The 144,179-nt window shown below is 39.5% G+C and overlaps 1 protein-coding gene across 6 annotated transcripts; it reads left to right on the top strand.

Moving 5' to 3' along the window:
* Positions 1-26,269: 26,269 nt before the first annotated feature.
* ephb2b (eph receptor B2b) lies at positions 26,270-141,033 on the top strand. 6 transcript variants are annotated; one of them, XM_072452181.1, is made up of 17 exons: positions 26,270-26,430; positions 71,126-71,205; positions 82,553-83,237; positions 107,163-107,318; positions 109,099-109,434; positions 123,799-123,923; positions 126,309-126,471; positions 128,343-128,451; positions 129,353-129,417; positions 130,859-130,972; positions 131,126-131,373; positions 135,193-135,408; positions 136,033-136,182; positions 137,270-137,344; positions 137,994-138,187; positions 139,066-139,221; positions 139,924-141,033. In XM_072452181.1, the coding sequence occupies exons 1-17, from the start codon at positions 26,376-26,378 to the stop codon at positions 140,030-140,032; spliced, it is 3,036 nt and encodes a 1,011-aa protein (XP_072308282.1). In that variant the 5' UTR covers positions 26,270-26,375; the 3' UTR covers positions 140,033-141,033. The 6 variants fall into 6 exon arrangements, with proteins under 6 accessions (XP_072308282.1, XP_072308280.1, XP_072308281.1 ...); XM_072452179.1 differs by having other exon boundaries at positions 130,850-130,972; XM_072452180.1 differs by having other exon boundaries at positions 129,350-129,417.
* Positions 141,034-144,179: the final 3,146 nt, after the last annotated feature.

The following is a 144,179-nucleotide window of genomic DNA, read 5'->3' as shown; positions in this document are numbered from 1 at the left end:
TTCCCTCTACTGGCAGATATGAAACATTGCACTTTGTTAATACGTGTCCAAACTAATCCGTGTAGGATATTCTGACTGGGATTACGATCATGCATGCGGGGACTACTGTATTACAACAATATCATCTTCAGGTCAAAACATTTAAACAGATGATGGATGCCATGATTTGAAGTAACTCCAATGCCCTGGCCAAAGAGATTTATACTTTTTCAGGCTCATTGGGGTGAGGGAGGAGTGAGACATTCAGCACGCTGTTGGAGCAATCTGACAATGCTGAGACTGCATTTACAAAATATATATTTCTGTAAGTAATGAACTCTAAGTGGCTGTAGATCATAATGACCTTTACTGCTTAAACCACATAAACTGTAAATAGTAAAGTTTTATTAAAAAATTAGGACACCCTCCAGATGCATGGATCTGACGGGGTCAGGGGGGAAAACTGATGGAGTTGACAAAAATGTTGCAACACTGCGGAGATTTGAACAAACATGTCTAGACGACAACACTGATAATTATTTCCTTTCCAAAACCCAATATAAAGAAGAAAACAATCCACTTTCCCCCTGTCTCTGGTGCTGGATACACCCTTCTTACACCCATCTTATACGCTCAATAGCAAAATGATATTTACTTTTTTCGGATTAAAAACAAAAATGATATCGCCAATCACTAGTGGCATCTTTGAAGTAACCCTATTGAACCCTATTCACATCCTTAAATCTAAACATGGTAAAAGATTACAGTGTTTTTTTTAACCATATTCTAACCACCAAATGTTGCGGCACATTATGAAACAATAGCATAATTTCCCGTGGCAGGAGCTGTATACATTCAGTATAATGTGACTTGTAAAATGTCTGCCACTAGATGGCAGTAGCTCATTTTACATTTCTCGTTGTAAAATTCTTATTGCTCTCTTACCAAACTCTGGCAGAAGAAAACTGTGTCACAGGAATTACAGCGATAACTAATAAAAATAAAACGTTACATCACTTTATGATTCATCACTGCCATAAACAGGCCAAATAACTCCATTTGTTTACTGTTCCCTGTCAAATGGCTCTTTATTGGCATAAATAATGCTGGTGGCCTGCGTTACATTATGGACTCAAACTTGTTTCCTTTATTGGATATTCATGTTCCAATTCTAATTTTTTCTGCCAATGACTGTCCCAACACAAAACCCACAAGACTTTCCATTGGCTGAAACGAAATTGCAATCAAGTGGCGCCCCCAGGGCCCAGCGCAGAGCACATCCCCACTTTGTAACACACAACGTGGTGTGTTCCAGGACATCAGGCCAATGGTGGAAAGTTAACCGGCGCCAGTTTCCAGGGCATCAAGTCCAGAATAAGAATTGATTAAAGGTACCGTATTTTCCGGACTATAAGTCGCACCAGCCAAAAAATAAATGATAGATTAAAAAAATAAAAAAGAATAAACATAAAAAATGCGACTTATACTCCAGTGTGACTTATATATTATATAAGTCGCACTGGAGTATAAGTCGTATTTAATTTAATCTTTGAATCTAATTCAGGACCTGATGGCATCAGCCCCAGGCTCCTTAAGTCCTGCGCAGATGAACTGTGTGGAGTTATGGAGCATGTCTTCAACATGAGCCTGAAGCTGAGGGTGGTACCACAGGTCTGGAAGACCTCCTGTCTGGTACCTGTGCCTAAGACACCGCGCCCCAAAGACCTCAACAGCTTCAGGCCAGTGGCTCTCACGTCCCACCTGATGAAGACACTGGAGCGGCTGGTCCTGGACCACCTCCGCTCCACCGTGAGCTCAGCCATGGACCCGCTGCAGTTTGCATATCGGTCTGGCATCGGAGTGGAGGACGCCGTCATCTCCCTGCTGCACCGCTCTCTCTCTCACCTGGAAAAGCCTGGCAGCTCTGTGAGGATTCTGTTCTTCGATCTTTCCAGCGCCTTCAACACCATCCAGCCGCTGCTCCTGAGGGACAAGCTGGAGACGGCTGGTGTGGAGTATGACCTGGCAGAGTGGATCCTGGACTACCTCACAGACCGACCCCAGTTTGTGAGAGCCCGGAACTGTGTGTCTGACACTCGGACCTGCAGTGTGGGGGCGCCCCAGGGCACTGTCCTCGCGCCCTTTCTCTTCACCCTTTACACTGCAGACTTCAGACATGACACGGACAGCTGTGTCCTGCAGAAGTTCTCTGAAGACTCTGCCATCATCGGACTCATCACGGACGACGATGACGAGGAGTACAGAGGACTGGCGCAGGACTTTGTGGACTGGTGTCAGCGGAGCCAGAGTCGGCTCTACCTCCTGAGGAGACTCAGGTCTTTTGGAGTAACAGGGCCACTCCTGAAGACCTTCTACGACTCTGTGGTGGCATCAGCTCCTGTACGGTGTGGCCTGCTGGAGCAGCAGCATCACAGAGAGGGAGAGGAAGAGGCGGGACAGAGTCATCAAGAAGTCCAGCTTCGTCCTGGGCTGTGCTCTGGACTCTGTGCAGGAGGTGGGGGACAGGAGGGTCCTGGCTAGATTCACATCTATGCTGGACCATGAGTGTCACCCCCTGCAGGACACTCTCTCCGCTCTGGAGAGCAGCTTCAGTGAGAGACTGATCCACCCTCGCTGTGTGAGGGAGAGGTTCCGTAGGTCTTTCCTTCCTGCTGCTGTCAGACTTTATAACAAAAACTGTACAGAACACTCGCAATACTGACCTAACCTAATACTGATGTGCAATTCTGTCATATGTGCAATTGCTGTTGGAATTCATGTGCAATTCATGTGCAATTATTGTGACATTCATGTGCAATCTATGTGCTGTCGTGACACATATTCATGTGCAATTACTGTCATGATCACATGCAATGGTATTTATGTATTTATTCATTTGTCTATGGGAGTTTTTATTTATAGGAGATCTTCTACTGAAAGTGTTTTTCAAACTTCCTATTAGTGATCTGTTCTTCTGTATCTACCTCTGTATCTACCTGCATTGCACCAATGAAATTTCCCCATGTGGGACAATAAAGGATTATCTTATCTTATCTTATCTTAATAATAACAGATTAGAGAACATGGTGAATAGGTGTACGTATGCTCACATAACACATTCAGCTACATGACGCACAGACAACGAACTGTGGTAAGTGTCTGGTATGTTAACGTAACATATTAACAGTTATTCAGATAACTATAGCATAAAGAACATGCTAACAAGTTTACCAAAGCATCAGTATTACCCCAAATCACTAAATCTATTGATTTCTTCTTCCTTCTTTTAAACAACTCCACAAACTCCAGAGGTAGAGGAAGTGCCAATTCTTCTTCTGTGTTGCTTAGAGCCTAGAGCGCCCTCTTGTGGCTGTCAGTGTGAAAATAGCCAATTATATCACATATAAGTCGCTCTGGAGTATAAGTCGCACCCCGGCCAAAACTATGAAAAAATTGGTTGTATACGGTAAATACGGTAAATCTTATTTGACAAAGCACTATTCAGAAAAGCTTCACCATCAGAATAAAACATTTCTGACAGACATAGTTTCAGAACAAAATATTCATAATTAGGATTTATTCAGAATCATGCCCATGTAGCGGACGATTTCCCTGCAAAGATTTTTGGACCTATCATTAGTGATCAAACTGAACAAAGATGAGACGCAGATGAAACGTTTTACTAGAAGAAAAACATCTGACATATTTGTGAGCTATGGTAACAGCATAAATAGCACATTCCCTGATGCCAAACCAGGTCATGAGAGATTGTGTGTTTGGGCATTTTTTGGATGTGAGCGCAATGCCTGCTGGGTACGAAGCGCCTGACAAAGTGTTTTAAGACATAAGAAGCTTTGTAATCAAAAGACACTGGGGAAAAAGGGGCCAGTTCTGATAAAAACACTCAAAAAAACACAACACTAAATCAGTCAAAAACAAAAACACACAACATAGCAGTTTATTGTTTAATTTGTATCATGGATGTTTTGGTTTAGTTTTGTTCAAACCTATAGGCTTCTCAAAATATATAATCAACCTCAATTACGAACTCCATTTCTTAATTATATAATCTTTTCAACACATTTTCCATTTATCCATCCATGGCACTGGTACAAAGACAAATCTACATTGACTTTAGAGTTTATATATATTTTTTCTTTTCTATTATAATCATAGGCCTCTATTTTGTATTTACAATAGAAAAAGTACTTGTATTGCTGTTGTTTTAAAGTCTAATGTCTCACTTAAACCACTCGTTGGTTCTGCCTTTTTGCAGAGAACATAACAACACATTAGAATCAAGTTTATTGCGTGTTAGTTTTGACCACCCACTACAGCACACACTCCGGAGACCTCCGGCACTGCATCCGGCGCCTCTCTCAGCTTTCCTAAAACACGCTGTAAACATGCAGGCCCCTGGCTCTTTGTTCTCGTGCACACAAGCAGCGGCTGATTGTGTCAAAGCCCTCCTTTTTTTCCCACTAGTCCTCCGGTGACCCCTGACCTCTTTTCAGGCCATTAGAAGGGCTAGTCAAACAGTCCTCACTCTATGTAGGTCAGCACATGGCACTCCTGGTCACTCCAAAATACACGAACAGATCAGATGTGCGTGCGTAGTATTTATACGTGTGTGTGTGTGTGTGTGTGTGTGTGTAGTTGCGTGTACTTATGTGTGGCATTATACAAACTAATTGCAGAGTTGATGTGCATTTCACGGGACGTCGCAGCTCTGGAGGGAACATTCCATCTGTTGCCAGGACTAGTCATGCTTCATGCTTGCTTAGCTCCTCGTATGGTTTGAATTATGACTTGTTGTGGACGTGCATTACATGATGTTCATGCTAATAAAACGTATAAGTTTCAAAATGGCTACTTATTAAAATAATTGTGTTTGAACTTCAATGCTCTGGACACACAACGTGAAGTAGGTTGAATCCAGACTGAATAACTAAGATTGATCTATTGTATTTTGTGAAACTGCATACAAATAAAACATTTTTTGCAAGGTTATTCTGGGGCCATGGAATTGGCTCAAACAATTAATATATATACATATTTCATTTTTCACATTTGCACAACTGCATTTATGAAACTGCTTAAAGACTTTGCATTATAATAAATTAGGAGAACTCACAATTTTCTATTATTATTATTATGTATTTTAGTTTTTTTATTTTGAAGGCAGACTTTCAAGCTCTCAAAGAGGGAGACAAAGTAAACATTTGATGCATATTACAGACAGTGGTACTTGATTAACTGTATTCCGGTGCGGTAATTTATCTTGCATTTGTAACTAAAATGTAATCATGCAAGTTAGGCTTCAAATTACAAAAAAAAAAAATAGAAAACACCGGTTTTGTGGCGCTTGCAATAAATTGTAATAAATACAGACATAAAGCTGTTTTCAACCCTATGTTATGTACTTACACTTAAATGCAACTCGATAAGTATACTAAACATTCAAAATAAAGTACTCTGATTGGACTATGTGACCAAATATATTAGAAAATTGATTTTAATTAAAGAACATTTTTAACGATTTTTTGGTCTGACAGGACGGTGTGAAACTGGGGGCACGAGCGGCACGGATGGATACATTTTCTAAGTATTCTTCCCTAATTACAGAAACTTGCACAAATGAAACATCTTCATATATGCTACTGAAACTATTACTGTCTGGACCTTTGTTCACTTGTTAAAACGCAGCAATGATCTCAAATGCTGATTTAAAGCAACCATAACACATAATGCTACTCATGTGCAAACTGCTATTGGGTCATGCTGCTGAGAATAGAGGCCATTCAATAACCATTGCTTTCCAGTTATCCTACTTCATAAGAATAGTTGATATTGATCGGCTTGGGCACTGCTCCATGTTCATTTGGCAGAGATGATGAGACTGAGAGCAGAGCAGCCTCTCTCCTCGGCACAGTCAACACCACACTTCCCCATGACCCCTGTGTGACCCCTATCTGACCCCAATGTGATGCTCTTTATCTGGGCAGAGGAGGATTAAACTGCCTGGAGCCAGCTGGGTATCCATGCAAAAAAAACTAACAATATCTCACACTTTACACACATTTATTCTTATATAATTATGCTTTTTGTGTCTTTGTAATTCACATTTTGTGATTGGACAATATTTATTTATGGAAATTGAAAATACTGGATTAAGTGTTCATCATCCCTTACTGGCCAAAGTGTGCATGTTGAAATGGCTAAAAGAATATTGTATTAGCAAAATTATGTTAATAAATGTTATATACAGAGATTTTAAGTGCTGTGACGGTTGGCTTTAGGTGAATTGTTGTGTCAAGAAGAATCTTTTTAGTGTATGAATTAAACAAAATACCACTCTCAACTTTAAAACGATAATATTATGTAAATATTATGCTATTCTTGTGTCTTTAATTTACTTTAAAACATGCTTTTGGCCACCTCCAGGCATTCACATTTCTCCATTTCCAACACAGTATTTTGACATTTGAGCGCCCTCCACAATCAGCAGAGGAGTGCATAATGAAAAATAAATAAATAGAGCCATGTTTCTGTGGTGAACTCAATCTGACGGGAACAAAATGCTCAGGTTAAGTCCGATGATAGTTTATGGACTTGGAGACGTTTGAGTTTCTAGTTTCTCGGGGAAAAACGCAGGATTAGCAAGTGTGAATGAAGCAACATACGAAGCCAGATATGATTTTTGATGATGGAACATTAAGACATGGTTAAAAACTTTAAAAACTCCACAAAGTAAATGTTGTATAATGTCCTTTAAGGCAGTTTTGTAAGAGGGGAATATCATCAAATGTATCAAATTTACCCGTAAGGATCTGCTGTAGCAAATAAGAGGCCACATATCGTTTCAGCCGCTTATTAAAGAATCTTTCTCCATAAAATATCAGAGCAAGCCTTGGAGTCTTCAGTGAATTCTAAATGACCAAAGTGACGGATAAATCCATGCTCTCTCACTTTGCCCCTCTAGGTGTGCACAGATTTACACCTGCTGGTCACTGCACCTCCGCCCAATGTCCTCCAAAGCCAGAGGACGCACAGGGAAATGTGTTGACAGGCATTGATTTAGCGTCAACAGCATCACAGCTAGCTCTTTAAGAGGAAGAAAATATCATTTGTGAAAATTATCATGCTTCAAGGTGTTTCTTTTGATTTTCGTTTTTGTTAATTAATATGAACAAAACAGAAGGAACAGCCAAAACAGGAGAGAGTGAAAAGTCAAAATCAAAAGGAAATAAGAAATAAAAATGTCCGCCAGGCACTTGTCCTCTAATGTATTGAACCCATCCGTCCCAATGTCTGTTACGTTTGCCCAAATATGTAAACTTTGAGTCATATAGTATTGCTGTTGGTTAATGTGTTTTTGCTATATATTTTTTATTTATATAAGTATGTATTGCCTTTATCAGCATGGGCCAGCCGAGGAATACTTTATGATATATTGCAAAACTCATTAATTAGATGTGTCCTGGGACTAGTGCAATTATGTTAATTTACTCCTCTCATAATTTATTGAAAGGGAATGTTTTTTTTCAGACTAACTCACAACAGTCTCGAATAAACTCACTTATAGTCACGCTGTTCCTGTGACGTGTTTGTCAGGTTTCTCTTCGCTGAATTAAGGAGGCAATTGAAATACAAAAATGTGCCTATGGGACTATAAACTGGGATGAGGGGGGCTTTTTACCCCTACAAACCAGGTATACTGTCCAGAAGATGGGGCCAAAACCAGTGCCACCTGATAAGACATGTCATAGCAACACTACATGATGGGAAGCCGGAACTGTCAGGTATGAAACAAGGATGTTAAGGGACTTTTAAGATAAGATAAGATAAGATATTCCTTTATTGTCCACACATGCGGAAATTTCATAATTTTCATAATTTTCTATCTGCGTATCAACAGCAATGGGCAAACTTAAATCAGGTTAGGCGTGAAAAGATGGAGGATTGGTTGATTAGTATTCAACCAAGCTAACCACATAGGTCAGCTTTTATGATTATATAACCAATAAGATGATATGTTCAAAGTGTTTTTTCGAAGTTTATAAAGTTTGCATGCACTTTAAAAAAGTACCCTAGTCAGACAAGCTCAGAACTTTGGGTAAAATTACTAAATTAATCAATAATGATTTTAGAGAATTTAAATAATTCTTAATCCATATTTTTTTTTCTTCTTATAATCTTGATTTGATGTTATTAACTGAAACTTGATAAAAACATAGGAATTTTTTTAATGGAAAAATAGAGGATTTTTTGCCAATTTGAGAACTCAAGCGCTGCTACATATGCGTTTGTTTGTCAGATTTCCGTCTCCTCTGAGCTCGTACACAGTCTTTCTCTGTCGTCATGTTTGTACTGCACACTGAAGGAACTCACTAAACACACACCGGCATATCAACCACGCATGCGCAGCCAGGGTAACGTGCTGCTATCCTAGGAATGAGGCTGCAGGTGTGCAGTAGGACGCAAGGAATGATTGACATGTGAAAGGACTACTCGGCTGTCCATGCTACAAGGAAATGAGACAAAAAAAAAACAGTCTCCATCCATTCTCTTAATTGTTTTACACAAGCCTCCTCAGAGTTACCCACCCAATAAACGGCAGGTATTACCAGAGTATTAAGCAGTAAAATAAATAACTTTTTACCATTGGGAAGCATTTGAATTGATTTCCGCTCAGACCACTGCACACTGCTGTTGTGTCCTCAGGAATGTTACCCACCTTGCTTTATTGTTGATACTGTTGACCGTTTGTCTTTTGGGTCTCGTGTCTTCCTGTGGCACTGTTCATCCTCATAAATGTGCAGTATAACGTGGTACTGTAACATGTAGAACACTTCCTTCTGACCCTTTGAACCCATCTGTCTTGTTCTTGTATGTCTGACTCTTTGGCCCTCGCCATGCCAGACTGCTCTCAGACTTGGGGCTCTTGTCTTGTGGCCCTGGAGCATGATTTGAGGAAGAGAGAAAAAAAAAAAAACTTGCTGTACAACATGAACTAAACTAGTGACTGGGACAGCCTTTGCTCCTTTCCTTTTCAGAGATCTCTGTCTATATCCGGGCAAGCATCCTGAGTGCAGCGTGTGTTCATGTTCCAGATATTAAATTACTCATGAAATATTTGCCTGGCCTCCAGGCTTCTTACTCTCAAAGCTCCACTTAGCCCTAAAACCTCTGAGTGCAGGCTTGTGTCACGTCTTTGTGGAAGGTCAACTTTTCTTATTTAACAGCAGGCCATTTCATTTCACATTGCGTTATCGTCACACTTATTCTCTTGTCACCTTTTTGCCACCATCTTCACATCAAACTTCGATTTTGTTAAGTGGCAGTGTGTTAAGGAGGCTGTTTTTGTTGTTGAATGAAGTTACCCAATTCCGTAAAAGACAAAGAAATGCACAATGTTCAATGAAAAAGCACAATAAATATAAACACGAGTTAATTAACATATTGCCGCTATAACACATACAGTACTGCTACGTTTGTTATCACTGCAGCTATTAATACTTTTACCTACTACTCGATTACTACCTCTCAAACACAGCTAAATCAAAGCAACAGTACATAAAGTAGTTGAGTGAAATCATCTATTAGTGACTGGGGATGGTGCAGTTTCACGGCGGCTACGCTTGGATGGGTAAGACTGAATGAAAGTGCAGACATTTGAACGCTCCGGCTGCAGAGTTCACGAGGCCAGAGGAGTCGTCATGATGGAGGGACAGACTGACGTGTTGTGACTGGGCCCCGTGGCTGCTGCTTATCTGCTCCGACTGTGACATTATTCGGCTCTCGGTATTTCACTTGAATTGAACTTTGCAGGACCTCTACAACACATGGCAAAGGAGCAGACATTTACCTACACGTTCAAACAAGTCAAAGGCATTGTTTAAATTGTTTGTGTAAAAATGATTTGCCATTGTGAATGCGTGTGAATGCTTTTGTTTTTGAAAGTGTGTGTGTGTGTGTGTGCGTGTGTGCGTGCGTGTGTGTGTGTCTTTAGAGGTGGAATGGACGATTTTTTTCAGCACATTTTTTATCATATTTCCTCGTGGCGTGGATAAATCATTTGTCCTGCCACGTATCAATCATAAAACACACCTACCGCTCACCTGCAGCCGCGTGTGGCTTGTCCCCGCGTTTCCGCGTGCCTAAGCGCATGGATCTATCATAATATAGTTCCCTCAGTGTACGGGGCAAAATGAAGACTGAGAAAGACAGTTCGAGCTGACGCAGAAGTGGACAGAAATCTACGAGAGACGAGCGATGTGATGCGCTCCGTTGCGCTAATAAACAAACGCACGTGTGTGTTGTATCAGTCCGCACGGGGGAGTGCGCATGCGCACTTCCGCCTGCGTTCTCAAATCACCGAAAAATCGTCCATTGCGCCTTTAAGTCCAAAAAACGTTATAACACTTGTAATGACAATTTATTCTTATTAATTATAAAAACCTTAGACATAACATCAAGTTGTAATATCATAACTTGGTGTTTTAGTTCTCAAAATGAGTATCCAGCCAGAAAACAGAATGATCCTCTCATGTGTCTCTCATTTGGGTTGCCAGTTTCAACAAACCTAAAACGCAAAGTTACATATTTAATATTTACATAATAAATCCATCCATCTTCTTCCGCTTATCTGGAGTCTCTGGGTTTTTATTAAGTTTTTATAACATAATCTATAAAGGAATCAGATCTGAGTGTAGCGTTTACATTCAATTAAATCAGAAAGTACAAGACTCTATCATTGTTTAAATAATATAACATACATTTTTAAGGCACATTCCTGTCATGGCTCTTGTCACACAATAGGCTTCAATGATAGCAGACATTCTGCCTTTTTTAGGATTTCATTGTTTTTGACTGTATTGTGCTGCTGTGACATTTCCTGACCTGACAGACGACCTTAGTTTACCCTTTTTATCCAAACATCTGGAGCTCAGAGCAGCAGTGGTGGAAAGTAACAAAGTACAAACGTAAAACTACAGTGCCACAGTACAAATTTTAGTTATCTGTACTTTACTTGAATACATTTTACAGTTGAGTACTTTTACTTCACGGCATTCTAGATCAAGCTTCTGTATTACTGCACAAAAGCAAAAAGACCCCCTTGAGATGACTCAGGGGATGTTTTTAGCACGATCAGTTTGAGCGCACGTCACGACATTCAGCAAACCAAAATATACAAATTAAAACAGCTAGAAAAATTAGGAAATCAATGACATTTCGGTTGAACAAAAATCAGCATTTCATTCAGGTCACTATTTTTGTAGTTCTTAAGTAGTTACTTAAGTCATACTTTAGGACAGAGCTGATGGTTCAAAGTGCAAAGTATAAGTGTGTTCCGTAATAGGATGTTGTTGTGATGTGGTATAGATTTGGGGAGGACATGCAGCGACAGTACACGGCGCTAGACCGTGACAATACTTTTATGCAAGTACACGTCACAGTCTGGGGGGAAACTAGGACATAGACAGAAGTGTTACAACACAAGGGTCAGTGGAAGCGGGGTTAGGACATTGAGAAATAACAAACCACGCATTTGCAGATGAATAAAATACACATTAAATCGCGCATCGACAGAGAATATTAACTGCAAGGTGCTGAGTTACGTAAAATGTATTAACTCGGGCAACACGCTCATATAACTATGTTACATGTAAAAACAAAACATATACAAAAGATTTGGAAAGTGCACATCAATATTTTATTAAGAATTATGTTGTGCAGGTTGTTTAAGATAAGATAAGCCTTTATTTGTCCACACAAGGGGAAATTTCAGTGTTGTAACGCAAGTAGGTACAGAAGCAAAAGAACAGATAACTTACAGAAAGCTTTAAAAAAAAAAAACACTCTTAATAGAAAAGCTCTTATAAAAAACCTCTTATATTCTTAATAAAAAGTTAAAATAATAATAATAATAATAATAATAATAATAGTAACAAAAGTAATACCGTTTTTGCTATTGTGGAGAGACTCAATGAATATCTTGCATTTTAAATAATTAGACACACTTGATATTAATAAAATAACAAAAAACTTGATAAAAATAATCAGGACTTTGTATGAGAAAAAAAGAGTTTAAATAGTTTTAAAAAACAGTTTTTTTCTTTTTCTTGCATAATAATAATAATAATCGGAATGGTAATAAAAATGAAAATAAAATCTACGGATACATCAAATAAAAAGATAATTTTAATAAAAGTGTAATTAGTTATTTTAAAAAAAAAAGTGCATTTCTGAACGTATTAGTGTGACCCAAAAATGCAAAGTGTGCTCTGTGAAGCGTAAGTGTGAAGATGGCTGTACTTGACCCTGAGACTTTCCCATGTGGCTCCCCACGGCTCAGCGCAGGAGAATCACTGATAGATCCCAGCCAGAGGTGAGAGTCCAGTCACCCGTGATTACAGCTGCTTACTCAGGAAATCTCACACCACAGGCTGCCATAGAAACAAGCACAGATTCACTCAGACCTGCTCCTGAAAGTGCCATCTCTGTTTGTGTTCATGCCTCATTTTTAAATTCACCAGACACACAATGACATTTGCATCGCATCGAAGAGTGTTAAGAGTATAAAAAAGCAGTCATGAGGGTTGTTACAATAAATGTGTCAGGTTTAAAAACAAAATGGTGCTTAACATATTTAGAGAATGTTAAAAAAACAGTTCAATAAGAAGAAGCTCTTATATATGTCTACTATTTCATCATGACATATATTTCCATCGTTCATATTCACATCTATTATCAAATATGAATGTTGCAAGCCATTCCCACTGGAATCTGTGTTTTATCAGTACGTGAGGTTGTGTGTACAAATATGTGAAAGCAAGTCTTCTCCACAGCCTCACCAAATGCATCATTTCCGTTCACCCACACATGGTTTTGTTAATGCATAACAGAGAGTGATGAATTTTGGCATGTCCCTAAATAGGATTTAACAGTTTAGTGAACCTTAAAAGCCGCACATCGCTGTATGAGTGCTCAGAAATATAGAAGACCACGAGGAGCTTTGCCAACACACTCTTCATATACTGAAATCATGGAGTATAAAATATTCAAGTGGTATGTGTTTCTGGTATTTCCCACTAAGTCTGCACGGTTCAAATGGCGAGGGCACAGAAGCGTTCAGGGATATGTAATGAAACATGCCCAGTATATCTGAGCTCAAAGAGCAATATGGCAGCACAGCATTTCTCAACCACCGGTTTGGAGACCCCTGAGGGTACACAAACACTTGGAACACTTTCAGATTTAAAACCACAGTAACATTGAATTGTGTTGAATAAAACATGTTCTGTGTACATTTGATATAATAATGTTTGGGAGGATTTTGGATATTGAAATAATTGAATTTTAAATATAACTATAATAATTGAAAAAATAGAATAGTTATGTTGTAAACTTTGAAATAAGGGTACAAGGTGATATTGCTGGATGTTTGTGAGTAATTTAACAGGTATTTAACATTTTTCTGCTAATTTAACATTAGAATCCAATATGTTTATTTTACTTACACAATATCCAGAAACTATATATATATTTATATATATATATATATATATATATATATATATATATATATATATATATATATATATATATATCACACAGATAAACACAAAAACACAGATGATGAAATATGATCTCGTTAGTTGTCTCACAAATTGGACTGAAATGAGGTTATTGATTGTTGAGAGGCCTCTAAACCCCCCGTTACATGATGATAAAGTGAAATGAGGCTATTATGTTATGGCTGAGGATTTGCGCTCTCACAGTATCATATGCTTCTGATCCGTGTTTGCCCCTCACTCACAGACAACATGGCCCTCTGTTTACAAACCCATTTACTGGGTCATCTGATCTGATCTCGGCCGTTATGATAAAGACGCAAGCGGCGATGAGATGAACCAGCTTTCCGGTAGATTTTGTGACCTACAAGTTCAGCCAGATTAGTCCTGATTGGATCGCTGGTGCCATATGTGACCTACAATCTACAATGGGGCGAGTGTGGAAGGGCGGGAGGGTCACTGATCTCTCCGGGATGGGATTTCCATGGGAACGACCTCTGGATGCTCCTGGGTGCTCTCCGCTGCCCTCACGCATGTTCAGGGTTTTACTGTATGTCAGATCGAGCTTCTTCTGCTCTACTTCTTCCCCCAGCGCTGCCAGTGCACTCTGTCTGACACAAGAGTCACAGCCACACTGCAGAACATTTAAGGGTTTTAAAATTCAGAATAAATTAAAGCACAACTTAATTCTAAAACTATGTGTACTTTATAGACTAGTTTGTGCACTTTGGAGGAAGAAAAACAGCATCAACATTTTTGTTTTGTTTTTTTTAATTCAAATGTACAATGAAATAAACAATAACATTGCAAGAGGCTTAATACAATTGCAGTTACAAAATATACGTATAAAATAAATATTCTTCAGTTTACAGTTCAAATTCAATACAAAGGGTTTTGGTCTTCACAGCTTTGAGGTTAGTGCAATAATTAAGGGAATTTACATAAGAAGACGAAAGGGATTCAAATACTATAAATTTCAGTTTCTGATTTGAGAATTTTGAGCAATGAATATGGTATTTTGACAGCATTATATAAGATCAGGTTTAAGTTTGATGTATTTCCTTATTTCTCACGATGAATGTCCCGTAAAATTAACATTATGAGTCCCACAAAAACACTTTCAAGTTTAAGTTGTTTCATTTTGTTTGCTTTTATCTGCATCACACAGTTGTATATAATATTGTATGACTATGCATGCTTAAACTGTACATTTAGCTACACTACCAACAAAAAGTGCTTCCTATTTATTTATTTTTATTTATTTATTTATTTATTTATTTGAATTAAGTCCGTGCAATATTAATCAATGAGTCAGCAGCAGCTTCAACACAAATATGCCAGATTTAGCACAATAACTACATTTCCTTCATTGTCCTAAATTATGAATAGACCTATTAAACATTAAATTAATAATTCAACTAAACATTCAATTAGTCAACAACAGACACACAACTGGACATTACAAAACATTCAACATTAAAGACACATATTTGACAACACATGAATTTATTTACAGTAAAAACCACTGTCAGAAATTAAAGAGCCTAATAATTAGCGTACAGGTTGCACGACTGGTTTGTACAAATGTTGACAATTTATTGGTAACTCTGATTCTTTTTTTTTAAAGTTTTAAGACCAATAACAAATTTATCAGAACACGTATTACTAGAGAGTCCAAGAATAAACCAACATCTGTTTTTGTCTGGAATAATTCTTTTAATGACATTGATTGGAATCGTGTTTGGCTTTTGCCGAGGAAATTCTTTGTAACCAATAAGATTCGGGAGGTGTGCCTAAAAAATCTGCATAGGTGTTACCCTGTGAACAGTATTATTTCTAAATTTCGCTTAAATGTAGACCCTCTTTGTTCATTCTGTCATAGTATCCAAGAATCTGTCACCCATATATTTTTGGGCTGCTCTTACACTAAAATATTTTGGAACGACATATCTTTGTTTGTGAATGGAAAACTTGATATGAACCTACAACTTGATACAATGCATGTCCTTTTTGGTGTTTTTGAGGAAAATATTACTATTAAAAAAATATGTGTTAATAATGAGTAATTTGTCATTGTTTAGGATGAACTCTGAACAAAGTCTTATGGGACTCACCAAAACATATATGACTTCAGTTTGGTGTATTATTGTGTTGTGTGCCTTTGCCCGGAGACTGCAGGTGGAAAGTGGCTAAATCTGTTTGCAAATCATTTTTTTTTCTTTTATAAGATGAATGCGTTTTTTACACGGTCCCTAACTAATACAGACCAAACGTAAGGTGTACACCATTGCTTATAAGAAGTCCATTGTTCACATTTGTACAGTTTGTCTGCCATTGATTTTGTTCTTGTTCTTTATTGTTAGCTTCTACAGTTCTATAGTGACTGTTGCCTCCAGGACTTCTCTGTTGTTTACATCCATTCTGGGCCCAAAACAGAAGAAACGCTGCACTGCCTTCAGCCAAACAACACGGTTCATTATCAGTGGAGCGTCTTGCAGCCTCCTGGTCACTGCACAGGGACATATTTGTGCTCGTCTAACAACTTTAGCCACAAGCATTCAGCGTTACAAACTCTCGAGTCCCTTACTGTCAATAGTTCATGGCATTCAACCACAAGGCTCGGTTCATCTGAGTCAACTAGCATTGTTGTAAAATAGTGGTCTCTTCTAATGGATAAATCTGGAGCAGAAAATACTACATAGTTTCTTCTTTTGTTTCTTTTTTTTTTAACTCTACTACTTCTTCTCAAGTGCACAATGATCATTTTCTTTCCATAAACATCAGCATAAAACAATTGTTCCTCAAGTGCAGTATTTGACAAATGTGCATTACTATGGTTTGAATATAGTGCTGTGTTATTGTCCATTTCTATACAATTCCAGCGCTTCAACAAACAATATAAGTTGTTAAAGACGAGATCAAATCTTCAAAGCGTCCTTGATGTATTCTATTTATATTCTAATGACAATATAATAAAGCAAAATAACACATATAGGTGAAGAGATTGTAATAGTTAAAATAAGAGTCAATTGCTGTGTCAAAAAAAAATAAAAAAACACATTGTAAATGATCTCATATTATATACTGCGGATAGTCCATGACCGGTACTTTAATGTAATTAAAAGGCATAAAATTATTTAATTTAGGTTTTTTTCCACATGGAGGGAGGAAAGTTGTTGAAAAGCCTGTCTCTGTTTTGATACGATGGGATTGTAAGACAAAAATGTCCTGAGACCTCAAACGGTGACATTATGACCTGATATAAACCTGCAATAAACTTGATAAATAATCAGGCTAAATGCCATCTCGAGCCTTATACACAAACCAAAGACAGTGCTGTGTGTAAACCAGAGCATTTGATAAGGCAGATGATTTGATGACGGAAATAAATACGTATTATTACTTTTAGATAATTTCCGCAGCTCCCCAGATTATTGCAGTGGAAAGTGCATAAACCCAGAGTAAGGTACGATACCACTTTCCCCCCGTTTCAGCCATGACTGCCCCCATGAAGAGCCTATGCCATTTAACACTGCATGACTGAGCCTGTATAATCGCACCATGACTGAGAAAACTGCAATAAAACACCTTGATTACTTCATTGGTTTGGGAAAATGTAGTACAAAGTAAGCATGGTCTGGAGTTGTGAAAATCCGGAGCCTTTCAAGGTTGGATAATAAGTCATTTAAACAGGGACCTGAGTCGACTCCTAAAACTAAACAAGATCGGCTGGTAAAATATATTCAGCAAACCGACACTGGAGAGAAGTTTAAATCGATTTGTTTATGTGGTTCAGAGTTACAGCATTTAAACCACATTTTATTACAGCATAAACAAAAACAAGGTAAATGTTTTATCCGTGCATAAAGAGAAACAGATCCATCTGGAGTGGAGTAGTTAAATATAGCGGTCATGGGTCACTGGCTCAGGGTTTTTGTGTCGGCTGAAGTAAGACTGCCAAAACAGGCTTTAGTCTTTAACAATGTTTAGCCTTGATCAAACATTGTGTTTTTTGTATTAACACGTTGTTTTGGGGGCTTTAAAAAACTCTCATCAATTCCATAATTTTCTTTTTAGGTATTGTTATATCTACGTAGAAAATTGGGATGGAATATTTTGACAAAACTTAATTTACAAAGGGATTTGTTTTCATTTACGTGCTATCAAGATAATAAAAATGATATTGTTGAATACAATGTGTGATATTTTCTTTCATTTCTACTGCAATTTTTCCGCACGCACACACACACACACACACACACACATTCCCCCCCAATATTTATTTATTTATGTATTTATTTATTCATTTATGTATTTTTTAATTTTTTTATTTATTCATTTATTTATTTATTTACAAGTACTTATTTTCAACTCCTGATGCAGTTAAGCTTTTCTACACTAACACATATGAAAACTCCTAGAGGTGAACATTTTGAGCCCATATAACAGTTTAGAGCCCCTATAGTATGAAAACACTGTTCGAAAGACGTCCTGCAACGTGGACGTTTTGATCTGATGTGTTCCTTTCAAGCAATTATATATACTGTATACTTCAGTTTGTCAAAGGAAAATACAAAAAAATACTTTGAAACACAACAATGCCGCAGTTGCATTAGGTAGCATGAATTTATTGACTTACAAACTCCTAATATCATGAAGACAAAAGCTTACATTATTCACATTTAAAATTCTATATATTTGACTCATACAAACCTTGCATTTACCATAGCGCCTGGCCGTGTGTTGGGAGAACAGGTGAATCTCACAGTACCTTCTTGCTCTCCACTAAAGCTCACGGCCTGTGCCACGCTCACAAACACAGGCTAATCCCAGCGCAGTTTGACACCATTCCCAATGAGCAGAGCCTGCTGTGGTGCCAAGCAGGTCAGTGTGGTCAGCGGAGGTCATCCAAAGGCTTAACCGGAGTCTCCAGTCAAAGTCTCTCTGCCGGAAACCCCGACGCTTGAGCCGCGTAAACATGAAAGGATACAAAAAGAAATTTGGAACAAAAAAGTGTAGACCTACTTTAAGTTAATTTATTATCAGCACCAGTTCAGAAAAGTACTGTAGTTTTCAGACTTTAAGCCGCTACTTTTTTCCCTCGCTTTGAACCCTGTGGTCATTACAACAGTGCGTCTAGTTTATAGATTTGACTGGCAAACGGCCACCGGTGGAACTCCTAGCAGAAAGTGCAAGACTTTGACACACTGTAGAAGAAGACGTTAGTGGACAGTATTTTTGTTGCGCACGGCTTTTATTCAGGAGCGCTGCATAGCCAGAAAAGTACGGTACCTTTAAAAGAACACTGAACAATGAAGAATTTCAAACGCTTTTTCTCGCAGAAAAGATATTTTTGTGCAATACAAATATTATTCCATCCTTCGATTAGCAAATCTACTGAACTACATTGTTATTAATTATATAAAAGAAGACAACAGCAACTTTGTGCCAAATTTTCTAAACAAAGAAATTATATATGTGCAACAATATAAGATGCATATAAATAATAGAATTGTATGGAAAATTCTGTCAGGCATTTATTTATTCTGATCATGAAAACTGGTAAAATACTTAATAAATCTGTGTTACTAAATTATAATTGTTTTTAATTTGAAAATTAATATACGGTATAATTCAATATTGGCTTTATTTGTGTGGAAATACATAGATACAAAAATTAAATTAATGTATGAAAAAAATCACAGACAATCATGTTTTTGTAAATCATTTTTAATTTTATTAGAAATAAAAAAAATACAAACAATTATTGTTTGTAAGGGTGGTAGGCAATTTGGAAATATTTATTTTCAGGGCCCTTTTTTGCTTAATTTTACCACATTTTGTATGATATGGTGTGAAATGTTTATTTTAATCTTGAAAATAAGTTTTTTTTAAACCGAATTCCATGGTATTTACACAGAGACTACCACTAAACTAAAAACAACATACATTAAAAACAAAACAAAACAAAACAAAACAAAACAATGCATACATCCATTACTTTTCTTTTGTGTATTATCCGTGTTGAAGAGAAATACATCTTTTAGTTCAACCGCGGTGACAGCAGTCCTTCCCACTTACACACATCCACTGATTTATGTACAGTCTTATGGTCAGCTCAATTAGCGCTGCAGCGGGATAAACGCTAGCATCCAAAACCCAGCCGTGATTGATGACTGCCATTTTCTCCAGACATTTGGTCATGACTGTCATCTCAATGGCTTTTTACAGGCCCTGAGTCTCACTGCTTGAATTTATTATAATGATAAGGCCTCGTCTGCTTTTACACGCCACGCCGTACCCTCACATACATTTCTCTCAAGGCGGCGACAACATAAACCACAAGAAGACACTGATTCTGACCCCTTAAAACGCCTTAAGTGATTTGATTTAAAAGTAGTGAAAGGAAAGGAGAGGCAAGCGAGGATCTCTTTTCAGGTCCCTGTAGTCCACTGTAGTGTGAGTACTACAGTGTCTGCAAAGTTCACATCACAAGAAAGTCAATTAAATCCTGTCAGGGCTTTTGGCCTATTTAATTAAAGCTAAAGCAACTTAGCGGGATTGAATTAAATTTTTGGCAGCAGTAAACCAATACGCTGGGAAGGCGAAGGTGGAGCCCGGGCGAGGTTCACAGAGGACCATGTGTCAATGCCTCTGAATACATTTTCTAAAACAATTGATGGTTTGTGTCTCATGTTCTAAGGCTTATGAATACTTTAGCGTCAAACATTGTCAAGTTAGTTTCAAACAGTCTTATCAGTTTTACCTCAATGTCGGTGTCAGTGGCTGTAAAGTGCACATGACTTAATGGGGTTCTTATAAATATTTATTCAGTGTTCATAGTAAAGACGGGTGGAATTTATAAATACATATTTTTGTTTTACAGATGTGTATAATTAGAATATTGTATTAGTCTTTATAGTCAATAGTAAAATATATTTAAAAAGGTAGCAAAAATAGATGATTAAATAAAAAACAAGAGACAGTTCAATGAAGTATAAAGTATGTGGGATTTACAGCAGAGGTGGGTCATACTGACAAAAATGCATTTCTCGATAATGATACAATGTCACTATATTATGTAAAACAGAAATGTCTTAAAACATGTCTTTAATGTATTATGTCAGACAAATGTGACATGTTTGTAAAATTAATCACAAAAGTGCAGACAAATGACCTTTTATCGTTAACATTTAAATTGGAAAAATGGAAAGAGTTAATTTTGTTCACAAATAACAAACAAATTTACAGAGGGGATTTTGAATATCTTATTTCGTTTTTTAGTAGACTCAATCTGACTTAAAACTTTAATGAATCAGGTTTAGAATTAGATACCAACAAATCCTCTTTACGTTCCACCAAAATCTTGTCAAGTACAAGATTAGAAAGTTTGATGTGTGTAGGTGCTACTTTAAGTGGTGATATTTATGTCCACTGAAAACTTTGTCACAACGAAACAATGTCCCAGAGAAATATATGGATGCAAGTTGATTAAATTAAATTATCAAATAAATGTAGGAGCAGATTCGACAAGTGTGCCACCTTTACTTTCAGGCAAATTAAAGCACATTTATGGTGTATTTCCATAATATTGTCTGTATGTCATCATCAGAATAAAAGCGGAAAAAAAATAATTATCCATTCTTCATTAATTCTTGTCATTATTGCACATTAACTGTCATATGATAATTCTTATAAAACGTTGCCAAACAGACATGCATTTCTGTTAAACAGAGCTTTTAATCCACAGAGGTAAATGATTGCGCGTCCAGAGCTGAGGTTAATCCTGTGCTAAAGGTCTCTGTGTATTAAACAGGTCTGTGACTTTTTCTCAGCACGAGGTCAAAGTTCACAGTAAAACATTTAGAGAAAGACCAGACCGTGTTCACAATCAGACGGTCGGGCCGCCTAAAGCCAGGAGGAGGAAGTAACGAAATACACATAGTGAAAATATATCTCCAGAATACTGCAACTTAAAGTGAAATTATGTATTCAGAATAAGTGATATTGACAAAGAGGAATAACTTATTTTGTTTGAGCTTGATAAGAATATTCAGACAGTAATATTCCAATAAATCAGGAATGTACTAAAATGTGTCAATAAATGTCTTGTCTTCAAGTATCGCACAATGTGATTAGACCCTTGAATCAATTTATTTTTAATAATTTTGATTATTAACAATATGTTCAATATTCTAATTTTGCATACCTCCAAAATATCAACTGTGATATTATCAATTATTCAATATATTTCCCAGGTCTAAAGAAGAATACTCGGATCGTACTCTGATTGGACCATGTCATGAAATATGTTACAAGAGACGTTTAATAAAATGTATTCAGTATTCTGTAACTTAATACATTTTGAAAATATTCAGCGAATCACTGCATAAGGCCCAAAGTAAAATCCAATGCAGCCCAGTGGAATAAAATAATAAATGGAAAATTATCTGGTACAATAAAAAAATAGATAATTTAATTCACAATATTAAACTTATGCACAAAAACAAAGGAAATGTTACTGAAAACACAGAACTTCAGCTAAACTGAGGCATTTCTTTCAATTAAACTTTTGAATAAAATTACACTTTTCAATTTTCAAATAAACCCAGAATTAATTTGATCACGAAGCACAATCCAATAAGCCTTGTCCTTGCGGCACAGTTTTCTTGTAAATATTAACATATTTGTGTTAAGCGTGCAGGCAGATGTACCACTGTGAGGCTCTTGGAGGCGCTATTGTTGAAAGCAGACACTCTGGAATGCAGCAGTGTGCTTTTGTGTTATTGCATTTCTCCTGACGCTGATTTGGGCTGTTTTAACATCTTGTCCTTTGTTTTAGGGCTCGTCTCTTTGTATCCACATCAACCTGACAATAGGACTGTATGGAAATGTTCAACTGTTATTATTACCCACAGTGCACTGCCCCATTTAATATTTATAAATGAAAAGGGAAAAGCTGCAGACGATATAAATCACCAAATGTATTCTGACGCCAAAAAGAACTGTAACCACTTTGCGTAACATTATTTAAATTTGATTTAGCAAACATTATATTCCTTTCCTTTCTTATTCTTATAATTTAGGGTGTGTTTATTTGAACATAATGACACAGAAACCGTTTTAATACATATTTTAAACGATATTTTGAAGCGGCTCGAAGTGATAATAAATACAATCATTACAATACAATGACTGTATAGACATAAACAAGTCTCTTTTTGATGCAACATTTGCGTCCAACATGTGTATTTACTATGAAAAAGTACAATCTCTAAAGGGCAATTTCAGTGACCCTTCTGCTGAAGCTGGTGGGCAACATAGCATCACACTCAGCTCATTCTTTGTAAGACTCAATTGCAAGATTTTAGTCAGAATAATTTTAATACTACATCATTTTTTCTGAATTTTTCCTCACATAATTTATTCATCCTTGTTCTTCAGTATTTTTTATCTAATTACTTAAAGCACACATCTCTTCAATCGGCAAAACTCCTGCGGATTCCTCCACGTTCACCGCACTCTGCTTTTCATTACACAAGTATTACTGCTACCATTATGATATAGTGTGTCTCAAATACATCTCCGGGCAATATTAATACCTTTTGCATGTCTCAGTCTCCACTCGACGTGTATGGAAGTCATTATAACAGGGTCGTTCTCTCGCTCCTTTGCCTTCTCCCCCTGCGTCGCAGTCACCTGGTCTGAAGTCGGCCCGACAACTGACCTGGAATCAATACAGTCAAACTCAGTGGAGGCAGATAAATCAGGCTCGGCTCGTTTAACCCACGAGAGCCAGCGCCGCATGGGCCCGCCGCCGCGCTACATAATAAGCAAGGTATGTTTGATGACAAATAATTTATAGGGAATTCTTCTATTAGTTTGATTTAGAGGCTTCATGTGACCACGGGGCATCCAAGCACAGTCATTTATACTTGTTTCCAGTCCGTTATAAATCCACATGAACACAGCTGTACGCTCTCCCGGAGTCCGGCCTGAAACCGGACTCCCATACTTTTAAAATTCTTGCGACGATATCTGCTTTTCAAACAGATACAATATAACCTATTGGAATCATTCAGTGTATTATGATTTATTTCTAATTATATCTGCGAAATGTGTTTTTGCAAATAGAAACAGAGTCATTATAGAATAATAAAGCAGATTTATAGAGCAGATTATTAGAAAAATAATGGATATATTTTTTTTTTAAAGTTTTAGTTTATTTTTAGTTTAAATGTATAATATGTATCATCAATTTATAAATTAAATTCTTCAGTTATTTGAATATTTTTTGTTTTGAATATATTATAGAAGCAGACAATCCAAGGTTTTTCCGTGCATCAAAATAAAAATCCATAATGTTTTCAGGTCTGTAAAGAAGCGCTGAGGTTCTGTTGTTTGGAGCATGAGTAGCACAATAGAAGTAGAAGTATTAAGCTGTAGTCAACATTTTTTTTTTTTCTAAAGTACCTGCAGTGTTATTTTAAGTGTTTCTAGTTCAGTACAGTTTAGACTGATTGTGCACTGTACATTATAGAGACTTCTTACCACTAAATTTAATTGATAAATTGCATTGAGAGATTTTGTTTTGATAAAAATAAATACACACATTAATTAATGCAGCCTTAAAGCAATTATGAAATATTTTAGAAAAAAATAATAATGAAAAATAAAATTGAACTATAAATAATCAATTCCACTGAACAAAGCAAACTTAATGATTTCATCCCTATGATTATAAATGCAGTATATAATGTATAACATTTTGCCACATTTTATTATGTCTAAATTGCAGATAGTGTTCTCACTTGGTGTCAACCTAAATCCATTTATTGCAAAGTGATTATTGTTTTATGGCAATTTGAAAGCACAGGAAGGAGAGTTTTGGACCTAGAGGAAGTCACATTTCACTTTAGCTTAAGCCATTTTGGCTTGTGTTGCCTGAAAAGAACTGCTGTTCACAACGTCGGACTGACAAAATGGCCTGTACATGTCACATGACCCTTCTAATGAGAGGGGAGAGTCACTGGGCTGGTCATTTTTAGAGGAAAAAAATAAAACATATAAATAACCACATTATTGAAAACAGTTTAAGATAAGATAAGATAAGATAATCCTTTATTGTCCGAACATGGGGAAAGTTCGGTGTTACAACACAGTAGATACAGAGGGAAGGACAGATAACTTATAGGAAGTTTGAAAAAACTCTTATTAACAAAACTCCTCTCATATCTTAATAGGGAATGGAGGAAAAAAAAAAAAAAGATAAAAATAAAATAATAATAAAATAAAGTAAATTAAAACTAGCTGGCATAAGACTAAATAATACTAATAATAATAATGGTAAAGTAAACACTCTTATTTACATCAGTTATATGCACATGAATATGGCATTAATTGCTTGCTTAACTTGTAAAATTAATAATTTAAATCAATATATATAAATCTATATTATCATTTTTAGTTGGATTGTATTTCATTACAAATAACTTTACAGCAAAAACAAAAATCAAAATAAACAAGCACATGTATATTTGTCTATATCTATAAATAAATAAATCATTATACTAATTGTTGTTTGCTAAATGCAGTAAGTATATTCTACTTGTAAACTACTATTAACTTAATCTAAATGAATGTGTGGAGTCTCTTATCTCTTGAAACTATTGACACAAGGAGCACACGCCATAAAGTGTAAAGCGTAAACACTTATAAATCCACCAGGAACAATGGAAGGTGGTTTTGAGTCTTTAGTACACACTTATGCAGTATATTCTCTCTTTAGTACACACTTATGCAGTAGATTCTCTCTTTAGTACACACTTATGCAGTAGAGTCTCTCTTTAGTACACACTTATGCAGTATATTCTCTCTTTAGTACACACTTATGCAGTAGATTCTCTCTTTAGTACACACTTATGCAGTAGATTCTCTCTTTAGTACACACTTATGCAGTGGATTCTCTCTTTAGTACACACTTATGCAGTAGATTCTCTCTTTAGTACACACTTATGCAGTAGATTCTCTCTTTAGTACACACTTATGCAGTAGATTCTCTCTTTAGTACACACTTATGCAGTAGAGTCTCTCTTTAGTACACACTTATGCAGTAGATTCTCTCTTTAGTACACACTTATGCAGTAGATTCTCTCTTTAGTACACACTTGTGCAGTAGATTCTCTCTTTAGTACACACTTGTGCAGTAGATTCTCGCGGTACAATACTGTATGTAACTATCTGGACACACACAGACTGGAGCGTGTTCGCATGCTCAAGGTGAGTCGCACTTACTTTAATACTTCAGCCCAGCCTCGTGGCGCGCTCCGTTCATCCTGTAAAAGCTGCGAGACTCCATCTTTCATAAATGCCCCACAGGTCCCCAAACATTTAATTGTCGCTCGGTGAAGGCAGAGGACCGTCCTTCTCCGCTCGGTGATTGACAGCAGGGGGAATTGAACGCGCGCCTGAAGGGGATGGACGATTCTGAGACCAGTCGCAGCATGTTTAATTGTCACTTAGTAAACCATGTTTTTTTTACAAACACAAATCTAGAATAACGCGTTTAGATATCGCTTGGTTTTGAACGCGCTGCGGCTGCGAGAGGCTGCGCTGCCGCGGACCCGCGCGGCTCCCGGCGCCCCTCCGTCTCCATGACTTTGGTTTGGTCCAAACTTGGGACAGATTTGAGTTGGTTCCACTGCGCTCGCGGCTCGCTGTTTTGGGGGTGACGGAGCGCGTGTCCCTTCTCTGCGTTTCCCCCTGTCAATGGCTTTCAGGACGTATTTTATTTGAATGTCCGGACCTTTTAAGTGACCGATGATGGATATTCTATGGATATTATGGACCATACCGGCCGTAATAGCTGTTGAAGGTAAGCTAATGTTCCCATCCATCACCGCGTACGCGCCGCATCCTCACGCCGGCTGAGTTTGAAACAACAAAGCGCACGAGTGGACGTTTTCTGAATGTAATGAGGAGACTCACGGGGAATTACTCTCTTTCCTTTGCCATTGCCTTTCTGAAACACCGCGGCTTTTCCCGCACCAAGAACACGGCATGTAGTCGCTTTATGAACGGCGAGCGGTGATGAAGTGGGGGACACAAAAAACACTGGCAGGTTTACAGTCGTTATATTGGTAATTACGCGCGTAATAATGTGTAACACAACATACACCGCGCTTATTTATTGTTGTGCGCCTGTCTTAAAAACCTGGAGCAGTGAACGCCTGTCCCACAGAGGTGTGCCGGGGTAGTTGTCCCACAGCCGGAGACAAAACGAGGGACACGATAGAAACTACGGGGAGAGGGTCCTACTATTCCCGCACGCTTTCAGCAGAGACCCTCATCATTCATCCAGAGGGTCCAGAGCTGGAGGCGCAGTGTGTGTCCTGAGCCCAGGCGGTGGTGCGTGGGGCCGGGCAGCGTGTGGCGCGTGTGCCGCGTCTCCGCGCACAAAGGAACAGGTTGGCTGAATACCTGTGTGTGGTGTTTACAGTGGAAGCCTCTGGACACAGGAGAGAGGCCTCTTCATCACACAGGATTTATCTTATTTTACTCTGCACCACTATTACAGCCTTATATTACAAATAGTACTTATACTAATACTATCCCACTATATTAGAAGCTTACCTACCATATATGCGTTGGTTATAACTGTAGCCACACTTCAGCCCATTATTTTAAATATGTGCATTTCAGTCGGAACTTTCAATCGTATGATGTAGACTCTACTGTTAGATCTGAATAAATATATAAATAAATACATATTTTTTAGCTTAAAGTAACAAGTACTTATTCTTGCTTATGATGCAATAATACCAAAACAAATAAATAATAAATACTGTACTCCTGTACTTAATTCCATGCAAATAAATGCTTCTGCCCATTAGCCCATATATTACAAATATAAAATAGACAACTGTTACAACTGTTTTGTAAACTGTGAATTCAGAATATCTCAAGAAATATAATTTAATATTTTTTTATTCTGGTAAATTCTGTAAATGTTGCACAGTACAATAGTATGTACAGCACAGCACAAATGTATTATAGCAAGTTGTAAGAAGTAAATGATGAGTACTAAATAAATGTGCTATGTTGTAACAATATACAAATAGCATTAAATAAAAATAAAAATACAAAATAGTTTTACTCACATTAAAACAGTGCCTTTAATCCGTTACTTGACTTGTGTTACGGAGATCACATCTCTGCGTATGAACAAGCCGTGCTGCGTTCACTGCCACTCAACTTTATGGCTTTATAGCGTTGTTTCTGTCATTTTAATGTGTGACATTAATGTAAAATCCCAATGCTACACCAGGCTTTTTAGTCATTGTTTTGATTTAAAAACAAGAAGTTACATACAGTATTTAATTCTCATGCTTTGTATCTCAGTTGCTTGCGGATGAGTTTTCCTCAACTCAAGAATTCGATAAGGCCCCTCCATTTTGCACCATGAATCACCCAGTCAACTATCCAATGGGGATGCAAGGATGGCTATCATGTGAGAAATACAGAGAGTTGAGAAAGAGGTCACCGAAGCCTTAAGCCAAAAAAAGAAAAAAGAAAAAACATCCCAGCATGCATCGGGGCCGATCTCACCAGCGAATCATTTCGACACATTTGGCAACTGCGTTTTCGGTTTAATTCGAGTTGACATTCCTCCATATTGCGGTAACATTTGATGACAGGCATCAAACGTTGTATAGTTTGGTATTCATCTGATCGTATTTTGAGGTCAAAGGTCAACTGCAATATATGAATGATCAAAATGATAACGTTAGCACAGCGCCACATCATTAGGTTGAGCTGGTGTTTGGTTAGCTGCCTTAAGACGGTTTCCCATTAGGAACTTACTACATTTTACAAATGTGAAAATGATTCTCAAGGCCCTCTTTGAATGAACTGATCATCATGTGAAATACTTGACCTTTGAAAACTCTTTTTTATCTACGTTCTCACTTGTCCCCCTCCCACAGTAGCCTACATCCATCAGAAGCAATGACACATTAGGATGTTTTTGCCATGAGGTTAGCAATAGAACAATAAGATTTATACAGGTTTTTTCAAGCTCCTGTTTTTTATTTTTTTGGTTTATCATGTTGGTTTTTCAAATGATTTTGGCACTGGTTTTGTTGTAGAGATTGAAGGTCAAACTATGTATGAAGTATGGACTGTGATATGTTTGCTCTAAATTGCTGATGATTTATTTTTTACCCAATTCATCGCTGGCAGTCTTCTGATTCTCTCCTCGTCTTGTTGTGGCATTACAAATATTTATGGGAGTTTGTTGTTGCTATGATGCAACGAGTTCCTCCTCCAAACATGTGTGCAAGTTGTTGTGGTTCAGCCGGATGATGGATCACTTTGATACCAGACTCTTTTCCTTTTTATTTGAGCGGACACAATGTGACACACAGCCCACCACAGAGGACAGCGAAGCGGGTTAGAATAAGCTCACAGCATGGCGTCTTTTAAAAATGTCTCTCCGATTTTGATTGCATTTCAGCATGTGCGCCACATTCCTTCAAGCACTGGATCCACCGCAGTAGAAAATCATGTTGGCAAACATTGCCCGCCATGTTATTTCAATTCTGATTTGTCACTTGAATTAATACACTGGGTCGCATATCTTTGTGTAGGAAGTTTCAGAAATCCTGCCAAGTTTGGTAAAATGCTTTCAGATGTAAATGCATTGGCAATTGTTTTGTACGGTATAGACTGTAACATGGAAGTTTTACGCTGAAGAACAACAAAAGATAGACAATGGGATTAGATAAAGGTAAAACGAGCGCCCGACACAACTCACTGTTTTTGCAATTCCCCCAATGAGCAGATGCAGCGAGCCGGCCATGCACGCCAACCGCCACAGCAGGCTTTCACAAAGAATCTGTCTCTATTCAGGGCCTAATCCATGCTGCCGAGGGCTCGGCATTGTCACTTTGCATGCAAAATTTCAATTAGTGCTGGTACCAGTTGTTTCATTTGGACGAGGAGTGTCACATATCAGTGTAAAGCTACCTTTGGTATTGAAACCAAAAACAGTCATAACTGCTTAAATGCAAGTTTAAGAAAGCATCGATTTCTTGTATTATTATGTCCTACGGGAGATGGCTTCATTGTGTCGTCCTTATGATGGTGACCCGAAGAGGTGGTCAATAAAAGGTATTTTTGCACTGATTGCACAGAATTTTCCACATTGGCAGAAAAATAATTACATGGACCTGGCCTGTTTCCCAAATAGAGACGTGCTAATCGATATCGCTGTGCAGCTGGTTCCAGCTCGGATGGTCGAGGCTGCTAACCCATAAAACAGCCTTCACACAATTTGATCCTGTGTCCGTTAAACGAAATGCACAATAGACGCTAAGGCTTTGCATGCAACTCGCTAACAGCGACATGTTAGCATGGAAATTAGTCACTGTGAACAATGAAGACACAACGTAATTAGAGGTGACTAACCAAGTGTAATGCACGTCATGAGTCTATGTAACGGGCGGCAAAATGAAGCCCAGCCTTCACCCCTGCTACAATAGTGCCCTCCATTATTATTGGTAAGGCAGCAGTATAATTGTTCAAATTGAGCTTTCTTATTGTTTTTTGGTCAATCTGGAAGCCAAGGACAATAGGATATTTGTTCCAACGAGATGAATGGATTTAATCAATTCAACTGAACGAAAGATTTGAAAACCAAAGTATTGTATTTGAGATTTTTGATGTATGTTTTCATCTTAGCAGTAAGTTCTGAGTTTTAAACATTCATATTAACTAATAGAAGCATCTCGAGCAGGAGAATATGAAATAAAAGTGTTCGGTTTTATTGCATTCTAGGAGGAAATAAAGTCTTTACCTCTTTATAACCTCTGTATTTCACACAGGAATCTAGATCAAGGATGTTCTCATATTCTGCTGTCTTAATTAGCACATGTTAATTGGTAATGCCTATTCTCTTGGTAAGTCATATTTATTAGTAGGAGCCTGATTCATCTTGATCTACAGGGAATATAAATCATTTGGGGAGTGTCAAATGTATTTCCAGACTTTATTCATAACAAGCTTTCAATCTGCCCTGCAACAACTTGCCTGAAGTTCACTCTACTTTATGTGGTGGTTATCCTGTTTTGATTTTATCTTTGTTGCATTGGATTCATGGACTCTTTTCAGAAGAAAGGAACCAACATGTAATGTGTTGAACTTTATCTGAGTAATCTTAATAATGTAACACACTATTGCTTATTATAATTACTTACAGCATATGTTTACAAAAATGCATAAGAATGTAACTTTCCTCTGCACATTATTGCCTAAACAGAGAGAAAACCCACAGACGTGACTTATACTGTTGATCAGTTTGTAGCAGCGTTATCCATTTCTATTGTCTGTGTTTTCCCACTAAAGCCAGTTTATACAAGTCATTAGCCATTTGCTTCTATAACTTCAAATGGTTATTGCACATTCTTATTCTGTTCAAAATTCCCATTTTCACATGTTTGTACAGCTCTAAACCAGGGTTTACATATGATTTTTATGTAGAATGAGACAAGCTATTTTGTCATTTGAGGAGGAAATTAAGGGGCTCAAAAATGTCAGTCTTTGCAATTGACTAATTGCAACCTTCTAAATTGCCATATTGATTTGATTGCGATTAATCTTGCAACCTAAATGCAAATATATTCATATTTTATTTGTATGAGCCACATCACATTAATTCAAGATATTACGCAAGTAAAAAATAAAGTGCCTTTCCCCATCATCACAGATGACCGGCTCCGCTTGACCCCTCTGGGCCTGTCACATCCTTCATGTGAATGTTGAGTCACCCATATTCACAATATGGCCCATGAAACAGTCAGCTCAACACTGCCGCTCCTGATGCAGATACAGAGGGAACGAGCAGGAGTGAGAGGACGATAAGATGAGAGGGATCAGACCTGTGCTTTAGCCAACACAAACCCTCCGGATTAGATCTGGCCACTGGAGACAAAGCGGGTCTGATTGTCATCTGCATGACAAAGACGGTCTTTTTCTACCTGAGCCGCAGCTTGTACAGCGCGCTCACATCACATCTATCATCTATGTACCACGTGACTCTGTCTTTGTTTTCTGATTCTCTCTATGGCCCACGCCGTCTGTCCACCATGGGTCACATCAACAGCACGCCCCTCCCCCTTTTCTGTGCTAACTCACTCTGCTCCACACCACTTCTTACTATGAGGGCATTTCTTATCTTCATACCTTCATTTTGCTTTGGCATATTCTCAGTTTGCACGATATCGGAGGCCAGAGTCAGGTCCAACAGGCCTGCGGGTCTCTCAGACCCATAAGCCGACATGTTTTATCTGATTAGTGCATTGGACAGACAGGCTCTTCTCTTCTATAACCGATGAGGGTCGCCCTGGGTTAGCGACCCAGCAAGCTTTAGCAGCCATAACAAATAGATCAAGCCCCCTCTGCAGATTATCTACTCCGGCATATGTACACACATTACACACCAGCCAGGGCGCTCTTTAGAGTTTCCACTTTTCTCTTTTATCCCGAGCTTGAGGAGTGTAGCAGTCTTTATATGAAACGTTAATGGTAATAAACGTTCATCAGTACTACATTTAATAGAATTGTTTGTAAATGTTAATTAGCGAAAAGCCGCTCACTGATTGGGTTTGGTTTAGAGATACAGATTAGTTCACAAATCAACATTTTAATTTCAAGACGCAAATACTCAAATCAATCTTTTTCCAAACTAGACACAATATTTTCAAGACACTTGTCAAACAGACATCCACTGACATTCACTGATTTCTCACAGGTGACCATCCTGAAATCCATTCGTCGACTCCGCCTTCATTTGAGTTCTCTTCAATTGTCTCTCTCCCCGTTGTTGTCCCTTCAGTAAAATCAATGGCAGTGCAACAGTTGAATGAGAAAGATTAGCCTGAGTAGCACAACCACTTCTCTGAAAGTTAATCTGTGTTGTGGGCGATCGGTGACATATGCTCCACACGGTGAACTCTGTTAATGCCATCAGACCGTATCCCCCCCCCCACGTCCTGACTTCTATACCTTTAATTCATTGTCCTGTACTAATTTGAACCTGGTCAACCTAAGAAAGGAAATACTATCTGTACAACATATGCTAGATCTGCAAGGCAAAACTAATATACGTCTTTGGGGATTAATAAATAATGGCTGGAATCACAGCGTAACTCTGAAGTAACACGGGCTAAAACAGAAGCAGGTAAGGAGCTGATATGACTGTTTTCCAGAGTCTCCACTGGCAGGACCTTTTGGTGGTGAAATTACAATAGATCATTCGGGAGGGCAGCTGGAAAATCCATAACGGACCCCCAGAGACGTGCTGTGTGTGTGAAATCAATCCACCCATCCAGCTGAGGCCAATAACAAAGCGAATGATTGTCACATGATAGGGTTAAACACATACATACTATTATTATTCATACTGTCCAAATAGGTTCCTCATCTGCGCCTAACACAAGAAGGCATTTCATCAATGAAGGGCTTGATTGTTTTTCATAGAGCAGTCCTTGACCCACAGGGCCAAATATTTATCAATCAAATTGACTTTATTTATCTGTTAGGATTTATGAGGTTATAGGTCTTGAAAAGCAATTTTTAACATTTATTATTGTTTAGTTTAACATATTCTCACTGGGTATTCTTTATTATCAAGGATGCTAATAGTTTATACATATTTTGTTTAATTTAAAAGGTTTTAAATTAACATAAAGTTCCGTAAATAACAAAGTTTTATTGTATACCGTATTTTCTGAACTATAAGCACCTTTTTTCATAGTTTTGGACTTATACTTATATCTATACTTATATACTTATACTTATACTCCGGAGCGACTTATATGTGATATTATTTGTTATTTTCACACTTGCAACAGCATTTCATACTCCAGTTTTTTTCTTCTCTATTAAGCAATTTTTGAGAGACTTATACTCCAGTGCGACTTATAGTCCAGAAAATACGGTATGTATGTAATGACAGAGATGTGACACTATAGGGGATATTGGCGAAAGCAAACATGCCATGATAACGTTGTGGTCTGCACTATTAAATGACATGAGTTTTCACGAAAAATAGTAGTTTCGAGTTCACTTCAGCGGAAAAGCCTACAATGCCGTGATCCTTTGTGCCACGTCACCGTCAGAGCCACTGTTTGAGCCAGTAGGATCGCACGCTACACACAAAAGCCGCTCGCCGGCACACGTGGATGGAAGAGCGGTGTTTGCCAAGAACTACAAACAGATTAGAGAGGAAAGCCGAGCAGAGACTGTGCAAAATAATAGTCATAATACTAAAATGTCAACATGATTTCGATACTGAGAAAAACTATGATTTACCAACATTTAAATCATATTTTTATTTTTTTTTACCTCACATTCGAATGTTTCGGTTTGCTTTCAACAAGACAACAAGCCCTGAAGAAGAAAAGGGGACAACAAACAGTAGCTCTTCTGAAGTACAGCGCGGTACTCATGGAAATACTCGGGAAATACAAGCACCCGTTTGACAAAATATGGAATTCATCAGAAATAATAAAGTCCTGTTCAGGCTAAAAACTTGAGCACAACAGCGTGCTACTGCCTCACAACAGCGCACGGCCCAGAGCTGCAGAGTTTTCAGATTGTTAAAAGTGATGATGTCATACTCTCAGATGGGGGCAAGAGCCTGAATTCCATATTGATCACGTAATATTTGGCCTGAAATATCTAAAAGGTAAATTCACAAATGATTAATCTGACAATTTCTATTGCGTAGTGACTGAACTCATTAACATTTTGTACTACAACAAAAAATGCATTTTAGCATTATTAATTTTAGCTGCCCTCATCTGTATTAAATATGATTTGCCTATAGAATGTTGTGAGTAATACACATCCAGGGATTCATGTGTTTTCCAATTCTTATCATCACATTTTTACTCATCAAATGTGTTTGTAAAGCACAAAACAAAGCAGGGCCTTAGTCAAAATGCTTTACAGAACTGAAACGTGTTTAAACTAGAAAATTGCGATACAAATAAATAAATCATACTTTTTTAATATTATTTTTTATTATTCCACCACCAAGTTGTTCATAGTGTTGGTTCTTGACATAACATGAATTTTGCTCTTTAGAAAACTAACCACTGAACAATGACTAGGAGCAGCAGGATAATACGGATATTATGCTTATTATTGTAAGCAAGACCTCAATATTGTGATCCTTTGATAATATTGTGAGCCTTCACACAATATCGCAATAAATATCGTTACCGTGAGGTTTCCGTTTGGGCTATACCTATGTGATCTAATATAATTTCTTATGGTGCTCAGGGCAACATCTGAAATAAGGTGAATAGGGCTTTTTTGGAGGGAAATATTCACTACCAATTTTTCTGACAAGCCTTGCAATTAAATTTGCAGATTATGTTTTAATAATAGGATTCTGTTCAGTGTTCACATTTTCTGGAGAAGTGACAAAAAGACAAGAATCACATGCATTTGAGAACATGTTTGTACAGATCTAAACTACAGAGTTAGTAGTTGTTAAACAGAATAGATCTTTTGTGAATGAAAAACGTCAGCCTTTGCGATTTGCCAATTGCGCCCTTCCAAATTGTGATTGCACTTCATCCTAGTACAATACTTTGTCAAATCTTGTAGTTATAGGTGGTTCTTGTTACTCCCATGCTGCGCTCTACTATGTACCAACCCCGTCTGATTTCACCTCTCAGCTCACGCTCTGTTCGGCTTAAGCATCTGTATGACTCTTTGTGACAGCAGTATGGAGAGGGGCTTTTATGAAGTTGATTGGGTTGGTGTCAAGGGGCTGGCTTGTTCTAGTTTGGAAAAGGATTAGGGTTGTCTTCAGTCGTGCGATGTACTTCAGACTCAAGATGTTGTTGAGTAATATAATACATTACGTACTCTACAAACTTAGCCCAGGATTCCAAGCGATTTTTAGTTCTTTAGAAAATGACGCCGTTCATCCATGTAGCTTCTTCGGTTCAATAGACTTAATTAACAGCAGATACTCCTTACTGTAAACAGCTAGCGTGTGTTAGCATCAGCGTAGTAAGCGCCGCCCCTCATACACGGATAAGGCAGCGACTCACCAGTTCTTTGTCAGATAAACTGAAGAAGCTACCGTATTTTCCGGACTATAAATCGGAAGTCATCGTTTTGGCCTGGGTGCAACTTATACTTATACTCCGGAGCGACTTATATGTGATATTATTTGTTATTTTCACACTTGCAACCGCATTTCATACTCCAGTGCAACTTTTATATGTTTTTTTCTTCTCTATTATGCATTTTTTGGCCGGTGCGACTTATAGTCCTGGAAAATATGGGTATTTGGCTGAGTAACGAAACATCTTGACCCTTAAAACGTTAGTCTAGTTGACAGAATTACGTTTTCTTTTGCTATTTTCAACACGACTTTGTTTCAGTTGAAAATTACACGATTTGGCTTCTCATCCTTCTTTGTTTTTCCTTAATACTGGACCTCACATGGAGAATGACCTCAGTCTTCCACACAGCATTGCAGCCAATTACGGGATTATTTCTTCTCGGAATTATTTCTCGTCCATACATTTTAAATAGAAAGCACTCAAGTATCACTGCTTTTTATTATTCAGCAAGACAAGAACGTAATTTTTTGTAAGACCCTCTTTGATAAATTGTAATGGTAATTGTAATACAAACCGTAACGTGGGCCTGGTGTTTGCACGTGATGGGAAACATAAGTCCAGTCCATGAAACATTCTGCATCACAAAGTTGTTGACAATACCCAGCCCTTATATATACATATGTAGGACCACCCCAATACACAAAAGCTATACATTTCCCCTGAAAAACGGAAAGCTGCAATTTCCTTTGTCATTACGCAAGCACATTTTGTGATTTTCCTTTGATCATAGTTGCGGCTGTAATATCTTTGTCCTACTTTTAAAAAATAAAGCAAATTGAGATTCATACATTATTCTGTCTGCTTGCACTAATCACTGCTTCTTTTTCTCCTCTGAATCTTCATCTGCAGCATCTGGCTAGGGGCTATTGGACAATTATAGCACTAACATAAAAAGCAGAGACGCGAAGCTGGATTAGTAAGTCCAAGTGTGAACTCAGGGTCAACTCTAAGATGCTGTAATTCTGTCGCTTTAATGTCCGATCAGTGCATTAACATAAATGCAGGTCATAAAGGCAACTCATACTCTCCGTCCTCTCACTCTGAGGCTCCCCTTTCACTGTCTCATTTTCGTTTCTGCGGAAATGGCTGATGCTGGCTGTTTTGAAGTGTGTAAGAACTGAATGAACTGGCGTTGAAAGTGACAAGAAACAAATCTGATTTGAATCTTAACAGTTTTGTACAAAAGTAATTTGGACTCTTTCTTTTAAGAACCGTTGTTCCACACAGTCCCATGAATTAGTCTCACATTCTCAGTGGTGTAGTACTATTCAGTCAGTGTCAAAGAGTGAACGGTTAAAGTGTAATGTCGCTAAACAGTCCTGTAGTTTTTCTATTTTCTTTTTTCTTTTGACACCCCTCATCAGGACGTGGAAGGTGACAGCTGTTTGCCGAAACATGTCAAAGTTTCAAAACTGTTTTAAAATGAAATAATGGACTTTATAAATTGATACCTGCGACTCAATAAAATATCACACGTTAAACAACTTGACAACTTGAACTGAAATACTATATTCTATTTAATATCTCATACCTAATTGAGTTTATCAAGGATATGGGAGTTAACTTGGCTTTAAATCAGCCAATCTATGCAGCATTTAAAAGAACCTGGACTTGGAAAGACATAAGGTTATAAAATATCTATGACTGTGGGTTAAGTCTGTTTCAGAGTCCAATAAAAAGCTCTGTCTCCAGTTCTTTGTCTCCTTCTGGAACTTTAACAGCTGAAATAGAAAAAGTCTACAGACCCATACAGTACTGCATCTAAAAAATATCGTGATTAATTGTAAGCAGTACGTGTATTGAGGCAGAATGACGGCAGAAACCCCCCAGTGGATGTGAGGGATGTTATCATGCTATCTTCAGGTGTTATACCAGTGTGACAGACAGGTGTGACTGCATACGCTTCATCAACACGTGTAGACTGTGAAGAATACTGCAGAAGGACAAAAGCACACCTCTTTGTGCCTCCGTTCAGCACATTGTCGTGCTGCAATAACAAACGTGATAAGAACAACTATTTGACATAATTTGTAAACCACTAGTTCCTAATCTTTTTTTTTGTTAGATGTTCAGCTTCAGGGATTAACCGCAGCTAATCATTTGACCGACAAAAGAAGTGTGTAAAACTCAAGCCTGTTGTGAAGCACGCTCTTGTGTTGTGTGGCTCAAGGGCCCTTGTAAAACGCTCGCTCTCGTCCTCCCATTTAAAAGCATTTGCCGCTGTGTTTACCTCCTTTGTTTCGCTCCGGGCGCTCTCCCACAAAAAAGAACTTCACCTGCTTCCCTTCTTGTGTTGGACCAACCACCACCTGTCAGTCCCACGCTAATGTGAAATATTAACAGCTGAAGGCCCAGAATATAAAAGCCACTTCTCATATAAATACATTACCTGTCACTCCATGTCGGGATTTGGGCTTCAGTGCTGCCTCGTGATTTAAGGTTCTTTTGCTGGGCTGTCAGAGCAGACACGATTGTGCCTGTGGCCATAAAGAAACATATGTGGTTCTGTTTGAAGGTGGCGGGCAGGACCAGATGTGGTTAGTGAATGGGGCTGGACTTTTTTTCACACTTGCACATGTCAGACCCTTTTGGAGGAGCTAAGTCTGTTTCGCCGAGGTGAGAAGCAGCAGGTCTAATTGAAGTAGTTAATGGGCTGTCTGAAGCCAGCGTTCTGTACAAAAGAGAGGAAGCTTAGCTGACTGCATTTAGATTATGCTAAAACATGAGGTTCATTATCGTGTCACACAAGAACTGTGAGATTTGTTCATCTTTTTAAATTGTATGTGAAATTAGAACAAAATACCAAAAGATTTACTTTTGTGGCATGGGTGTGATATAAACTAGTGTTACGCCATCCCCTATCACACATTTTATAGTTTGATGCAATTTTGAGGATTTGAATTAACCATGATACAAACTCATTGAGATTAAGAGTGTCCTGGCCATGAGGCAGCAGCACAAAAGCACAAAAATACAACAACATTTCACTTATACACTCACGGCAATCAGCATGAAGTGACAGTCTCAAATAAAACACTTGAAGACTGAAACCATCGTTTCATGTTCATTTTAAAATAATTTGATAGAATAAAATGAAACCAGCTTGTTTAAATGAAACTCTGGAGTTCATTCCAAGACTGCAGTGAATCTAAAAGAAAATCTCTGTGAGTGTTCTGGACATAGAGAGCAGGTCCTGGTTCTGTATTAAATCTGGAATATTCTCCTGAGGATATGGAAAAGTCTTAATTGTTATTAAAAAATCTAGTCTATTTGCCATTTTAATATATTTTTAAATATATTTTTCAGCTAATGCTTAATCATTTAAAATTTACAAGCCAAATATTGTAAAAAATATTTCACATTTGACTTTTAAATGTATAGAATGTTCTTGAAAATAATTGTTTAATTGAGGAACCTTGTACTTCTAAGAGGACGATGTGGCGACAGGTGAAAGTGTGGAGATTATTATAAATGTCCACAGTGAAGAAACAAATTGTTGTATTCTCACAGGACACAGCCCCTTTTCCGTTGTCAAGCCAGTCTATTATTTATATGTTGTGTTCATAACATTGCATCATTTTATTTTCAATTGTAAATTAGCTTCACATGTCCCACTCTCACGTCTGCCCCAGAGCAATCTCTTTGAGGTTAGTCTCTCCTGTATTCAGTACTGATCCGCTGCTGCCACCTCCCCAGCGGACCCTCCCGCTGCTGCCTTCAGTGTAATGCAGCTGCAGAGCCTCCTCATAATAAATGTCTGTTTTAAAGCCAACCACGCTTTGCTTCATGACACAACCTTGCACCTTCTCCAGAGATCATCCCACAGGAGCAATTCACAACGTCAGTGATGTTTTCCCCGCTGCCGCTCCTCGATCTACCTCCCCCTGAACTGCTCTGACAAACATCAATGCAGTGAACGTAATCTAGATTAGAACAATGAATCCTACTTTTTGTGAGAAATTGGAACGATATGAATCCCTAATGTTATCACTGGATACAAATGTGTAGTGGGGAAGCCGCCTTTCTTTTCATTGAATTGGATTGGGTGGGGATGGGCTGACTTCAGACTGAAGCTTGGGGGGATGTGGTTCAGATAGAAGAGGTTTCAAAGATGAGCGTTCATTAATATTGAGTTGTGGTTTTAAGTTAGGGTCAGTGAAAAAGGAATTATCTCATGTGTTTGTCAGATGGATTTATGATACCATAGGATTGGGCGATATTAACAAAATGCAAACCACATTTTCCAAGATATTCAGACGATATTCTGTATATTAGTTTGGGTTTGATTATCATAAATGTTTATAAGATTAATCACAAATGTGCAGAAAGATCACCTTATGCTTTTTTTCATTTTCATTTATCTTCTTGCATTTTTTATCAAAACGATATACCGTATTTTCCGGACTATAAGTCGCACCTTTTTTCATAGTTTTGGCCGGGGTTCGACTTATACTTATATTTATATACTTATAATTACGCTCCGGAGTGACATATATGTGATATTATTTGTTATTTTCACACTTGCAACCGCATTTCATTCTCCAGTGCAACTTATAGTCTGGAAAATACGGTACTCAATATTCAAATGTTGCATATCCTTATATAACATTATCCACAATATTTTCTTAATTTCAATATATTGCCACTTCTATGATACCAGTAATAACTTAAAATATAGCCGCAAGCGGCAATGATCGGCCCTCGCCTCACCGCCGCCACGCCGCAAGAGGAGGGGGCGCTAACGCGCCCCAATTGTCCTTTTATTACGCCTACTGCTGAATCTGTGACGCTGTCACATCTTCTCCCCTTTGTTTTACCATCAAAAAGCAATTTTATTTTGAATTCTTGGCAAAATGTGCGGCTTTGCCGCACAGACACCGTGTCTCTTTGAATAAAAATGTGAATAACTTTTGACGGTCCACCCCTGAAGATGAGTCTCACCAAATTTCAGGTTAATAGGGCTAACGCCCTGGGAGGAGTTTGTGAAAGTCTAAAGTGTAAACATGTTCTGGCGATTTCCCCATTGGAATAACATGGGAGGTTTTGGTCATCGCTACGGCAAAACCATAACAATTATGACATGGGTCTCATTGACTTTTTTGATGGGGATGCCAAAATTGAGTTGTGTGTCAAATTTCATAAAATTTCGCAAAACTAAACATTTAACCTCCATATAAAATCTGTAGGGGGCGCTGTGGTGCCAAATTAATTTATTTCACTTCAAGTACGTTTAGCGCAAAGAGTTTAACAACTGATTCTAATTTGACGCAATTCGGACTTTATCTGCGCAAACGGCAGAAATGTTAAATTTGGGAGATTTCTGAAATTCTAGCTAAAGTTTGCGGCTTTGCCGCACAGAGACCGTGACAGGTATCAATGTAATTTGAATAACTTTTGATGTCCCACTCCTCAGTAGCATTTTCACCAAATTTCAGCTTTTTAGAGCCAACGCCCTGGGAGGAGTTCGTGAAAGTACGACGTTTGGAAAAACTCCCGAGTCCTGCTTAGCCATTTTTGAACTAATATGGCCGACATTTGGTTGGGCAGACTGCGTTGCCGTAATAATATTTTTTACTTCTCTTGTCACCATCTACCTCTGCGCCAAATTTCATGATTCTACGATCTGATTTTTTTGGGTCATTTCCTATCTCTCAATGCATTTTTGGTACATTTGGGGGAGCTGACGCGCCAATTTTTTTTATTTTAGAAAAGGGAAATAGCCAGAATGTAGAGAGGCACGATTTTTAGAGGTGTGCAAATTTTTGTGACTTTTCGTCAATGTTCACTGGGTGAAAAATAGGGGGGTTGGTCCCGAGAAGAAAGAAGAAAGAAAGAAAGAATAATATTCCGATGCGAAAACAATGTTTCCCATTTTTCAAATATTATAAACTATACATTTTCGGAAAGCGCTCGCGCTTTCCTACCTCATGGTGTGGGTCCCTGGTCACTGACGGGTACTTTTGTTAATTTTGAGTGGGCTCCGCCCACTTTGTGTTTTTGGCCTTCTATACAGTAATAATGTTCAATTTTTGCATTACATGCTTATATGCACGGAACATGCAAGAGATGGGGAACGTATTCGTGAGCTACTTAGGGCAAACGAGCACTTTATATTGGGATGACTACCGCTTCGCGGTCGTCATCCCAATATAAAGTGCTCGTTTAGTGCGCACTTTTGCACGGGCTTCGCCCGTTTACAACGGTAATGTTCCATTTTCCTACTACTAATTAGTATGCACGGGGCGTGCGTGAGTGAAGGAGTGAGTTAGTGAGTGTTTGGTAGTGGGCGAGCGCTTCGCGCACTTTGTGCGCACTTTCGCAGCCGTGCTTCGCACGGCCTTACGAGATTAATAGGCCTCTCGCCAGCTTGTGGCGCTCGGGCCTAATAATTAAATTCTAAAAGTATGCATAATGTCCTCTTTTAATTGAAACGTCAGAGGATTTCGCCACTCCTTTCCAAGAACACTTCAACATTACAAGTCTTTTTCCTTGCACTCTTCTCCATAATCAGTTTGAAATGAGAGCTAAGACTTTGGCACACGTCCATGGTGCCAACATGATGGAGCCAAAAACCCTTTTACAAACAAGATGAATAGTGAGCCACGGTTCATTCATAATACGAGATTTCATGTATAGCTTGTTTTTGCTGCGTGCAATTTTCTCTACAATCAGAGCCTGATACAAAGATTGGGATTCAAAAAACAGCAACAACGTTTCATTTCTTTCCAAGCTCCACTTGTGATTGCCAATTGGAAGTATGTCATAATTCCATTCTTCCCCAGTGAATAACCCATGTTAAAATGTAGAAATATCCTGGACTTGTATGTATTTCCTGGTTGCTTTCATCCTTGGATGTTTTTCGTTTGTTTTATGTAACTGCAGTGATTTTGTTGCTCGTTTCTTGCGTGGCTTTGCAGCCGCTCGGCCACTGCCAACTGGATTTTACATGGCTCACTTGGAGTTGTGTGTGAATTTCAGCGACAGCCATCTGCGCTGTGGATCTCTCGCTCGTGCAAACATCATATGCCCTTTTCTGTAGGGTGGTAACCAGTTCTCTGAGTTAACCTACCTCGATGTGCACCCATTGCCTCGTGTCCCTAGCTGGGATGAAAGGCTACAGTAAAACCTCTCTAATGTGGAATCTTCCTTTGTGGTAATGGATTTTCTGTCACTTTTCTGTTGGTGTCCACTTGAAGATGTTATTTTTTGATCTGCCTACAATGCTTCCCAGAATGGCATTAAAGGTATTGCTCAATGGAGACGATGGGGGATGCCATCAGTTCAAGTTACAGGTCAGGTCTGTGCAGAGGCAGTAAAATGCATGTATTTCAAGGTTTTCAGCAATACAATCTCCTGAAATTGATCAATTGCAAGATAGATTCAAACAAGGCACAAAAAATCAGAAAAGATACATACCGTATTTTCCGGACTGTAAGTCGCACCTTTTTTCATACTTTTGGCCGGGGTGCGACTCCTACTTATATTTATACTTATATACTTAAACTTATACTCCGGAGCGACTTATATATGTTTTTTTCTTCGCTATTATGCATTTTTTGGCTGGTGCGACTCATACCCCGGTGCAATTTATAGTCCGGAAAATACGGTAGTACATCGTATCACCACCACTAATTTTTTCTTATGCTGCTTGAGTTAGGACTGTTTGACAAAGAGATTGAAGATGAATACAATGACTGTCTGTAATATGTCACATTAAGTTTGGCTGGACTCAATCAGATTGCATATGCCAAAGCTATAGGCCTGGACTTGCTGAAGGACAAACAATAATCTACTATTTTCATTAGACTGTGGGATGGTAGTGGCCTTTCGCTATCCACAGCAGTATGTAATGTGCTGATTGCTCAGGACGTGCTTGGCAGAATAAAGTCCCAGCAATAAATTACAGCCGGCCAAGAAGATGATGATTGGATGAGAGGAAAATCATACCTAATCTCCTTATTATGGAAGCACAAGTCAGCGTGTAATTTTGTCCCTCTGTGCGTGGTTCTTGTTCATGGTAGGAAATGAGGGAGAAGCTGAACGGATGATCTGCGCTAAAGCATGTGCTATCCTCAGGCATGGTTTGGTCACTGGCCCATGTTGTCATGTGACCTCAATGTTAACCTACCTGTATTCATGTGGGATGTTTGTGCTTCCATCTTACACACTTGTGTATATACAGGAACTAAATGAGGTCAAATGTCTGCTTTTTTATGTTTTGTGCTGCTTCATACAAAATGCTGTTGATTCTACTGCAGAATACTACAGACAGCAGTTTATTATTTTATATAACTCTTGTATGTTATATTGTTTTTGATACAGTATCAAAACTTTTGTTTTGAAGAAATGTAAAGTTAGAATTCAAATTTTCTAAGGGAACAATAAAAAACTACAAATAGGCTGATTAAAAGAAAAGGTAAATACATATGCCATATGATTGTTCAAAAGAGGGTTTACTATAAAGTGATATATCTGTAATTGTGGTTATACTTTAATGGTCCTTGGGTTATTGAACCTAAATTACCCTTGCAGATGTTTTACCACATTTATGATGTATAGCAAAAATATTATGCAATTATATATGTCGTAATACAAATAAAATAAAAGGGGTATCGCCTACACTTACAGGCAAGTAAATGTTGTGTTACACCTCTTCCATGTCACAAGGCATAATCAGAAAAAAAGTAAGCTATTTCTCACTCGACATGGACATATCACCCTTCAGGAATGATATTCAGCTTACCTTACTTAAAATGTCACAGTTGCAACACATTTTTCCTTGATCAGCACACATTGCCTGCTCTCACCATTACGTTGGATAGGTAAGCAGCTTATGGAATCTACATGCAAGGCACAGCTGAGCGCTTTTAAATATTCACCACTTTAGTGGGTATTTATTGGAGCGATACGAGATCTAATACATTTGATTTGCTGTAGGGGAACAAGTGTGTGAAGAAACTTTTTAAAGCTTGTATTAATTAGAAGTGTATAGTTTTCATACTTGAAGGTTACGACGCAGAAAAAGTGGTGCAACAATGAGTATATTTTAATGGAAATAATTTGACTTTAGCATTGTTTATGTTGAATACTTTTACTGGCAGATGAAGTGTTCTTCTGGGTGACTTCTACATCTGGATACAGAAGCTAAATACAGCACATTAAAAGAGCAGTTATGTCCCTGGGCGATAGCACTCCAGCCACAGGGGAAGACTTTGCCCTATAATTTCTCCTCAACATGTTTTTATATCTTCTTTGTTTCTTTAATCGAGTAAGTGGCACGTCGGCTCAGGTTAACGTAGAAAGTATAACGCTGGCCTTGTTTTACAGTGGAGCGTTTCTTCTATCAAGCAAAGCTGCTGGGAATTAGGCCCTTTAGATTCCACCATAACATAATGAGATTGCAATAAAATATGAATGTAAATCACAAGAAAGAGATGTGCCATATTCTGACTTGGAAGAAAGGATTACATTTAAAAGATACACTTTTGCAATTGTTTTGGGGGATCTGCTAAAGGCATTTTTGACTCATGTTTAGCCCGTTCAGATAAATTGGTAGCTCTCAAAGCTTGTCCCAAGTCAAAAAAATCTGGCATGCTAGAAGGCAGATAAATGGAGAAAATAGAAATGTTCTGATTCATATATAAGTCATTTGTTAGTACTTAATAATAATAATAACTTTTATTTATATAGCGCTTTTCAGGGACCCAAAGACGCTGAACATATATAAAAAAAGGGGGGGGGGGTATTTACAGACAGGGGGGGACAACACGTACAATACACATTAATATACAGATAAAATGAACAAGACAGAAGAAGTAGAGAGAAAAAGATGGGGATGTAACAGGGGGTAGAAGAGTAGGCAATGGGGTAGAGGAGGCTAGGGGTAGGGGAGGTCATAGGCTTGGGTGAAGAGGTATGTTTTTAGGCGGGATTTGAATGTTGTGAGTGAGGGAAAGTGGCGGACAGGTTGGGGGAGGGAGTTCCAGAGTTGGGGTGCTGTTCGGGAGAATGCTCTGTCGCCAAAAGTTTTCAGTCGGGATGCTGGTGCTGTCAGGGTGAGAGAGGAAGAGGATCGGAGAGCTCGGGAGGGGCGGTGGGGGATGAGGAGGTCAGACAGGTAGGGGGGGCAAGGTGGTGAAGAGCTTTGAAGGTGAGGAGGAGTATTTTAAAGTTTATGCGCTGCTTGATGGGGAGCCAGTGGAGAGAGCGGAGAACGGGAGTGATGTGATCACGGGACCGGGTGTGGAGGCGGGCAGCGGAGTTTTGGACCATTTGGAGTCTGTGGAGGGAATGGGAGGAGATGCCAGTGAGGAGGGAGTTGCAGTAGTCGAGGCGGGAGGAGATGAAGGCATGGATGAGGGATTCAGCAGCGGGGAGAGTGAGGCAGTGTCGGATTTTGGCGATGCGGCGGAGGTGGAAGTATGAGGTCTTGACGATGTGGCTGACATGAAATCATTCATACCCACATTTATCTTTGCGTGTCTTCTTCTGTGATATGCTACGAGTTACTTTCCAAACCAATAATGTCATAATCTGTGAGATCTCAGATTGAGAAAGACTCTTGAATGAAACATCTTGTATTCTAAAAACCGGTGTCTAGATTCTACAATACAATCAAAAGCTAAAATCAGCTGTGCCGTGCTATTTCCTCCTTTCTTTTACACTCTGCTTGCTGTAATGACCAGTACCCATGAAATGAATACGTTTAACTCTAATCAATAGGATTCATGGCTCCTTTAAAAGCCAAAGGTGTCTTTTCTCTTTTCAAAGTGCTGCTTTGGCCACAGTCCAGTGTACATCTGACCAATAGCCAACTGTGATAAATTTTTACTATCTTGGCCGCCCGCTTTAGATTCACACCTCTTGTTAAAGTTTGAAAGAGCTGCGATGTCTTGATGCATTAAGTAGCAGTGATTCTGGACTCAGGCAGTTCATTTATCTCCATGTTGTTCATCTACCCTGTTTTTCCGTTTTGTGGCCTTTCGTTCCAGCGGTTCTCAACTGGTAGTTCAGGACAGAAGTTAATTGCAGGAAGGTTAAATGCACCAAAATGATGACGCAGTGTTGGAGCCCTGTTTCTAAGGGAGGTTTTGAAGGTTTTCTTTTCCACCAACAAAATGGAACGACAACAAAATGTGTGACAAAAGTCCTTCACTTTAATTGTTTGGCTTATGTTGCTAAATTGGGCTGGATTTGAATTATTTAAGCTTGTATTGATCCATCATTATTTTCTGTATTTTTTCTCTTACTTCTACTGGTTTGGCTGTATATCTTCAAATTGAAAATCCCCAACCTTCATCATGTAGTTTGAAAGTTGTAGTTGCTAATAATTTAACTCAAGCTCAAATTGTTTTTGGCAATGCATTGACAAAAATAGAAGAACTAAGCACAACTTTTTGGAGAATGCGTCCAGAACGGCTTCTTTGAGACTTATTGCTGCTATGTATACTCTTATTTTACCCTGACTTGCCAATAAAGCCATATGTGAAACTCTTGCCTTGCTTTTTTGTCACCAATATAGAAAATGGATTGAAATTGAACACACGCTCATAATAATTACATTGTGTTAATCATTCAGGGAGACTCAGTGTTTTTTTCTTGGCTTCTATTGAACTGAAAAGGGTTTTGAAGTTTGACAACCTTGAATGTATAGGAGATTCGAAACATAATCAACTTCATATCACATTGAAGCTTAACATCATTCTGTGGCCACTGTCACCGGGTTGTGTAGGAAATATAGAAGATTTCATTATCTGATAGGAACCAATTGGGCCTCTCCAGGAAATGCACTTATCGTGCACCAGACGTCAGTTCAATAGTCGAACCACTGCATCTGGAATAGACCTTTATATCGTTCAGTGTGGCTGACTATAAACCTATAAATGTAACTTATTTTATTGGACCACATTCAAATGGCCTAAACTCAGTCGGCTGATGTTAATAATAATACTGATGTAGACAATTGCCGTTTGATTTGAGCCTAGCACTATACTCATCGGGTGTTCAAATGGGGTACAAATGGCTTTTAAAATACTGCCTTATTGATATTTACTTACTTAATCAGCTTTAGCTTTATATAAGTCAGTGGCCATTAATAACTAAACCGTGCTGTTTAAATTCACATCAAGTCCCGCATAGTGAATGTTCTTTTGATTACAATGGCATTTAATTAATTCACATGCAGCTATTACAAGTAATGCGCAGGATTTGTCTCTGTTTGTAGTGCAAATAAACACTATTATCCATGAATTGTAACAAAACACACTTCATTTCTTGTAGGATTGGGCAATATACCGGTGCTAATTAATCAGATACTAATCAATAATAAAACTACTACTCATTTGAGCAAGTCTCAATACTAAAAAGGTCCTTTTAACTGTACAAAATGTGACCTTTACTGAACAGTTTTAGAATGATCGTGAGCTTCATCGGAACTAACTTAAGATCCCATGGAAACGTAAAGAAAGTGATATTATTTTGTGTTGTCTGTTGTCCAAAACCTTGACCTAACAAAGAGCATTTTTAATATCTGTGATGTTTAAATCGGTATTGAGTCTATTCCTTGGTATCAAAAAATGGAGTTTGAACTTTTAGCATAGTGGTAATATCGCTGATTTCTGTGATATTTTCATATATGTGTATCTGAAAAATCTCCCAATATATATCTGGCCAAACATTTTCTACATATTTTTAAAGAGAAGGCTGCGCAATCATCATAAAACATTCAACAAATTATAGTGTACACTTCACTACAACTTCACTTCAATTCATCGGCCTTGTCATTGTTTTTAAAATATTGATACTGTTTTAAGGCCTGAAAACAGCTTTATAATAGCTATGCAAATAATACTTTTCAAAGTGTTTTAGGTGTCTGACTGCTTAATATAACGTAGACAGTGCACCACAAAAAGAACAAACTCAGAGCCACATTCAGCGCGCGCAGCCTTCCAATTACACATGATTGCATTTTAACACTCACTTAAAACAGACAATCTAATCTAAATCCCATCAGAATCGTGCCGAACTAAATTTATCCTGGTTAGAAGCTGTTAAAGTCTTTCCTTCCCTACCATGTCCAATTGCAAACATGTAATTTAGACAAGAAGGCCTAATTACCCACAGTTAAAAGTAACGACTGGTCCTGGAGCTTTGTGCCGGAGTTTCCAGGCTAACGTTCTAGTTCTTAGTGAGTGTCATGCGTCTGAAAAAGGGGAGAGGGGTCCGCGCCGCTGTCTATAGTCCGTGCGTAGAAGCTCATTTGCCTAATCTTGGGAACTAGAGTGGAAGCCATGTATAATGAGTAGTCCCTTGTCTCTTGTCTGCGATGGAGATGTGGGGAGGGGGCAGACTGAAAGACATGAAGGTATTAGTCGGACAATGGGGCAGGCGAGGAGTTTATGCAAAAGCCAGTGGAATGGTCAAGCATTTTTAGCATTTTCACCACTTTTGTGCGAGCGCGATTCAAGCGTCGCACAAAGACCAAAAGAGTGGACAGAATGCGGTGATGGTTTTGAAGTTTTCCGGTTGTTTTTTGTGCTGGGATTACGAAGTGGCGTTTCATTCTTCAGGCAGGGAAAAAAAAAGAAAAGTCCTCATTCAATTTTCAGCAGTTTGAAATTCTGATTGACAATTTGTAAACTTCAAATAACCAACCATAACCAGAACATGTCAAAAACAGACCTGTCATGACAAGCAACAAGTGTTTATTTTTACATTTGCGGTGGCAGAGCTTGTGTCGCCAATCCTTTCCCATATGTAAACGTTGAAATGTGATTCATAGTGATGCCCGGTGGTGGAGTGGTTAAGTCACAGCGCACATGCCAGGCTCGAAGTGCAGACTTAAGTCATAGTAACCTTAATTAAGACAGAATCATGCTTATAAACTAAATGTTCATTATAAATTGTTCATGCTTTGTTAAGGTAAATGGATGTGTAATGTAATATGTAATGTAATGTCATATATATATATATATATATATATATATATATAATGTAATATAATGTGCTATAATGTGCAGTGAATCATTTGGTGTAAAGTTTATACTGTGTGTTATGTCCGAGCTGATATTTGTCGTCTTGCGCATTTTCGAGTTTCGAGCATCTCACATTTTCGTAAATTAAACAATAAACACACTCCTGCTGCTGTATTGACACTTGCCTGGTGTTACCTTCTTCAAGATCACTGTCAGACTAATTTAGTAATGACACAGGCATTATCTTGGGTAATCTAGCAGTAAATTAATTACGACCCACGAGCTCTCATTTCTTTCTTTACCCCCAGGACACAACCGCTGATGCAGTTTTACACAAGCTCGCAGTAAGACCGTGCATCCAACATAACACAATAATGAAAAATGCAGTAGTTTAGATTGATTATTCAAGAGAAACCATAATATTATCTTAAGGGTTTTGTGATACAGACAAAGCATATCATAAAGGCAACTAATGATGTGTTATTAGCAGCAAACATTGCACTCACTGCAGTCCTTTGCAAATAAGGGCTACAAATAATTTATATTTTATTAGTTGACTAGCCAAATTATTTTTTTCTGTTGTCTATTGAAATTTTACATACATTTTTCTATAATGCAAGGATTGGTCCATATTTTTTGATATACACTTCTGCATGTGAAAATTCTTATACATTTGAATCACCCGATGCTTTAACTGCCTGAATCAGATTAATCAGATTAGTTGTTGCAGCCCCATTGTAATATACTTACATTTGCTATATGGTACAGTGTTGCTAAGAAGATCTTCTCCAGAACATAATTTGCAGTGGTACATATAGAGAGTCTCTTAAAAAGCATCTCTTGAAGAGTCTTGGAGGGATCTGTAACCTTGGCCAGCCAAGTCTGATCAAATACTCAGTTTGCCACTCATTTGCATAAAATCAGCCAAAGGTGTGAATGCATTACTGTGAGCTCAAAGTCCTGCAGTGAAGGTCGGACTATTTCAAAGTTGCTCGCCGAAAAAATGCAGCCTCATAAATAACAATTAATGCCAGGCGAGTTTGACTTTGATGTAATTGGTTCTAAACGACGCCCTCAGAAATAAAAGGGCTGTTGTTTAAACTTGACATTGGAGTTACTCTGGCTGGGGGGAAATAGGGGCCTTAATTGATGTAAAATGTAATCACTGTCAGTTTTTGTGTATATTTGAAATTTGAGGTAAATGGTATTGTTCCTGACGGTTTGAACAATGTTTCACGTCTAAGATGAGGATTGAGTGTCATTTGTTGAATTTGGAACATATACTTTTCCAAATCTACCAATCTTTTACATGGTTAATTCTATTTTTACATACATTCACAAACAAACAAAAATACTTTCATAGTTAGCAAAGTTTAACATGTATATGTTGGAGGACAGTTTTTGTGCTGAAGTATAAAACTGCATCAAACAAACAAAATAAGCACTGAATCAACACATTAGATTGAGATTAGATTCAGGGGTGCAATTTTCTTTTATTTATATTTTGTTGAGACTTTTCAAATACACCAAATAAATGTTTGAAATACAGAAGTTTTCTAGATAGAAAATATTTACACATGAAGTGCATTATTGATGAAAATGAGAAATAGCTTGTAATATTTTAGCATTTTGATTTAATAGTCCAGCTCTTTTTGTTATATTTTGTACATAATTTAAAGTCTGTATATTCCAGATAACAATTACAATTATTAAAATATAACCCCAGTTTCTTTTTTTAATGAGGCACAATTAGTCGATTAATCATGACTTTTATTACCATATATCACCATACCGCCCACACCATCACGAGACAGCCTTGTAAGCCACGATTAAAATGTATATAAATATACCACATTATCAATAAAGAGCTGGAGAAGGAGCTCACAGCGTCACACAAAGACAGACACAAGGTCACAGGACTGACTGGCACAATGGGCTCAGCGTATGCAGCCCCACACTCAGCACAGATCGTCCACGGACAAATTAATGCGCCGACACACTCCAGCGGAGATAAGCTGTGGCCACACGTCGCTCAGGGAACTTGGTCATCCATATCATAGAAAAAAGGCTGTATTAAATTGTATGCTCCCCAACAGCAGAGGCTTAAACACTATCAATAATGTAAGTCGTAGGTGCTCACTTGTGGCGATCTCCCAAAACAAACCAGCGCATCCAATAACACCATAGTACATTGATACTATAAAGTCAAAATTCACAAAATGGCGGCAAAAATAAACAATAAAATTAAGGACTTTTGGCTAGAGCTGTCGAGATGTTAAGTGAATTAATCGAGCTCTGGTGTTTTCGGTTAAATGTCGATTAGTCGAGTTATAATTTCATTTGGAAGTTAAAGATTTATATGGTTCAATAGCAGAAATGAGAAGTAGCCACAATTGGAGTGAATCAAGTGTTAATCTCCATTTTTACACACAATTACCAGCTGACCTCTTTTGTCGACCAATCGATCGACAGGGCTTGTCTTTAGTCGACCCAGAATTGATTTTTGTCGACTACGATCCTGCTTCATCTGTTCACATTCTAAGAGGGGAAAAAATCTTCATATCTGACCTGGCACTGGCAGGCAACAAAACACACTCACAGATCTTCTTGTTCTTGATCTTGTTTAGTCAGCGTCATCTTTCCACGAAGATCTGAGTGAGGTACCTTTAGCTGTGGGGCGTTGTTCTCTGAAATGTTTTTCAAAATTAAACTGTGTTTAGTGTTGGATGAGATGACGCCGTTGTCAGCTTTCAGAGAGAAAAAGAGAGAAAAGGTTTGTTCAATTCAATTTAATTCAATTTATTTTTGTAATGCCCAAAATCACAACAGCGTTATTGAGGAATAAATGTCATGCCAGGCAGAGAAGCAGTGTTTTGTGTTTTAAATTCACAATAGAGAATGTTGTAACATCATTGCCACTTTGAATACACTCTACGGGAAAAATGATCTTTGAGAGTTTTCTTTTCCTTGTGTTACGGAGCATTCAAACCTTGAAAGTTCATGTAAGCAAGCATTTCATTGTCATGTTTTGCCAACAAACATTTTTCTTTTTTACTGCATCTGTCTATGTTTTAACATTACGTTTTCATCCCTGCAACACGGATAAAAATAATGTTAAATGTATGGTGTAGTAGTGATTAAATTAATCTGCATCTTGAAGGGAAAAAAATAAAATAATAATAAATATATATATTTTGTGTATGTATGTGCATACATTTGAAGTAGGGTTGTTCTTTCAATACAACTCCAGACACATTTAGTACAGATGTGGGTAATTACGTAAATCTTTGGACAATTAGTAAATGAGTCTGACAGTAACCTCCAAGCATTAATCACAGTAAATTACACAGAGGAAGGTGCAGTGCTGAGGTTCAATTAACCTTTTAGCCTTATTCGAAATGCGGCGGCTTTAACACTCTTAGGTCACCGGGGAGACGGGGAATCTGTTAAGTTCTGCACGGACCCAATCCAACCCTCACAAATTACTCCAGTGTCTGCAAATCAAGGCCACCTTTGTGCGCTGATGTTTGCCTGAAAACAATCTCGCCATTTGTTTCCCACACACTTCTGCCACCTTCACACCATTTATTTGCTTTTAATTTAGCTGATTGTTGGAGCCGACCTCACGATAACCACCCAAACCTACAAAGCCCTCTATTGTCACACATTGCGATAAACAAGTCATCACCGTGACGAAATCCTTCATAGCCAAGAAAAAGCATTTGCCGTTCAAAACTAATGGGGTTTTACAGGACGATCGGTGTTATCTATAGCATGTTGGGTTTGAAAAAAAAAAATGAAAGACTTTGGTGTCCTTGGTTTTGGCTGGTCGAGTGTGTCTCAGAGCGAAGGTTTAAATTATTCTGCGGCTTCTGAAACGCAGTGGAAGCCTCAGCGTACATGCGTCATTCAGTAAGCCAATTCGGTCTAAGATATAGCTTTACTTTTGGAATATCCTTGGCCGCGATCCATGCAGACTGCGGTTTTGAAAGTGGTTGAGTGACTTTATATCTTCACTGCTCTCACCTCATTAGCCTTTAGCACGAGGCACTGATCCACTGATTCCTGTGGACTGGCTGGCTCTCAGTACATAAAGACACTTCCTCCGCCACACTGCGACGCTGACAGGGTGCTTTCACAGTGACGCTTTTTCCTCTTGTGTTTGCTTTGGTAACAATCGCCAGCCTTCGAAAACACACTCTGTCACGATCACATACTTGTTTTCTGCATAGCTCTGTTTCCATATCAATATCAATCAAATGTCCATCCAGAGAGACGGGGAAATGGGAGGGAGGGCGGATTTTTCATACAAATACTAGTTATTTAACTCAATTCAAGATTAAAATTGGGTAAGCGATAATTGTGATTGTACAGGTCACAAGATTATCATTAAAACATAAAAAAAAGACTTTTAGAAACAAAAATGATCAAAAAAGTAATTTCCCGCCAATCTACAATTGTTTTTTTCCTTTTTATCTGAAGCTTTTCTTTGTTTCCATAATTTAGCTGGAAGAATGAAAATGTGTTTGTCAATGTGAATGAAAGAAAATAGTCGTTAAAACTTGATGTTTCTTCTTACAATAATTTTAAGACTCTCCCGCCCAACTGTCTGGATGTGAAGACCACTTGTTTCCAACCTTAGATAACTTCAGTGTTAAAGCCCAAGTACGTAAACAAGGAGCAGTGCAGTGGCCTTTGATTTTTGTCCGGGTTAATGCTCTCTTTTGTCGCGCCGAGCTAACGGTTAACGCAGTGTCGCTGCTTGGATGTTAACTTTATGGCTGTTTGTTTAACATGGAGGGTTAACTACTTTAAAAAGACTGGTCAGACGCCACTGAAGATGTAGGTCACTGTGACACAAGGAAGCCGTTTCAGCTCACTCCCATTATTTACATAGTTTGTCAGCTTTGTAATGGTTAACTATAATTAAGTTCTTGGTTGTTGCTTTTCTTGAACTTTCACAAAAGTCATGGGATTAATATTTGTACAGCTCACTTCCTGTTCTCCATCTGTTTGAACAAGACAACGAAGAGAAGCAGTTAGGACAGACCAGTTTCGGATCACAATCCCACTTTTTATGTCGCTCTGTTCTTCGGTAGTTTTACATCCTGCCACGAGTAAATAGTGAATAGTTGAAAGAAAGAGGCTTGCTTCTCTTTCTGTGTAGGTCATGAGAAACAGACAACAGAGAAAGACAAATGTAGTGGCGGGGACAGAGGAGGCATACAGACAGATAAATGAAGGAGGAAATACTCTTCACTGCTGTTGACTCAGTTCCCAGAGCCGGGCAGACACAGTGCGGCCTCTGTCCCGCTCCGTCTCGCCTCACTTTGGGCTTGTGGCCTGGTGCTGATGTCCCAGGATTGATTCGTCTGCATTCAGACCAGAGGCACCCCACACAAACAATTAAAACAGGCATGCGGCCCTAACACGCTGCCCTCCTGTTTGCCACTGCCCATCCGCTCTGTGAGAACCAGTGGTCACATGAACCACTGACTCGTTCAAACAGGGGAAGCTCACCCCCATCGCCGCGACGCGCAGAACCTCCACCTCCCGTCAGACACATGTGCACATGTGCTCGCATATGCTAAACTACTTTGCACTAATGCGTGGCTGGTGTGCCAACACACACAAATGCCACACACAATATGAGTGCATGGCAACTGGATAACAGACCAATTACACCACTTTTGGCCACAAGTGGAACTGCTCTATTTTTGCGTGAAAAGGGAGAGTCAACTAATGTCTGCTTTCCAAATGTGTTTTCCCTTGATATTGTATCATGAGACTGTCCAGAGTGTCACAGGCACAGACTTCTGCAACCTCCAAGTAAAATAAAACAAATGGCTACGACTATATTTTAAAGGGCTTACACCATATCATATATTATTCTCATCCCACAAAATACCTTTTTATTTACGATGTTATTCAGTCTATTGTTTACTTCATCACAAATGGCGCTGTGTCTGTCTTAAAATGTAAAAAACAGAACTAGTAACTTCTAATTTAAACAGTTTTAAACTACAATAGCTTACAAGTGTCGCTCACTTATCTAATGCATTCCAGGCAATCTAAATATACATTGTGATGAGTTTACAAACGCTTTTCACGACTCGCTGAGTTCAGAGCGAGTTTAGCCGTCATGGTAAAGCTAACAAACATTAGGAAGTTAACGGCCCACAAGTTAACTGTGAGAATAAAACGCTTTATAATTAGTGACAGAGAATGCGATGTGGTATCATTTTCACCCAATTACATGCTTTTACACAATACAATATCGGCACTGGGACATATTTGACTGTATTGCATACATAGCAATCACGTACAGGCCCTTTAACTGATCTAGAAGGAATACAAATCCGGTATTGGTTTAACATTTTCATGAACTCACTAGTTTTGAAATATTATCACTTGAACATTCCACAATTGAAAGAATAATAACAAAAAAAATCCAAGCTCAAATCACTCGTGGTGTCTTTAATTGTCAAGTTAAATTAGACTTAAATTTAATAAAATTTTGGGTCCTTCTGCTCTTCAACAATGAGGGCCTCACAGTTGCTTCTTTTGGCCCTTATCTATTGCACATAAACAGATGCTAAATCACTTGACAGAAATCCCCACAATTGTGCCAACACTCTGATTGTCAGCTCCTCACAGACACATATATCATCCTTTCTTCACTCCAAAGCTAATCCTTCATGGACACTCACTCATGCTTTCCCCCCAGTATTCTCAACAACATATCTCCAGTCACACTTGACCACCCATGTTCTGCAGCGAGCCACAATAAACCACGGCCCTGGACCCACACATGCCTCAACAACATGACCCTTTGTGATCCGTACCGGGACCTTTCTCTCACTGGGAGGAGCACTATTCAAAGTAGAGACATGATTTTAGCCTTTAAACCTTCATTCAGACAGGAAAGGCTCTCACGCAGACACTTAACACCGACGCACATTAAACCCCACTTCCCCTCCTTTATCCTGACCTGTGGTTCTCCCCCGACCGCAACGCCAAAAGACCATGAACGAGTGGTAACGCAATACATTAGTTGAGTTGTTCACATGCAACTGTTGTTTACCTTAAGATTCCCAGTCTTTAAATACATATACACAAGAAAGATGTGGATAGAACTTTGATGAGTTTGATTCACTCTCACCGTCATTCGCTAAATTGAGTTAACTATGTGTATGCCATTCTTTATACGAAGAAATATAGGCAAATTAACATGACAAAAATGAATACGATATATTATTTGGAGTATCCTGATAACGATAGTCAGACGATGTTATGTGTTAAAACATGTCTTTAGATGTAGTTTAGTTGATTAATCAAATTTGGTTGAAAATCGTGAGTTTAATCTGCTTTTCTCCCTTGTCTTTTCTGCATAAATAGTTTGTCTGCATTAACTACGGCACAGTTGTGGTCCTGTGGGTACAGATGGTCAGATCAGAGAACCTAAATAATGTCCAGAGCTTTTGGTCGACCGATATATTTGCAGGACACGTCTTTATTCTTTTTTAATTCTTATCAGCTACATCACTCTAAACAATATAGCCAATATTCAAATTTAGCATATACTGGTATTCAAAACAACATCTAAATTCCGATGTTCTGCCCACCTCTATAACTTGCCAATAGATTATTTAATTTCCGACCGTCCACCAGTTCTGGGCATCCTCCGTCGCCCCCCTGTTGCCCGATGTTGCCGCTCAACTGGAATTCCTCGCGGATCACTGCTTCCGAATTCTTTATTCCCATTCTGCGGCTCCTCCGACACCTGGCCGCTGCTCTCCGCTCCCCTGCCCCCGCCGCTGCGTACCCCTTTGGCCCCTCATTAATCGCCCCTGATATTGATGGGAGCTGAATGGTGGCAAATGACCGTCCCTCTCATGCTAGCCCGCTTCTCCCTCCGCCTCGGACCACATTCAGCCCTGATTAGCATGCCGGCCCATCACCAAAACTGTGAATCACCTCCTGTGTCTCCGCTCCCGCGCCCCATAGTTTTTCTTCCCACTTTTGTTTTCTTGTTTATGTCAATTTTCTGTCCTGGTTCTCTTAAACGCAGGTGGCGATCAAAACACCATTCTCTGCAAATTGGTCTGCATAACTTAACGTTCAGGACCGCAATTGTAAAACAAAACAAGCTTACACAATATACACAGTTCTGATGATAATGAGGCATTAAATATGTATGAATAATAAAGAGGCGGCTAAATCAAATTAAATTATGCATTGTTAACTTTCTATTCTGCCTTAAACCTATTTATGCAGCCTCAAGCATTGTATAAGGTCCAAATGTCTGGTAATCTACTTCTTTTGGATGTGCCATGCGTTTTTGAAGGCTTTAACTGGTCATTAAAGTATATTGTAGTCAAGGTACAACGTATTCGTCAAACACACACACCTCAAATAGTTTCACAAACAGATCTGGCACTCAAAAGCATAAAGATAAATCGCTCTTGAATTAAAAGCAAGAACAACTACAGTAATAACAAATAAACTAAACCAGGGCTGATGAAAACTGTCATGCAGTAAGTGTCATAATTGCAAAAACTATTCAGTTGCATATTTCCTGTAAATGTTGGAGTCACCTGGTCCAAGAAAACCCCCCCAATTGTTTCAATAACACACACAAATGAAGCATATTCAGTAACTGCTCTACCATAGTTTTAAACTGCTGAAATGCAACAAAGTGTTTAGAGCTGCAGTGTCTTAAACGTGGAGATCTCATTTGAACACACCGCAGACGAGCACAATCACATTCCGCTGTAAGATCACTACTTTAAAGGTCAGACTGTGTTGTGCAAATAGAAACAAACATCTGCGTGTTGCGTCTGGAACGGTCTTGGCTGTTTGACTGTAGATAACCGTGTCGCTTTTTGTCAGGTTTTATCTCTCGTCCGATAACCAGCTTCCATTACACGTGCCCTTTGCTCAACTTTATCGGCATCAATAGAGATAGGGCCATCCTTCCGCTTTAATGACCTGCTACTCATTACCCCTCAGCACCTATTTGTCCCGTAACCATAGCAACAACCGAAACCCCGTCTGGTTCATTGTCAGCACTTCAGATTCGATGGTCTTGTCCGTTCCAGGTGAATTGTTCGAACATGACAATATCTTCTCTCACTTCCGCTAATGGACGGTGCTTTCTGGCTTCAAACTACGCCAGGTTCTTTGAAATGTGTTCTTCCGAAGTTCACCTGTCAGACCTGGGTCCTGGTGCTGAAATATGCCCTTTGTGTTTTCCCTCCTGGAATGAAACCATAAAACCCAAAGTATCCTCTTTTTTTTTTTTTTTTTTTTTACAATGGCTCACTCCAAAGCAATTTGTCTTTGATGTTTGTCATGAGTAAACAGGGAGATAGGAGCCAGAGCCAAGGCTGAGCAGACCTTCTGAACACTTGTGTGCATTTTTAGCCGCACAGGAGATAAGGGGAACAAAGTGCTCTGTCAGGCTAAGTGGCAGTAATGGCCACAGTGCAAACACATGGAGTGCTGGCATCTTTGGACTGAGGAAGACTTTGCATTATTCAGAGCAAAACAAGCCACAAAGACCCTTACTTGAGTTCACGTGAGCCAGACGTGCCGTGTTTGCCTTGCAGATTGTTACGCAAACGTTCATTTGATTTATGCAAAGGTGTGGAATATACTCCTCAGTCTCGTGCGCTCAGTCTGCTGTGGCCTGGTGTTACCGCTCGGAGTGACACCCATACGCACACCAAAGCCCAACATAGCAACTTGTGGTGAACGCTTGGTTTTAAGACCCTCTTGCCCGTGTAGCGATTCTTGAAAAGCCACATAAAGCCTAAAAATAAAAGCTTTGAACTCAAATAAAACAGTGTTATAAAAGTTATCTTACAAGTCATTTGTTGTAAGGATTAACTCACATTACAAGGCTACTATCTCCAAACAAAGCTGTATTCATGATGAAAGAATGACCACGTCCCATAAGATTAGTCATAGAAAGGAAAATTAAATGACAATAAAGCACCACCAGGCCATGTCACCAGTCAGATCTGTGGACAGGAGATCCCACTCCGATAAGTTTAATGCATTATAATTGGAAGTTGAAGCTGGCAGACCCTCCACAAGAAAAGTTATGTACTGCAACTTTAAAGTAAAAGTAACAATATACTTCCTGCTAGACTGGTCAGATCCATTGACCCACAGGTTGGTGGAGCGATCACAGCTGCCTCAGGTGAATACTACCATTATGCCCTTGGGCAAGACACTTAACCCACCTCTGCCCCAGTGTTTGTGTACGACTGGTGTGTGAATGGGTGAGTGGCTCCTTGATCTAAAAGCGCTTTGAGTGTCTTCTTGAGGCACTATATACCGGTACATGTGAACATTTTTACCATTTAAGAAAAAACTATATCTCAAATAAAAGCACTGCAGTTATGTGTAAATGTTGTGAATATATTGCAGCTGATATTAGGGCAAAAACGCATGCCATTTGGGAAAATTGGTTGTGTAGTGCTGTCGGAGAGGTTTGAAATGCCAATATTATAAATGTGCTAAACGTACGTCATGTACAGTTTCCTCAAGCGCACTCATTTTCTATCACCCGATATATACTAATTATCTTATTTGTAAAGACACTTAAGTAGAATGCAAATCCTTAAACGCAGTGCTATGAAATAATGATGAGCCTGCTTGTAAATTCGCTCCATTTAATAAAGTATATGGTGACAACAATAACACTCTGAAAGCCCTTATAGACCGTAATTTATTAGTTTTCATTACTTTTCGATTGATTGTCCACAGTTTGTTTAAAAAAAACGCCCGCAGTCATTTCCTCAATTTGGACCAGTATAATATTGTGTTGTTCTTGCATTCACACAATCGTTTCTTAGCTGGTTCTTGTCTCGTTCGCAGCAAACGTCGTGAAACCATTAGCTGTGTGTTTTGTGCTGCAGCGGTGTCCGATATCTCCCAGTGTATGTTCGTTTGACAAACACACAGCCCTGAAAGTGCCTTAATGGCCGGCCAACAGCACTTCCACTGTGCCGCGCAGCCAGTGATTAAGAGGATGGTGATTGCAATGGCTCGAGGGCTGTTGAACTGTAAGCCATATTTGGGTTATTTTAAGGCTTCTTGTTGCCGTGATTGGACACAGTAATGGTCCCAGCAGTGCAGCAGGCGAACAGTCAGGGATACGGCTCCAGCAATGCCTGGATCTCCCGAGGTCACGACCCCATCATAACTTTTCAAAACCTCAAAAAACTGAAAAAGGAAAAAAAGTTCCTCCTTTCCTCCTATGTGTGGTTTTCTGCAAAAAGAAAGTGGATGGAGGTGCACAGGCGGCCTCCCTGCGGGTCACAGACGTCAGAATCAGTTGAATATAGGCCATCTGTGAACTCTAAAATGATGTCAAAGAGTCGGCTCTGAGAGGAAGATGCATTGCAGACATGACAGAGGAAAAACTGAAGGGCAACAGGTTGTGTAAAGGTATTGAAGTCATGATTACAACCATGAGTAGACCGAAGGCAGAAACGCAGTCAGGGCCTTCTCTTCAAAACCAACATTTAACACAACCACATTACTGGACGTTCATTTCCCTTAAGCCGCTTGCCAGTGTGATTATGGAATTAATTAATGAATATTATATGATATTATTTTCTAGCCACAAATAGTCTTTTTCACCCTTTGCTACATGACATTGCGTTTACTCTGACTTGGGGTCACAGTATATAACAGATTGCTCAGTTTGTGCAGTCATTGATTTCATTTTCATATTGATACACAGCGATGTAATGTTATACTTCAATGGCTTTAATAGACTTAATTTGATACTGACAGTACTATATCTTGTGCCGCCCAGTATCAGTCGTATAAACAGACATTTTTATACCACTTAGATTAAGAGTAGCTCGTAATACGCGGCGCTAAGAAAATAGATAAATCATTTTTGTTTGCTTGTTCCTGCTACATAACTACAGTCTGCCCACGACTACATTATCCCTCCCTTATTTCAGATAATACAGTCATTATCTGTAGTGTACAGTACTGCCTAAAGGTCCTTCATCCAACGTTCTGTTTACCGCATTGATTTTTAATACAGAGACCCTTGTCTTCAGTATCACATAACTCAACTCAGCCGTTTAGTAATTGATTGACCACGGACAGGTCAAGTGCCGGGTTAGACTCCAGCGTGAGTGCGGCGTTGCAGTGGAGAGCTCAGGCCCGCCAGAGTCCGACGGAAAAAGGCTCTGATGTGATGACTTTGTTGGCAGACTGACAGCATCGACTGGTGAAAGATCAAGTCTCGCAGTTTGACCCTCACACATCAATAGTGCTCTCTTTCTCTTTTGGACATGAAGCCTATGCATCTCAAAGCAGGGGAGGCTGTTTGAAGCTCATTCCCATCTATTGTGAATCATAATGACATCAAAACATGCTCTTGAATTTTACACTTTGGTTCCAAATGAGGGGTGTTGGCAATATTGACCGAAATAATATCGTCACAAGATTCTATTATGGCAGTGCATCAGGTATGTGCTAAACCATGTCTGTAAATACAAAATGAATATTACTTTAGATCAGGTTTGAAAGATTACAAAGACATATTTTTTTTAGTTTCGCTATGCTTTTTGGCAGCGTTTTGACAGCTTTAAAAAAATATGGATGATATTATTATTATTTCAAAATTGTGTCTTTCTTGATAATGGCTAGTCTAATCGAATCTGATAACATTCATCCACCTCTATTGTGAATCGTTGCCTGCCAAGTATTATAAGCCATAAATTGAGTCTCTGTCGTTCCCTTGTGAGCTTGAATTCTTCCTCTAGTTCATCTGCTGTTCAAAAACACCCATGTGACTTACCCGACTCGAATGTTGCTGGATTATTCTTCACTCCCCAGTGCTGACGTCATAAACAAATCAGCATTTTCACTTTTAAGATTGCTACATTGCAGGTCAACAGTTCAGTCAACCCGCGCCTTAGCCCAGGAATTTATTACCGACTTTTTAAAGGCTTCCTCTGAGGATGAAAGACTCTTTTAAATGATATAGAATAGACCATAAACTATATCTGCCTGTCAGATTTTATTGACCGGACTTGGACTGGATTGTGTTGTCAGAGTAGAGCACAAACTTGTGGGAGGACTGTTTTATCAGCCAAACAAGGACAGGTCACCTGCTCAGAGGACGCGAGTACTTCCCTTAATTAATTTTCATCATCTTATCTAACTGTCATGGCATTGCTGTGTTTATCACTTGGAGGTATTAGTCTGAGCTGCCAGTCATGAGAGTGCAAGCAGGTTACTGTAGCTTCCACGAGGACTGCGTCATCTACTGAAGGTAAATTAAAAGGGGAAATGGTCCCTTTGCGACGCAGTTGGAGATAAGCGTCTTCTACGCTGTGAGGGCCTCATATTGTTACTGTTGCTAACCCTGATGCACAAATCAACATTACCACAAAACAAGTTTAAAAAAGGGGGGAACAATGTAGAGAAGACACTTGAAGAAGGCTTGGAGCAGTCTGGCTTTACAAATCTAATTTTGTGCTTTTAACATTCTACTTTTACACATCCACTCCTCCTATTGGTCAGCCTCTGTCAGGCCCTTAGTGATTGACAGGTAGAATGGACCGATCACTGTGAAATTGTGATCTGACACAGTCAGATCACAATGCGGTTTTATTTTCTTTATTTTAAAAATGTATGGATCCTTGAACATGTCTGTGTCAAATGGCTCCCTTTCCCGTTTATATGTATAAGTATATATATTTATCCCACCACAAAGGCTGGCACGGCTTCTGAAACAAATCATTTCATAGATGATTGCTAAATGTCTTATTTGTTAAACAAAGTAATTACAGCTCAGTTAAATAGAAATACGGAAGTAAAGAAACAGGTTTTTAAAATGACATAGAAAATCTCCCTTCATGTTTTGTGCTATTTTTAATCATCCGCGGTCATAAAATAGCTTGTGGGCAAAGTGTGGGAGTTTTTATCATTATTTCCATCAAGTCAATTAGTGGTAGTATCCGAAGCGCTGTCACTTTGATGGAAAGTGATTCGTGTATTGGCGCTGTAACTTTGCTGCAGGTATTTCCACTCGCACGGTAAGATGAACACTGTGTTGCTCATTTTGATTTTACATGATTGCTTTGCTGGATGAATGTCACTCGTACCGTGCGGCCTTTACTTCAAATCATATACCCGCGCACATGTTCCCTTCAGCTGCCGCTTATAAAAGTGTGGGGGCCCCAATATTTTACTGAATCTTTCCACAGTAGAACTCCAAAAAGCCCTGACGTGTTAAACAGGTCTCAGCGGGTTGTCCGGGATTTGGAAAAATATGGAAAGCACACTTGTAAATCCTTTCGTCAAAGTTATTAGGCTGCTTTCGCTTGCACAACCGCTGATTGGCTGGGTGACAGTTTCCTTTTCTTCAAAATTTACAGCCCGGATTGATGTCTCCGCGCTGTGAAATATGGTGTCATTCAGGACTGGCTATAATTTAATGGCGGAACTAAGCTAATGACACTTTTTACAGGTGCCGCTAATTGCAGGGCACACATCACACGACGGAAGGAGCGGCTGATTATGATGCATCGCCCGTGATTACAATGCCATCAGAAACGCTGCGTTGTGGCTATTACGAGCTGAAGGATCTGACATTTAGCGGGTATATGTCAAGTGGCAGTTTTTTGCGGCACTTCCATTTGTTTTTGCCCGCTGCCTCTTGGCTCCGCTGACAAGTGAACGCACACTGAGTGATAACACGGCACAGCGGAGGTTGTAGAGATGCGGTGCGTTCTTGCCTTTGCGGCCCCGGGGAGCACCGTGTTGGATCTCTCTGTCAACAGTTTCTGAGTGCTGCGCTCCGTGTACATTAAGGTTTGTGTGTGCGTGTGGTAACGCTAGTCCTCACGTCGCCATGCGCTGCCAAAACTCACCAGCTTCTTCTCTTTCTTTGCCTGCTTGGAGATTGTGCAGAAAGAGCATTTAACTTGTCAATATGTCATGTAGCTGTTGATCTCTGATTGGGGTTAAAATAACATAAGATGATAGTAGCCCTCATATAGATTTAACACATGCTGTATAGATCATCTTTGTGCGGTTCTGAAACGCTTACCTCAGACCAACCATCGAAGGGAAATTAGCATTATTGATGTGATATGCGTTCACACTTTATATAGGTGTGTGTGGGTTTAATACGTTCAAGTGTTAAAAGTATTTATTACATGACTTCATCAATATGTTATCTTTTAACCAATAGTCACTGTCAGGGGTGGAAAGTAACTCATTACACATTCTCTTATTACTGTAATTAAGTAAATTTTTTGGGGGTTGATTGTACTTTTCTGTAGTAGATATTTTCATTAATAACTTGCAATTAAATATAATTATTGCATGCAAATGTAATCAGCTACATTTAAAAACAACCCTAATCCATGGATGTCCCACTTCTAGCTCTATTCCTACAAACATAACGGCCCTGCCTCGTCTGCTCTGATTGACCGGAGCGGAAAGAATGTGTAGTTTACAGTTCAAAACAACTTAAAACTGTAACTGTAATACAGTTTTGTATACAGACTGATCTAAAAACTAGGGACAGACATTGAGAATTAGACTAAAATGTTGTAATGTGTGACATGAGCTCATGAAACACACTTGTCCATATTAAATAAACCTAAAAGTACAAATGCTTCCCAAATTGCATGTAAAAGTAGTACCTTCTAGTACTTTGAGTAGTTAATCAAGTGTACGTTATCCTTTTACTCAAGTACAAATTAGGAACATTACTTGTAATTGAGTGTATTTTAGCCATGTAACTGTACATTTCCTTGATTACAAATTTCTTTCACTGCTGGTTACTGTCACATATATGTCAATAATACTTCACCAATTTGCACCACTAATTTTGCACTACTGATCTTGCTGTAGATACATATTGTACTTAATGTACTTTTTTATTCTTAGATATTTTGTTTTGTACACCCCTATTTAATTAATTAAAGTCTCTATTTTTTTCAACCATTGTTAGTATTCATTGCTTTGTGTCGCACTTTACCACAGAAACACGTTCTTTAGTTTGTGAATTTCGTTCACTGACAATGGCAAAAAAAACTATTCTGATTGAAATGGTCAGATTAATTTCACAACTCACACAGTACCTTGATGGTTGTGATCCAAAATCAAATCAAGACATTCAACATTTAATTTGAAATGGCAGACGCTTTACTAAGAATATCTTGACCTTGACACAAATAAACCTCATCTATTGTCATGTATTGGGGTTGAGAATAGGACTCCATCTTTTTCCTCCAGCGTCACTCACTGCAGTTTCAATCACCATTACAACATCCCATATATAGCTGCATTTCTCAACTATGTGACCGCCTCTCCACCTGTCACAGTGCAGCGTTACCACCGGCACACTCTTTGGCCCTCGCCATGTGCGTGCCAGTTTGCCATTAACATTTCAAGGGACCGACTCGTCCACTTTCTCCACAGTTCTTCCAGGACTCCGGCGATAGTCTTGTAATGTGACAGTGGTGGGAGCTTTTGCGTTAATGGCCCCAGCGTGCGTTGACAGATAAGTTGAGTTTCTCTGGACTGTGGTGCCTCTCCACTTCTTCCCTAAACGACACAGATTGTTTTTCTTTCCATCGAGCCGTACAGTAGCCCCGTCCGTCGTTACGGTTATGAATCAAGTCCGGAGCTCCCCGTGGGCTGTATCATCGCCTCTTTCCTTTATCTGGGCAGATATCTATGCCGGGTACACTATGGATTTCTGTTTGTTGAACAATTAACAGCTTACTCATGTTACTTTATGTCATGCAGCGGGCACACATTTATCCCGCAAATGCATTGCTTTCAGCTTAAGTGTTGAAAGGCTTTCGCAGACAGTCATTATTGCCTCAACATATTATCCTGTGCTAACACGTTCGGCACGACAGTCTCAATTTAACGGAAACAGCTGTACTTTTTACGTTTTATTAAAGCATTTGTAATCTTCTGCACATCGTTGCTACCATGGACCTCAGAGTGAACAGCAGAACAACGTAACAGCCAATGATCCTCACATTATTCACTAAAATTGCAATGTGTAAAATGTTGAGTAATGGCATTTCTTGCTTTACTTGCCTTGTTCTCAAAGGAGATTCATTTTTGGTATGACTTAGTTGTATTGTTTTCTTTCTAGCTGCCAAGAGACGTTATGAAACTGCTTTATCTGGACAAACTGTTTTGTTGGACAACATTGGATGACATTGGATATTGAAGGCTCTTTTTTTTTTAATACAAAAAAAGGAACAAGCCGTGACGAAGATAAAAAGATGAAGCCAATCGATCAGAGCAGTGTCACGATGTTTCAGGAGGACTCAATCGTGTCTTCAGGCCTAATTAAAATGCTCTGCGAGAGTCTTATTCATTGCACTTTGAAGTATCGGTAGTAATCTGGATGTTGTTGTTTTTTTCTCTCGCATTGATGCCATAAATGTTAAGCAAATGTGTTCACTCAGTGTGTAACGCAAGGAGTCGTATCATTATATTCATGTACTATTCATCAATGTGGGGCATGCAAAATTATAATATCAAGTAAAGCCTATTGTCTATTGTCTAAAATTAAAACAATTACAAACAGCATCAAATTGAAAAGAATCATCCTGTGTAATTTTCAAAAGAAAGTTATAAAGTGTAGTTATTTTATCCATTTACTGGCACATTTTAGTACATTCCTGATGCCTTGTGAAAATATTGTTTAAATGTGATTTTCGTAATCATCCAAATACATTTTTGTCAACACTGCCCACCCGTAGTATATGTTTTAGATTTAGGTGAAATTGCATACCAGCAAATCAAATCAAAAGATACATAATATTCCCTTGATCTGATCCAGACATGTATTAGTACTGTCAGACTAAAGTATGATTCAAACTCCAGCTTGTTCTGGGAGGACGGGGTTAGGACCTGGAAGTGCAGGTTTAACTCTGGGGTGAGTGGGGTCAGTCAGATGTCCCCATCCGTCACTCACACGGCTCTGCTCTGTTTCTGTCTGCTCTTGTGAACTAATTGGTCGTCCGTCTGTCGGAGCCTTTGGACCGAGCTCGGCCTCAGCTGCGCCGTCTGGAGACCTGTGCACGCTCTAAAACTCCAACATTACAAGAAACAAACATGATAAGAAATGATCTTATATTTACATATTTAGGACATTGTTTTTTTAAATAAATACATATATTTAATTATATTAATTTGAAACACAACAGCCCATTTTCATTGTTAGTTGGGGTGAAATGTTTATTTTGGTCCTTCTCCACACTCGTCTCTTTGAAAATGCTGTTGCTTCCTCAGAGCACAGAGATGGTGCTAACCCTCTCTCTGCTGCTGCTGCTGCTGCTGCTGCTGCTGCTGCTGCTGCTGCTGCTGCTGCTGCTGCTGCTGCTGCTGCTGCTGCTGCTGCTGCTGCTGCTGCTGCTGCTGCTGCTGCTGCTGCTGCTGCTGTCACTTCAGACAGCCCCTCATGGAGAGCTCTCACATCACATTCAAGTCTCTCCTTAGTCTCAGGAAGTGTCGGAGGAAGCACTCTCGACCAGACTCACAGCTCATTGCATATTTATGGACTCAATGCCCAGTTTAAACAAAGAAGAAAATGCATATTTTCTGGTTTTGTGTTACCTTTATTGAAGACTATGTTTAACCGTATGAAACTGTGTCCAAATGAAAAAAATCCAGCTAACGTCAAAAACCTTTTTTACGTTCACTTTACACAACAAAAATGCAACAATGAAAAATATAAATACAGTTTGGTAAAAACAATGATGTTTGTGTGTGGGTTTTAAAATTTGAAAAAACAAACAAAAAAACATTAACAAAATAGTTTCAAAAGCCTGGCATTGGTTTAGTGGAATCTTTGGCCGCCCCTGCAGTGGCAGGACCCATGTGCAGCACAGCTCCAAACAGAAGTAAGTGTCTCCTGCAGTGGGCTGAGGAGCGCTCAGCTGCCCGGCCTCCTTCAGAGTAATCATTCACAGGTCCAGCTGAGCGACGGGCCGGCCCGGCGGGGGGCAGAGCACAGGCAGAGGCAGAGGCTGTGAGCTATGAGCTGCTCTGCGCTGCAGGAGGAAATGGATGTCTCTGGCTGCTCTAACAGAGCTGTAGACAGCAGAAGTGATCAGTCTTTGTGTGTGAGGGTCTGTGTCCAGTGTGTGGGAGACTGCAGCAGGCACGCCGTTTGTACGTGTCTGTGTGTACGTGTGTGTGTGTACGTGTGTGTGTACGTGTGTGTGTACGTGTGTGTGCTCATAAATAACTATTGGCTCTGGGAGGGAAAGTGATGTGAAAAGGAGATGCATTTTTTACATTTTTCTTCAGTTTGACCCATGAATTTAGTCTTGATTTGATGTGATGCAATGAATAATTTGATAATTAATTGTGTTGGTTTTTTGGTCAATAATTTTCCAGCAAGTCAAATGAAGGCTGTAGGCAGGCCAGACCGATGTGTGCCAAAGGCTGGGGCGTTCCTTCGTCTTTGTTTTGGAGTAAATTTGCTCCTGTTCCCCCAGTTTTCCCCACGTGGCCGCGGAGGGGGTTCATTATTCTCATTTTACTCCTCCACTAATTATCATTATCATTACGCTGGATGATTACCATTTCTCTGCCTAACACCCGCACAGGCTGCAGCTCGTCTCAGAGTCACTCACACAAGGTTATCAATAGCTGCTCAATTGCGGTTTCATCAGACTAATTATATGATTTGAATGATTTGAGCTTTGTGGAAACTGAATAGGAGGGAAAACCAAGTATTATTGCATGGAGAGAGGCAGAATGTAAGCAGAAGGCCCAGGAAGAAATAGATGTGTGCGAAGGATGTTAATTAAAAAGTAGTTGGATGCAGAATATAAATCAGGAAACTAGAAAAATGAAACCTCTGGAGGGCAAAAATATCCCTTGCACTTGCACAGGGTGTAAAATAACATTATAAAATACCGGTATATATGTTAGAGCTTATAAACACTTTCTTAAGAATGTACAAGAAGTGATTTGACTGGAAATATGTTCTGAAGTCGTGGGACACTGCTGGGTTAAACTCCAAACACTAAAGTGCACAATTAATATGCTTAAATGAAAGCAGCAGCAGTGAACAATTGTTCAAAAGTGTTATATTTCAACACTGGCTCTGACTTATGGAGAGCTTAGAAACTGTGTTCGTCAGGGGACTTTGTAAATCCCTGTGTGGCATTTCAGAGCTGCAGCTGCCGCCCCAAACCTGATGAATGTCCTCTCCATCTGCTGCCGGCCAGCTCTGCCCTATACTTATACTCATGTCCAAGGGCCCATCAGCAGCATACATTCATTAACTCGGGTCAAAATCTTAGCCTATAAAGGATTTTCATTTAATATGATAAAATATAATTTAAAAAAAATTAAAAAAGATTTTCATATAAGAACCATAAAAAGGTCTGCAATATATATATATATATATAATTAAATCGGTTATTACGTTTAAAGACATGTTTTTAGCACATTTCTATTGATTTTGTCAATAAGGCCCATTCCAACTGAAGACTGAAATATGAACTAGTAAACTAATAGAAAAATCACACCACATTTATTAGAGGGCTGAACATCAGGGTTAGCAGGTTTATTTTTATTGTTTGCAGAAGAATGTAACCTAAATAATGTCTTTGCTAATAGGCTCTTTTCACGATAGGGCTAGTTCCGGTTGCCGTAAGAGTGAGGATCTTAACTTCTCGTTCTATTCATTCTCTATGGGAATAGCCATAAAAAAACGATCTCACAGCAGAGACAACATTTTAAGACTTTTATGTACAATGGAAATTTACACGTTTTACGTGTTTTTTTTTTATCCCTAAAGTCTTACAATATATTAAGTTAAATACAAAACACACAAACTTAATAAAAGTACATAGAATGCAAAGTCGAATGTTTTTGTAAACGGGTTAGTTCAGTTTGTGGTGTTGTTTCATTATTGATTACATTTATTGTGTATATCATTTTCTTGTTATGATCTCAGACTCATAGCTGGTCTGAGAGTATGAAGCAGAGAAAGTGCATGGTCTGGTGATCCTTTGATAGACAAATGGATCACATCAATGGAATGTTGTCTACAGCAGACCTCATGACAGACAAGAGGCACATTCTTTTTGACCCCAATTACCAGAGGTGTTCCTTTACTCGGATAATCCACAGCTACGGCTGCCCCTCCTCTGCACAGACTGTGACTTTCACTGCAGACGTATGGAGGATGTCAATGTGGTGAAAAAGGACTTGTTAGGAAACTGCTCTTGAAATTAAAATGTGGTCTTTGTTCTATGACAAGAATCACCATAAATAGTGATTTACAGTTGGTCATAGGTTTTGTCAATATTATAAATGATTAATATATATATTTTATTTCTTTGTCTAGAAACACTAATGGACTCCACCACAGCGACGGCAGAGTTGGGATGGACAGTTTATCCAGTGTCAGGGTCCAGCGACAACAGTGTAAGTATAATCCACTGTGCTTTGTCTATCTATGTATCTATGTATCTATGTATCTATGTACCTATGTACCTATGTACCTATGTATGTCCACAAACCTGCCATAACAAGCCATAATATATATATATATATTTATATATATATAATTAGTATAACATATTTTTTCTGCAGACAGAGAATCAGGAAACTTTAGCTGTGTGTGTGGCACAACAGCCACTAAAATATAATCAAATCATGCAGTTTTGTGTACTAGTACTGAATATTGAGCTGATTTTGGCAATGATTATTTTTCTGGTTCCTAAGTTTGCTCAGAACTTTCCGAAAATGGGAAATAACTTCATTCAATATTGAATATGTTAACTGAAATGGGCACACAGTGTTCCCTGGCACACTGGCTTTGTTAAATCCCTTGTTTTATTGAATGGTTGTCTCTACAAATGCCCTTGCTTAAGAACACACACACTTATTCCATATTTTGTTTAAAGCATTTATCAAATTGCATTTACTCTGCATCTGTTCGGTCAACGCTCTAAAAATCCATTATTAATTGTACTTGGCACTAGAATCATTGTTTCTAAAGAAAAAGCGGAGCAGCTAATAGGGTTAGGGCACTTGGTCATGGGCGTCTCTCTGAAGGTGCAGGCGGCTGAGTAAATTGGCTCAGTCCCCCGTGATCAATTTAATCCTGACATGTTTTGCTATCTCACCTTTAGGTCAAAGCTCAATTAATGAGCTGTCCAGTCCCTAGAGTGAATGCTCTGCTCAACCTTCTAGAGGCAAACCAGTTGAACACTCTTAATACAAACTATGAGACACATTATGTAAATATTTTAAATACATTAAGCCCCAAAACATTCTGTGGCCCTGTGTTGCAACATGGTTAAAATATGTTTTTTCACAGGGAGAATAACCAGCCCAAAGCCACACTGTTAAGCCCAGAATTCCTAAGCCAGACAAATAGCTCCAGTATGTGGTACATTGCTTTGGTGCTGTTTGATGCACTGTGTTTCCACATGGTTAGCCAAGGCTTGGGTTCCTCTGAGCCACATTGATGTCAGGCCTACGCAAATCCAGCCAAAACCAGAGTCTCGCTCCCCTTCACTTTTTTCCTCACCACAGGATTTAGACTTCTTAAACCAAGTCGAAAAGAAAGAGAAAAATGTTGTACACATATTTGCTGGTGTATTTTAGAAAAAACTCACCAGTTTATTCAAGTATTAATGCCTCTGCGGGTTTTTTATAATATGGTTTCAATTATAATCTATCTAATCATAGAAGAAGTTCAGAATATTTGGAATCATTTGGGTCCAGTTTTATCACTCAACCTGAAGTTTGTGAAAGCTCATTCCAACCAAAATTACACAGTCAAAGTTTTCTTTTATTTCGGCCCAGTAAAATATGTCTTATGTACCATTTTGCTTTTGCGTTCAAGCCTTATATCCACAGATTTTTAAAAATGATTTACTTTTGACAATTCCCTTTTTCCAACACAATTTAATACAATTAATGCTCTTAAATCGTGTTAAAAGGTGGGAAATACTGTATATAGAAATGTAGATAATATGTTGACTGTTGTTTTGAATAATAATAATTATACTATTTTATATATACAAATAAAAATGTTATAAAAGGAATAAGTTGATATTTCTGCCCTTTTGTGAATCCATTTTAGTGACATTTTGCATTTGTCTCATAATCAAACCTCAACTAATACTTTTAAAGATTTTTTCTAACACATGTCTGTTGGATTGACATAACATGCTTTGAATATCTTTATCAGGACACTCCAAAAGTATTCAGCTACAATTTTTTGTCAATACACACCAATTTCTTGAGGGTGAAAACGATAAAGCAGAACGTTAGAAAGGTCAGAATGGTAAAAACGCTAACTCACATCTTCCTCCTCCGTTTCACGCTTGCCCTCTTGAAAATCTCCTTATCAATCAGATTTTATCCCGGGCTGAAAATGCAATGAAAAGCGAACAAGCTCCAAAGCTGCTGGATTTAGACACGTACGTAGAACTGGGCCTACACTCTGAGTGGGCAGTGTAGATTTATGAGTTTTCGGTGCTGCACATTGAAACGCATTGTAAAGCAGCGGGCCAAGTCGGTCTCTAACTGCCCACGACAACAGGTGTGGCGGCTCCGAGTCTGGTCTCACCCTCACAGCCAGAGGTGCCCTACAGAAGCTATTGTCTTACACATATACTGTATGCACGGCGGTATATTTGGGCTTAGCCGGAGGATCAGTGATTTCCAGCAGAGCGCCACAACGGCATTCGGCTTTCACTAACTCTTGCCGTCATGAAATATACCCTGACACGACATGCGATACTTACTGTGTATATAACGCCATGGAAACGCAAACAAACTGAACGTCGGCGTCACATCATCCGTTTCATTTAAAACCAGATATGTGAACGTCAGCTATCGCATTACAAAGTGTAAGGAAGTCGTCCAAACACCTCTATAAAACAACTGATGCGACGTGATTTACGCCAAACGTTATCTCGGCTTTGAACGGGTAAATAAACTGCATATCACGCTTCACGTATAGCCAAGCCTCTGTTTCATTAAGTAAAATGACTAGCAGAGCTGTTGTCTGGAAGAAAAACTCATAACATAACTTATCTGTCATATTAAAAACACCGCCAAGATGTACGTAATACACAGGCACGAAAACAGACTTCGAACATTTGACCTGAGATTCCAGGCAGTGACGATGTGGATTCATGAACGTTGCTCAACACACATCATATTGTATCAACTGTATATGATGGAAAGCTGATTCAGAACAGATTCTAATATTTTATGTCATGAATGATCTCCCCGTGTTACCGTGGGTTCTCTCCGGGTTCTCCGGCTTCCTCCCACCGTCCAAAGACATGCATGTGTTAGGTAAGATTGGTGACTCTAAATTGGCCCTAGTGAATGAATGTGAGAGTGAACTGTCTGTAATGTCTATGTCTCTGTGTTAACCCTGCGACAAGTTGGCCACTGTCCAGGGTGTACCCCGCCTAAGGCCCGAAGTCACTGGGATAGGCTCCAGTCACCCGCGACCCCAAAAGGGAACAAGCGGTAGAAAATGGATGGATGGATGGAATTAGCCGGAAAAAAATGATTAAAAAGTATCAAGCAAGAAGAGGTAGAGGATAGATCGAAACATTTATAATATCGCAATTGTTCTTTTGGAGGTATACTCAATATATATATATATTTTAAACAAACGTAAAATACTTAACACATCAAACACGACACTGCGAGTGAACAAACAAATACAGCACATTTACAAAGTAGCAGTCCAATAGATCTAAAGTCTGTTGAATGAGACCATTTCAAAATTCAATTGTAATTCTTTCAAAAAAAGTTATGGCCTTTTTCACTCCTTTCACCTGCCAAAAGTATCTCTTTTTGATCAACTCAAATTTGATTTTTTTTCATATCATCTCTATTCAGAACTATTTAAGTGTCCTCTAAAGAGAGACGGAAGCAACTAGTGTAATCTTCCAAACAGGGGTCGAATGTAATATTTCTGCCCTTTTGTATTAGCCCTTTCCTGATGTATTTTTAGAGCATTGTCTGAATTTTGTTATTGCGATAAAGCAAAAAATAAAGATGAAATTGAGACCTTTGTCCACATCGCCCGCCCCTTCAAACAAATCCGTGGATGTGTCACGAATGTATTTGCACATTCCAGATACTTCACAATCTACACCTGACAAAATGGCCGAAACGCTGCGTTTTCCAAAATGATCCTTGAACACTTAATAAACTCGTTTGTTAGAGAGTATTCAGTGGCCTTGCTGTGTGTACTATCTCTGAGAAGTCGGCTCGGTTGAACTCATCTGTGCAACATGTAGTGGGCCACGGCGGGACGGGGTTAAGTGGCCAAGACTTTCATCTCAAGTGGAGCTGCAGAACTCATAAACGGCAGGTCAAAGCTCCAGACCCGTTCACTGCCACATTCAAGAGCAGACAACAAGCACAAACATTTGCACTCGCCATGAACTACTGCTGAATCTGTTGCCTGTACGAGGAACATTGAGGGACACTGAACAGATGATGGCCTTGTTCATAAATAGGCATGTCAAGGTATGTCGTTTAATCCATAATGGTGATTTATTCAGGTCACATTTACGTTTACTTATAATAGATGTATTAAGAAAAGGAAGCAAACACTGAATTCATAACAGTGTAGTGGTAGTAAAAGTAGTCACAGTTTTTTCAATAATAATAGCCGTAGTAGTAGTAAAGGTTAAGTAACAAATAACTGTGGTGAATGGAATACATCTCACTGTAAGAGTAATATTTTGATTTCTCAGTGTATATTCACAATCATATTTTTACTAGCATGTACTACGGCTGTGCAATTAATTTAGTCACTTCTAATTGCCACTAATAAGCTGTCATTTTAAACTTGTTGCAGTGGTTCCTCTCTTTCATAACACTTTCCTGGAATCCGAATTATTAACGGCGATGAGTTTATAAATGTGTTTCACAGCTTTCAGTCGCCATGGAATGCTAACATGCGAATGCTAACTAGCCTGCTAACAGCACGCCAGCGCGCTTCCTGGTTTGCGTCCCGAAAAGATATAATTCAGAATTTGATGCAGGCAGCACACAGCTTATTCTGACCCTAAGAGCTATCTTAAGTGCCGTATTTTCCGGACTATAAGTCGCACCAGCCCAAAAATGCATAATAGAGAAGAAAAAAACATATATAAGTCACACTGGAGTATGAAATGTGGTTGCAAGTGTGAAAATAACAAATAATATCACATATAAGTCGCTCCAGAGTATAAGTATAAATATATATTAAAGTATAAGTCGCACCCCGGCCAAAACTTTGCGACCTATAGTCCCGAAAATACGGTACATGAAACAAATCTGGGAAAAGTGCCTTTAATCAAAAGGTAAAAGCCTGTGGGATGAGATTATCATTGACATTTATTTGTTTTTAATACGACAAAATAAAAGCAAATACAAAATTGTGATCAATCAATATGAGAAAAATAATTGTGATGCATTTTTTTTTGTCTCATGGAAGCACGTTGATACTTTCCCGTGTCGTGCATTAGTAGTGGTCAGCCGTAATGGAAGCTGACGTGAGCGGACAGTTGTCTTTAAGCGTGTGCTCGTATGTGTCCCTCTCTGGAAAGCGAGCCTTGTGCTGGATTGTGCTCCCATGGCCTTTGTCTGAGTAATTGAATGCAGCGAGTTGGTGTCATTTGTCCCGGCTGTCCCTCTGGGGAAGACACTCCTGCTCTGACAGATTCCCCACATCTGCAAATGGGGCGATGCTGCTGCTGCTCGGAGTTTTCTTCCCGGCCTCTCTCGTTGCCTGATTTCACTGTGAATAATTCATTTTGCTCTGTCAGTGATAGAGAGCGGAGTGTGGGCCCAGGATTGTGAAGCACGACTAAGTTAATTCGTACATTGTAATAACAAAACCATGAAAAATAGACGGTTGGTGTAACTTCAAATGTGTGGGGACTGTGTGTTGAGTGGTGCTACAGTATGTGGGGACTTGGTAGTGCCCTTGACTGATGTGGGAAAACATTTTAGCAGCGCTGCTCTCGACAGTCAAATGAATATTGTGCAGTATTTTGACACTTGAAAGTTTTAACCCAGCTTAAGTCCATTAAGACAACTATTTACAGAGGTGCTCAAAGTGGTTTTACTCTACCCAGTAAAAGGGTTATTATTAGTGTTTGTTTTAGTTTTTTTTTAGAAATGTATAATTTTTGCTGACCCCAATATCTACAGATTTGAACAATTCCCTTTTCCAAGATGTTTTTTTTTCTTGCAGAAACATTTAAAAAAAACATTAAGCAGTGAGAATGGTAAAATGTTAACTCAAATAACTATTAAGTTCAGGTGTAAATGTGTTCCATAATTAACCATACAGAGAGTCCTCATATCAATAATAAGGAAATATTAAAAAAAAAAAAAAAATTGCTTTACTGAACCTTTAATTCTTACATTGATATATAATGCATTACTTGGTGAGAGTTTGATATGTCATTGTCATTGTATCACTACTTTATTGAATCAACAGATTTTTTGAGCCAAATAAACACACAAAACAGTGTTTTTTTGTGCCCGCAGGCTTTATTGACAGGAAAATAGTGTGAAATGGGGGATGAAAGAGAAGGGAGGACATGGAGTAAATTTTCAGAGTCAGGAATCGTACTCACGACACAGCAGCCGGCTGCACCTGGAGCCCGGCATACGTGCGCTGTGCCTTAGTGTATCTTATGGCAATTTATTACGCGAGATCTTATGGGTTGAGATTTTGTCCCATCGCTATTATTACCCTACATTTGAAGGACACTAGCCATATTGATCAAACCTGAATAAAACATGATAACAATCTCTTTTGTATCATCACTTAAACTTGGTTCTCACTCAACAGAATGAGGTCAGTCAACAAACTAATGTAATATCTTTCCTTTGGCCCTTAGCCTTAGACCACACCGAAACCTACAGACGACCTTGATATATTATTACAAACACACAACAGTAGTTCCACTGATATTCCTCTTTGTTTGGCAGTAGACTCTTTAAAGAAAAGCAAAGTCTCAGAGTGAACATTTGCGGTTATTCTGCACCGATATCTTTTACCCTTTTGAAGTTAGCCATTTCAAAATCTCCTTCCAAATACCTGACTTAGCGGATGTCCTTGAACATGGCAGCTCATCCATTACCACCATTACTGCAAATTAATTTGGATTTTGGTCGTCAGTGAAGAGCCCAGACGTAAACATGTCTCCCTTTCTTCAGACGACGGTGAAATTAGTGGTGATAGAGGAGTCCAAAACGAATCTCCACGTGCTTCTGAGTGAAGGGTAGTGCTGTCTTTGGCCTTGATGCAGTGTTACGGTTGGCTTTGCAGGGACCAGCTGTCACACAGATGTATTATAGAGGTTAGCCGAACAGGCCTGTCTCCCCCAGAGAGTCACTAGAAGATATTGATTCTAAACTTCATTGTCGGTGAGCGTCGCTGAACTGTGCCGCTTATGTGTAACTCTGAGAAAGTCAACTGGAATACAATAACCTCCGCCCCGCAATGCACTGCACAATATATCGAGTGTTGGCAGCAATGTCCGTATTATAATCAACTGAATATAACTATAATTTTGACCTGGTGTTACATGTTTAATACTGTCTTGATTTTCAATCGTTGTGCCTTGGACAATTTGATTGAACTGATTTTACACCATTTGGAGTGTCCTGAGCCAAAAATAAGACAACACAATAACTATTACCAAATTTAAATATGCAGACACAATGGCATCGGCCCATTTTTTAAAATGTATTTATAAAAAGTCTGATTTTTGATGGTGCCCCATGGAATGTTTTTTCAACGATAAAGTGTGGCCTAAAAGTAGCTTGTCCCTTTTAAAAAAAAAAACAATAAAGAACAAAAAGAAGCAATTTTTTTGGGAAGTATTTGCCCTCACATTTCAAAACACAAGAGTGAGGCCGTGAAAGAGAAAACATCAACCGTTATGAGCAGTTATAAATAAAAGTGCATGTTTGTTGTCAGAACAGTGCCAGAGCGGTTGCAAATTGAATGGTGTGATGCTAACTGACAATCACATAGAAACATACAACAATTCATTTATCCATCCACACTCAAAAACCCTCGTTGTAAGTGCAAGTTCAGTGTCTCTTGTAAAGGTGCTCAAACCTTTCTGGAGGAGGGTCCAACACTAGCTTGTCTCTTTGAAGATAATGTGAACCATTCCAAGCAGGTGGCAGACAAGCTACATAGTGCACCTTTAAGAACACAATATAAAGAATCTTTTTATATTGTGTATTTTGATTTTGTTTTCTCACGTCCACCCAGTCTTCACCTTCAGTCGTTAATGTCATCACAGACTTGAAAGGAAATGCAAGTCGATTTAGGTCATTACATTTCATAACTTTGCTGTTGTGAAAGTCTGGGTGCTGAAAAATAATTGCGTGTCACATGCCAGCCACACCAAACAGTGAAACTAATTTACCGACATTGTATAAACAGGATTATTAGAGCCTGGGACCCAACAAGAGCAATTAAAACATAAAAGACTGGGGTTTTGTTTGGAGGTAGTCATGCATTGTATCTCACCAGATTAAATGCCAGTAGGTTTTCTCCAGGGAGAGAAGCGTACCACAATAAAAGTGTTTCCTTGTTGCTCCCCAACAACCTCATTTTATTCAATATACACATAAAGTTAGTTGCAACAAAAGTTTGTACAATTTGTTTTATTTCTGAATACAATTTTGTGGTGAATTTAGCCCTTCAAAATGTACATTTACTTAGAAGAGTCTCCATTTTGAAGAATTGTCAAAAACGTATATATATATATATATATATATATATATATATATATATATTTTTTTTTTTTTTTTTTTACATCCACATGTAATCCCCCTGAATTTGACCCACTGTACTTCATCAAACTCAGAGGCCCTCAGGTAAATCTAGTCCCATGCGGATGCTCATGTTTGTGATTTGGCCTGTTTTTAGTCTGTGAATTTAATGCAGATCAATTCAAAACATCTCCAGAACGCCCAGAAGTACAAGCCATTGTCATGGCAACAGAGGGCAGAAGGACCGAGCACCAGGAAGGGTCTTTGGGAAAAAGTTTGGGTGCTTTGGTTTAAAGTTTAGGTCAAGGGGCCGTATCAGTGTGAATGGATTCAAAGAGTCGTTCTGGTAGTAAAGAAAACGTTTCACGCTCCAGCACAGGTACAGATAGAACATAACAAGAAAACTGAAAATGAAAATAGAAGAAATGCTTACAACATGGATTATTTGTAGGGTTATTGACATAGTTCAGTGTGTATAGCAGGCTGCCATTTCCAGAATAAAGTAAAAAATGACTGACATTTATTTTCCCGTCCAAATGTACAAAAAAACTCAGATGTCGTGCGATTATTTCAATTTTACAGGTAAAACTAATCCGGTCGAAAGAGTAAACGTGCAAGCTCTTATAAAAACTTTATGGAACTTTAGTTTAGATTTAAAAGAAAATAATATACACATTTAAGGCCTTGTCCTTTTTAGCCTTAATCCTTCCTGATGCTCACCACCTCCACTTTCTACACTTAAAACACATGACCGTTCGTTTTACACCAGCACCGGGTGAAAAACTGTGAAAATGAAGACGTTTCGTCTAATTTCACACTCCAAGTTTGATCGTTAGGCTCTTATTATGCCTCATTTGCTTCCCTCCACTGGCTGTGATGAAAGCAGGGCAAAGAGGCCATGACAGGACAAAAAGGGGCCCTCCATCAAAACACATTTTGTTTGGGGTCCTTGCACCACCCTCCCCCTTGACACAGGACTAACACTTTCCTCTGCGGTTTCCCCTATCTGCATCTCTCATTAGTGACCACCCCCACCTGCCTCTGCCTTCATTTCTATTAACTGTGATTGTCCCTTGCTCCGCGCCGGCCCCAAGACCACTCCGCTTTAATTGGCCCACAGCCGCCCCACTGCTTCTCAACAAGTGGGAAGGTCAATGGCTGCGCTCGACCTGAAATGATGATGTCTGCCAGCATAGGCCAAAAGACATAGCAGCTCTGCGCTTTGGTGAAATGGGAAACGCTGGGAAATCCAAGCTCCTAATGCTAAATCCGCCCGGCCGCATTGCTTTGCTCTGAAGTAACTTATACTGTGGCAGAATTTGCATGTATTTTTATATTTCTGTAAACACAAGGTTAAGGTCAGCAAAATAATCAAATTGTTTTACCGTGTCGTATATTGTATTGTTTGATTTAATACTTTTGCTCAAATGTTGTGTTTCTTTGCACATCATTCAACTTGGGCGGCAGTAGCTCAGTGGTAGAGTGCTCATCTTCTGATCCAAAGGTCGGCGGTTCGACTCCCCGCTCAGTCAGAGCGGTCAGATCCACTGGCCCGCAGGTTGGCGGTGCGATCGCAGCTGCCTCATGTGAATACTGCCGTTGTGTCCTTGGGCAAGACACTTAACCCAACTTGCCCCCCAGTGTCTGCGTATATCTGGGGTGTGAATGTGTGTGTGAATGGGTGACTGGTTCCTTGATGTAAAGCGCTTTGAGTACCTTGACGGTAGAAAAGCGCTATATAAATGTGACCATTTAACTTTTTGTTAACCTAATAATGGAAATATACCATATACTGTAAATTAAAACCTCAAGTAACACTGTTTTGATCCCTAAACCAGTGTTTTATAACCCCAGATGAGCTGCCCCCAATGTGAAGCAACCCAGCGTTCTCAAAGAATCAGAAATGACTTGATTTGAGCACATCGTTGTATGCTACATGACAGTATGTAGACCCACAGGCTTCATAGATTTAGCCAAGCATGATCCGCTTTCTGTTTGGGTTGGCTCTTGAGATTGTTCGGGCACTGGGTCAAGCCTTTGCTGAGCTGTGATTAATTAAAACACGGGAATTACCAACCAAAGCTGTTGTAATTAGTCCAGGGTGTTTGGTAGAAGCCGCCCTGTGACACGCAGGGTGACTTTCTTCTCCCAGCCCGTCAAAAACGATCAAAATCCTCATAAGCGGCCACTAATTTGAGGAATTATATCAGCGGTGTAGTGAAGAGTGAATGGAGGTGGGGCGCCAGGGGGTTGCAGCTGATTCAGAGTGTCTCGTGGGGGTTAAGAACAGACTTTCTTTCTTGGCTGAGACATAAGGGTCAAGGTTATGACCTCCATGATGGGTGGAAAACACAGTGTGTAGTGTAGTTTACGGACGAAGGCAAAAACACCAGATGTAACACCTTCATATTTACAAAGGCACAAAGTAAACAGCATCTAAAGTTATTCTTTTCATTAGAATGTGTGACTTTGACCTTGGTGCATTCTGTGGTTCTGTGGTTTTGCACCATTTTAGATCAAAACTGAGGTTAGACACATCAACAGCTGTGTTAGCTCAAATTTTACTTGGCTGACAACTCAAAAAGAACATGTAAATATATTCTATATGTGATTATATGATAGTTGAGCTAATGGAAAATCTAAAGTAGAAAATAGCAGGTTATGTAATTTTTTTTATTTGATTATGAAAGTATTTTGGGTGAAAGCGTCAGATTAAACTAAACCCAGGCTGAGCTTTTCAACAAATGGGTTTCTTAACAGCTGCAAAATAATATAGCCTGCGATTGCATTTAGCCGTAGAGTTGTCAACAATAGCAATAACTTGGGCTCAGTGAAAGTGCCTGATAAAAATCCAATAAAACGCAAGCACTATCACATTAACAAGGCTGTGCAAGAGATTAAATGCCAGCTTTACAAGTATTAAAGTAAACGTTTACTGTCAAACTGTCAGTAGTACTGCTAATTCCTTCTCCTCTCTTCTCCTCTTTCGCAGTGGGAGGAGGTGAGCGGTTACGACGAGAACATGAACACCATCCGGACGTACCAGGTCTGCAACGTTTTCGACTCCAACCAGAACAACTGGGTACGCACCAAGTACATCCGGCGCCGGGGGGCCCAGCGCATCCACGTGGAGATGAAGTTCTCCGTACGGGACTGCAGTAGCATCCCCAATGTCCCGGGCTCCTGCAAAGAAACCTTTAACCTCTATTACTATGAATCCGACTCGGACACTGCCACCAGACACTCGCCTCCTTGGATGGAGAACCCCTGGATCAAAGTGGACACCATTGCAGCAGATGAGAGCTTTTCCCAAGTCGACTTGGGAGGCAGGGTGATGAAGATAAACACGGAGGTTCGGAGTTTTGGCCCGGTTTCGAAGAATGGCTTCTACCTCGCCTTCCAGGACTATGGCGGGTGCATGTCGCTCATAGCTGTGCGCGTCTTCTACCGGAAGTGCCCTCGGATCATCACAAACGGGGCATTGTTTCAGGAGACTCTGTCAGGGGCGGAGAGTACCTCCCTAGTGGCGGCGAGAGGCGTTTGTATCCCGAACGCCGAGGAGGTGGACGTGCCGATTAAACTGTACTGCAATGGAGATGGAGAATGGATGGTACCGATCGGCCGCTGCATGTGCAAAGCTGGGAATGAGGCGGTTGAGAATGGGACTGTTTGCAGAGGTACGTCTTTTAAATTTATGTTTTAAATAAAATATGACATGCTTAATGCTTATCCAAACACAATGGTATTCCATATATAGAGCCCTAAGCGTTCTCAACTCAAAACTGATTTAGGTTCTCTCTTCAGCTCCCATTATATGTAGTGCCCCAAATAGCTCTATACATATTGATGTTTGAAAATGCTTATGCTGATCCTTTCTGGGAAAATACATATATTTCTTTCACCCTATTTACATTTAAATGTCATTGCCGTTTTTCCAGTTTATGCACAATAGAAAAAAACATTGCTGAATGTAGCAATTCAAATGATAATTTTGGTCAAGGTCTGATCAGAGAATGTGGCAGCTGCTTATGTTGGAAATCAGGACGGTTCTTTCATGCTGCCATATGAAAGGGAAGGTGGGCGTCAACGCAGGTGTTTGGTCACAAATCTCAACTTGACAGCAAGTGTTTTGTATTTTTGATCAAAGTGCTTGTCGGCAGAATCATCTTTTTGAGGTTTCTAATTTTAGATTCTTCTTCATTACTATTTGAATACATTGTTTATTACAAATGCCTCAGTTTAGCGTTATAGAGCAGTATGCTTTTTCAGGTATAGAAAACATATCAAACGCAATTTCGAAGCAGACAAATTTCACTGCTAATCTGCTGGTGAAATGCCTTCTTCCATCTGAGCGAACAAAGAGGATATTTTTCAAAATTGCCTCCCATCTTCCTATCAATTTTCACCTCTCGCAGGCAAATCGATTTAGGCTTTTCAGAACGTCAATGCCGCAGACGTGGCGCGCTGTATGCTGTGGCAGAGCTATGGCAGGTGGCATTTGGTCAACGTGCGCTGGGATCCTCATCATTCTGAGCAGTGTGAGCGAGCGTAGCCTGCAGACTGGAGTCCTGCTGCTGCAGCCCCGAACAACAAACCACCCACCTGTGCGTCTGATGGCTGTCTCTTGTACGTGGCGCTGTAATTACAACACTTCCCCTTCGTGCGTGTGAGCGAGCAGGGAGGAGAAACACGCCGGGCGCTGCTTCACAAACAGAGCCAGGCCTATTTTCTGACTAGTAATGAGGATAGAGGCTGCTCCTCCTATAGGAATACACGCTAATAGGACGAACGAGGCTTGCAGTATGCCGTGTATCCCATTAAGCAGTACAACGTGTTTTTCAGTTTCTTGGAAAATATCACGATTTTATGGAAAACTATGGTAATTTTGATTTGATTCAAACCATTTATGACGTTTATAATAATCTTAATATACTTAATACTATAATGTCTTCTTTGCATGTGTTGCATGTTATTTTATGAAGACAAGCTAGGTATGCATATGTTTGTTTGTTAGTTATTGTTTGGTGATTAATACTTAATAGATTACACAATACCAAGGAAATTACCACTCTTCCCTTGAAGCATGAAGCTTTGATTTCTTGGGTTGGCCAACAACAATCTCAGTGTTTACATGGTTCCAGGAACCTTTATACATGTTTGGTCTAGAACTAAAAAACAGTCAAAAAACTTGTTGTAAGATAATACCAGTAATCGAGTAATTAATTTTCTGCTTGTAAATCTGTGGGAATCTGATACTAATCAATACTTAAACTAGAATCAAAACTAGATATTCTTTTGAAATCACATATACAAGACAAAATCTTTCTTGAATAGTTTTAGAATGGCCTTGAGCTTTATTAGACCACATGGTCACATAAAGAAAGTACTGTCCATCTATTGTCTTAAAAAAAGTTTTTTTTAAATAAAAAAAAAAAATCAACATCGAGTTAAACATTTCATATTTGAATTTAGAAAAAGCTGAAAGCTAACGATGATCCAACAGAAGGTTCTGTTTTATTCAGACAATGCTTTGATTAATAGCAAAGAAGATACTGACTTTTACAAGATATGAGACAAAATATGCCAGAAGTTACCATAAGATAAGATAAGCCTTTATTTGTCCCACAATGGGGACATTTCAGTGTTGCAACACAAAGAAGGTACAGAAGTCAATAATAAAAAACAGATAACTTATAAAACACTTTTTTTTTTAAATGCTCTTATAGAAAAGCTCTTATAAAACTCTTATAAAAAGCCTCTTATACATATACCATGTGCTGCAGCCGTCACTGAGACACATGGATTAAAGCGTGTCTTATAAGCGAAGTTCAGAGACTGACACAGTATGTAAGGTTTGGACTAGTCTCTTCTTCATGACGCTGGAGCCTACATTAAAGCTCTGCTGTATGAGGAGAATGCAGTGTCTGAGATAGCAGCTGTGGATTGATCTGAAATGCTACGCACAGATGGAAATGTTATGAACATCTACAACAGCTACAAAGGTTACACCAAAATGGAAATAAAATAAAATAATAATGATCATTTTCTCTAAATGCAGAACAAGTAGAGGCTAAATTGGACATAATATTGTGTCTTAAAACACTGAATATGATCATTTTACACCAGAGATTGTGATTGTTTTTGTGGTGCAATTATTGTAATAGTTAGTCGCAGACAACCACCCCCATATTCAGTTATAAAAGCAGTACTACATTTTTCATTAAACAATAAAAAGATAAATAATGTGCGAATAAAAGATGCGCAACCTTTTTCCGGTTTGCTCTTCTGTAAACTATCTTTGTCCATCTTTTTAAAACACAGTATGTTCTGCCATCTGCTAAAAACCCTAAATACCCTATCCTGAGTGACTGCTGTGCTGTAGACATCTTTCTGTACGCCGTAAGCAGATATATCATTGGTTAAAACTGTGGTCAGTGTCTGCCTTTCAAGTGCCAGTAGTTGGATAATTAAGTCGTCCATGAGAGATGCATCTTGGTTAGCCCATGTTGTAATGAGTTGGTTTGAGAGAGGTGCCTGTCGTGGTTTGGGGCAGATATCTTCTTTCATAACTGGATTCCAGAGCTAAGAAGACAAGCAAAATGAAAGGGAGTATTGGTTGTGTAATATTAATGTGAAAACTACTGCTTTGTTCTAAGATCTCTTCAACTAAACGTGTAATTACGCATGTAACAATTAAAGCCGCGGCAGGGATCCCAGCAAATAATTACACTGTCACGAAAGCTGTCAAAATATTGATACTAGAACTAGTGCTTACATCAGATTGCTGCAGCTATTCAGTGTCTTCAAAGAAAGAGAAAGTTTCCTCTCTGTGAAATGCAAAGACTTGTTAAACACACAATGTTTGTTTTAGTAAGGACTAAATACAGAGCTAATTTCTAATCATTTCCAAAACACAGTCATGTGTCACCTACCTAATAATTCATATTTGTAGGGATCCTGCCCAAAGTTTACATCATACAGTGTTGCTAGATTAAGGTATTCTGCACTATTTCTGCACTACCGTATTTTCCGGACTATAAGTTGCATAGTTTTGGCCGGGGTGCGACTTATACTTATACATAGTATACATTAGAACATCTTACTGATCTGACATTTACTTGATTTACCAAGTTTTATGGCTCAAAATCGTGATTGGGCTCAACTCTCCAATGGCCTTGTGTTGATTGATTTAGTGTTTGGCCAAAGCTTGCTGTCACATAATTACGCTCCTTGCTTGATGTATGTTTAGTTTACGTTAAAGAGAATATGTCCACAAGTCCAAAATTAGGATCACAAACCATGTACCGTATTTTCCGGACTATAAGTCGCACCGGAGTATAAGTCGCACCAGCCAAAAAATGCATAATAGAAAAGAAAAAAAAACATATATAAGTGGCACTGGAGTTTGAAAATAACAAATAATATCACATCTGAGTCGCTCCGGAGTATAAGTATATAAGTATAAATATAAGTATAAGTCGCACCCCGGCCAAAACTATGAAAAAAGGTGCGACTTATAGTCCGGTAAATACGGCAGGGCCGTAGCCAAGGGGGGTTCGGGGGGTTCGAACGAACCGCCCATTTGGGCCGAAAAGGTCCGTCTTCAGGGACCACAGATATTAGCCCTTCGGGGTCGACGCCCGCACCGGTGCGTTTTGAAACATGGTCGGCTTTAGGACCGCGCAGCATGAAAACTAAGTGACGTAGACGGCTGCCGTCGACGTCAAAGAGGAAGAACGAACGAGAAGAATCATGCTGTTTTTGAGTAGTTTTGGAGAGTTTTAGTATTTCAAGTATTTCATTGTCAGTAATATAGTTGTTGTGAAGCAAAATGAGGGAAACACTTCATGTTGATCAAGTTTAGTCCTGGTTTAGACCTGCTTTAGTCCTGGTTTAGTCCTGGTTTAGTCCTGGTTTAGACCTGGTTTAGTCCTGGTTTAGACCTGGGTTGGACCTGGTTTAGACCTGGTTTAGTCCTGGTTTAGACCTGGGTTGGACCTGGTTTAGTCCTGGGTTAGTCCTGGTTTAGACCTGGGTTGGACCTGGTTTAGACCTGGTTTAGTCCTGGTTTAGACCTGGGTTGGACGTGGTTAAGTCCTGGTTTAGACCTGGTTTAGTCCTGGTTTAGACCTGGGTTGGACCTGGTTTAGACCTGGTTTAGTCCTGGTTTAGACCTGGGTTGGACCTGGTTTAGTCCTGGGTTAGACCTGGTTTAGTCCTGGTTTAGACCTGGGTTGGATCTGGTTTAGACCTGGTTTAGTCCTGGTTTAGACCTGGGTTGGACCTGGTTTAGACCTGGTTTAGTCCTGGTTTAGACCTGGGTTGGACCTGGTTTAGTCCTGGGTTAGACCTGGTTTAGTCCTGGTTTAGACCTGGGTTGGATCTGGTTTAGACCTGGTTTAGTCCTGGTTTAGACCTGGGTTGGACCTGGTTTAGACCTGGTTTAGTCCTGGTTTAGACCTGGGTTGGACCTGGTTTAGTCCTGGTTTAGACCTGGGTTGGACCTGGTTTAGAGTTCCTTCTGAACGTCACTCACATGGAAGTTCAAGCCCTGTGATGTAGCTCTCTGTGTCATTTTGGACAGAAACTGTTTTGAGAAGTTGCACAAATAGAAAAACGCCTGAGGATATACCTACTTTTTATTGTAAATAGTGGTTTATTGCTTGTATATATCAAAAGAATACTTTTATATGTTCATATTTGCCCCTTGTGGTTAAGTTTGAACCTTTTTAATCGCTTGGTTGAGCATGTTTGAGGGTTTTACAATGAAAAAAACATAATTTTTCTAGACAGACTGTGTGTGTTTAGGTCCAGTATGTTGAAATAGTATGTCAAAGTGAAAAACTAGAACAGAAGTAAAGTGTTGGATGATCCGTGAAGTGTTAGCTTTGTTCAGATATTTGTTTAACCGGCTACTGTTGAAGTTTCTGTGTAAAATTACTGTATATGTGTATTTCTTGTTGTTTTTTTGTGATAAAACATTATATGTATACATGTAAGTTATCTACCTCATCATACTAAAAAGGTCCACCTTGACACAAAAAGAACCCCCCCATAGAAATCCTGGCTACGGCCCTGTACGGTATATTCTTTGTAGAGTCTTAACCAATATGCATACCAGTAACAGCTTTAGGAGCATAAAACATACTGAGTAAAATGATAAACTTGATATGAGCTGATCACATACGTCCTGACCGTGCTGAGGCCAGGTTGGCACTGTTGCACCAAGCAATTAGATTAGGAAGGAGGAAAAGCGGCCCTAACCCTTCTGCATGTAGATAAAGAGAGTTCAGAGGATTGAGTGTGGAGGTGAGTGCGTCCAGATTGAACGATTGCATTGAAACAAGAGGGGAAGAGGCAGCGGTAAGGAAACAAACCCACTGTTAAAATCCCTAGTTATTACCAGTTCTTCGTCTGGGGAGGCTGAGAGGGCTGGAAAGCAGTGTAGCACCGTCGGATCCACGCCTTTATTTCCCCGGTGCTTCTGTTTTATAATGGCCGCTCTAATTGACTTACAGCGCACGTGGGGTAACTGCCTCGCCAATGACTATCCTCTGTGCCGTAACGAGACGCAAAGCAAAACAAACGCATGCACCCCTCAAGGCTCATGCGCTGTAAGCAAACAGAGATGAAGGCAGCTTTGCATTGAGCTGTAATAACAAGCGAAGGAGAGAGAGGGAAATGTCAAAAATAATGGGCTTCTGCACTGTGTTATGCTAAGTAAAAGGTGTACTTATTTTCCTTAGATTAATGGCGGCTTTAGCTGCTGCTATGAACGTTCGGCTGTGCGTTATTGCCCCATCAGATGTTCATTACTGCAACATTTGCCGGGTAAATGGCAACATGACAGATAACAGTGCCTAATTTTCATACTGATCTTTTTAGAGGCCAAATGAAGACTAGATGTTGTGCGTTAGATTGTAGCTACTTTGGAAGGACGTTTTGAAGCAGGAGAACAGAAATGGAGCTATGAGACGAGTCGTTTTGTTCACAGAAGCTCCAGGGAGCGCCCCAGCTGTGATGGCTTTTCAGTGTGTCCAGGTGCCTCTTTTCTAACCATTTTCCCCCGTCTTGGTTTTACAGTTGAACTGGGAGGAACAATCTTTGGACAACCCTCAAGAGATAAAAGCTGCATGACAGCGGTTGAAAAAACTCAGACCCAAGCTTTATTTTTAATGTACAGTCCAAGCCTAAACAAAGTAATCCTTCACACTTGAATATTTATCAGATGTGATAACGTGACCTGTGAACTTGTAAATCTCCCCGAACAGGAGGATCATGGCCTGTTAAGCCTGCGACTATTTTTCACATGTTTTTTGCACATGGCAGATTCAGACCTCTGCCTGCTTCCAAAGCGCTGTATATGTTTTAGCTCTAGTTTTTACCTGGTTGTATGCATTTCTCCGAAATCCATGCACAAACTTTAAATGTGTTCCATCCGTGGATACTTAATGTTGATTTGTGTTGTGAGCGTACATGGGAACAGTCCATTTAAAAGATTACCCACAGAATGTTACAAATTCCACGGTAATAGTTGCTGCTGATTAGTGCTATTTAAGAATCATATCTATTGTTGTTCCGCGTGAGAGCTGGCTGACAACTGCCTTTCGCTCCGAGTTAAGCTCCTGATAAACTTGTGCAGGCCGGGCTTCTTTTACATAAGGGAATGAGAGCACAGTATAGCAGGGCCTCCATATGGGCCTCCTCTCTGTCATCAGGGACACGGCCGGGGCTTTGTCAAACTATCCCCATGTGCTTCCTCTCTCCACTGTCCCGTTTGAGGATTCGCGTCTGTCCCGTGGCTAAAGGAGGCTGATGGATCAAGCATCTGTCTGGTTAAAGGATGAGAAACAATTGGCGCTTCGTGCTAAAGGCAGGAATCCCTCTCGAGTATCAGTGACCTTGTTTCCTCTGATGATGTATTAGAAGTCGGTCAACACTGCGAGAAAACTGTGGAGACTCGTGTTGTGTGCCGTTGACCTATTTCGGAGCTGTTTTCTTTGCTCTAGACCCTCTCAATTCTTTACATTAGGGGCATATGGTGGATGTGCTGCATTTGTTCATTTGCAATTAACACTTGGGTGGAGTCAGTGTGCAGTTTCACGCAACAGATCTTGTGTCATGACTTTATGTCCAAGTGTGCTCTTTTGTGCTTATATAATGTATATTCTACTGGTGCGTCGTGGAGTTTAGTTCAAATCGTTCAACAGTTGGTTCCACTTACACAACCTCACAACTGCCCTCACATTGACTTTGCGCCGGTGCCGTAAATCTCGGACTGTACGTACTTCTTCCTAGTGCAATAATGGATTCTAAAATAAGAAACATCACACTGCAGAGATGTGGTGAATTCAATTTGATTTAGTATTAAACAGCTGCAGGAGCGAGAGGTACACGAGAGAATGGAAAACAGCGGCGGTGTGGAAGAGTGATGTTAACAAGAACATGTGGAGCTCTGGAATTCACCTGTTAGGCCTTCAACAGTTGTAATGCCCGCAAATGTGTTAATCCCAGCAAAAATAATGAACAATACTTGACTATACAGTAGCTAAACACATAGAAAAGAGAGAAAATACAATCATATTTAAAGTTACATTGAAGCTTGACAGTTATAATTCCATGAAAATTGATTTCGTAACATTCTTCATAGTTCAGAGATAGTTAAGTGTTATGCCATACTGGGGTATATTAACATTTCCATGGATTGAATTGGTAGAGTAATGAGTTGGTCTTCAATAGCCTAAAGGTTGATGTTTTGGAATCCTGCTTTATGTGCCGGAATGCCAAAAAACAGAATGGCATCTTTTTGGTCATCATACACATTTAGATGGGTGTGATTGACAGGTGGATTAGCCAATCTAGGACACGTATGGTCAGTTTATATCAAAACAAACGTGTCTGCTTATGAAGAAAAAAGAAAGAAAAAAATATCACAGGGTCTGAAAAACACTGCGGATTTCTGCAGAATCAATGAGTGAAAAACACTGTTAATCTGAGGTTCACCATATTCACACAATATTCCAACCCTTTTCTAAATGTTTAATACATCCTGAACAAATGCAGGGAATTCGGATAGGACACTGTTGGCGAAGTACTTTTGAAAGCTTGATTGTCCAAATACTTGAAGGCTGTAAATCCAGAGTCTTATCTCGGGAGCTATATATCTGTGTGATGTGCTGGGCCTGCACCACGACTCAGTGCTCGCACTAAATCTTTGAGTCTGTTTGGTGTCACTAAGATGAATCCTCACATATTTTATTACCTACTTATCAAAGTGATTTAGAATCCAAAGGTACACAACACCACAGTCTGCAAAGTGTACTTGTATTAGCTGTTAATCCCGACACATGCACACCAAATAAGAACAACAAAAAGCCATACTACTGTAAGTCACCAACATACCAAGACTAATTTATTTTTCTTTTGGCTTTAATTTCAAAATGTTTAGCTATCACTGGGCTAACGTCAACTTGAGTGTTTAGCTGACTAGACAAATATTTCCAGCATTATCCCCACTGGAGAACACTAGAAGGAATTCAGTTTGGAAATGGAGCTCACACTCCAAGGCGTAAAGTCAATCTTATTCCCTGCTGTGCAGCTGCTCTCCAGGTCTACTCCATGTTTTCTTTGCTCCATCTCCTGCTGCATGTGCATGACTTAGATGCAGGTGGATAATATTTGGCTGACTGCTTGTATTTCTGCTTTTATTACAATGTGGGCTTGATTATTTCGACTTTGAATTGTCTGGATTTAAGTGATGTGAAACCTATAAGTAGAGAGCTTGCCCGCTATATTACTCAATCACAAATGTAAATCAGATGAGACGTGAATGCTTCAGTATTTGTTTAGCACTTACATGTGTAAACAAAGCACCTTGAACTTTGTAAATAATCTGTCCATGTATTAATGCTGCTTTTATTCAAGCGGACATATTGTACAAAATCACTTTTAATGAGCTTACAAAGCCGTTTTAGAGCAATAATGCTTAAAAAGAACTATCTGCATATGTTATAGTTCAATAATACTTGACAATAAGCATATGTCTCATTTAATTTAAACTATGTTAGGTTTTTTAAGTAAATACATTTCAAAAATACAACTTAATCTAATCAGTCGTAGTTTTGCCAGATACTGGAATACACGGCCGTTCTGTAAGATGGGGAGGGGTCCATGCTTTCCCTTTGCTCGGGGGGACAGCTTCGCAGCTTTGTAAATGGACATTGATATTCTGGACAGTATATTTTTTCTTCCCCTGTTCCTTTGAGCAACGGCTAGACAAATAAATTACTCACTATAATGAGGCGTTCAGCATTCTCAGTGGAATACCCAACCTCCACATTTTAGAGGTGCAGCTCGACAGGCTAGTTCTTGTAAGAAACCGGGTTCAACCAAAGGATAGCTGCTATTTCAACCGCGTTTTCGTAGATGAAAAGGCAAAGCCCAATCCATGGCAAATCCTTATCTATTCTTTAACCGCATTATAGTGTGTGAGAACTATCACATTCTGCTGCTATTTAACTTGTTCCACTTTAAGAAATCTAGATGATCAGATGTTTGGATGGGACTTTTTCCTCATGTTGTTTATATTGGGAGGCCTTTGGGGATGTGCTGATACTGTGCTGAGATAGAGCAAGAAGAGGTGAGACCTAAACAAACTAATGAGAAGCCGCACAGTTTAGTTTACGTGGGGGAAAATAACCTTTGCTTCCTGTCTTTGCACCTCACAGTGTGAACTAGCATTGTATACTCTGCTGTAATTTGTTGCTCTCCAATGAAACCTCCTAAAATGTATGTAAACCTTTAACCATTATTGCATCACTTTTACACAATATTTAATTCAGTTTTAACTTCCAAGAGACTCGTGGTCATTCTAAACTGACTATTCCGTTTTTTCATTTAAGGAACAGTAATGTCACAATTACAGTGTAAATATGCCAGATTGAAGCAAATATTCTAGTTTCCATCTGTGTCTTCTTTGACTGTCGTTGTCCATGGCGCAGTCCCAAGGCCCAAAATGTCCTCTGTGACAACAAAAAAAGCAAGAAATCTCTTTATTCAAGTATGTACTTATTTTTATTCAAATTTAAAAGCATTAAAAAACATTGACTGCACATACACACTCTCGGGGACATTAACCACCCGCCTGCGCCTACTGCTGGGCTCTGATTGGCCCACGCTGCACTATTTCCTGAGAAATGCTCCTTTCGTGTCGAGACCACTGTTCTGGTTTATTGTGCTCATCACCAGGCTGAGCAGGGGAGGGAGTCTGAGTATTTTCATGCGTGTATTTACTCTGCACTGCTAAATAACTGTGTGTCAATAGAGCCTCTGCAGTTTCTCCACTCTCTTGAACACGGTAATCATCACCTGGAATACATCAGCCATGTTTATGTGTTTATTTAGGATTTCCTTTACTCTCGTTTCAGCTCGTTCACACGTGTGCCAAAAACGGAAAAGCAGACTACGGTTTACTTGCACAGTAATGGAAAATATGCAAAATAATTGTTGAAAAAAATGCGCATTCTTAATTTTTCATAATGAGATTAACGTTGAATGTTGAATGCGATATAAAGACGATTTCCTTAACCGTGATCGTGTCGTGAATAATAGATAGTGAGTGGTTAGATGTTTGGTAGTGCTGAGATGTTCAGTCTTTCCTATAAGGCACACCAAATCTTCAAAGCCCAGTATGACCCAAATGGAAAGTAAGATTCTATTTTTAAGTTAAATTCGATAACTTTGCCGTCTGAAATCCTGAGAGTTCCGTGACATTTTCAACAATCTTGTAAAGTCTCAATGTAGCGTCTGAAAGGTTAATGCTATGCCCTTGACACTTACCAGAAAGATGACATTTGGAGCAGCCAGGAGGGGTACATCTCTCTATGGGGGTGGATTTTTCACCAGGGAGGACATTTTGGATCTGTCTCGATCAGAGCAGCCACAACTCAGTCTTACTAACTCCTTCTGATGACCTTCTTACTAAATATAGCCGTTTATGTATTGATTCGAGGCCTAGGCGTTCGCACAGCGTGTCTTCTTCATAATGACCCATTTCAAACGATTGCATGTCATTTTTGGCATTTTTGTATCGAGCCGTCTAGAAGAAAGAAAATATCGCCTAGGTCTTTTCGGTTGTGTACACAGAAGCATTACGCATTTTTGATCGCCTCTTAGCAATATGTACGCACAGATTTTATGCAGTCCACTCATTTTTCATATTTTTTATTTGTTTACACTCTCCAAAGCCAAGTTATAAAGCCAGAATCAAATTACATACTGCACATAGATGAACCAGTGATATTAAACTAAGGCAATGGGGAAATGAGCCAATGAAAACTTGGCTTGAGAGGTCTTGAATTCCACTAAAGTGTACGAGAGTGAGTGACCGTGATTGAAACGATAGCTGTTATGTGCTCAGTCAGCTGTCAGTGTGGTTTATAAGACACACGAGCATCAGCTGGATCTGTCATGCCAGTGAGGTTTGAAGAGATCCAGATACCACAAAGATATTTCATTAGGTGACGTGCCGAAACACAGCCATGTTGACGTTTGGCCCTATTCCTTTTTATTATATTATTCGCTTTTAAACAAAATAAACATTCTTACCCTCTACAGTTCTACGGTTATATTTGCTTGAGAAGTATCGTCCCTGAAATCAATTGCTTTAGTCTCAAATAAAGTAATTCGCCTCACAATAAGTTGGAAAAAGTATGCTTTAAATTATAGGCTTTATGACAGATGTATTGTGCAGAGGATTAGAGTAGGAGCGCATCAAATTAATCAAATGTGATGATTGGAAACTTCTACCAAACTATATTTTTATGACTTCGTCCAGCTCTTTTTCTTATTTTTATTCACCACTTTACTTTTAGCTCAAAGTAAATTCTGTCCGTACTGTGTAGCCGCATTGTCATAGCAGGGATCGGGCACATCTCACATCTCAGTCACTGCACCCCAGAGAACAGCGCTCCTTCCTGACTCTTTTCCTGTTCCCCGCGGTCGCCACAATCAGGTCTTTGTGGGCTGAGCTTGTCTGTCATCTTCTTGGTTGTGTTGATATGGGCCTCGTGCTTCAAGTGTGCTCTTGTCATACACTGCTCTAAACGCTGACTAATTGTGCTTGTCCAGCCAGAACCTGTTAGAGTGCTGATAAGAAGCTATTTGACATAGAAGCAGCCCTGTGGAATATGCTCTTCAAGGCTTTGGAAATCTACCTGAGTATGTGCGGTTTTGTCAATGGGGACAAACTGATTGTGTTTTTTAATAAAGTTATAAAAATACATTGTTTTGATTTAGAAGTACAAATAGGGAATACATGTGTGTGTTTGAGTGTAACATTGTCTTGTTTATTTACCTATATCCTTGGAAGTACACTTCTAAGTAGTTTTGGCGAGGCATACAATACTTCTTTACCTTTCACCATGAGCGTCGTAATAGCAAACATGATATGTGTCATTATGCAGGGATCAGTCACAGGCAGCGCAGGAATGTGCAGAGTTGTGCCAAAGTGTAAAATAAACCTGAAGTCTTTGGGCTTTGGCCTCACACAGTATGCAGTGAGGTTTGTACCACACCATATATGAACTATACCTGTGATCATAAATCCGGAAAGAGTACAAATGGTAGAACATTTGTCATGTACACTGGTTAGATTACTATAAAAAGGATGTTACTCCTCTAACATGCTCAGTCTGACAAATGTGCTTCCTCTTGTAAAGGAAGACTAAGACTGATGCAATAATGCATATAAAGGATAAATTCAACAGGAGTCGTTGCCAAGCAACATTGAGCTTGCCTGTACCCTCTGCTCCAACATCGCCCGACCCCTCTCTGTGTGAGCGGGGTACTTAATTTCACTGACCCCCTGGGTCTGTGGTGAACAGCCTCCATTGATTAGGACAAATGGAAGGAAGAGCAAGCAGCCAGCCCCATTCTTTATCAGGGTTAAAGATGTAGTCATAGCAGGAGAGAGGTTCCAGGTCCTACATGAATAGATCAGTGATGCCTTGTTTTGAATAAATCAATGACAAAAAATAAAGGCTAATTGGTTGATCTATTGAGTCTACATTTTCTGGGAGCCTCACCTAACCTCAAAGTCATGAATAAATGAGCTCCAAGACTTTAACAGCCGTTAAGGCCATCAAACAACCATTGTCCCTATAATGCTGCTACTTCATTAGCATTCATACTGCTTGGAAAAATGTACCTGCACATGCTGAAAGGCCAATGCGGTTTTAGAGCGTTTCTGTTTCTACCTCAAAAAGTGTGTGTGTGTGTGTGTGTGTGTGAGAGACTCTTTTAGTCTGAATTGGTCCAAAAGCATTCTTAGCAGAGACCCAGTGCATGTGATGATTATATCAGTCTTAGATATCAGATAATAACAACAGTGGTATTTTTTCTGTTATTAACTTTCTTTTTTCAAACAAATATAAATTAGCTATTCTCTAATGTAACTATTGCTTTGGTTTTAAAGCAATCTTGTTCCCAAATGGCCTGATTGTGACTGCTTCCAGGACTCTGTGGGTTTGTTAGATGCATGGACCGTGCAAAATAGCCACATTACAGCTGTTGTTTCTTTCTTTCTCTTGAAGCTCCAATAGATAATAGCACACTCCCAGACTCCCTGCTGCCCCATTAAATGCCTGTGGTCAGAAGAATTTATATAATCTTTAATAAGCAGACCCGAGGGAGGCTTGGTTGGAGCGATCAACCCTACTCTGTAAATGTGATAGTCCGACGCAGGGAGACGTTTTGTTCTTTGTTTGAGGTGTATTCACAGACTTGGAGGGTTACACAGGGACAGGGACGAGATTGGGCACCAGCTGCTCCTTGAAACGCCTCCTCCCTGACCAACCCCTTCTCTCCTTGTGACACCCCCTTGTCCCTACAGACTGGACAACATGCCGGCCCTTTATGCCACCTGTCCATCAGCTCCACTGCACCTCGGGGAGCCCCTGTCATTGAGCTCCGAGAGGCCGATCGCTGCTTTTGTTCACATTCTCGTAACACCCCCTCCACCCCCAGCACTCTCACTGCTGTCCTTTATAAATACAGACACACTGAACATTGGATTGCCTCTGTCAGCTATTTCCTACATCTGCCTTCAGGCACAAAGGCTTCCATCGCCACCGCAAGCACGTCACCGCTGTCTGTCCCTCACCTGTTGTGATCAGGCTACTCAAACGATTGTGTATGCGAAGTAAAGATTGAAACCAGTTTTGAGTAAAATGCATGTGCAGAGCCATGACTTAAAAGTTAAAAACACACAAAAGCCCTTTTTTAAACAAATTACTCATTGCGTAACCTAACCTTGTCTTATAGGTTTTCTAGTCATGTTTTTTAACTTGCTTCCTGCTGTCATCTGTTGCACCCACATCTCAAAGGTCTGGGTGCAGTGTGCGGAACGTAGCAGAGCAGCTCCTTACATGGTCATGTCTTCAGTTGCCCATAGCAACAAGCTGTCCTTGAGAAAAGGGTGCGTTAGTGGGTTTGGAAGGCCTCCGCACTGACAGCCACAGTCAAAACTGGCAAAGAGTTGTGACACATGAAATTGCCTGTAGTGTAAACATTGTCCTTCATGCAAACTTTAAAAATAAAACTGTGAACGAGAGCGCCGGAGCATGTGCTGGAAAATATGTGTCCACTGGGAAAGAGCATCTTCAAATCTCTCAGCCGCACTCATTTGCTGCTGGTGTGGGCTCGCTCTTCAGTTGAACCAGTGCCACATGTGCTCATTTCACACAGGATCCAGGTCGGGTGGAGGTTGGCCACATTCTTTTGTGCGCTTTGACAATGGCCAGTTAAAACTTGGGTATCGTATCTCTCCTGGCTCTGCTCATTTCCTCGCTCTTCTAATGTTTCAGAGTTTGCCCATTCAGGCACAACAGAACACGGGAGAACAGGTGTATTGCTTTTACCTCTTTACCACAGGCAGTATTGCTACAGCTGTAAGACTACAAACACAAACTGCAATTACCGTCTCAAATGTTAACCAGAAAGTTTAGGGTTGACTTTTACTTTATGCTTATGTTTGGCATATTAATACATTGACAAATGCTCATTCCATTAACATTGAATTACTTATTTTTTGCCTCCAAGCTAGAAATATGGCCAGATTGTTTGTTGTAATTTCAATTGATCGGCCATTATGATCATTAAGGGGCATTTTACCGTTCTCCTAATGGCCTGTGATTACAGATAATGGACTTCATTGTAGTTGGTTGAATGTGATGTGGATTGCGCAGGTTCCCAAGCCAGCCCTAAATGGTGATTAATGCCAACACTGGCCCTGCTTCCTGCCACACCCGAGCCATCTGCGGCCCAGTGTAGCGAGGAGGTCCACCAGCAAACCTGATTGGTCTCCTCCATCCTCCAGAGAGCAAACTGTCAAGTGATCCACCTGCATGAAATGACCCTTTCCGCTTTCTTCCCCTCTCCCAGTTTCCCCTCTAACCTTCTCCATACGTTTGCTCTGTGCATATTTGCTGGCTCAGATTCCTGTAATTAGTCCACACTGGGATCCCTCTTCGGTCCTGAAAGAAACAGTAACAGAAAACCAGAAAATTCCAGACGATATTACTGCATATTGCTCCGGGAATATTCTTTCATCTTTGTTTCTTCCTCCGCTGACAGATGGTAGTTATCAGACTGTATGGAAATGGTGTGGTTAAGACACTTTTCACTCTTGCTTTTTTCTTTGGGCATTTATGACTTGATAGTCATTATGAGGGTATTGTGGTCTTGAACAGCATGGAACTGCGCTAACGTTTGCCACATGGGAATGATGCACTTCAAACTCTGTTAACCCAACTAATGGTCAAGATGCTGCAGTGTCTTGTTATGCTCAAACACTGATAACACATTAACATAAAACATTGCCGTTATTTTCCCAACTGTTTTCACTTTGTGCAATGATGTCATGCTCTTTTTTGGAGGTCGAATGTACTACCATATTTTACAAGACAAATCTGAAAGCCAAATCTATACATTACAGGATCCTTTATATTAGTGGCAAGATTCTTTATTTTACTATGTAACCATTTAAATAATATTATGCATTATCTTTACTGTTATTGGCCTTCAAACCAGCTCTTTAGTACCTTTGTTTGGCCTCTCATGTTTTAGAAAAAAATAAAAAATAATAATAAATACTACATATAACTATGATGTTACAATAGTGTTTTTTACACTCCAATCGACGAGGACTTTCTTAACAATATTCATCAAACGAGCTTCAATGAAGCTAAATATTACTCCAGCTATGTTTTTGAAGCGTGATAAATGTTATAACATGATTAAAAGCTCAAAAAAGTAAATTTTCCATAATATGTGACCTTTAAACATTAGAATATTGTAGGCACGTCTTAGTATACAGACACTACAATAGTTATGATTTAATATGTTATTAAATCATCACTATTATTATGTTAATTTGCCAACCAACAACTGTACATTAGCATAATGGTGGCAGGTTTTTGGTTCTCTAGTAGCTTGCAATTTGGCCTTTTGTGCCACTAATGAGATAATGAGAAATCAGGCCAGTTGAAAGTCAATTCACACTGGTTGTTATGTCACTAATATCTCGCTTGGGACGTATTTTTAGCTGCCACTGACATTTTGAACATTGCCCTAGCTAAATTTTTGTTCTTGTAAATACCAAACCGGTGGCACATACAGTGACAGGTTAAGCCCCTCCAGTATGAGCTGAAATGTCACTTCAGGCACTCCAGATGAGGTTTACCAGCCATTTCCCTGTGTTGGATCTGTTTATTTATACTTCGACAAATATAAATGAGGAGAAGATGCAATTAGATGGTGCGGCTGGTGGTGATTATTTTCAGTTTTCTGTAGGTTTTGGCTGGTTTTCCAACTTGTTTGCATGGAGCCCTGGTCGTCCTGATGAAGCCGTACCTTGGAGCTCATTTCCCTGGTGTCCCACATTTCCAGCTATAATCTGCTGCGCACTCCGGCCCCTAATCTGTCTCCCAGGAGCACGCTGAGTTGTGAAGGGGATTGGAGGATGTGGGATCTGTGACAAACGCACAGAAGAAGGAGCTTAGAGCAAAATGCTATGGGATACGCAAGTCACTTCAAAACGGTTTTGCTGTCTAAACATTTACTCCAATATCCCCTGACACACATATCCCATACTTGGTGTTATACATAAGACTTTTAAAACACACCCCTGGAAAAAATGCATCCATTGGAAACATTAATACGGCATTGTAAAGGTGCTCTATAAGTACCTTTTCTGGTGATGGGTCAACCACCATGGAGATATTATTGTCTAGAATAGTTTTAAATGTACATGTATAATTTGTGTGTGTAATTTAGTTTGCCTGGTGGATAGCACTTGGTGGGCAGCGTTGAGTTTGAATCTGGCTTTCGACAATTTACTGCATGTCATTCTCCAGTCTAAGTCCCATTTCACGCCGTACTATCCTGTCAAATAAAGCCTACAGGCCAAAAAATCCTAAAAGAATGATGTGAGTGGATCGCCTCTTTGCGTCTGACCTCGAAGACCTTGTCCCAATGCTCGCACTTCAGAATGAGGAGCTGAAGTGTCCCAGGATGTCCCACTTCTTTAGAATTTTTTAATCCGCACTTTACCACACACTTCACTCTGCAATTCCAGCAAGTGTTAAGCGATGCAGATTTCCGTGAAGTATTATCCCCACAATGCATTTCACTGGAATGTTTTCTGTCTTGTTATGAGCAAGTGCTTACTGGATACAATGAAAAATAATGGCTTGAAAGGTAAACTTTTAATATTTTGAATAAACATGCTGACTGTCCAGGTAGCAATATTGTAAAAAACTTTCAGAAAATTGCATATGTTAAGTGACAGACAAAGATAATTTTGAAGATAACCCTTTCTTTTCGCTTCTATTGCTTAATCATGATTTAAAAGCTTCTATTTCCTTGTCTCTTACATAATTCCAATCCAAAAACAATCAAACTGAAAATAAACACTTCTGGTGAGAAAAAAACAACACCTTTAACTCTGGCTTCTCATTTCTCTAGAAAGTATGTGTTGGTCCAGTTCCGAAATGGCCCAGAATCCATCCCTCCTGAGGTCCACATTTGCACCCATGGCCCCTAACAGGATTATACGTATAATATAAGTGTGTGACATGCACCACAATTCCTGTTCAAACTCTCCTGCTTATAAATGTTGTGCAGACAGCAGTAACCCATTTAAATGACCCTGTTGATATCCTTGAGCCTGATTTACACCTAGTGGGTCGTCACTGGTCACCTGCGCACACTGTCCTGGCTCCACACCGACTCCCACACCTGTTAATTGCACCCGACACGGAAAACCTTGGGGGGAGAAATTCATCTCTCATTTGTGTGCCAGTCTGTGTGTGTGTGTGTGTGCGTGGGGTGAAGCCAATGCCAGTTGTCTAATAGCGTTCACACAAGCCTTGATTGAATTAAATGATGAGGGGCCTGTGTTCCTAATTGAATTGCAGAGACCTTGTGTTGCAAACAGTGTGGTCTAGTGTTGCCCGTGGAAGTGCTGAAGCAGACGGAGGACAAGCTGGCTTTAGTAACACACACAACTGGTGCTGGCTGCAATGTCCTGTGGGTAATGTGTGGACATAGCTTTCCTTTCACAAGGTTACAGTCTACTTACAATGGGATCGGTTCAAAGAGTCATGGTCAGTGATAGTGGTTTCACAATGATGGAGGCTTAAAAAAAAAGAGTTGGCTGTTTCTATGTAAAAAAAACAAAACAAAAAAAAGATTCCCTCTGACCTAAAAGTTTATTACATGAATTATTTTTCAAAACTTGTTTCAAAATAAATGATTAATCCAAAATGCTGAAATGATTATGACTACAATGAAATAAATACGATTACACATTTTTAATACAATTTTGAGTTGCAGTTTCTCAGAACCATCTACTATGGACGTCCTGCTCCTTATTCATTATTATTCAGCACTGTCCATAAGCTGCTCTTGTACCTACAGTTGTAACTAAAGCAAACAGAAGCCAGAACGCTCCATTATGGTGGCCTCATCGGTTACAATAGATAGAGGAAAATACCCAACATCACACACACAATCCCTCTGACGCTGGCCATTTTCTCTCCTTTCAGCACTTTTTCCTGCTGTGTTCACAAAACCTTCCACCTCTGATTTTTTTTTTCTTCTCTTTTTCAGCCCTCCAGTCTATTCTCTTTAGCACTCCGAACATGTGCACATGCTCTGCCCATCGTTGTCTGCCTGTTCTCTTTGTGTCCACTAAATAAAACACTTTTGGGGTGTCGGGACTCGTGCCTTGAGTTATTCAGTGTTGCCTCAGAGTCTCAAATAGCTGTATTTTTCTACAGATCAATAGATAATATTGTTGGAAATAAAAAATATATACTGCATTTTCCAGATTATAAGTCACACCTTTTTTCATAGTTTTGGCCGGGGTGCAACTTATACTTATACTTATACTTATACTCCGGAGCAATTTAAATGTGACATTAATTGTTATTTTCACACTTGCAACCACATATCATACTCCAGTGCAACTTATATATGTTTTGTTGGTGCGACTTATACTCCGGTGCGACTTATAGTCCGGAAAATACGGTATACAGAAAACATAAATACTACCAATTTCAAAATGTTGGCAGTAAAACATTGAACAATTTAGATCAAAGATTGTATGTATTTTTGTGGTATACATACAGGTAAATTTTTTGGGAAATCAAACTGAAGTTACTATTAATTTCTTATTGACACATTTCTTGTGGTTGCCGTGTTTTCCAAGCCCTTCAGAATAAAACTTTTTCTCCCTCCTCACATGTTTACGCTGACTTGTATGAGTTTCTTTGTGGATTGTGCACATTATTTTAGGCAATGACAAATTGAACTAAAACACCAACAATAAACAGACCAATTATGATCCTTTTGCAAGTTGCTGGAGTTGTAATGCAGCACTCCATATTGCCTGCCATGCATGCACCATATATGGTTTTAGCTCTTCACAGTGGTGTAAATTTCCAAAGCTGTAATATTCAGGAAACCTTTGAAACAACCAGCAAATTACCTGCTATAAAAACTGACTCGTGCCCTGGCAGCCGCTCTCATGTGTCTCGCAATGCTATTTTTAGGCAGCAAAAAAGCCCTAATTAAAGCCCTATATCTTATTGAAAGTCGTAAACACAGACAGGCAAGCAGATGCGGGTGCTGCACATGAGTGTGGGAAATGTGTTATTAAGTACTCAGTTTATGACGAGGATTAATTTTATTTAAAACTGTATATTACAAGCAGTGCGGCAGCCTACATAGCAGAGTCAATATTCTGGCTTTTGTCTGGAACCACTTTCAAGTGATCTGGACCTTTTCGACATTGCTAATGTTAAATTGAATGTGAACTGTTTATAAATTCTCTAAAAGCTTTTTCATGAGCTGTTTTTTCTTGATATTTTGCCAAATTAGTTTCTCTGCATCAAATCCAAAATCCATGCCTGTGCTCCCTCGAGATACTCCATGTTTGTTTGATCATTTAAATAACATTAATAGGAAGCAGGAGTGTTAATGAATATTCCTGGCATGTTCAGCACGACAAAAAGCATGTGAAAGGCTCGACAAACCCATTTTTTGGCTTGTTGATTTGGACTGCAGGATGGTAGTGATCAAACAACCTCAGTCTGGGCCGGCGGGGAAGTGGGAATTAAAGCCCGTGATCTGTTTTTTAATAACCACTCTGGTCTGGTACATCTTACAGCACACAATTTTGAGACTCTTAGAAGATTTCATCAACTGCAAGTTGGAAAGTCCCCAGATAAGTAATGGACAACAAGGTTACTTTGCTATTTTATTAGTGTACGAGGTAGAGTACGTTTTTAGCACTGTTAATTGCTGTGATATTTACCAATAGGGATCAAATGATAGAGCTGGCTTAGAGGACACACATACGTTTTTTGCAACTTAAACAATATAAACACAATCGGGGCAGCAGCAATCCTATTTTGTAACTTAATATCTCACATGCAGCTATCATAATTATAGTTTTGATTGATTCTGCACCTACACACGATGGCAAACGGACTCAAAGGTTGTGTAGTAGCAGCAGATTGCAGAGATCCTCTTGTACAGAACTGCTCCCCACCTCTCTTTCTTCTCTGCTCTCTTTGTTGTGCGTCTTTACACTTCTCTCTGTCCCCCCTTTGCCACTTCTTTATTCTGTTCCCTTTGGTGCTGCGGCTCTCCCCTTTCCCCTCATGGTAGTTGCCTGGGCCTCATTCACACACTCTGTTGACTGGCAGAGTGAATGTCCCAGCCTCATGTTTCGCCCTGTTCCCCAAACCTTTACCCCATCCATCATGGACCAAGAAAAAACATGTCAGACTTAATATTTACTGAAGAGATGGTTGAGATCATTTGAATTTATGCTGGAAATCCTTACTGATAGTCCTGATAACTTTGGATTGCAAAACAGTGCGTTCCTACTTTTACTCAATCCTTCATTGTTTGGCATGCTCTTTGTGAATAGTCTTATTATTATTCATGAAATACATCATTTTCTTTGTCCAGAACTGAAGTCATCTTATATTTTAATGAAATTGCATCTTGTATTACAAACGTTTTTAACATTCAAACGGCAAAGAGAAAGGACCATTGGTCGATTTTTCCTACCTTCTAAAGCATTCCAGGATGTAGAGGAAGCGGTTGTATAGAGCAATACTTAATGTAGTCACATTAATAGTTGTAAAAGACAGGCGTTATGTGCTGGAGGTTGTCTGAGTGCAGTCAAGAGTCTGTGTTTCATCAACATTGAATGAGAATTGGATGAGGACTAATTCTGCTTTGTGATTTGACCTCTTTAATGGAAATCGCAGCTGCTAATGTTTCCCATATTCCAGATGCCGGGGTTGTAATTACATGTGAAGACTTGCAATGAAGTAATAATGTTTTACTACCATGAATAATATAAGGTACTTGTGCCTTAGTGATAAAAATGTATAGGAAATTCTGTCGTCCTTCTGTAAAGTTATAGGCTGTGGCAGTTAAAACTCAGAGCTCTCAAAAGCTTAGACATCTGCTAATGCAATGGTCCCAGCTGCCAATACAATAGGAAATATATATATAAACATTGACTGAGTGGTCAATACTCTAAATATCTCTGCAAATCTGCTTTGTCCGGCTGCTTTGACAACAAACTCACAGCCATAAAAAAAACGTTACCGGTAATGTCAAAATATATTTTCCTTGACATCAATTAAACCTAACCTGAGGGTTTCTAAGTACCTGCACTGTTTTCCCTGTGTGAATCTTTGACGCGTCTAAACTTCCCATCACCTCTGTTTTCAAACCTCTGTCTTTTTCTTTCTTATCAGTCCAGCAGGGATACGGGCTCTGTTACCTGGAGCTAAACCACGGCAACTCAGTCCAGAAATAGAAAGAAAGGAAAATCTATGAACAGTGTGCAGGTGCAAATGCAAGGAATAGCTCGTTTTCAGCAGTGGATGTTTGGGACGTGTGAGTCAGGAGAGGATAACACAGTTGGTTTGTTTATCAGCGCTTATAGAGGCCAGCACTCACCCAGGGGCAGATGCACAGATACATGTTGTGTGTCTGTGTGCTTCTCTCCCAGGTTTCCTCCAAAAGACCTTTAGCGTTGCTCTTAACTGAAACCAGTGCGCTTCGGAGATTTCCCCGGCAACTACAGCCCAGTGAATAATTCAAAGCAAACTTACAATGTGTTGCAATGTTGCCAGTGAGTTGCTTCACATGCAAAGCTTTCCTCGGATCTATTTATATGTCACGCTCTGATTTTTATTTATACGGATGAAAAATGAAGCCTTGTTGCATTTGTGTTGCTCCTAGTTATGATGATGTCACATTTGTTTCTTTTTATTTTAGCTTATACATGCAAAGTAGCAATGGAATCTTCCAGCTTTCATTAAAAAAAATAAAAAAATATAATAATAATAATAATAATAATAATAATACACACATCATACCAGTTTATTGTTCTGCATTTTTCTTCTCAAATCAATGTTTTTGCTTGTTTAAAACGCTTACTCACATGCAAAAATAGACCTGAGCATTACAAATTTCTGAACTTTGGTAGAAATGCATTATATTTAAATTAGGCCTGTGGAGAATTAGAATCAGAAAAGGGTTCATTGCCTTTGTCAATGAACAGAATTCACAAACATAGGAACTTACTTTGGTGCAACATAAAGCAATGAAAAATGATAAAACAATTTATATAAGTTGTTTAGTCGATCAGTCGTGTCTTGGTCGACCAAAACTTTTATTAGTCAACTAATTGTTTTGGGGGATTTTGCAAGATTTGTATTCACAACAGCAGGATGAAGGAGTCATGTAGTGTGCGTTTTCTTGAGATGCGTGAGTGCAGTAGTAGTAGTTCTCTGTATAAATCTGTAATTGTATGATGTCCTGTAGTTTTGTGGTGTTGTCATTGCACTTTGAGTCCAATATATGGTCAAATCATAGAAATACTTAATAGTTTTGAATGCTTTTGGCATTGCCCCGCCCCATTTCATTCAACTAATCCATGTCATTAGCAGACCAAGTATGTCTTGAGCCAATCCCCATTAGTAATGAAATGTGTTCTTTTTTTCTTTCAGCTTGCCCATCTAACTATTTCAAACCGACCCAAGGAGACGAGCCGTGCATGCAGTGTCCCATCAACAGCCGTACCACCAGCGAAGGCGCCATGAATTGTGTTTGCCGCAACGGATATTACCGCACCGACTCGGATCCTCTCCAGATGCCATGCACTAGTGAGTATAGCCCACTTGAAACTGCTCGCCAAAACCAGCAGGCAGACATGAAAAGGCCAAGTCTTTTATGTCAAATGTGAATCTTTTGACAGTACGCATTTCACACCCGCGAGCAGAAGCGCCCTGGGATCAGAGGACAGTGGTCGTCTGTGTAAATCTAAACAGAAAACGCCTGTCAGAGCTGTCCTTCACACCGATACGGCAGTGAAATGCCCATAGTGTTGCTGTCCAAAAACTTGACCCAACACACAAGCTCGGTACATCCCTCCTCAGCATCACACAGTGTCTACTCCAGGCAGGGGCAAAGGTTACTGGGCCAGGCCGCGGGGCATTGTAGTGATCCGAGTGTGCAGAATGGGCCCGGCTGACACTCTCTCTTGTCATGCCAATGAAGGTGTTTAAATTTGAATTTGAAGCTGGCACCCAGGGCCAAGGACACAAGGGAGAATCACCAAGAAGACAGGCGAGAAAGGTCAAGTGCATTTTTCTATGCAGCAGAAGTAGTTCAGAGAGAGTGGCCAAACTAAAACAAAGCAGGTGAGAGTTGATCTACAAAAAAATGCTTCTTTCAGCAAATCAGTTATGTTTTTTTTCCTCACCCACTAGCAGCCTGTTGAAAGAAAGTAAGGAGGGGAATAGATTTGATGGTCTCCAACAAAGGTGATTTGCATAAGCCTGGCTCTGGGACTAGAGCAGCTGTTGTGAATGAAAAAGTGGCAGCGTCACATCACCAGAATTAAACACAGCAGGGCCCGATCTGATTAAAGCAAAGGGAATAAGTTCATCACAGTGGACAGCTAATAGAGAAGCGCAGTGGTCCTCCCCAGCAAAGAGAGGCCCAGGAGGAGTTATGTTTTCATGCAGAAGAGACACTAAGAAGGGAAATCCAATGGGCCTTTATCCAGAAGTAGAGATTTGGTCATGACGAGTTAGAAGAAGCTTAAATAAGAAGATAGAGTCAGCTTTGAGAACGTGTGGGAGGTGTGGAGAGTCCTAGAGGATACATCTTCCATAATTGGCCCCACATGGCTGCAAAAGATAAACACTATTTGTTGTTTGTTTGTTTGGCCTGTCACTCCACATGCAGTTTCTGGTGGAAAGTTTCCACTCTCGCTGCCGGGAACAAAACATAAAACATAGGTTTGTCTGTTCTGCGGTAACTGTGTGAAGCCCCATGAGGAAAACATCAGGAAAAACATTAAGAAAACACTTGACTAAGTGGACAGCGCTGGAGAAAATGAGACCGTGTAAACAAGACTCTTGAGGGTTAGAGGCTGAAGGAGCGCATCGAGCCAAGAGCTTAAGCAGTTTCAATTTTCATGTGCCTGTTTGTTATGCCCTTTGTCTGTAAATTCACCTTCACTCAATCACACAAAAAATTGACACTCAACAAGCAACAGTCAAGCAAATCCTCTTGCATCCTATTCTCTGACAAACTGTTCTTTTTTGTATTCTTTTTCCCTTTTGCTACACCCCATTACATCACACTACTTACCTTTCTATCAGACTGGATTATGAGGACCATTTTAATCCATCAATTCATTAAAAGGAATAAATTTCAATACAATACAGTATCACGTCTTAATGTTTTATGTGTTCTACAATCTGTGCTACTTTTGGACAAAAGAGGGTTCTCTGGGTATCTGGGTATCCTGCAAGAAGGAATACGATGGCCATGATCTCTTTTTGTATCTATATACCTACCATAAATAGTCACCAACATATGTAGTTTGATGCAGTCCTATTATCCTACATCACCATGTCGCTGTGTGTTCTGCAGCCGTGCCATCAGCCCCCCAGAACGTCATCTCCAGCGTGAACGAGACCTCAGTGATGCTGGAGTGGATAGCTCCCAAGGACTCGGGGGGCCGCGAGGATGTGGTTTTCAACATCATCTGTAAGAGCTGTGGCGGCGGCCGGGGAGGCTGCACCCGCTGTGGGGACAACGTCCAGTTTGTGCCCCGTCAGCTGGGCCTGACTGAGTCGCGGGTTTACATCAGCGACCTGTTGGCCCACACGCAGTACACCTTTGAAGTCCAGGCTGTCAACGGGGTGTCAGATCAGAGCCCCTACTCCCCCCAATACGCCTCAGTCAACATCACCACGAACCAGGCCGGTAAGTGGGCCCATCTGGCTCCGACCACACTTTATGCTCCACACACTGAATTTTTGTCTTCAGTTTTTTTTTTTGCAGCAAGTCTGACTATAATTTAGCCTGTTCTTTTTTCTATTACAACATCTCTGCAACTACTCCAGCGTACAACGGTCAGTAATTGTTTAGTAGATTTAGCCATTTACCATATGTGTCCCAGTACAGACATAGTTCAAATCTGGCTTCTGATTTTTGTTCTCCTTTTTTCTCCCAAATAATTCTAGTTTACCTGTTTGGATTAGGTTTAGCGTAGTATAGACTTAGCTTTGGCTAAGTCAGCTCACTCTCTCCACGGTCTTATTTTAGAATTAGTTTAGTCCTAGTTTAGACCACGGTATAATCCTGCTTCGTCCCTGTTTTAGACCTGAGTTGATCCTGCTTTAGACCTTTTATGGTCCTAATAATACATCTCCCCTCCTTGCCACTCCCTGTGTCTTAGTTAAGTCCCAATTCGATTACTGCTGGTAAGACTGAAACACTGGCAGCCACTCCACCAGCTCGTACAGAGTACAGAACGCAGCCTCTCTTGTGTGTTACTGTACGCAGATGAAGGGCCTGAGAATGGGATGTAGTGAGGGCTTGACGATGTGACAGATGAGCTGTGATGGCTGTGGGTCTGCACATTATGACCTCATCATCATGCTGCTCTGAGTGTGGCTTTGGGCTGTCTCTGTGGCATTGCAAGTCTGTTCTCACTTTATATGGTTCACTTCTCTTTTTGAAAATAGGTTAAATTTCTCTACATCTTGCAACAGTCCCATAAATTTCAGTGCGAGGTGGCATGTTATCCTTGTCGCTCTAGATTTTACTCATGGAAAAGAGATGTGACAAGTTGGCCCAGGGTGTGTTGAGCAAATATGGTACGGTTAAACAATGTTACTTTAAAACCCTTGCCCATAAATAATAACTATTTTAAGTCAGTCCTTTTAAGTGATTTCAAATTATGACTTTTTTTTTCCTACCAGCTGCCAGAGATGGTCAACGTGATGTTATTGCATTATCAGAAGTTTCAATATATCTTCTCTCTCACTTATTTTGAAACAAAAAGATATATAAATTATACCCCCTTTTCAAAAGATGATATTTGTGTGCCCAATGATGAAAAAGAAACATGACTATATAACTTGGAGACAACAAAACAGAAGTGCAATATTCATATTCATTTTCCGCACTGCAGCACTCTATTATTACAGGGGATGTGGGGCCAGTCTCTAATTATTTTACTGAGACGGCTGCATTGATTCGCTCTATAATTGTCTCTGTGTGATGCATCACTTGCTGTGCCAAGCTCTGTTGCCCTGAGCGCCGATGGGCTATGGACTGGAAAAAAGAGTTGTGGGAACTCAAAATACACTGCATTGATTATAAAAACAAGATGAAACATTAAAATGACCCTAATAAAATGTATGTAAATTAAGTATGTGTATTCTACTGCTATTTTGTCACTACAGTTAGCTAATTAATCAATTAAGATATGACCTATGATTTATATTCTTCCCTCAAGAATCCATCTTGGGAAGTATTTTTATAAAGGTCCATGAATTAAATGATTATTCAAACAATAGACATACTACAGTATATTATAGCTCTACATTCCAACAAGCATAATAGGCTTGTCATCTCTTATAATAATAGCAGATATTACTATACAACTAAAGTTTTACATTCAGTTCTACTGGAGTCTTCTAAGTTGTACAAAGGGTGTCACAAAGGTTTGCAGTTGCACACACATGACAGTCCTGATTCATAAGTTGTGCAGCACTTGTGTAAAAGCTCCATAAAGAAGTGTGCTACAATGCCAGCTCTCCCGCTTGCATTATAACTGAGGTCCTTTATTTGGACAGCCACCTCCTTTTTACTGTCTGTTTTGATTTGAGTCACTGGTGTGGAGGGTTAATGAGGCCCTGCGAGTGCAGTTAAGCATTGTAATGGGCCCCCTTCCCTCACGCATTCTCACTGCACCACAAAAAGTCTGCCACCATCACCACCCCTTTGACTTCTCCGCCTCGCTCCAGCCAATAGGGTCCTGGCGAAAACTCAAAGGCGGGGGTGGGTCGCTCTGAAGTGTCCCGTCAACTCGGATTAGGCGGCCAGAACTCGGAGCTGTGAAAAGAACTCACCTCTTACTTGGCCCTAGTTTAGCCCGCCACCTTTCGCCGTCACCCCGCAAAACCATAGAGCTCCTGGCACACGGGGCAACAGTGTTTGGTGGTGCAGAGCTGCCGGGACGGGGTCATAGGGAACGGGAGCCCATAATTGCAGCTGGTTGGTGAGGCTTGGAGGTTACATAAACATCATGTCAACCCTAATTACCTTGGGCAGTCCCTCTTCCGCGGAGAATGTGAGTGTGAGATTCATGAAAACAAAGATAATAGTGTATGAATGTAGGTGTACACTACAAGTATGTTAATTACTATAACTGGACCACAGGCTGGAGCTCTGAGTCAGTGTGTATGAAAGTGGCATAAAAGGAGTTAGTTAGTTAATTACCGGTAATTCTTTTTTTGTTTTAAAAGAGAAAACATGTTATAAAATATATAAAACACAAAGTTAACTTATTTTAACTTTCACAAATAATATGACTACAACTGTTATTAATTCAAATAGTACTGTTTTTAATTAGGGCTGCTTGGTTATTTGCACAGAACGAGAGAGAGAGAGAGTGGTGCATCAGCTCGCTTAAATGTAAGCAGATGAGCAGATAGGAGAAAATAGGAGACGTATCTTAAAATAAATACATTTCTGAACATACAGTATACTAAGAATGTTCCAACCCATTGGCAACTTTTTTGGAGATTGGGAAAATATTGATGCGATTTTTGTAATAGTCGGTTGTGATAATTGGCCTATTTTATTAGTTACTAAATACTAATAATACTAATTATACTAATAATACTAGGGCAATTAGTATTATTAGTATTTGTTGAACAATCAGATTCTGAATAGGTTCATATGCGACATATGATACCAAAGTACTAATCACTACTGACTTCTTCAACCTTCTACTGCTATAATCATAAGTATTGCTTTTGTACTCTTATCTCATTGGCCCTTGTCATAACTATAAGTCAAGTCACCAGCCAATAAATGTTACTCCAGGACTATTTGTCAATTTAATAAATACAAACACATCACAACATCAATCTGAAATTATTTGACATTGCACATTATACGTAAAAAAGAAGAACGGGGTTATTAATGGATATCTGTACTGAAACTGGAACTATCTACAACTACAATACTACTGTCCAAGTAAACTCTCATTACATCTAAATCAAGCAAACAAAACTAAAGACTTGAGTAAAAGTGAAGTGACTAGTGCCTTGTGTGGGACGTCCCGTGTCCTGGGTTATGACTGCTGATGCATGGATAGGACGGGGGATTGAGCAGTGACTCAAACTTTGCAGTCTCTGAAGTACAAAAAGCAGAGGGAGCGTCCTCCCCCTCTGTAGGTGGCTGGCGACAGTTGATAAAGGATGTGATTGGCCTGGAAAGGGCAGTGCTTGATTACACACTGTACAAAAGAGAACAGTGAATGGCATTTGTGTCTGTTTTATAAGCATATGACGATTACCCACAATGCTTTGTGCAGTGGGTTGTACATGCAGAGGGTTGGAAATCCCTCTTGAATAGGCTTTACATTTGGTCATGCTGCTTCTTGGACTGAGGAAGGAACTGAGGTCATTAGAATTAGTTGTGGATCAGGACATATCATATTTGTTTTTAGAAACACATTAATCTGATTTCTTTGATTCATTATATTTCTCTCATTGGGATTGGGAACCAGGAACTGGAGATTATAGAAACTATGAGCCTTAGTTTACTCTTGACAACAATATAGTCAGTTTAGATGTCTGCGAGATTTCAATGTTAATGAATGCAAACGTTCTCCATGGGCCTTATTGTTGGCTTACATTTTAGTGAAATGACAATTCAGTGAAATGACAATTGTAACTTAAACCGCATTCATGCAAGTTCAATCTGTCAGTTCACATCGCGCAAACGGAGAATCAAATGCACCCAGTGGACTTCTCCTGCCACTTTTCCATCATACCATTTGGAAACTTAACTGGAAAGATGAGTAACCCACACATATGTTTTTTGCTTCCCAATATGTCAAACATGTCAGTAAGTGCTGGGTAAGTGGGCTATGTTTGGAGTGGTTGTGATTGGAGCGACTGAAGTGGATGTATGGTTTGGTAGTCTTGGCTAAATGTTGTTTACATGAGGAGAGATGGTCATTGAAAGCCTTTTATTGCCTACAAATTGCCTGGATGTTTCTAAGACAAGCACAAACAAATGAAGCCCATAGAATTGTGCTTTGGGGTTTATGTTGCCTTTGGACTACACAGAATATTTCAAATGTACAATAATTTAAATAGTTGTAAATATTGACTTATAGATAATTAGACGGACTGTGTTTGTGTCCCAGTTTGAACCTTACCTAGTTTTACGTTGTATCTTGGTGTAACCTGTTTGGATGGCTTGCCCTGTTTGGTTCCTATTTTGATTAGTGAGTCCATCGCTGTAGGTGCTGAAATAACATTTACCTCAATACAATTTGAAAAATATGACAATTACACATAAGATACAGATTGACATTTAGCCTATGTGGGCCATATTGCATTTTATGGCTGCTATATTGGATTCTAGGGGACATATTTGTTTGCCGTTCCATTAAGTCAAGGTGAACTGTTCAGCCTGGCGCTTATGCTATCAAGAACCAGGGGCGGTGAATTGGTTTCTTATCAGGTGAACTGATTGAGGAAGTTAACCATTTTCCAGGGAGGTGGGGTTTAATCAGTTCCGGCCTTTTCATGTGGTCTGGAGAAGATTTATGACTTCATTATTCTTCAAATTTTTCAATTCTATGCAAACAGCGCAGGTTAGAGGGGCTTAGCTGCTCCACTGAGCCATGCTGTCAGTGTGCTGCTGTGTTTAGAGCCAGAGGGCACTGCCAGGGTGTTCCAGACGCCCCTGCAGGACAGTGCGCTGTTGAGTCTAGGACAGTGTCATCGTTATAAGCTTGGGAGTAGTGTGGGCAGTGGAATGTTATATGGATTTATATATATATATATATATATATATATATATATATATATATGAATTATTGATGTAGAATATATGTGTCTATTTATATTCTAAATTAATAATTCATTTTTAATTATACATTTAAATATAAAACAAATTAATAAACTCATACTGTGTAAAACCACAACACACATTCTAATAAATACTAATAACGAGATACAAGGCGATATGGCCATCTCAAAATAATGAGATAATGCTTCCTTACAAATGAATCTGAATTGCCAGGAAACATCATTATCAGAGGGCCCATCAGTGTCATGGCGGGTGGCGTGACAATGACAGGAGTGTTAAGTGGAGCACATATGGAGGATGCCACAGCGGGTCAGACTGTGTGCACCTGAACTCAGAGCAGACACAACCTGACAGACTTCCTCTTCACCATACAGTCACACACATGAGACACAGGACAGCATTAAGTTGGTGCTATTTCACTTGAACTGAAAATGTGCAATTTGGAATGGTCATATTTAACAAATTGAAGAGTGAAATTAAAATCTACTTTTAAAATGACAATGCTTGTAGGGCTGGGTGATGTGGAAACAAGTATTGAGTGGCAATCTGATCCCTGTGATGATATTCTATTTCAGTAATATTAGTGATTAGAGCGTCTCTGTTTGATGCTGCTGCCATGCTCAATCACAGATATTTTCTCCACCTGACTCTGACGCTTTGCTGCATGTCCTCCCTTCTCTCTCATCCCCCATCTCACGCTGTCTTTCCTGTCTAATAAAGCCTACGAGCCAAAAATCTTGGAAAAATAAATAAATGACTACATGAAATGAATCTGTTTACTCTCTGAAACCCAATTAGTCTGTCAAAATTAGTTAACTAATTGCTTTAGTTTGTAAATAATTCAGCAGCTTTGTGTGAGTGCGTTTCCCTGTGTACAAGAATGCATCTCATCCTTCTGCTTGGGATTTGCGGGGCTTATGAGCTTTCACCAGAGAAGAATAAAGTATGCACATTACCTGCCTGCGCACAAATCTGGGTTAAAAGGCCATGATCTTTTGGACCAGTGGGCTGTAAAAAGGAGCATAATGTGGACACACAATTAATTATCGCTGAGTGCTTTAGAGTTATAGCTAGATATAAGTGACCACGCTTTAATGCACTGATCTATTTACTTTTTTTACATGCAGACTCATTAAAACAACACAGTAAAAATAAGACGGTAAAACAAAAAGGGGTCATGCCCACCTATATTCATTTCAAATCTACTTTATCCAATTATGAAAATGGATTTGAACAGTTCCAACAAGGTCTATCTTCCTTCTAAATATGTTCGGTAGTATGGTTTAAGGATCACTTTTAAGGTTATTTGAAACACAGAGTTGTCATTGTCCGCCACAACCATCCTTCAACTGTCTGGAGTTTCTACAAGCTGTTCTTCCCTCATATATCGCTAAAACCTCTCATTTTAATGTAGCCTGGATTCGCTCACATGCCAACTCGACTCATCCCCTCCGAGGTTTTATGTGTAAATTGAGGTCAGGAACTTTATAAGCGCAGATGATCTTTTGTAATCCTTCCTCATTGTGCTCCGCTCATCGCAGTAACCTCGTACTTTGTAGTTAAAGCGTCATTCCCATTGCTTCAGCCAAAAGTCATAACTTGATACAAAAAAAAAACTGGGGCAGATGTGGAATGCAGTTTCTATATTGTAGCTATCGCAAAATGGGAGTTGAAGAGGAATGTTTGTGTAATGAAATCCACTTTTTTCATAGTGTGTATTATTTTGAATTAAGACAGGACAATTCTTCTTATTCTTATTAATATTACCTCATTATTTAGGTTTGGGTTTTCGATGCCGTGTTGACTTGGTGGAGCACATGAACATAGGATATTTTACACAAATCAGTCTACTTTATATTATGTTTAGCGGCACGACTTTTCCTCGTTCTCCATTTAAACCAACAGAGTTCCCACTGGATCGGAGGTGAGAAAGAGAGGGAAAAGTGGGCGGGGCGGAATAAGCTCAATATGTTAGACTGTATCACAACACGGCCGATAACATGAGCCTATGCAGGAAAGATGACATTCTGAGGTAAAGGGAAAATGCCCTAAATTTTATATTTTATTCTTGATTGAATGCAGATCTTACAAGACTAATACAAATTCGTGCTGCTGGGGCTCTGTTGTTCTTGGCTATTGAGATTACCGTGGATACTCAACACAGCGTAACGTAAAATAGTTGGCGGAGCAGCAATGTGAAGAGACTCTATTCTTCTGCCTATATTTTATTTTGTCTAAATGTTGAAATTGGCATCAGGGAAAAGTTCTCCCCTTCGGCAGGATTATTAAAATGTCAACTTCCAAAACTGGTGGAAATGACTCTGTTATGTTCAGGCCATGTTCCTCTGTGGGAATTAACAGTATTTTTTATGTCTCTGGCCGAGGAGAAAGAAAAGAATGCTGCTCCTCATTGTGGCCTTGCGATATTGAAAGGAACTCTGTGGTTTGTGCAGTTTTCCTCTTACAAATGCCACTTTGGAAGTTGTTTGAAAACAGAAAAACATCTTGCTGATTAAACGGAGTCCAGTTTGGGATGTTTTGAGACACATAAATAATTCCTCGAGTGAAAAGCAAAGCGCGAGCAAACATTACAGTGAGCGTGTTCAAATCAAACCCATCCCTAGTGAATATAAGACCAATCCATGCGTTGCAGTGAAACAATGTATGTGCATTTGTTTAGTTCCAGTTAATTTAGAAAAGAGCGGTGTTCAGCACTGCCTTTGTAACCGTTTATTGTTCTGCTCCTAAACTCTAATAGAGAGTTGGATAAGACACATTTAAATTGTGTAACTAAACCTGGACTGAATCAGGACTGAATCAGGACCAGAACAAGGCCAGACCGAGTCTACATCAGGACCAGTACCAAAGTGTGAATGCATCCAAAAAGATCATATTGTGTATAGTAGAGCCAACTTGATCCAACGTTTGTAGCTAAAATGTTACATCTACTTCTCTAAGGCCTATGACAAATAAACAGTTCTTTGACAGTTTCCTTCAGTAGCTTCAGTAGCTTCCTTCCTTCTGCGTACGTGGAACTTATTTGGCTTGTGAATTGGTCTAACTTAGCGCTAAACCATAACCTCTACGAAGACGTAAAACTTCCTGAGCTGCCTATTTTGGAATTAGCTTATATCATACCACATGTGTCACAACCCCCGGCATGTTACCACATGGCTTTGAGCTTGATGAACGCAAATCTTACTTTTGTAGCTTTACTGCACTGGAACATTTTGGGAGATGTAAAACCCACAATCCTTTGCAGCTGAGGGAAAAGGGCAAGCTGCCAGTGCGCGAAAAGTAAATGCAAATACGGTGTCTCTTTCCATTTAAGACAGCGCTGAACAGCACTCATAAACGAAGGAGAAAGAGAGTGTGATGGAGGCAGAGAGTGAAGCCGGCTTTGGGCCCTCAAAGAGAAGGTTCTGTGAGCAATGATTATTACTTATGTCAAGGAGAAACATTTAATAAATCATATAAAGACAAATACATTTTAAAACGTTTCTTGAGTCCGTTTTTCTCAGCTGCTACTACTATTTTCAGTAAATCTGAAATGGTATTCTTTGTTTTTTTTTGGGACATTTGGAAATTATTACAGAAACATACAAAATAGATAAATAATAAAAGTATGAATTCATTACTATTGACCTTGTTTGCTCAGCTTGCAGTGGGTATGTCTTTATTCTATTAGTGAAACGATTTATAAACTTCTCGTCCTATTGCTACAACTACAGTGTAACAATACCTGTTAATGCTAAAATTGATTTCATTCATAACATGAAAAAAATCTATAAAAAGAAGAAGAAATTGCTATTGCATCCTCATGTTATCTGCCTCTTTTTCAACTTTTACTTTACACTGATTAAAACATTTCACTGCCCATTTATATTTACGTTCTATTTGTGAAAACTTCTAGTCCCATTGCCACAACTACAGCGAAACAATTCACATGAAAACTAAACTAAAAGCTAAGTGACATCACGTGTAACCTCTGGATCTTGCCTCGTAAAAAACAATCTTGAATGTGAATGAGTCGAAATGTCTCAATAACATCTTTATTAGATTGGGTTATTTTACTGGCTGCTAAAACGCCGCAGTAAAACATCTATTAGCCACATTCTTCAAACAAATGGGCCTTTTTATCTTGCTGTTTTGGTACAAGGCCAACGTGTCGCGCTACAATAGAGTCCCCAGCACTCCAAAGTCCTTCGTATCAGATCCCTGGCTGAGCAATAATGTGTGCCCTGAAACCTTATTCTGTAAGAACAGCTGGGGCCTCCCATCCTCACAATCAGACCATGTAATGTAGAACCTTGAAAATGTTACCAACAATATAACATTTGCATTGATTACAGCAATGATTATCTGTAAGCCTTTAAGATTTTTGTTGAGCGAGGAATGTTGTTGTGACCAATATGAATCCTCTTCTGTCTGTTTTCTTCCACAAAAGCCAATAAAACACAATTAGAGACATCTCAGTCAATGCAATTTATCTTATTGGTTAAATCACCTAATTGAATCTTGCGTACTTACAATACAGGTACTTGTTGTAAAAATCTCTTTGGAACAGAGGAGTATTCATTGAGAAAAACCAAGTGATACGCCTGGATATACATGCTATATACTGCTGTACATTACACAAACCAAGCTTTCACTATATTGTTACATGTCTAATTGACTTAATAGGGTGCAATCCACAGGGTTTAAAAATAATGACTGTAACAACAAAGAAATTGGCTTGAAACGACTCAAACATGTATTTAGCCGCGTAGCTCCATAGACTCATGTTGACACAATGAAAACCAAGTATTTACCCAAACCTCTGAATTATAGATTAGCTTGAAGAGTGGAAAATGGCAAGGCTTGAAGACCGGGAACACAATAAGGACTAGTAGTTTGGGAGTACATAAATTAGACGTACTCAAATGGCTTTCATATGTGGATCAGTGCTGTAGGCCGAACTGGAGTGAAACGGGGACTTGGCCCGGTCCCACATTCCACAGTCAATTGGTGGAACGTCAGCTTTAGCTCGAGACGCATGGACTGAAAAACACTCATATATGTCAAATACAGCCATATCTGTCTCCAATATGCAGTGTATGGGAAATGTGCAATATAAACATGAGAAATTAGCTGTTGATTTATTGACTGATTGATGTATTTCGAGTTTATGTCAGAGAATATGACACGTTTGAACTATAATAGTTACAGATATGATGAAAACATGTTGTTTATTTACATATTACTGTAAATGGATCAAGGATTTAGAAAAAAAACAGAACGCACACAAATGCACATAAGTTCATACATACACAATTACACCAACATCTGAATGTTCACCATGTTTCTCAAGTAAATACAAAGGATAAACAATATTAGCTTGAAATGTAGTGAGAAGAAGAAAGGTTTTAAATTATGCCTGGAATATTTAATATCTGACCAATTTATTATTATACTAAATTACCTTGTGTTCTAACACTTGGACAATAATGGTAACAATGATTTGTCTGTATAAATTACCAATTTTAATAAAGTCTTACAATGAATAATGGGCCTGTGTGATATGATCATTGGGTCATTAACATAATAAACAGTAAAAGTTGCTGGTCTTATCATTCTTTTTCTACACTCAACACAATATGATATAATATTCATAGTTACATCTGTGACCAAACATTTATAAGGGACAAAACAAGCCCTCTGCTATGAGATTACATGACAAAAATAAAATAAAAACAACAACTCTGACTACATTTTGTTTTTTTTATTGTGTTTGAAAAAATGTTTTAATAGCACGGACACAAATCGTGAGAGGCTTTGGTTATGATTGAAATAAATTGACGTGCCTGCGGGACAAAAGCAGTTTAGTGGTGGTACTGGCAGTAAAACATGTTTAAACACATTTTGAGGTAATGGGGGATATAGATCACACATTATTTATTTATTTGTATTATTTTATTTGTTTGTGGGCGACTGGAACCTGGATGCTGTAACGTATGAACAGTGTACTCTTATTGATCTAAATGTTTTATTTGATTTTACTTTTTCTTATCACAAACAAAATAATAATGGCTTTCAGCATTGATTTCATGCACATATACAAGAATGTCACAAACATAATATGTACATATACAATATTACTCACATTTTGTGTATTGATTAAAAAAATATGTTATTGATGACAAGACATGACTGATTCTCGATCTTGATTAATCTTAAATTAATTGCCCAACCATACTATGACTACTGAATACTGAATTAGTCAAACTATTACTTTTGTAGAACAGGTACCTTTATGAAAATAGTAGTGCCCTCGAAGTACTTTCATGTTGGCATGTGTCCATCTCCTCAGCATGAATACATGAGCTGCCTTTGTTTCTCGGCCTCAGGCTCAGGTTTCCAGTCATGGCTGTACCGTGTGTTTAATGGAAATAGTATGCAGAGACGGCCATGTGGCACTTCTGAATATGTGTATATCCGTAATGGGATACTCGTGAGCTTCCCTCAGACTCCCTGTTTGCCTTATTAGGCCGTCATCCTGCGAGCACAAACAAACTGTGTGTCAGAGGAGATTCCCCCATGTCCTGGCTGGATACTTCGGTGTTTATTATGAGACCTCCGGCTTCAGGAAAGACTGATCTATAATGTATTCAAGCAAGAGGCACAAAGCATCACAATGTTAAGTGATTTACACACAAGAACAGAACAGCAATTTATTATCTCCAAACCCATTTGCTATATATCTCACAGTGACTCATGCTCATTATTTATGTCGGACATGATCTGTTGTGGCCTTAGATAAATTTCTCTGCAGATGAGAGGTCGTACGAGGCTTGATAGATGTGGCTGATGCATCATGTAATACAATGTAATGCAGTAAGACATTAAAATGGGGTTCATCTTTCCTGACTGGTAATCGCTGAAGGCTGGTGAATGGTTAATGGAACTAGATGAGATGGATTCTAACAATATAATGCACACTCAATATTTCCTTTTTATAGATAGAGCCAAAGAGGTGGTGAGCTGCAATTATTAGAAAACTAACTAATGCTAGTCCTCTTTTCACAGCTGCATTTCACTTCTGCTTTTCATTACATATTTGGTACATTTAACATGTTTTATATAGGGACAAAAGATTAAGTAACTTCAAAAACATTATCATTGTTATTATTTTCTTTTTTACATTAAAAAAACACATTGTTGGGTTTAGAGGTTGGTAATTATATTGAAATTTAGAAAATATCTTAAATGTGGTTTTGAAGTTATTCACATTTTGAATTGCAACTATGCTGTTCAAAATGCCACAAAAATAATGCAAGAAAAAATGAAATAAAGGTATAAAGTGATATTTCTGCACTTTTGTGATTAATTTATACACATTTCACATTTGTCTAAAAATTAAACCTCAGATAATACCTTTAAAGACCTGTTAACACATATCCAGAATACCATCTGAATAACATTTACTACACAATATATGAATACAGTATACACATTTTTTGTCACTATCAGCCACCCCTAGGTTTGAGTCAAGAGATTGAGAAAACTCACTCATTTTAGAACAGGTGTCGTACCAGCTGCTTTAACATAACATAAATTGTCCAATTATCCTCACGCGCTACAGATTTATAGCAGACATAAATCGAAGGAGTGAAAAGGCTCAGTGCTGCAACGGCATAGATTACCCATAGTAAGAGTAATAAGGGAGGCGTGGCTGCTTTTCCAGTCACTAGTCTTTCCACAGAGTACACGTCTTTATTGGTGCACCGGGGGAAACGGCGGCGTGTGCGGTTTGTGTGCGGAGATGAGAGGAGGCCCCTGTTATAAATCTGAGGCTGCACCCCTCCCATTTCCACACAGACACTTAGCGGGACAGACCCAGAGCTCTAGGCCCAGACTGTGCCCTCCTGTGTTAGCTTTACACTTAGCCTAAACTAATCTTAATGGTTGTTGAAGGACTTGGATGTGTTCACACTCGGCTGACCTTGGCTACTCAGAAAAGAGTGGCTGCATTGTTTGGAAGAAGTGGAGAATTACCTGGATACTGTTCATTATGTATTTATTTTAAGTTGTTTGAGCATTAAAAAAGAAAACAATTATATTATTAGCTTTTTCCTATTCTAGTATCTAAGTATGAATGGAGTGTTAATAGTAGTAAAGACAGACGTATAGTAATAGAAATAAAGGATTTAGGATTTGAGAGTGATATCTGAATATACTTTTTGACACAATGTTTTCAGTTAGATTGAAACTAAACTATGCATGTCTCAATCTATTTATCACTCTCAATGAATACAATAGCTTAACAATGACAACAACAAGATCAAATCAAGACAAATATAAGACTTTAGGAAATGTATCAATAAAATCTGACTTTTTTAATTTAATCAATAAATAAATATCAATAAATAATTTTCACATATCAATAAAAAAACACTGTGAATTTCTGCCAAATTGAGGATCTTGGTGTTATTGTTATTATTGTTAGTGGTAGTTAATCTAACAATCTAACAAAGCAAAAAAAATTGAAAAGTACTTTGTGTCGTACTCATACTGTAAATGACAAATTCAAGTTTCACATTTAAATTGATTCTTTCTTGTTTATGCAAAATCCGTCACTGTCAAACATCTCTCAAAGAATTTTCCTCTGTCTCTGAGAAATGTTGCTTTCCTCCAACTATAGCAACAACTAAGGAAAAAAAAGTTTGTCCCGTGAGGATTCAAAATAGTAGCGAGACGTCTGCTCCACTGAAAATATTTATCTTGGGTTCAGTTGCACATGCCCGAGCTGTGTACTAACCCAAACATTATGCCGCAGATGTGAATTATATTGTCAAACACACAAGTGAATTATTAACTGGTATTAAGAATCTCACTTTTACTGCGGGTTCGTCTGTGAAGTCCGCGACACTGGCTTATGTTCCATCTCTGACACACTGGCTTGAATGATGGACAGGATTCACAGAGGGTGGTCTATCCTCGGATGTCTAAGTCAACATGTAAGTGTAGGTTGATACAGGGGAATCCCATGACGGCACTTACTGCAGATTTTTTCGTTCCGACATGCCATCCTGCCCAGTCTCTCTGAAGATAAACTGCCTTACATCACGTTACTGGCATTGCACATTCCCACATTCACAACTGGTATTTTACAGCACGATTAAAGATGCGGGAGAAGTCCTGGGTTGTTTTCATTGCCTTTAACACACTATTATTGTCTGTTTTCAGCTCCTTCCACTGTCTCCATAATGCATCAGGCCAGCCGTACGGTGGACAGCATCACCCTCTCCTGGTCCCAGCCCGACCAGCCCAATGGAGTCATCCTGGACTACGAGTTGCAGTATTACGAGAAGGTAACGACAGGGGCGCTACTTATGCCACAAGCCACAACCAAAATGAAAAAATAAACCAGCCTACATGTTTGACTGTCGATATCGCAATGAAACACACACACAACATGTTCAATCATCAACAACACAACCTCACAAATGTTGTTGATGTGTCTTATTTCTTCATCTGTTAACTTTACAGCCTTTACAACCTTAGTTACAACCTGCATATGCATTTAATTTAGATACATGTGTCCACGCTTTTATTTACCGTATTTTCTGGATTATAAATTGCACCTTTTTTCAGAGATTAGGCCGCAATTTATATGTAATATTATTAGTTATTTACACACTGGCAATCACATGTTGATTATTTTCACACTGACAACCGCAAGAGAAAATTCCCCCCAAAAAATACGACTTATACTCCAGTGCGACTTATATATGTTTTTTCTTCTCTCTAATGCATTTTTTGGCTGGTGCGACTTATACTCCGGATTGCGTTCATATTTTGCTTTTATGTAGTTTAGGAACGGAACAGGCAATGTTTAATAGAACTTTCCGAATTCAACATAAAGCTGAAAGAACGTATTAAAAATATTTGCAATTAAAGTAGAGTAAATAAATGTAATAGTTGCAAAAATGGCACCACAATTAGGCCATTTCACAATCACTTATTAAGGTAGGTACGAATGTAAGTCAGATCAGTGGTAGCCATTTGGAACAGAACAGGAAAGCGTAAGCTAAATACATTATGCATGAATAGTAACAATAATAGTGACTTAATTTGAATTACCTCGAGATAAGAGCAGATCTGTATGTTTCTGGGCTTATGAACACTGCTCAAACTTCTGTTCACTCTTTTCCGATTAGAATCACGGTCAGTCACAGGGAAAGCTAACCACACTGCGTCCTGCAGCACAGCCACTGGGGACTGATGACTTGTGGTTGAAACAATGGTGCGCTGACTGCTCTTAAAAAAGGAGTCAAAGGCCCAGATCAGCATTCTTTCTCACAAGAACATTCGCAGATGGCTGGTGACCTAAACATGTGTAATGTAAAGACCCCTTTGCCGTTTGTAAATCATTGCTCTTCCATATGCTCCTTGGTGGACTATGTAACAAATCTGCCACGTTTTGTGTCTTTGTGGAGATGTTATTGCTTTGCCTGTTGTGTTTCACAGTGTGGCATTAAAATTATCCATCTATTTATTCAATTTCTTGTATTTTGATTGCCAAACAGTGCCTTGAAAAACATGCATTGTTACTGTAAGCGAGGTGACAGATCTGAACTTGTAGCTTGGCCTGGTGTCACGGTTTATGAGTTAGCAAGAATTTGGCAACTTTTTTGGGGAAAATGTTGTCTTGTTTTATGCACAGAGATTTATTTAAGATTATAAATGATAAATTAGTCCTGACAATGGCATTGAGCACTATAAAGTACCCTTGTCCAGTTTATCTGGTGGGTTTCGTGCCATATATATCTCTTCAGGGTTAAGCTTATTCAGGGTTGGCGCCGGCACAATCATACAGTCATTGTCAGGCTTTTCTTCCACATGCTGAGCCATCCACTTGTGACTATTATTCCTGTCTTTGTGACTCTGCTGGAGTGAGCTGTCAAAACAGTTGTCCCGAGCCCGTTGTGTCTCTGAAGTGTGCGTGGAGCATCTGGGTCTCTGTCTGCTCTCTCAGACATGTCACTGTCAGGAGAGGAAGAGGAGGACGAGGAGAACAAAGACACAAAAACACGCCTGTGATCGTCTGACGTTACAGCTTAGAAACACTTCCTGACCCAAAACTGTCACCAAAGCCTTTTGGTTTTATAAAATATCAATAGCTTAGTACTTGCAAAGTATGCAAATGACATCTGTTGTGGAAGTTATTTTGGGAACAGAAATGAATGTGAACTGTAGAAATAGAAATTGGTGTAGAAATATACACAACTTTTTATTTTCTATTTTTGTTGTTTGTTCCAACACATTACTTTATCATTTATTTATTTTAATCATTTGTTCTGTTGTATATTTTCAATACAATAATTATAAATGTTACAGTTCCCTCCATGTTACTTGCTGTAATTATTTGAAATTAGCTTACCCATAAAAAAAATCCCTAAAATCTTACACACTGCATTTTATTTTTTGTTTTAGAGTTCATTGGCATAATTATATCTGTCATAAGTTACATTGTTATACCTTAACCTTAAATTGTCAAAGAACACGTTTCTTGAAAATCTTTCATGGTGGATTCTTCCTAAAATACCACTACGTCTTTGTTTGCTTTCACTGATCATGCTGCATATTTTAACTTCACTTGTGGACAGAGCGCTAGCCATAATTATTAGTCTCGCTGCTGCCCTATAATTATTAATGCACTTCCATATAACACGCTGTTTTGCTTTTACTTATAGGACCAATTAGAATACAACGCCACCGCTATCAGGAGCCCGACCAACACGGTGGTCATCCGCAGTCTGAAGCCAGGGAGCATCTACGTCTTCCAAGTCCGAGCTCGCACTGTGGCTGGGTTTGGACGCTACAGTGGCAAGCTCTACTTCCAGACCATGACTGAGGGTGAGAATCCTGACAATGTGCCCCTGAGCACGCAGAGCTGTTATCACCTCACCGGCACACTGCGGTATGGGCAATAACAGCTGCAGACCTGGAAGCAAACAGCCGCACAACGACACAGCATACAGATGTGGTGTCTTTACTTTAATGGTGGCTGAAGCAGATGGAATAATCACTTGTGTTTGTCTTTGCACACACTGATCAAATAAACAGAGGTGTCTGCACTATTCCGGCTCCTGAGCTACTTTTAGATTCAGCAAAGCCTAAAGAATACCTCAAAGTTTAAGGCTGTTATAATGTATTCATATTTTTAGTTCAATTATATAATATCGAATTAAAATGTTGGCATAAAAAGCTGCAATATTAAACTGAGAGAGCTAAATGTGTTAGTAATCTCTAGGTTGTTTTCATGTTATAGAATTTGATGATAAAAATATCATGTAGGTTGAGTATCATTTATGTCCACATGTGTTGCCTGTGGGTATGTTTATACATATATTTTATATTTACACCATGAACTGAGGTCACATTCTCAGTACGACAGTTAAATATGACCATACAATTCCTTTCCTCCCTCCACATCAATGTTAACCCCCGATCTAATGGTGTCATGAGCACCTGCCAAAGAACGTAGGTAGATTACATGTGAAGTACTGTGGATGTGGCCTGTGTATTCTATTCAAAACAGTGTTGACTTCTTATAGTCCTAGTAATCTGAGCTACATTAGCCTGTTGCATCGGACCACACATACCGATGTTCTCATGTGCATCATCCAGTGCCTGTTCACAAGTCATCTCCCAAACCATCTTAACAGCAGAAAGAGAACAATTACAGACTGTTAATGCAACTGTGTAAAATGATAATATATGTTTTAAATGTTCTACCTTCCGCCTTTATAAATAGCTGTCAGATTATACTGTGACACAGCTTTGGAGAAAAGAGGAGAGTCAGTAAACATTAGTCATGTAGCTCGACGCTGGAGCCAAGGACTGGATATTCTCGTCTGAACATCTCATTTCCTTCAGACTACACTGCCCAGGGCCATCATTAAACCACAACTCCACAAACAGACTTGATGCTGCTGCCACATACACTCCAGATATGTCCAACTCCTACACGTAGTTAATATTAATTGGGTATGTAGGGTCTAATTTTTCAGTTACTTGATGGAAGAGGAAAAAACACATGTATTTTCAGTGTGTTTCAGTGTTTTCAGTCTGTCAGGACTCCATTGAAAATGTTACCTGGTTTAATAATGTGGGTGCAGTAATAAGGGTAAAGTGTCTCACAGGAGGACACACTGACAGCATGCACTTGTACAGTATATGCAGTAGGAGTCTTGGGTCAGTAGACAGATGCTCTAAAAAACGGCACGAGCTCTGTTGAGAATGTGTGAAAAGACAGCTACAGTATGTTGCCAAATCTAAAATATTTAACTTTTGACTTTGTGTGTTTGTATGCTCCTCTCAATCCTTCATTCTCATGTCATTCGTCTGGCTTAGCCCGTTCAGTCCTTGGATTCTTGGCTGCTGTCGGTTCAGTCTGGGTCTGTCCTCATTTCACACTTGCTGCCAGATGATTTGTCCATATCCTCAGCATCTGAACACATTTAGCCCTCGATAGAGAAACACGCTCGGTGCAGCCAGTCAGGATGCCAGCTCGCTCACAGACTCACAAGGCCGTATGTCTGTCTCTCACCCACTGCTCTCTCCATATGCAGCGGCTCGGATGCTCACCCATATGTTTGAACTGTCTGTGTGTGCGTGTGTATGCGTGTGTGTGCGTGTGCATGTGCGTGTGCGTGTGCGTGTGCGTGTGCGTGTGTGTGCTGTTGGCCTGTCCTCATGTAGTATGTGTTTGTGTCTGTGTCCAGAGGAATACAACACCAGCATCAAGGAGAAGTTACCCCTCATCATCGGGTCGGCTGCTGCTGGTCTGGTCTTCCTCATCGCTCTGGTGGTGATCATCATTGTCTGCAATCGGTGAGTCATTCTTTCTGCAACTTTCACAAGAGTAATTACTGTTAATCAGCTCTTTCTGAAGCAAATGTCCAATAATTCCAGTATGATCGTAAGCCATTATCTAACTGTTCATTTTTATTTGACTTACAAAGACATGCAATGTTTTATGTAGGAATATCGACACTTCTTAATCGCCTTATCAAAAAAGGCGTTTTCTCGATGCTATCCCTCATTCATCCATAGTAACGTTGATTTTAAAGGCATTTATTTGGGCTTAGGTTGAAAAATGTAAAGGTACCAGTGACAGTGTAAAGAGAGATTAGGTGTTGGTTATAGTAGGATAAAAGTGTTTTGTGTTTTGGGATCTGTGGATTGAAAGAAATATTATAGACTTATACTGAAAAGAAACTGTGACTCAGCTTTTGGAACTGTTCAAAAACTCGATTGAAGCAATACACTAACGGCACTGCTGTGAAATGCACTAGTCCTACCTGCTTGATTAGTTGCTTTACCTAATTGTCAGTCAAATTAAACCACTTGATTGACGTGTTATAAGGAGAAGAGTGTTACGATGGCTTGGTTTTATCATTTCATCTTTATCAGACAATAAGCAAGAGATGATTGCATTACCTCGTCATGTTTCGATGGTAAATACTTCGTCACCTGCGAAACTTGTCAAGGTAATTCAATTGTTGTCTGACACGGGTGAAACGATAAAACTATTCTACAAAGACGAGAAGATGAACATTTTTAGTCGACTGTTATGATGACTTTGTTGGAAAGGATTTCGTGGCCTATTATACACAGGTTTACTTAATAAACGAATGCAAACAACATTCCTGGCGGGCACTTGGTTGTGTTTGACCAGTGTCCCAGGCGCCTTTATGAACCAGAGCTAGAGTTCTTTGTCTTCCTCCAGGAGGCGTGGCTTCGACAGGGCTGATTCTGAATACACGGACAAGCTGCAGCACTACACCAGCGGCCACAGTGAGTAAACTCCATTACCACTGCTGCTCTGTTTACCTCTGCCTCCCTCTCCCCCTTCAACTCCACGCACACCTGTCACCATGACGACCGCCTCGCATTGCCATCTCCATAGCGATCACACCTGTCTCCATGGTGACCACCTTTCATGCTGGTGTCCTTGGCTACGGCCCAACATCCCCCCACGTTCTAATACTCGCGCCTGTTGTTTTGTTTGATCCTTTCTTAGTTCAATTTTACCACTTCAAATACCTGTGGTAAAGTGAGCGCTCTCTGCATCTTCACGTTTCATACTTAACTAAATCCATTGTTGTGAAAATGGGTCACTCAGCGCTCACATTAACGCTATTAGCATGCTAATGCCACGTGAGTCATGTGCTATTGTTAAATATCATGAAAAGTGAGCTGCGTGAATGGAATTTTTGAATGGATTAGCGCCACGGTAGCGAACTGTTTAAATGACAATAATTCAAAACGGAGCCTGAGGAGCCCTATGGAATGATTTGTTCCCTAGCTGTGCCATGATATTATGTTAATCTGCCTCTTACCAGCCGGATGTGAAGAAAACATTTATGATCTCATACTAATTTGTTTATAATTGTATAATTACCTCTCATTCCATTCTTCTGTTATGTGCTCTGTCCCTGAGGCCTGTGGCTCTCTCAGTATGATCGGATCTCTCTGTGCTCCAGTTATAAAACCGTGCCATTTACAGTTCAGGTGTCTGCCGCTACTTTCGCTGGTCTTTGCCTTTGGCGGACGTCGGTCTGGTGAACAGCACTTCAATTTGGGGATAGACTGTTGCTTTTTTGTAAACAGGGCTTTGCCTGCAAGATCCTCTCCATCTGCTGGTTTCTGCAGCTCTCAGTAATGTGCCAGCTTCCGGGCGGTGCTCGTGTAAATGTACTGCTGCCTGGGCATGAGGGCAATATCTATTTTAATAGCCTCAGGTCTGATGTGAAGGTGAGGCGAGTAATCGGATTTAAAACTCAGGACACTTGAGTCCCCGAACACTTAAAGGCCACCTTAAGCCAATTTACCTGGCATCAGGGCTTAGAGGAGCCAATTTATTTCTTGGAGTCGAGCTGTACGATGCTGATACAGACCCAGGGCTTCTTGCCCGAGTGTTAATGGCCCTATGACTCACACAAGCTGATATATATTTTAACCTGGCTTATCACAGCTGCAAAGGCTCAGGTTCCCATATGGCTCTGCTCCTCGTGTAGCCCTAGGCCACAAGTCACCATTTGTAACTACACCATAAGCCCTGGTCTTTTATGTCATCCAAGAAAACACATAATCGGTCAGCACGTGTCAATGCAGAGTGAATTGATTGTGCAAATGTTCATGAATAGATTTGACTGTTACGCCTGGGGGGGTGTGAACGTGGGGGCACAAGAATCAAATATTAGAGCTGGTCTCTGCTTTTTTCAAGTGTCTCCAGGAATGAAGATTTATATTGATCCGTTCACCTATGAGGACCCCAACGAGGCTGTGAGGGAGTTTGCCAAGGAGATTGATATATCCTGTGTGAAGATTGAGCAGGTCATCGGTGCAGGTAATGGAAAAAAAAACAGCCAAATGAAACATGTTTCAAATGCAGCACACCGCGGTCACATTTCAAGTTATTTGATTCATAAATATAAATGGATGCCTCAGAGACATTTTGTTGCACCGATGAATCATACTTTTATGCTATGAATTTTTACAGGGGAGTTTGGCGAAGTGTGCAGCGGCAACCTGAAGCTGCCTGGTAAAAGAGAAATGTTTGTGGCCATCAAAACGCTCAAGACTGGATACACAGAGAAGCAGAGGCGGGATTTCTTGAGTGAGGCCAGCATCATGGGGCAGTTTGATCATCCCAATGTCATTCGACTGGAGGGAGTGGTCACCAAGAGCAGCCCCGTCATGATCGTCACAGAGTTCATGGAAAATGGATCACTGGACTCCTTCCTTAGAGTAAGTGATTACATACTGGGGATACAGTGCTAGGCATGTATGGTAAAATGATTTGGTCTCTAAAGATAGCAATGTGTTAAAATGTGCCTCTTTTGTTTGTTATAAGGTTGTTCAAAAATGTAAACTCTCGTACTAACTAGGGCTAGCACAAGTATCTATACTAGATACTAATTTGAGATGCTATTTTATGTAATTAAAAATAGCTAAATATGAGAATAATATGGAGAGGGTAAATGAGACTGGAGTTTATAGGACGTGTATGATATCTAAACCTTATCGACGATTGAGCTTTTTCGTCAGTGTCAAAATTAAGTTTGACATTTTGGTGTTGGAACATTAGTGAATGTCTTAATAATTGGTCTATGGCACATGGTTGACATTGAGTCAATAAGTTATACTCAAAAAGAAAATTACAGACATTGCTTTTTCCGAAAAGGATATAACACTTGTTTTTCTTCTTTTGACTGACAAGAAATATGCCACATTCACAGCATTTGCATTATGCATAATCCAGCCAGAGAAGGGTATTATCCTGATCTGTCCAAGCACAGTCGTGACCCACATGTATCATTTAAACACATTGCAAGGCTTCAAATGAGATGTCAGACGTTTTAAAAATGTAGTTAGCAATGTGCTAGGATGTCAAATGGCCTTTTGCTGTCTGTCTAGAAGGCTAATGAGGCTAAAGGCTAAAATGGCTAAATTTGAATAATGTGGTTTTAGTTTTGCTTTCAGACATATTTTCACACTAACATGTAATTATACATTTTCTTTATATATTGGAAAACACTGTTGGAAACAAAGCACATTTTACCTTCGTCCCACAAAATAACTTAATACATTCAAGTAACTGAGAGAGTGCTTATGTTTTTATACGTAATTAACTGTGACCAACTAAAATGATTCAATATAACATGTTTGTATTCTCAGCCTACATTAACAGTTTGCCTGTTTCTGCACAACTCTGTGTAAAGTATCTCCAGGAAGATGACTTCTTTGTCTTGTCAGCAGAGTTTTGCAGAAAAAAAAATGCTTTGTATTCCACATCTAACCTCCCTGACCCAAATAATCAGCACTTTTTAGATCTCACAGTGTCGCACATTTGTGGATATGTAAATGTTTGCTAAACACACATGACAGTACGTTGTAATAAAAACAGCAGGGAAGTTGTGGAGGGTCTCACACTGACAGCTCCCGACAACACTCGCTCGCAGACAGTGTCAAAGCCTCAAACTTGCTCTTTGTCTCCTTGGAGGTGACGGTGGTGGGTGGTGGTTAAAAATGTCTGCCGTTGTCTAAGCTGAGCTGTCTGCTGTAGAATTGTCTCTCCCGCTGCTCCTGCTTTGAACCTGCAGGGAGGAAAAGGGGGAGAGGCGCAGGATAGATCGATGAGACTGCAATCCTATCTGGATCAACTGTAAAGAAAGAACAAAAATAGTCTCTTTTTATGCCTCACCACAGACAGCATTATTATTGAGCTCGCTTTGAGCTCCTCTGTGCTGGTCAAGTAGAGACAGTATTTTCCTGGAGGGAGGTTTCACGCAAATGGTCAAATTCAATGGTAAAAGCATTATTTTGACTGGTCAAAGGAAATAAAGGAACATGATTTTAAATGAAATAAAATCCCATAGACCGTTAAAATGCTATGTCATCACAACGTTCAAAATTACGTTATAGAGGCAAAATGAAGTAGACAGTAATACACTTTCAAAGATGAACTGACATTGGATCTGAATAGTAATGATTTTTTGTTTTTCTTATTATAACCATAATAATAATCAACCATTTCAAATCTCCGGGGTCGGGTGTTTGCTTCTTTATTACAAAGGTAGGAGAAAATAGGATTTTTTAGCCTCAAATTTGTATATAAAAAATATTTTACATTAAAAAAAAAAAGTAGACAAATGATGTGAAATAGAATTGTACATGTCTTTAAACCATCACTCACATTATGTTCCCCCCGAAGTTAGAAAGGGTTTCTTTACTATTTCTAAAGGCTAGATTGCATTGTTCAGTGAAAATTATAATAATTTTATGCAAAACAAGGTGGGAGTTAACCAGCCCATGTGCCTCTAGCTTGTTCCTCAATGTGCTGCACACCTTCTGTATTCCTCTAACTCAGTCTTCATCTGATGAGAACCGTCAACACCTCTTGGAAAGCCATACTGTTTATTGAAATTGCAATGTGTACAACATCACACATGTGAATTACATTTTATAATGTGTGAATAAAATGCTCCTTGAAATTCAACCTCTGTTAACAGTGTGAGATTTTACATGATCACATTATCACATCATTTTCCGTTGCACCAATTTCATACTAGCTATTTTATTAACTAGTGGATATTGAAGTCATTTCAGATTTCATATGCAGCTGTGGGGAGGAAAATAATTTCATCCTCATATTCTATTCTATTGCAAAAAATGGTGGGTTCCTTCCAACTGGACCCACCCAGCAGACTTTGCTATAGTCTTTCCAATTAAAACATACCCAAACACAGGCTTCAGATGATGTGGCAATTTGAATTAGTGAGAAAAAGTTCATGAATTATGCATCCGGCTTAATTGCTTTGGAAGACTATGAGCAGCTTGACGTGAGAAGAAGCTTTCAGTCAGCTAATGAGCAGCTAACTGTTTGAAAGAGAACTGGGCTACTGGGACGGTCACGCAGACTCGTAATATGGCAGTGCCCTGGGTCTGGCCTCTTTGTCCGTGCCTCTCGGCCCCCAACCCCCTCTCTGCCCTCCCACCCCCCCAACCCCCTGCCCTGTGTGGGGACGGTGTCGTGGTGGGTGGTGGCGGGACTGCAGGTGTGCGCTGTTGGAAGCACAGCTGCAGTGGAGTTCCAGACACTCCCCTGTGCCGGGGGTAAAGCCCTCTCCAAAAGCGTGGAGAGGAACAGCTGTAGACAGTTAGCCAGACCCCAACTCAGCCCGGGACAGGCCCGCCAAGCTCAAGACAAAATGCCATACAAAACGTCTGTACTTCCTTTTAGTGTTGTCACAATGTTTCAAACATCAATCACAAAATAAAGTTTATTTCATCTTACCATGGGATCCCATTATTCGGATCTTACTTATACAGTTCAGAAAGTAAAATGTTGTCCTATGTGATTTTTTTCAGTATCAATGCGAAATAAGCATCTTGTTTATACTAGTTTTAGCATCGATTGGTATTTTTGGATGCTTTTTTTTCTTGACAACCCTTTTAATGTATGTCTTGTATGTGTGTATTAGGGGTGTGCCAAAATATCGATATATTGTGATACTAAACTTGGTGATACAGTATCGATATTGCGGGCTGCCATATCGATATATCGCCATGAGTCATTTTTAGCATAATTTCCCTTTTGTGTCTGTGCTACAATGTTGTTGCTTGTTTAAAGAAAGGAAACTTTTTTGTGCAAACCATGTGACTTTTTGACTGTTTTGATGATTAAAATGGGCGTGTTTCATTGTGAGTTTGTGCAGCTCGCAGTTTAACAAAGAAAAATGTTGTTAAAATGTATTGGGTTCTTTAAAAAATAGTGATGTATTGTAGAATATCATGAGCAATATATCGATTATCGCATGTATCGCAAAATTTTAATATTATTGTATCGTGAGCCGCGTATCGTGTATCGCATCGAATCGTGAGGGACCCTGTGAGTCCCAGCCCTAATGTGTATCATTGCTCAGGAAAAAGGAAAGAAATGCATGCAATAAATACATGTTAACCATTGAGAAGCAACAGTTTGTTTTAAAGTGGCACTGTGTTGTTTAAGTGTATTTGGTGCACACAGAAACAAACGATGAATATTGCTATTTGTATTTTCTTTAGCAAAACGATGGCCAGTTCACCGTGATCCAGCTGGTCGGGATGCTGCGTGGCATCGCGTCAGGGATGAAGTATCTGGCTGATATGAACTACGTGCACAGAGACCTGGCCGCTCGCAACATCCTGGTCAACAGTAACCTGGTGTGCAAAGTGTCGGACTTTGGTCTCTCGCGCTTTCTGGAGGACGACACCTCAGATCCAACCTACACCAGCGCTCTGGTAAGAAACGTTGTTGTTTTTCAACCGCAAGCGGCATTGTACAAAAGTAGGCTGGTTTTAAGGCCAGGGCATCGAGGCAACCTTAGACTTTTCAAAGCTTTTGTGTGAACTATTGTTATGTGAGCTGCAAACGGTGTTCCTGCAGAAATGATAAAGCAATTGTGTTTTTAGTAATTTTGTCCCTGTTAAAACCATTGCAATTAATACTATTCAAATGTAAACTTGAAAGAAACAGCCGTGCTATGGTAAAAAGTTGTAAGAGTGATAATGCGTTTTTTGACAGTGTGCACAGTATTCATTTCTGATCATATTGTGCACCATAGTCGGACCCCCACACAGCATCTCTTCTTCTATCTGATGTTATTTAAGTCTGGGTCAGGGCTACACACACTGCAGTGGCCCCGACATGAGTGCCCCTATCAGAGCAGCGTCACCTCCTCACCCCTCACCTTCCTGCCTCTCCTGTATTTCATGTGCTCCGCTCCACTCCCACAGGCTCGCTTATATCCATCTCCAGTTTGAATTACCATCTTCATTGTCCCGGTGAACGGTGTCTCTCTCCAAAGCCAGGACACTGTGACGGTTAGGTTTCGTTTTCTGAGGTTGTGGCCTTTGTGTTCACAGGGAGGGAAGATTCCTATCCGATGGACCGCCCCCGAAGCGATCCAGTACAGGAAGTTCACCTCGGCCAGCGATGTGTGGAGCTACGGGATCGTCATGTGGGAAGTCATGTCCTACGGAGAGAGGCCGTACTGGGACATGACCAACCAGGACGTACGTATACTATCCCAGGGCTTCTCAACTGATGGGTGGGTCGTTCAAGGTGGGCGCATCTAAAAAAAATGTGTGGAATCTGAGTTGTTTTTTTATTTAGGTGGAGGCTTTAATATGAGCCCTTTGGGGGTTTTGCCTCTTCCTGCACCGACTTTTTGTTTTCTCTATTTTTGTTGTTCTTGTAGTTGATGTTCATATTATGTAAAATAAAAAATACAAATAAATAAATAGTCATATACGCAGTGGGAAATTTGATAAAATATTAAAATGACCAATTCATGTGGTGCGATATTATTATAACTAGTTACTCATGTTATCAACAGGAGCAAAATGAATAAAATAATAAATAGGCCAATAGAACTATGTAATACTTCAAGTGACTTACCGAAAATGATTTAAGGTTAATTGTTTTATATGATCCCACACAAAAAAGGATGAATAAAATTAGCTTCCCTAAATTAGGCCAGTCGATAATAACAGCTCTCTGATATAATCCTGAATTTATTGTTGTAATATTTTATCTCACTCATTCTTGAAGAAGCTTTTGAAAGGCACAATTTAATACATTTAATTTGCTATCTGTATTTCATTAGAGCTTCAATTGCTCAGAGAGCAGTTCTGTCTCTGCATCTGGTTTCCTCTGGCTAAACAGTAGCTTTCACTCATCATTTTTGAATGAAAATTCCCACACACCACAGAGACATAATCAGATAATTTAAAATGCACAGTTGAGCTCTGTGGGCCATTTCTGCTCTTGACTCAAGCCTCCATTTCCTCATCTCCCTGTGGGCAGCAGTGGAGAGCAAATTATGGCAAAGAGATAATGAAAATAGTTCCAAATTGAAAGTGAGAACACTAATGTGCTAAGAGGGACCATGGACCTCCACAGTTATCTTATTAGCAGCTCTAGATAGTGTTTCTGCTCCATCGGGGTGCACTTTGGAGGTCTAGTGAATGAGATTAAGCAGAACCTGAATGGGGACCCTTAATGATCCACAAATGAACAACGGGGTCCTCAGCACAAGCGTTCTCAGGCCTGTTCTTCTCTTGTCACTGTTACCACCTTTTGCCTGCCCCTTTGACCCAGATCACTGCCAGGCCAAAGCACGCACATGTTCAAAGTGGACCACTGGGGGGGACTGTTGTAGAGGCCAGAGATGACGTGAGTCCTGATGGAGTGGAAGTGGAAATGAGAAGTTATTGGAATGTGATTTATGATTTTATTCCAATAAGGTCTTAACAGGGCTTCATACGCAGAACTAATGTAATGACTTGTATTAAATATAATGGTTCCATTGAGCTTTAACAGATATTAATGCTTATAGCAGTTCATTGTTACCGCATTGCCAGACAATGAAAAATCATATCAATGTTGTAATAACCTTAAACATCAACATCACCTAGACATGAACTATATTTAATATTTACTGATTCATTATTCCACTTGAGATCATAAGAGAATGAAACCTCATGGCTCCTATGCACACCAAAAACAAAAACGCAAATGTGTTTAATCTGTGACAATTACAAGTATGCTGTTTTGTTGTATCTAATGTGTATCTGTGTTAAAAAAAAAAAAAAAAAAAAAAGTTGTGATTTTAAGTGGGAAAACTGCACATGAAAATACCTTAACTAAGTATAACAGTAATCAAAGTATAACACTGTGCCAAAAATGTTCATTTGCAAAAAAGGTTTCACAATGCAAATATTTATTTGAATACTAGAGTAAAAGTTGCACTTCTAGTTGATTTTGTACTTTGAGGTTTAGGAGTTTAGGCTTCACCTTACCAACTCTCTGTCTCCCCCTGCAGGTCATCAACGCCATTGAGCAGGACTACCGGCTGCCCCCTCCCATGGACTGCCCCAGCGCCTTGCACCAGCTCATGTTGGACTGCTGGCAGAAGGACCGCAACAACCGGCCCAAGTTCAGTCAGATCGTCAACAACCTGGACAAGATGATCCGCAACCCCAACACTCTGAAGGCTGTGACCCCGCTTTCCTCAGGGTGCGTGCGGTGTACGGGAGAAGGGCTGGTCAAAACACAATCTGGTGGATTTAAATCAGGGTTTTATCTTTGCATCATCTGTTCCACAACATAGCCATTACCGCAGGGGGAATATAGGTTCATAGAAAAAAGAATCAAGCAACGATATTTCAATTTTATTAATACACATTTTCTTTATTAAAATGTTTTTTTAATTTAACAATTTAATTTGTATTAAAGCTTTATATTTTTCTAAGTTTTTATTGAATAATTTTTTTTCACAAACAATATTCATCCTGCCAGAATAAATTGCTTTTTTTTTTTTTTTTAAATGCATATTATAAAATGTATTATTATTGCATTGTCACTGCAACCACTGCAACAGTAACGTAACACTGTATTTTAAGTAGAATACATTTTTTAAAACCACTTTGTCAATGATAGAGGATGAAATCTAAAATAATATCCGCTGTGGCAGACTTTAGCCCAACACTGTCTCCCATTTCTGTCGGCGCCAAGTGGTTATGTTAATGCTGTTTGGTCTAAATTGAATTATTCAAACAAGTGCTGGAGGGCAAACCAGAATAGTTTTGTAATTTTCAAAACAAAACATTTTTAGTGCCTCAGTTTTGGATGTCCTTTCCCCCTCTCGGAGACAGGCTTTACTGATACCCACAAGCTGTAGTTTCATTTGTGGTAAAGAGCAGGGCCCACATTTTCCACCGACACTAAGTAAAAGTACGAGCTCCCCAAAGCCCATCACTTCATTCGGAAAACACTCTTTATGAGAATTCTGCTCGGAAAATATCGAAGAGCGTAGGGACTTCAAAATAATTCATTAATCATTGTCAGGTGGTCTGGTTTGAAGACCGCCACTCATGATTTGCTGTCCTCTTCAGGGTCCACCTCCCCCTTCTGGACCGGAGCATCCCGGACTTCTCCAGCTTTAGCACAGTGGACGAGTGGCTGGACGCAATCAAGATGGGACAGTACAAAGACAACTTCGCAAACGCTGACTTTTCCACTTTCGACGTCGTGTCCCAGATGACCATGGAGTGAGTGCACACTCCAGAGCGATCACCGGCAGTGGTTCCATAGCTCCCGTCAAACAAGTGATAATTACACAAAATATTAATAGGCAATCGTATTATTTAATTCTGATATTTAGAGATTATGCAAAACATTGATTATAGTTTTATTTCCTCATAAGCTGCCTCAAAATGTTGTGTTGCATAGATTACCAGATTGTACCGCTCTAGTGGGCCTAATGGCTCAGAGCGATAGCTGTGCCCTTTAGTCTGGGCCATGTGCTTGACAGTCTGCAGAGGAAACATTCAAAAGAGGTGAGCCCGGCATACTGCTGCAGATAAAACATGAGAGTCAAAGATTAGGACTGGCACCTGAAGGATCGTGATAAAAATCACTTCCTGTCTCAGAGTAACTGTATCTTGAGCTGGAGATTAACCCCGCAGACCCGGCTTTAAGAAAACTGCAGTAATGTGTAATATCATATGCCAGACTTTTCACTGTCTTGTCCATAAAAACACTAATTGGGGCTGGAACAATGCAATGCGAGACACTTATCATGCAGTATGAACAGTATCTTCTGCAAATGCAATGGGGATAGTTTTTCTCAACATAAATATTGTAGAAAATAAAAAATATAAAATCTGCTGTATCAAAAAGTGGGACAAACTTAAGAACATTTCTGTCTTTTAGACCCCAGTAGCTGATGGATGTCCTGTTTGTGTTGACAGTGACATCTTGAGGATTGGAGTGACGCTAGCGGGCCATCAGAAGAAGATCCTGAACAGTGTGCAGATGATGCGGGCGCAGATGAACCAGATCCAATCAGTGGAGGTCTGACGCTCAGAGGGACAGGGGGCAGAGGACAGGACCACAGGACCAGGGCTGTGGTGGAGGATGCAGTGGACCTAGATTTTGTGGCAGTGTCTGTTCAGCCCATCAGATGCCCGTTCATACCCGACACCTCGCCTCCTCTGGACTCTCCCTCCATCCTCAAACCAGCGCTGGACACTTGGTCCGACATACCAGCCCTATCCTGGAGCCCACACATGGGAACTAGAAGTGACCAGCAACTCCATTTTGCAATCTTCCACTACTTTTTATTTTAATTTGAACCTTTTAATTTTGCGGTTTGTTCAGATATTTGTACATTTTTTTAAAGAAAAAGTGAACTAAATTTATAGAAGTTATAAGGTTGTATGGTAGTGAACTGAGTAGAATGCTACCCTTTAAAAGGGCAAAACAGAAGAGGCAAGGACACGCTGAGGGAAAATGCCCCCAGATAAATCCTGTCCTTGTTGGAGGAAACAGTTGACTGAACTTTGGAGTGGGACAAAGCTGAGCTGCACTCTCAACTGTTTCTGTGAGAAGATAAAAAAATCCATGAAATGGACAACTGTCGGCACAAACTGATGTCAGAGTGATTCAGACAGACTCAGCACTTGGACCTTTCCACAAGTACTTTTCTATATAGTGTGAAACGTTGTGATGAAGACTCCCTGTCACCATGCTTCCTCTCACTGTAGACAAGATGACATTTTCACAACCTGCCAAACAGAGCTGCTCCCTATTTGCACCTGACCATGACCCTGTACTGTACATATCAACCCGCCTCACTCACACAGTGCGACACAGAAATTTAGATGGCTTTATTTTTGACAGCAGAAGAAAGTGTTGGTTTTGGTTCAGCACTATGAGTCAGTCCTCTTTTATCCCTCATGCAGCACACAGCAGTGAAGACATTTGAAAGAGTGAGTGGTGAATTTGAGTTTGTGCAGTAGAATCTCTTTGGTACTTGTGTGGCTTTGACACAGAGTGGCTGCATGTTTCATGTTTTTCCTTTCCCGCACACAGTCTCACATTACACTCCAGCTTATGCAGAGTGGTCTTTCACACACACCCTACAGTACTTAATTAAACACTTTGTACAGTAATTACTTTGAAAAAACACTCTGGATCTTCCATTGATGCTTGTTTTGTTTTTTTAAACAGTGAACAAGTGCTGACAGGTTTTGGACGATATGCATTTGGTCAGTATGTGTGCTGTTGTCTTTGAGCTGTCGTTCTTTGTTTGTGTTGTTGTTGGTTACCTGGTATAAAGGTCACAGGGGTAAAGACTCGGTTGATAGGGATGTAGCATTCCCCGGAGAGGAGGAATCAGACAGACATTATGCAGTGAGTAACATGAGCAGAGCGCCCGCTGCACTAGCCTGAGAGCTGACAGGCCGACACAGGCCGACACAGGCCTCCTGCCGGGCGGACCCCCATCACAGGCTATGCCTGGGCTGTGGGGCCAGCCTCGCTCCTGACGCACATGTGTGCACCTGCCTGTACTCTCCACTCCTGTGAGAGGCATCCAGCAGTTGTCTCCTCTCATCTGCCCTTCTGAAACTTCAAGAGCAGCAAGATACTGACACTCATCACACAGGCTTTTGTCTGCTGTGCCTCTGTGATGCTGCGTGCCAATCACTCCACTCCATGTGTGGAACTAAAGGATTCTCATTCACTCTACAGTGCCTCCAGAAACATACCTCAAAATGAATAGTAAGATGAGACTGCCACCAGTTTTCACAAGTTAAGAATTAAAAAATGTTTTTTTGATTAGGCACTTTTCCAGAATATAAAAGCATATTGGACAATATTTTTGTCAAAAAAAACAACAACTTTGTTTTGAGTGATCGATGTCTTAAAATCCCAATATTTCAAAATGGTGTGTTTCTCTGTATGCTTTGTTTTCAGGAGTAGTATTTATTGAAACCCTTAGCACACTGGTGAGTTGACTTGAAACACAAGCAGTAGTGGTTTTGTGAGTGTTTGGGGTCTTGCTAACCTTGACACCACACTATTTAAACCTTTTTTATGAGCACACAAAGAAACATGTTTTCTCTTTTTTCCCCACTCAAGGCTATATTTATTCCCATGAATTTGCCCTGACTTGAATTACAAAAAGCGTCTTAACAATGCCGAGCAGGTTAGACACAGAGTCCACATCATTTGGCTTTGAAAGTGAGAATCCTTCTGCCTTTCATTATCACTGTCTTTCCAGAGAATCTGATTCCCCACCATGCATTTCCCTCCCTCCTTCTCTAAAGCCTCCTGCTTATTTCCACGCTGCACATCACTTTGAATATTTCCCTGGATCTCGTCCCGGCCTCAGAGTCAGTGGGAGGAGAGGCATTAGTCGAGGAGGCAGAGACGAGTGATGCCGCAGCCGTGACCTAAATGCCAGCGACGCCATGTTGCTGCAAGAAGCTTTTAGGGCCAGCTTTGTACTGTCTTCCTTTTCCCATTTACCAGCTTTGCCATCACTTTTGCTTACTGCGACTGAAGTTGTAATTCTTTAGGCAGAAAATACCCCAGAAGCAGAGCCGTCTTTCTTTGTCCCCAACTAAACAACATCAAGTGAAGACGCACTTGATGTTGTTGTTCATGTATTGCTCAGTTAATCAGTTTCATAGGATCATAGAAGACAAAGATGGCTCCTGATAGGTCTAATTTTAAAGTAATTTGGTACAACTTGTTTTATTGATGAAAAGTTACCAGTGGTGGTACAAAAGTAAATGTACTGTACTTGGGTGTCCAACTTTACAGTGATACGTTTTACAGTTAATCCACTACATTTGAGAGCAGTTATCAGTACTTTCTACCCCACTACATTTCTGAACAGGACTCAAAAGTATAAAGTACTTTCCATATAGTTTGTGGAGTAATCTTACATGTTCATGGTGACATCCTAGCTTTGAGCAAACAAAAATAAAGACATACAATGATTGGAATTGCTACTTTTCACTAAAAATCTGCACAATTCTTTGTCATAATCACTACTTTTGACACTAAAACAGCTCTCAAATCTGTGTGAAATTCTATGACTTTTTAAGAATTCTTCAAAGCTTTTACTTGAGTAGATGTGTGTCCGACGTGCTACTCAAATTTTTGCTTGAGTATTTTTTTGCTCCTATATCTGTACTTTTACTTAAGTGACACAACTGAGTACTTATTCCACCACTGCAGATTATTCTAGCATGTATTGAGGTCTAGAAATATGGAAAATAATTAGTTATTGGCCATCCCTCCACTCACTTCTTGCCCGAATACATGCTAGAATTGGGTGAAATCTTTAATCTAAATTACTCCCTTTACGTGAGAGTGAAAGGTTGTCTGTTGTCCAGGGTTTATCCCGTATAAGGCTCATAGTTACAGAGAAAAAAAACAACAATATCACCAGCATTTATACGGAGTGTTTGAAAGAAGCCGACAGGTATTTACATCCCTGTGTTGAATGCACAAGGAGGAGAACACTATTGTTGGAGTGGCACAGACGAGGGCCCTGATCAGTGGAGAGGATGTCTGCACTTATGTTGAGTGGTTCAAGTGATTACTCTTAAGGCATAACCACACGAAAGATGTTCACAATTCCAGCTGCGTTTTTTTGAATAAATCTCTGTTTCGCTTACAAACCCAATTCTAAAAGTTGGGACACTGTGTAAAAATGTAAATAAAAACACAATGTAATGGTTTGAAAAATTGTACACACTATATTTTCATTACAATTTCAGTAGAGCCCAAAATATATTCATTGAATTTCAAGTTTAACTCTTGTTAATTTCAAACTGCATTATTACATTTAGTTTGGATTAGTTACATGCTACTGCAAATGAATCATGAAATTAAGTTAAATTATGAAATATTAATATTTAAGAATACTTGATAAGACATTTGATAATACTTACATTTTTTTAAGAATCATTGCTACCAATGTTTTTATTTACATTTCAACATTCTCCAGATGAATTTCTTGTTGTGATTTAATTTTGTACATACAGTAATTTGCCCAATGAAAATGATCATTTAACTTAAAATATTTTATTGTAAAAATGGCCCTTTTTACTTTTGGAAATGAAAGGCGCTCATGGTAATAATCCCTGCTCTTTGGCCTGTTCAGAAACTGTCCCGAGCCAATAGTGACGCTCACAGGGAAACGCAGTGT

This window comes from Eucyclogobius newberryi, unplaced genomic scaffold (genome assembly GCF_026437365.1).
Source record: "Eucyclogobius newberryi isolate DKJ021-1_F unplaced genomic scaffold, fEucNew1.0.hap1 SCAF_19, whole genome shotgun sequence".
NCBI lineage: Eukaryota > Metazoa > Chordata > Actinopteri > Gobiiformes > Gobiidae > Eucyclogobius > Eucyclogobius newberryi.
The sequence above is the reverse complement of the archived record's forward strand: the minus strand, read 5'-3'. Positions and strand labels throughout refer to the sequence as shown.

Excerpts from the sequence above, each read along its gene's own strand:
- ephb2b (XM_072452177.1), top strand. The coding sequence starts at position 26,376 with ATGATGGATATTCTATGGATATTATGGACCATACCGGCCGTAATAGCT. Across the intron at positions 107,319-109,098 it reads TCTCCAGATGCCATGCACTA|CCGTGCCATCAGCCCCCCAG; the intron begins GTGAGTATAGCC and ends TGTGTTCTGCAG. Across the intron at positions 123,924-126,308 it reads AGTTGCAGTATTACGAGAAG|GACCAATTAGAATACAACGC; the intron begins GTAACGACAGGG and ends TTTTACTTATAG.